The 144,179-nt window shown below is 44.0% G+C and overlaps 5 protein-coding genes across 7 annotated transcripts in view; 3 read left to right on the forward strand and 2 right to left on the reverse strand.

Annotated features, from left to right (window-relative positions):
* Positions 1 to 230: 230 nt before the first annotated feature.
* fbxo31 (F-box protein 31) lies at positions 231 to 26,110 on the reverse strand. Of its 3 annotated transcripts, none has more exons than XM_088938519.1 (11): positions 22,058 to 26,110; positions 16,077 to 17,215; positions 13,105 to 13,176; positions 12,587 to 12,673; positions 8,674 to 8,750; positions 7,893 to 8,060; positions 7,098 to 7,172; positions 5,399 to 5,508; positions 4,306 to 4,459; positions 2,714 to 3,087; positions 231 to 2,103 (listed from the first exon to the last, which is right to left on the reverse strand). In XM_088938519.1, the coding sequence occupies exons 2-11, from the start codon at positions 16,525 to 16,527 to the stop codon at positions 1,881 to 1,883; spliced, it is 1,791 nt and encodes a 596-aa protein (XP_088794645.1). In that variant the 5' UTR covers positions 16,528 to 17,215; positions 22,058 to 26,110; the 3' UTR covers positions 231 to 1,880. The 3 variants fall into 3 exon arrangements, with proteins under 3 accessions (XP_088794645.1, XP_088794644.1, XP_088794646.1); XM_088938518.1 differs by lacking the exon at positions 22,058 to 26,110 and adding an exon at positions 18,428 to 18,471; XM_088938520.1 differs by lacking the exons at positions 12,587 to 12,673; positions 22,058 to 26,110 and adding an exon at positions 18,428 to 18,471.
* LOC148817088 (microtubule-associated protein 1 light chain 3 beta) lies at positions 21,215 to 33,986 on the forward strand. The gene is made up of 4 exons (XM_088938521.1): positions 21,215 to 21,435; positions 28,820 to 28,875; positions 30,799 to 30,905; positions 32,442 to 33,986. Exons 1-4 carry the CDS (start codon positions 21,396 to 21,398, stop codon positions 32,614 to 32,616), a joined length of 378 nt encoding a protein of 125 aa, XP_088794647.1. The 5' UTR covers positions 21,215 to 21,395; the 3' UTR covers positions 32,617 to 33,986.
* A 533-nt stretch (positions 33,987 to 34,519) lies between these two features.
* zcchc14 (zinc finger, CCHC domain containing 14) lies at positions 34,520 to 88,293 on the reverse strand. Its single transcript, XM_088938522.1, has 13 exons — positions 86,806 to 88,293; positions 78,651 to 78,762; positions 59,268 to 59,341; positions 56,867 to 56,938; positions 54,533 to 54,618; positions 53,919 to 54,013; positions 53,031 to 53,076; positions 51,795 to 52,092; positions 48,630 to 48,718; positions 45,717 to 45,841; positions 43,470 to 43,613; positions 41,536 to 42,873; positions 34,520 to 40,727 (listed from the first exon to the last, which is right to left on the reverse strand). Exons 1-13 carry the CDS (start codon positions 87,406 to 87,408, stop codon positions 40,672 to 40,674), a joined length of 3,138 nt encoding a protein of 1,045 aa, XP_088794648.1. The 5' UTR covers positions 87,409 to 88,293; the 3' UTR covers positions 34,520 to 40,671.
* A 7,090-nt stretch (positions 88,294 to 95,383) lies between these two features.
* Positions 95,384 to 136,849, forward strand: LOC148817090 (junctophilin-3). Its single transcript, XM_088939154.1, has 3 exons — positions 95,384 to 96,379; positions 113,876 to 114,656; positions 136,675 to 136,849. The coding sequence occupies exons 1-3, from the start codon at positions 95,998 to 96,000 to the stop codon at positions 136,847 to 136,849; spliced, it is 1,338 nt and encodes a 445-aa protein (XP_088795280.1). The 5' UTR covers positions 95,384 to 95,997.
* A 3,933-nt stretch (positions 136,850 to 140,782) lies between these two features.
* LOC148817091 (junctophilin-3-like) overlaps positions 140,783 to 144,179 on the forward strand; it is a 13,372-nt gene continuing 9,975 nt past the window's right edge. Inside the window, exons 1-3 of the mRNA XM_088939155.1 lie at positions 140,783 to 140,824; positions 142,596 to 142,701; positions 142,752 to 143,692. Coding sequence (XP_088795281.1) covers positions 140,783 to 140,824; positions 142,596 to 142,701; positions 142,752 to 143,692 — 1,089 coding nt within the window. The remainder of the gene's footprint in view (positions 140,825 to 142,595; positions 142,702 to 142,751; positions 143,693 to 144,179) is intronic.

Genomic DNA, 144,179 nt, shown 5'->3' on the forward strand with positions numbered 1-144,179 from the left:
GAGGATCTCATGGGAGTTTGACTAGCTCTTCAGACAATGGTTATATAGGGATCTGGCTACCTCAGGTGCAGCCAATTCACTGATTTGCTCATGAGAATGCAAGGAATGCATTTCTCTGATTGTCGCAACGCCACTCTCTGGTGGATATGAGTAAAAGCCATGACTTTCCATGGGATTTATTGTTAACCTGGTGCCTCCCAAACTGTCCAGGACAGTGATCTTCAGCTATAGAATATAAAACACCTTTATTACTTTGATAACTCTGGCACGGAAAGACAATTCATCTTATAAGAAGACAATAAAGCTTTTAATCCATTATTTATTGAGAACCAATAAAGCAAACTCAATGCTCCCTGATGTCCTAGTGAAAACCTGCTGTGATACTTGAAAAATACAAACTGAGGAAAGAAAAAACAGAACCCAAAAGTTAAATTTCACAACAAATTAAGAAGAACAGAAAAAGAAAAAACACTGAGATTTGCAATTAATTACAGGAAAGCATTTTAAGTGGAACAATCAGCTTATTCAAGCAACAAACGTTCAGTGAGAGGTTTCGCGGAAGGTAAATTTGTCCTGATTACAGTACATAAAAACACAAGAAACATATACTCTAAAAAGAAACCCGCCTATTACAATTAATAAATTCATATATTAAATAAGGATCCTTTAATATATATTACAATTTTGTTTTTTTATACATTATATCTTCAATTCTTTTCGAAACGTCAGAAAATAAATCAACAGTACGGGCTTGTGTTAAATAGAAAATCATATGCCAATCTTGCTTAGAACTAATAAAACCAAATTGCACCCTGCAGAAAAAAAAAACTGCATTTAAAAAATAACAGAACAACCTTCTGATTTTAGAAATAAACACAAGTATTCTAATTAAATAAGAAAAATAAAGAAAGTGGCTTTTGACATAATGACAAGTGATTTAGTGTGATTTGATGGTGGTATATTTATTGAATGCTGTATTTCCTACAGTTATGGTAAACAGGCAGAGACAGCTTCTCACCATTTAGTGTTATTTTAGCTGTTGCAGAACAGCCTCAGTTTACAATACTGAAATACCCTGTGATGCACAACAATGAGAAGCCTGCAAAATGTTTTTACTGAGGTTTTTGACAGCCAACAGCTGTATTTTTGCTATTGTTTTGGTTGAAGCCACAGAATCTATTTCAAACACTTACCAAACGGATAAAATAAATAATATCCTTCAGCCAAAAGCAATCAAAAAGAATGAACCTGTACAATTCACAAAACAAACAATAAGCAACTTTTTAGGGCTTGACTAATTTGATATGTTTTTTACTGATCATTCTGTAATACTGTTTTTTGTAAATTAAGAAAGAAGCCGACTGCAAGCTTTTATCTTGGCCAAAAGGTTCTCAAATGATAAATTCATTCACTGCTCAGAGGAATATAGTAATACATTCCTGGAATACCAGATGTGTGAAAATCAGTCTAGCCCTCACACACAAACTCTTTTCTTATTGGAAAATAACCTACAAACCTCTAAGATTGCTAAGTGAGATCAAGCTTATTATAATTTAAAGAATGAAAGGAAAGGGCTACGCCTCTTTTAGCTTGGGCTTAATACTATATTACCCTTTCCTTCCACTCTAAATAAGCTTTGAATAATTAACATCATTTGCAAATCAGAAGCTCAAAAAACCTGCGGTGCTTTAAGCCATAGCAGGTAGGATATCAATTTAAATTGAGTTTTTCCTTCATCAATAAAACATTTTAAAAAGCCGTATTTGCATTTGTGTCGAAGTGCATGCTTTCCCGGGAGAGGTTCAGATGACTCGTCTTAACTCTCATCCTAATCGTCAGCTCTTTCCCCGGGCCGTTGCCCCTGTGCGGAGAGCAGGCTGTCAGGACGTCCAGGACTGCATGTTCTTCAGCATCTCCTCGAAGGCCTTGAGGGAGGGCGCCTGGGCGTAGGGCAGCCTGTCTGTGATGCGGCTGTAGAGGCTGAAGGACTTCAGCTCCAGCCAGATGAACCCAAATCGGTCGTCGTCAAACAGCACGAACATCCCAGGCGTGCGCTCGGGGCTGGTGAAGCCGTGGCCAGCGATCAAGCCCGTCCCGTAGAAACTGCAACACAGCCCGGAGATCGGCACTGTCAGTCACTCGGAACTCTGCGCAGGGGGCAGCATGCTGAGCAAGGCTCACTGCAGCTCATGTGATCGATGCAAGCATGATACACCTGGTAAACTTTCAACGTTTCCCCTACAGGCAGGAGTTTCCACTACAATATCCCTCAGGTAAAAAGATGTCAAGGGGATGTATGTTTATTTGCAATAGCCATGCTTTTAGATCTCCTCCATCTGAAATCTCCAATTCGAGTTTACGTCTACATTGCACTACAGCAACAGACTCAAAGAGTGTACATGTGTCTGCAGGAATGTGCACTGTCAGCCTATCTGCCTCTTTTTCGTACTGCCAGTGCTTGGCATGCACAGAAGAACTAAGGTGTCAGAAGGAGGACACGGTCTGGACAACCTCAGGAATAAACCTCGGGACAACAATCAGTTTCGCAGATATACAGCTCTATTCACCTTTTCCTAAAGACTGGGAACATTCTTCAATCAATTAAGAAAATCCTGGTTAATTCAGAAAATTCTGGCCAATCAGGGCTAAACAACCGTTCAGTTGAAATGTCCTCTAAATGAGCTAAATGAGGCCGGGGGCAGGCGCTGCTCACCACATTCGGCAGGTGCGGGGGTACACTTCGGTGCGGGCCATGACCCCCAGAGGCAACACGAAGGGCTGGGGTTCGGAGCCCTGGCCCGACGGGACCTGCGCCGCGGCCTCGGCCTCGGCCTCGGCAGGTCGCGGCTCGTCCCCGGTGTCGCCTCCTCCTGCCCCTCCCTCGGCCCCCTGCTCCCGCCGGCCCCTCCCCGCCTGGGGGCCCCGCTCCTCGGCCTGGGCGCGCTCCCGCTGCACCTGCTCGTGCTCGCCCATCACCAGCCGGGACAACTCCTCGACGCTGCGCTGCTTCTCCAGGTCGGGCAGCTGGATGGGGCGCGACAGGTCGATGTCGAGGGTCAGCTGGCCGGCGGGCACGTTGGGGTCTCCCTAGGGAGGGACACTCAGGAATTACTCATGTTTTCGAGCTACACAGACTATTTTACATCTATTCTGGTGTGCAAAAGCAGACCCAGCCAGAGGTAACAGTACTGTATCACCTGCAAGTACACATCTAACACTACACTCATTCAAGGCCCCTAATGGACAATTCCGGATCACCTAGATGGCATCTTGTACCTCCAGCAACCTTATTGACTGTATCTCTTGCAGTAAATGCCCCAGCCATCTACATTGGAGAAACAGGAAGGAGACTTGGAGACCGCTTCAGAGAACACGTCAGGGCTGTGAAGATTAAAGATCTCTCCAAGCCCATTGTTTCTCATTTCACCTCTGACGGCCACGACCACTCTAATCTCTCCGTCTGTGTTCTCAAAGATGGTTTTCCGAACTCATACATCAAAATTATACACAAAATTGTCCTGCAGCTAGGATCACACATTCCCCCTTCTCTTAATGACAGACTACTTTTCTGCTAAATTCTCTCTATTCATTGTAGGTTTCATTTCACACCTCTCTTCACCTATCCGGACTTCACACCTCCTGATTGGCCTCTCTTTCTGTCCCCTGCTCCCGCCCCTCGCTCCTCCTCTCTCCCAGCTCTTGTTCTCCTGCTACATTACCTTTGCTTACTGCCCTGTCTTTCTCACACCTGAAGAAGGCTCCACGGCCGAAACTTTGTGTTTTCTTTCTTTTTTTTTCAGCATGGAATAAACCGATTACTTGTTCCTTTGCAGCCTACGCATGCTGACGCAGCGGCCCACCTGTTCATATTAGCAGTGCAAGTTCACTCGTCCAACAAAAACAGGTACTGTATATGTATCACTCTTTTAGCAAATATTCGTAAGTAAACTGCTGGTTTAACGAGGAATTTGTGTATATTAACAGGTGTATATATGTTATATACGATATAAAAACAAAACAAAACACAGTTTGTTGTGCTAGTGCTCTGCTCTCCTCAGAACTGATGTGTTGATCAGACCGGGGGCTTGAAAAGACCTGTGAATCCCATAGGGCGACACCCCACAACACCCCTCAAAAACCCTACTGCTCTCCTGCCTGTGCAGCTTACGTTCCACCAAGACTGCCCCCTCTTTTCCACAAGGGGGCGCTGAGCGGCACGTCTCCGTGTCAGGATTACCCCCAGTTCTCTCCCCGTGCCAGGAAGCGTAGAGCCGAAAAGGCCCTGGGACGGCGGCTGCTACTCACGGTGAGCTTGGTGCCTTTGGCGCGGTTGCTGTGGAAGCTCAGCATGACGATCTCCAGCCCGTGGCTGCCGTACGTGCCCTTGAACAGGCCCGGTCTCAGCAGGTCGCTGGGCTGAGGTGGGGGGAGGTAGATGCGCCTGTACGTCAGGCAGTTACTGAAAGGCAAGGATAGTCAGATAGTCATGTCTCGTCATTTGCCAAACCGCTTTGTGTCGTATGGTGGCGCGGGAACCCGGAGCCTCTCCGGCAAGCAACGAGCGCAAGGCAGGGTACGCCCTGGACGGGACGCCAGTCCATCGCAGGGCCAGTGCAAGCCATCATACATGGGGACACTTTGGAGACCACGGTCGAGAAAGGCTGAGGGGGAAATTTGTCCCGGACACCTATGATAACTCCCTACTCTTACAGAGAAATGCCTGGGGATCTTTAATGAAAATTAAAGAGTTAGGACCTCGGTTTAACATCTCATCCGAAAGATGGCGCCCACTACAGTATAGTGTCCCTGCCACTATACCAGGGTATTAGGACCCACATAGACCGCAGGGTGGGCGCGCCCCACTGGTCCCACTAACACCTCTTCCAGCAGCAAGCACAGCTTCCCAGGAGGTCTCCCATCCAGGTACTGGCCAGGCTCAACCCTGCTTAGCTTCAGTGGGTAGCCAGTGGAGAGGTGCAGGGTGATATGGCTGATGGCACGACAGATTGTATTCCAGCAAATTATAATAGTCATTTATTTTCTCTGACCAAGAGCGTTTGGACTCCTGATGAATCAAAACTTTCTTTGCTTGTATCTATAATGGGTAACCACTGCTAGATTACTGGGGTTACCCTGGTGTCCTGATCAAATCCTGGACCTTTCCCAATCATGGCCTCCTAATAATCCCCATCTATGAACTGGCTTCATCACTCTGTTATCCTCCCCACTGAGAGCTGGTGTGTGGTGAGCGTACTGGCGCAGTCTGGCTGCAGATGCACCATCCAGGTGGGGCTACACATTAGTGGTGGAGGGGATCCCCATTACCTGTAAAACGCTTTGAGTAGGGTGTCCAGAAAACTGTCCTCTACCCATGCAGCCCCTGCCTCTCCAGACTTACTCGTACTGGCTGGTGTAGATGAATTTCATGAGAATAAGCTCCTGCATGTGTTCGTGGAAGATGTCCTCCAGGGTGCGACCCCACTCCTCCTCCAGCCACGTGCGGAACTCCTGCAGACAAACACGAGACCCAGCTGTCACCTCGCACAGACAGCGGCTGTTTTCAGCTGGGTCTTTTTACGATGGTGCCAGATCTGTGCATTCTACTCCTCTGAACTGAAATAATATCCCGGATCTTTGCTGATCTCTATTGCTCTTCTTTCATAAAGTGCTTTGATCTACTGTATAGAGGGAGGTGTGAACAGCGAGGATGGATCACTTTGCTTTGACCACAAAGACTACTCGGAAAAGTAAAAAGAACCACATCTGGGCTGTTGGGTCTCCCTCAGGTTAGAAGGTGCAAAGTGTGACACGTGAAGAAGGAATTAACCTCTACTTGTTATTTTCATGAACATGTGAAACAGAACTCAAGGAAAAGGAAAGGATTACAAAACAGTTCATGAGAGTATGCAGACACTGAAAGTAAAAAACAAAGCTGATGTTACTCATGCCTTCAGCTGTCTGAAAGACTAAAGTATCCAGGGGGAACAGAAAGCCTGACATCCCAAAAGTATTTTAGAACTGGATGTTGGCTCAAAATTCTTCATATCACTTAACTCCTGCCATGCTGTTTATGTCATTCTTTACAAACTGCATAATCCCCAAACACGTTTTAAAATGCATGCTGTATTGACCAAATGATGAAAGTGTATGCTACACAATTAAATAACTTACTAAAACAATGAATCAATTTACTACAGAATAAAAAAAAATCTAAGCAAAGAGAAGAAGTTACTAAACAATGAAAGAATTTCTTAATAAAGAGAATGAAAGAATTCCTTGTTTGATGCACTCTTTGATGTCTTTGTTTTTTTCCTTTAATGCTTCAAAGCTTCATCGGTCCACAACAATACTTTTTCTAAATTTTATCTTCATTTTTCAAATGCAATCAAATAAACAAAATAAATTAGTTTTAAATATCACATTACAGAAGATTTATTTTGCTAGTTTTCTCAAGAATTACTCCCATATGTCAAATGTACTGGATTAAGCCTTAAGCAGTATGTTAGCCTAGTTCTGGAGATCTGATTTTAATGCCAAATGGGATCCCATGCCAAGACTCTAATACAATACATTTGAGAATGCTCTATTGGGTAGATGTAAAATTTGTCCCGCAAAGATACAGGGTTTTCCCCATTGACAAACTAGCTTCCATTAATACCAAGAAATTGATTTTTAAAATCTCTATTGAATATGGATAATATAAGGCAACACAGCTTTTGGATTTTAAAGGAACCTTTCTGACAGAGTTAAATGAAAGAGTGCATTTGAAGTCTTCCAGAAAATTTTGATGATCAGAGACTTAAAATGTGGTGATGAGTAAGAGTGTGATGCACAGGAACAAACCCTGTGAAGTCAAAAACGTTCCTTAAGGAGAAGTAGCAAAATTATCGAAACAAGGTAGCATACATAGAGGGTCACATAGGGTTGTAAATTAGCTAGATTGTTACTTCAATGTAATGTGAACAGCACAATGCCCTTCTTTTTAAAATAAAAGGGAGAGTATTTTTTAAATGCTCTTTTAAACACAAAAAGATGCAGATGTATTTATCACATCGCTGATGTAATATGGAGAAACTCTTTAATATCCACTGCCTCACCTCTTGCCTTCCTCCAGACATCCGATGGTGGTCGGTCTGGTTGCATTTGGTGGAAAACTCGTCTTTCTTTACCGTCTGAAAAGAAAAAAAAACACCAGTGTTACCAGTTTCTAGAGAAAGTGAAAGTAGTGTTAGTGGGACAAGTAGGGGGCGCAGTCAGTCATCCTGCAGTCTGTGTGCCCCAGTATGGTGATGGGGACGCCATTCAAAAAAAGCTCTGTCCTTCGGGTGAGACGTAAAACAGAGATCTTGTTTTCCGTGGTTATTAAAAAATCCCAGGGTGTTTCTCTAAAAGTGTAGGGGTGTTACCCTGGTGTCTGGTCAAATTTCCCCCTGGCCTTTACCAATCATGGCCTCCTAGTAATCCCGATCTATGAACTGGCTTCATCACTCTGTTCTCTTCCCGACTGATAGCTGATGTGTGGGGAGCATACTGGCGCCCTATGGCTGCCGTCGCATCATCCAGGTGGGGGCTACACATTTTGGTGGTGGAGGGGAGTTCCTATTACCTGTAAAGCCCCTTGAGTGGAGTTTCCAGAAAAGCGCGTTATAAGTGTGAGGAATATTATTATTACTTCTTTCGATACCTTGTGTTGGACTTCATAAAGGGGGTGTGGCTTGTCTTTGGGGGCGTGGCAGCAACAGGTCAACAAGTTCAGATGGGCTCGGGCATCCTCAGTACACAAAGTACTGGCAGTCATATTTCAGTGAGCTGAAGCCGACCTTTAGTTTCTCAGAGCAGCCATATCGTGGTGTCGCCTGCCCTGGTGCGGAAGGCTGCCGACCGACACTGACCTGGATGTCTCCCTTGTGAGGCCCCTTGTGGCCGTACATGCACTCCACTGTGGCCTTGTTGTTCTCCCACATGTGAATACGGAAGAGGGGCCGGCGGCGCATGGGGTCATCCACGCGGGGGTCATGGGGGGGCAGGTACATCCAGCCGATGATGAACAGCCCGTCCACCTGGACCGCAGAGACAGATGGGAACACGATAACAGACATACCAGCGTGGAAAACACACCCATCAAGGCCTATATAACGTGATATTGCCGTTGGGTTTAAACCATTTATTTTTAAACACGGGCTCTGTGGCCCCTGGTATAGAGGTCTCACGTGACAGGAAACCGTAGAGATCAAAGTTTGAGGTAACAAACACAATCCCATCAAGAGATTGCAGCCCAGCTTCAAATTTTACCTAGTGCTGCGAGTTGGAAGAATAAGACAGCAAAAGAGACTTGTAAAATAAGGTAATGTCAGAGCAAACAAATTAAATGATAAAACTTTCAGTGGCTCGCCATTGTGTCTGAATCGCACACTGCAAAGGTGCAAATCCTATTCAGACAGGAATTCTAGTTTCAAAGTCCACTGAGTAAGGGCAGTATATCTCCAAAAGAAAACCTTAATGTACAGTATGTGATTTAGAAACTGGGGGCAACCTGACTGACCGTTTCTCATATAATGGAAACCAATCCACATACTGTAAACTCTGAGCTTTTGTTGGAGAAGCCAGTGGAGTCAAAGCTAATGGAGATGAATCACAGACTTCCATAATCACCAACACAACTCGTACACCTACCACGACATTGAGCAGTCCGCCGTAGGGCCCGATGTCTGGCTGCCACAGGCCCAGGATGTGTCGGTACGGGTGCAGCACTGCACAAGGGCAAGTAAAAGACAGAAACCATTGAACAAATCAGCTGAACACAGCAGAATGCAATTCAAGGCTTTTGTGGTTTCTGAATTAACTTTGAATGAACGTTTCTACTAATAATTCGAGAGTTTGCAGATGGTGCCACAGGAGAATGGATTTTTGAGGAATTTTTAAACCAAACAAGATCACCCATGTTGCCCATTATTTCTGTAACACAGAGGAATACTGATTATTTGGAAGAATTTAAAAAGACTTTTAATTAGCATCACAACCAGGCAGTGAGATGCAGGCCTGACACTGCAGGTACAGCATGTCCTTTGCAGCTTATTAAGGCACTTACACCAGCAAAATGCAGCTTTGCACCATTTGGTTTAAAACACACTAGCCAGTATATTACAGCCAGGCAAGAGATGACAAAACACAAACAGCCACAAGGAAGCAACCGGCTGCACATTCAAATGGGGTCACAGGTGGCAACTGACCTGGCCCTGGTGAAATCTGGAGAAGCCTGGACTATAGGGCTCATCTTGAACCCTAAAACAGTGCCTGCACTGACTGAGCCACCTGGTACCAGCTAGATGCTTTTTAATTAACATAAAGTTGCTTCCCTGTATGTGAGAAGGGATCCTTTTCCTGCTGATCCTGCACTGTAGATCCGTGGGTCAAAAGATGAGGCACTTATTTGGGTATAGGAAAACGGATTTTAACCAGAGTAATGTATTCCTTGTTTATATCTAGACTGTGGACACCCTGGAAACAAGTCCCTTTTCCCCAAAACAACATACAGCTCTTCAGATTTCAATATTAAATGTTCCCACACACAAGCTTAAAAGAACTTCTGTCCTTCTACTCTTCTATCCCTCTTAACGAGCTCGCGGACAAAAGCATTTCATCGCCGACGACACCGCTGTATGCTGTACTGTTCGTGCATTGATCGAAACCTTGATTGATTTATTGACTGATTGAAAAGAAGGAGTCTGCATTTTGAAACAGTGGTTGTACAGCACTGCAACAAAACAAGAAGTAAACTGCCCCACAAATAAAGCTGTTGCTCCATGAATTTATTGGTACATTTCTGGTAGACTTTAAGGTCTTGATTTTAATACATTGAGAAATTAATGGCTGAACCCAGCCACAGGGGTAACACGTGACGGCCAGTGGGATTTTCTTTGGCCCCCCTAGACTGACATAGGCCAACTCACATGCATGAGATATTTTTAATTTATCTTAAAAATGGTATTTAATAGACATTTTTTCCAATCTGCTTTCTGTACCTACTTCCAAAGCGACTATTTTTGTGGATGTTTCTGAGCTGCACAGATCGAGACACTGGTCCCACAATGTGCTCTTTGTTGCCACGAGGACCGGTTTAATGAAGGCATGCTGTCAGAGCGGGCAAGTGTTTTCGAGGTGCACAGCATGGTGTGCTAATGAAATCATCAATAAAACTGTGAGACTTGGGCCACTACAGAGTTTTTAAAAAACAATGAATGAGCAAAAATGGTCTCAGCAAACATTCTGGATTCCAAGATGCTGGTCCAGGAACACTCTGTTAAGAAAAGCAGAATACAAAATACTAAACAATCAGTTTACAGTTACCCCAAAGCAGAAAGAAAACAGTAGATTATCTGAGCATTAAATCTTTTTTAAATTCAGATTTTGGTTTAAAAAGGCAGCACCACAGAACATTTTTATTTTAAAATGAAATGCTTGATTTTTACATTATCTTTTATTTTTTTATAATTGCATTTAAGCCCTCAAAATATAAAAAATAACATAATATATAATGAACTTTATTAGTTTACATTTATATAAAAATAAAACAGTTATGATCCACTTGCCTGACTGATATGTTATTGAATTCAATAACATTTATACATTTATATAAAAATAAAACAGTTATGATCAACTTGCCTGACTGATATGTTATTGAATTCAATAACATATCAGTCAGGCAAGTGGAAAAAACAGATGGAAAAAACAAGCAGTTTTCCTGAAAGCTTTATAAACTGGTTGAAAAAAATCATGTAAAAATAAAGACTTAATGTCCAATGACATAAGACTATGTAGAAAAATATAAAGTTCTTCTATTGGCAACTGTAAATCTGGAAAATTGTAAGTACTGACAAATCTTGACTTCACAATAAGGTTTATTTCGATTGCTTTCATTGTGGAAGTGCATTTTTAAATTTATTTAAGAATTGTATAAATATCCAAGTTTCACATATACTAAAACTGCATCATGTTTCAACTGCACAGTGCAGAGTACCTGCATTTTGAAATTAATTTTCAAAGGGAAATTCCACTTTCATGATTTATTATCTTAGAATTTAATTTAAAAAAAACTGGCAGTGTGGCCTAAACGAGAACCAGGAGCCTCATTAAACACCACAGAAGAATGTGTGGAATTCCACAGGAGAAAATGTTCAGGATTGGGCCACACAGGTGTTTCGTTAAGCAGGAGACTTATTTCAGAGCATCCCAGTGCAAGACCTTCAGTCTGATTCAAGATTCAAAGAAAGAAGACTCTAAGAGGGAGAAGTCTAACCCCCTACATTTTTATTTATATGTTCAACTGACACGAGAGACTCTGAGATAAGAGTGCTTATTTAGAGCTCCTGTGTTAATTAACAAAAACAGCAGGCAAAAGTGCAGCACTTAAGAGTTCTTCTCAAAGGCTGTGGTAGAAGCTGCCTGACAGGATCTGGGAGCCTCAGGAAACTGAGCTCTCTTGAAGGACAGATCTGTATTAATAGAGTATCAGGGGCTGCAGAACTGACTGTTTATCCCTTACACGAGGTGTGCTGCTTCTTCCCCCTTGGTGGGGAAGCTAACTCAAGGCACTGGCACAGGATAGAGAACTTCTCGGTTTCAGAATGAGAGTAGCAACAGAGGGCTGCTCCATATCTAGACTTCTGGCTCTGGAACAGTATTAGTAAGAATTATTGCACTCAAGGGCAGAACGGATGCTCACCTGCTGCATGTTCTCTAGGCCATTAGCACATGTCTAATTAGGCTTCATAAATGCCACAAAAGAAACTGAGAGGGAGGCTTCCCTGAGACATGAGTATCTCAGATTCCTCAGGAGGTTTAAAACCTTGCTCAGCTCAAGTGGAACGATAAGCTCCCCATTTTCAATTTCATCCGAACATGTGAAACTAGCACTGTGAAAACTCTGCCTCCAGCCCCCTTCCAGACACGGTTACAATTTTTTTTATCATTTCATTTAACGGGTTTTTTTCCCCCCAAGAAATCATTGCAGATGATTAAGTGACCAAAGTCAGGCAGCTGTGGGAAAAGGACAGAGTTTAAGCAAACAAAAATAAATATATTGTCAGCAACTCCTTACTAGTCCACAGTAGATTTGTCCAGAGTCTCATGCACAACACAAACAGCTGAGACTTTTCCAAAGTATGGGAACAGCAACCATCAGAGCCTGTTGGTTTAACAGAGAGTGCACACGCCACATGCAGTCTGCAGAGATAAGAGGTGCTTTTCCACAACTGTTGATGCTGTACAAGTTCCTCTTTATTGTGACCTCTCTAATTATCAAACAGCCAACTCATTTGGAACAAACTGCAAACAGTCCGGTTCAGCACTAAGTTCTGCATATCAATAGGAGACCTAGAGTGTGTTTGAGAAAGGGAAGGCTTTTTTTGGGAGGGGACGGGAGGTTTATAACATGAGGAATCTTCGGGTAAAGCAGGAGCCGATCTGCAGGGCAGTTAGGGTGACATAAGAACTTAAGCTGGGGTTGAGCACAAGTTCCTGTTAGTAGTGCTCCATGCGTTATCCTTCCCCCTCCAGCAGTGATCACACACATGGCGGAGTTACATACAGCGGATGTATATGTCCCGGTAATCCATATGTTCGTAGTCTGGCAGGAGCTTCATAAAGCGCCCAGACTTCACTCGAGGGTTAATACCTGAGCGGAGACAGCAGCACAGTGACACAGGGAAGTATCCCGAGGAGCCTTCAGACAGCATGGTATCACAGAGCGAGGACGGGATGTGTAGGAGGAAAAGTTGTTCTCTTGTCTACCTTAATGCTGGTGACAAGGGGGGAAAAAGAGTAATGGGCTCGGACAAGCCCCAGGTGAAGGGATCACAACAGCATGCCGAACAGTCTGCTCTCCTCCTCTTACTCCGCTCTCCTTAACATTCAGACTGTCTTGCATAGATTCCACATTGGATGCGCTGTTTTTATTGCCAAGGGCTGGGAGTGGGGTGAGTGGAGGGCAGATGTTCATTAATAGCCTGTTCTTTGGTGCACTGACAATACAGGAGCAGTTAACTTTGGAAATTAAACCTTGAGTAGTAAGAGCGAGATGGAGAGGGAGAGTGGCTGACTACTCACGTTTCACATACAGCTCCCTGCTGGACATCCCGACCACCTCAACCTTCCGCAGATCTTCAAGCATCCCAAACTCTGCAGGGGGAGGAGGTGGAGAAGGAAGTTAGACCCTGACACTGTGTCCCCGCAGCCTCTTGGAAAAACCTTCCTCTTGCGGGGTCAGCATCAGACGGCACCCACTGTTTATGTCTGTAAGTGCCAAACGTGACCAAAGGAATAAAAAAAAAGAGGAGAGTACAGAGAGTATTGGAGGTAGGTAAGGCTAACCACCTCTAACAGTTCCTGCACTCCGGGGTGGCAAAGTGAAACATGAAGCAACACAGATCAATAAATCTTCATTATGACATACAGCTGTCCTTTCTGGAAAGCATGTGACATCATTTCCATCGTCTCTATTATTAGCAAGGCAGTTAACCCTGCTGACGTCCTCCTGCAAGATCCCATTAGTCTCAGGAACAAAAAAATTCTTCGCTGAATTGCATTCACAATCTTATCAGCTTAATTGGTACCTTACACGTATCCCCCTCTTGAAAGTGGATTAATAGGAAGATGACAACAGGAAAGAGAACAGAGTATTGCAACAGCAAACAGCAATGAAGGCAAAAATCAAACCACAAAATGGGGCAACACCATAGAAAAAACAGAAGAAGTCACCTTCGGCTGCACTGGTGAGGGGATATACTGTACTTATATCATTATTGGCCTCTTCCAGCTTATAACCTGTGTCATAGCTTGAAGGCATTTTAACACCACCAACCCCAAAATCCAAAGTTATGGAGAACCTAAATGACCAGCCCATTTAAGGCTGCTTTTCCAAACATCTTAAATGACAAGACATTCAGAAGAACAACAGAGCATTGCCAGACATTTCACTTGTAAAGACCAAGTAGAAGCCATAAGATCCCTGACTGTACTCATTACCTGGCAGAAACACTGCACAATTTACATAACCTTTCCGTGTATTGATCTGTGTGTTCTATTGCACGGTGCAATTACATTCTAATAATTCAGTAAAAAGTAAGTGGCAGCTGAATATAATATCTTTCAGAGCCTTTTTCTCAAAATATATGTTCAGTTCACTTCCTACTAAAAATGTTCTTAGTTTTAGTACACAGATACTAATCAAATAAAAGGCTGACAAATTTCCAAAATACCTGTGACCCCCCCCAACACTGTGCACCCAATATGTGGAAGACCCCCGTTCCACACACACTCCTAATCTCTCCTGCCAACCTGTTTTCTCTGAAAATATCCGATCACATTATTGAGCCTCTGGGTGGAATCTGATTCCTGGGAGTCTCTGGACCATCTTGGAAGGTTGGCGGAGATGTCCTCACATCAGGAGCGTGGGCAGCGCAGCCTCACAGAAGAAGGATCCCCAGCCAAACCGTTGTTTTTCCTCTTTCTATTCAGCATGGAATTAACCACTATTTGCTCTTTTTCTGCTCACTCTAGCTGGTGAAGGTCTCCACTCTGAACACTTTAACTAGGACACAGTCTCAGAGCAGTCCCTAGAAGTAGTAGTGCATTTGGTAGACTTTTTTTTTTTTTAAGTGTAGGTAACCTAAAATGACAATAAATAAAGACTCTAAGGTTAATATAAAGCTCTTTACACGGATCCATAAAGTTAAAAATGACCAAAGGATTATAACAGCATATACTCTATGAAGTAGTTCGAGTAGGTTTCTCCCTCAGCATGCGTAGGCTGCAAAGGAACAAGTAGAGGTTTTATTCCATGCTGAAAAGAGAAAAAAGGAAACGTTTAGGCTGTGGAGTCTTCTTCAGGTGACTCTATATTCTATGAACACAAGTCTCAATCACATTTAAGAAAACATATCTTGGTATTAAGAATACAAAATAGAAATGGAAAAACTATTAAAGGAATAAAAAATAAAATAGAATAGTTATGTAAAAACTATAATTATGATGAGCAGTTCCCAAGGCACGTAGTGTATCATCCACTATTGAAATACGGGAGAATACAGGGCTGTGTGAGTTAAGGAGGCGATTAACACGGGCAGGACTTGGGGAGCCGGAGGACGGCAGAGGAAAGTGGTAGTTTGAAAACGGGGTTCCAAGGGGGCACCAGCGAGAAAGCACAACAGCAGGTAGACAAACTCGAAGGAATAAATAACAAAGCCACTTAAACCAGCGAAGCTCCAACACAGAACCAGTACTGTGCAGCTGGCACTCTGCTGGAGCCAGAGACACTGGTTAGCAGTCAAAGTTAACTTCCTTCTACCAGGAAGGCTGAAGTACTGTATATATACCTATCTAAGGGACAGTACTACCAGCGACCGGAAGGTGCAGTCCATAATAGTAAATTAAAGCGATTTTGTTAGATAAGACGCTGAAAAGATCGATGGAAGATGATCGAAGATCGGTGACTCAAGCAGTCCTGCACCAAAGCTATTCCCCAGCCGTAACTGTGAGGATAACGTAAGTCCAATTACTGATCAACGTAAGACACTACAGACCGAAACGTTGCTATAGCTGATATTAATTATATCGCGGCTGGGCGAATAAGAAATTCAGATGGTAGATGGACGAATAGTGTAGGGTACTGTATAAAAGACTTATCCAGGTTGCACAGCAGTCTGTAAACGGCCTTACAGACGGGTTATATCCTGAACCGATGAGTTCTGTCCCGACTTCTGCCATTTCATGCCACTCAAAGTTTGTGAAGCAGCAGTCGGGGGCTGGTCCTGTTAGTTGCACAACAAAGTAGGTTGCGTGTCGGGAGTGTTTAAACAGCTGCATTCGACACACTGTATCAACTCAAGTCCTTTACTCTTCTCCCAGGCAAATCTGTCTCTTTCCGAAACCGAAATTATGGGCTCTAGTCCTTTAATGGTAAAATGACATTTCGGTCCCCTTTACTAAAGCACAAATAACTTAATATCGCTGTACCCCCCTTTTTAAATGACTAATATTTGCCCCCCTTACCCCGTTTTTTATAGATTATTGATATTTACCCTCGGTGCATCGTCTCCTCCAGATTGTTTCGGTATTAAGGATGTGCCGGAATTTCTTGCACACCAGTGCCAGGTTAGGCAGTGTTGTCCCAGGCAGGGAGGCGAAGATTTCTACCAGGAGCTCCGGAGGCAGGTCTAGTAAAGAGTTCGGGCTGCCTGGTCCCTTGCAGGCCGGGGGCTGGGAGCCCAGCCGGGTGGGTCCTGCACCAGCTCTGACAGGAGCAGCTGCAGCACCAGGATCGCTGGTCACCCCGGGCCCCTGAGCAGCTCCGTCGCCCGGGCAGCGCGGACCAGCCTCCGCCTGCATTTTCCCCACTATCCGCTCCTCTTCCTCCTCGTCCATCTCCAGCTCGGGGTCGGTGTCGGTGTCCTGATCCGCCGGGTCCTCTCGCTGTCGCCTCCTGCACCTCCGCGACTGTCCGACTCCGCAAAGCCTGGCGCACACCGCCATCCGTACTCACCGAGAACACAACATTACATCACCGCCACAGCGCAGGAGCCGGCTGTGTGCGTGCTGGGCCGGGCGGCAGCCCCGCTCACGTCACGTCGTGCAAGGTGGCCAGAGCGATTGCAGGCTCTGACAGCGGGCGTCTCTGCGCCGGGAAAACATTAGAAAGAAGTGATAAATCTTCTCCCCTGGCCACCCGAAGGCTGTGAGCTCGAATTTCGACATTAAAATTCCAAAGTAATTGTATTCCTTTTTTATTTAATTCATTATCGTTAAAACAGCCAAGCAAAGTGAAAGTGAGAAAGAAAACGGACGTGTTCCGCAGCTGTAGTAACTGGACTTCAGAAGAGTGTATAGCACAAGCACACTCTCAGAAGCACGCTGAATGCCCGTGGGCCCTGACAAAGGCATCATGCATCATGGAGCCGATACAAGTGTGGCGCCTGGGGCTATCAGGATATCAAGTGAATGGACGGTCACTGGGTCTCTGTCCCGGTCTTCGGTTAGCCAGGCTGCTCCTGGAGGCTTGTCCACAGCTGCCCGTCACGGTGCGGAGGCCAGAGACAGTGTGGCAGCAGCAGGTCGGGCTGCTCCTGGGGGCTCCCTGCGGGTGTCAGAGCAGCCACCTCCCCTGGCCAGCAACCCCTTCCTGGGAGCAGGAGGTCATCCAGCACGGGCGTCCAAGCTCCACCTGTGAGGCATAGGTACTATACTGAGAACCTCCGTACAGGCTCTGCCCTCTGAAACTGGAAACGGACAAACGCACCCTGCACTGGAACATTTCTGACCACCTCTGCTTCCCGGAATGACATATTATAGATGTGTAACTGGTAATCACACCTGTGCCATGAAAGTTGCTACGGACTGCTGGCTGGGTTCAGTAACTGCATACCCTGCTTGCGTCTGGTCTGTAGTTCTTGCAGTATAACTGCCCCAGGCATGCTCTATTTATATTCGTTTCAAGGTCTGAGGTACCCCAGTCCCATTTGCGATACCTGCAGGAATGAAGACATTTGGGCACTTTGCTAACTACTTGGAGCAATTAGATGTGAAGGGCCATTCTCTGATTTCACTATCCCCCTCAGTGGACATGCCAAGACTGGCCAATACTGATTAAAGTAAAACGACACCTTACATTTTCCTCCATGCACCGCTGAGTGTACTTCAGACACAGTGCAGAACAAGAGATGATTCTTAAAGGCATTAAGTCTGATCTTTCTGTCTGAGAACCCTTTGTATTCTTAACAGCTCAAAAAACCTTTAGGTTTTTTAAATTCAACCCTGAAAAGATTCGGAATTCCCAACCCATGACAGATTTTCTACGATGCCGCCCTCTTGAGGACAGTCTGCACAATGACCGCTCTTGTTTGGTTTGTATTGACGGGCGCTGAACATGCGTGCGTTTGAGGGGCAAAGGTGTCACTGCAGATAACTGCAATTTAACCCTGGAGCTATTGGAATGTGTGGTGGTTCTCTCACACACACAGGTTAAGCAACAATTACCTAGGCTGCCAAACGCTACTGTGCCACGGCGGACCCACACTAAAAACAATCAGTGCCTACCTCTGTTGTGAGGTTTTGGCCTTCTAGACCAGACGCAAGCGTAAGGGCTTGGAATTGAATTTGGCGATCATCTCGTCACTGTCTAGAGAGTCGGCAAATTCCCGTTCAAATGACAGCTAGTTTGCAAAGGTCTCTCATATGAGGACTTTGTCTTTAGCTGAAGAAAAGCTGCAAGAGCTGATTTTCACTTGTTGCTTGTAACAGTTCTAAGTATTTCGTATTACTGCTTTTAGATTGTTCAATAGTTTTACGAGTTAATCTGACGTCAATATTTTATTGCAAAACACAACATTCAAAATCCGTCCGAAATAGTGTATTTAAAACACCATGCAGGGTTTACCTTGAGCTCCGTGAAGTTGTCCCCCCCTACAGACAGCACAAACGATCATTCATTAATGCTGCGTTTGTGCCGGTTTCGTTTCACTATAAGTAGAGTTTGTGCTGCTTTCGTTTTCGAGATATAGCGCCCTGTTGTTTCGGGTAATCACGTGACTATCTACAAGGAAGTTTACAGGTACCAACAAACTCGGTACTTGAACTCCTGATTGTGATGAAAACAATGGGGGCAATTTGTTTTCCGAGTCTGTCTGGTCGGGTGGGGGTGGATGTTTCAATATAGCGCCTTCTTTTCCAGGCTGTGACGTCACTCTGTGACGTACAAAACAGCAAAGTTACGACCACCAGATCTTTCAGTTGTGATCTTTTGATAGTTGACCCCAGACTTTGCAGCCTTTATACGAATAAACACTTACATTTAGGAAGGAGTTACTATGTTAGTTCATTGGGTTAGGTGCTTTCTTTTAATTTTTAACCATGTTCTCGAAAATGTATTGCTTGTGTGCTCCTTTCATTGGTGAAGAGACGACACTAGTTTCCAAATTACCGCTGGTACAATACGAGAGCCCATATTCACACTTTATAATAATAATAATAATAATAATAATAATAATAATTGCTTACACTTATCTAGCGCTTTTCTGGACACTCCGCTCAAAGCGCTTTACAGGTAATGGGGACTCCCCTCCACCACCACCAATGTGCAGCATCCACCTGGATGATTTTAGGTATTAATTTCAAGATCGATATAATTTAACAATAAAAAACAAAATTGAAAGCACGAGCATAATAATATTATGATCATAGACTTGACATTTCTATTCATTTTTGAAGTACAAAGCAGAAGGTGTTTCCCCTACCTTAAATATACGATTAAAAATTGTTCAAATACCATGTATTCATTACAGAAAGCAGCGGAGACAATTATATTGCCAATAAAAAATGTATTTATTTCGAAGAGTATGGGACATTGTGAATCAATAAAGGCGTAAAAAATAAGCCGATGTAGTTATTTTGCAAATAAGAAAAGCATTTTAAAAATAGATTCTCATTGACAGTAAACAAGCCGATCCATCTGGCGCTGCTGGCTTGAACAGCTGTCAGAGCCGTGATTGGCTAAACCCCCGAACAGCTCGGGCCGCGATTGGGTGAAGAGTGAGAATCGACACTCTGATTGGGTAGAGCGCCACAGCGGAAGTTCTTGGTCCAAATACTGTAGCCCCGGTGAACCGTGTGTGCTGTATGAGCACGCTGGATATACAGTAACACATCCTTTGGTTTCCAATTACTGATCAATCTAAGAGAAGTCGCAATGAGGTCAAAACAGAGTAGCAGACAAAGAATGTCATGGCATCCACAGCGCGTTCACGACTCCGATAGCATGTCACGATAGGAGTGCGCGCATCACGATCACATCGCGATACCCATTGCGACTGGCGCCTCACTGTCATGGCACCACTGTCGCAACATGAAGTTCATATATCGCGATATGACATACCCCGACAAAACGCCCCCGCCCCCATGTCGCGATATGGAGCCCGCATATCGCGATATGGGGTACCCCCAAACAAACGCACGCCCCCATGTCGCGACATGAAGCCCGCATATCGCGATAAGACATGCCCTGCCAAAACGCCAACCCCCCATGTCGCGACATGGAACCCACATATCGCGATATGACACACCCCGACAAAATGCCCCGCTCCTATGTCGCGACATGGAGTCCATATGTTGCGATAGGGCATACTCTGACAGGATATGCTGACCTCATGTCGTGACAATCAATCCATATATCCCGACACGTCCTATCTGGGTATATCATGTCCTGGTATGAGACCTTTGTTGCGACAGCGGTGCCAGGGTGGCATTGAAGCAAGGCGCCAGTCGTGATATACGCTGCCGCGATATACATGCGATATACATGGGGTCCCCATTATGACATGCTGCGGAGGTCTTGTCGCGATGGTATCCCAGAGTTACGCGTTTGGCAACAGCGTGTCACGGTAGGGAAAGAAAAGGAAAACGTGCCTTAGAAAATAAAAATCATAGATCTTACAATCACGGTGATTTTACATACATTACAACCACAGGTTTATGTCATAGATGGTTAACTTATTGACATGCGTCATGTCTTAGTATTATTCACATCTAAGGAGGCTTCTATGTTTATGGATATTGATTGTCTTTAAAATGTTAAGGGTACGAGCTAAACTGTAACAGAGCGCTTGAACTCGGCAGACGGGGTCACTGGAGGTCAGTCACCGTGGATGGTCACGTGAAGTTATGTTACGTTGGTCAAGTTATGTTAAATTAAGCACTTCAGAAATTATTCTGATGCAGAATTCTCTTAATTGAACTAATTATTTGCTTTATTGATAAACAGTTTGTGAGAGTTCATAGTCTGCAAAATAAATTGTAGGGTAATATCTACAACGTATATCTTGGGATATTCGTGACATGTTAATAGGTACAGTATTTGGTGGTTCTTGCCTTCTTGAAAACGAGTCAAGTTTCTAAAATGTCTTTAATCTGTTCAACTTTATTTTGTTTTCAGCAATAAGTGTGCCAATATCTTCAGTCTGTAAAAGCAACTATAAGGAGACCGATTCCATGAAGGCACAAATTCAGATCATCACAGTGTAAGATATGCTCATGCTTTTCTGCATTACGATGGGTTTTACCTGCGGCCTGTTCTCCATGAATAACACAAGTACGCTCTTTGCTGGACTTCGACCTAGAATAGCTCTATCTCCCACAGCGCAACCCCGGCCCCTCCTTCAAGCCTGACGTCATGGGCCAGCTGACGGGTTTGTTTTGCAAGTTAAGGTGGAAATCTGCAGAAACGACGCACGAAAGGGGAAAGAGAGAGGCTCTGTCGATTTATTGTTAAGCTTCGCGTAGACCACGCTGTTTTGCGTCGGGTGTTTTTGGTCTTGAAGACGAGACGATTGATATAACCTCGACGGATAACTATGCCTTCAGAAAAGACCTTCAAACAAAGGCGGACATTTGGTAGGCACAGTTATTTTTCTACATTTTCATCAAGGGCTGGCAGTTAGCAGTAAGGTAAATATTGCTGTCTTAGTGTAAAAGCTTTCGTTATATACGACAGTGAAGCTAGCATGTCTTGTTTTCTGACCTTATTAGTGTATTGTGACAGTATTGTAGCTACGTGAACGTTTAGGTGACAAAACACTGTAAGAATTTTAAAGCATTTTAGAGTTGATAAGCGTTCTAGTACAGAAAAAAATGAACATTTCTATACCCTCAGGGTGGTGGCTGTCAAATTGTTTTTAAGTGTCTCGTCATAAGGGTAACGCTTACATAACCAGCGCCCTGGAAACTAGCTGTAGCCTGGTGCGCAAGTTAGGCTACATGTTGTATGTTGAGGTTAAAAGTACAGTTTTTAAAGTGTTTTTTTTACGTTACCATGGGTTACTTAAAAAACACCCCCAGTCCAAACGTTTTTTAAATGCAGTAGATTCGCTGCAGGATTGGGGGATGGGGAGGGAGTTTGATCAACACTGGGCCTCAGAGTCGAGTCTAAAATCTCTTTCCCAGTTCCGATTTCCGATTTAATGCTCAACTAATATTGGGGAAAAAAGACTAACATCTAAAAGCATCCGCCGCTTACCGATTCCCATGTGGAGTGATGGGCGAACAGCATTTATTTTAAAATTTTCGCCTGGTATTTGCTTGTCATCTCGGTCAGCTTTTATTTGTGCCCAGTATTGCAACAACGTTGTGTAACGTTCCTGGAAAATACCGTTTTTTTTATTGTTACTTTTTTTGTTACATTACCGTGGCTACAACAAGTGTACGAAAAGTTAATTTTACACGCCTTCAGTTGTTTTGTTTGGTGTTGTCGTTTAATAAATACCTGACCCGTAGCTCTATACCGGCCTGTTCTGATCCAGATGTTGAGTTTGTTTTTTCCTACATTGGAAGCATTTTGGACTTTGTAACGTTGTTTGTGCGGGGGCTAGGGGAAATATAAACTGCGTAATATTTTTCAGACAAGGGAGGTAGGGATAAGAGCAGATGGGCAGTTTGTTTGTTTTTTTACTCCGTCGCACACCGCTACAAGTAATGGGGCAAAGGATAAAACAGTTTGGTAAAACTGTTTGTTTTAGCAAATTGAAAAGACAAGTAGCACGATCGTTTTCCGGACCACCGCTAGCTAGCTAATAGTTCTGCGCTCTTTTATTTCGAGAAACTCCATGCGCTCACAATAAACAAATGAAGCAAAAAGAAAGTGAAAGGAAGAAAAAAACTCAGCAGGTGGACTTGTGACTATGAGCAAGACTGAATTACACGTTGAAAAAAGTTGTTGGTTTCTTCAAAACGGACAGGAAGCAGCAGATACTGGTTACCAGCAGTTGTAAGCACTCGAAAACGATGCCCGATAGACATGATTTCATTTCACACGGCAGTGAGCTTGGCATCTTTTAACACCTGGGGCCCTTCCACCGAGATATCAAAGCCGAGAGACGAGCAGGCGAAATGCTTAATGGTTGGGGCTCTTATTACTATTATTGACTGGCTGATTAATCATTTCGCGCGGAGAGAGATTAAAAATGTTCAGATGCTGTGACGAGGTCATCTAGGAGCAGGCGGCTGCTCTGTTCCAGCAGTGGGCTGGTCATCTGCGGTGTGGATGTGTGTGTGGAGTGCCTGCATGCCAGAACCCCACTTTGGGCTGTCCTGTGACACGCTGAGTCACTTCCTTTCGGGGCCCATGGCCACTCCCACAGGGATTACACTGCATATTTTCCCCCAGGAACAAGTAATAGGTTTATTCCATGCTGAAAAGAGAAGAAAGAAAACACAATGTTTCGGCCGTGGAGCCTTCTTCAGGTGACACTGCGTCTCATTGCTCCTGGCTGGGCAATAGTAGGGGCCTTTGTGCTACCCTGCTGTGAGAAGCAGCGTTAATTCCATTGTGTGTGACGTATTGCTGTAGCTTAGCCAGAGGTACCAAATGGGAAAGGGAGTCTTGTGTCCTCACCCGTATTTGCATGTCACACTGATATTGTCACCTGAATAGCTCCTGTTGTGTTGGGGCAGCCCATCAGACAACAGATGAAGCTGTATCTGGTGTCACAGCTACTGCTCCTGTACGTTAGGCCCACGGCCAATTCCCTAAACCCCGGTCAGTATGGTGCATTAATTTGGACCTGTTCGGAGATATGAAACTCTTTGCTTACCCTCCCCCCCTTAGCTGGTGTGTTGTACACTGTAATGAGCGACAAAGGCCTGAGACAACATTGCTAATGGAGACTTTGGCTGTTCCGTCCTGACAATTTTAATTGGACCCAGGAAAATTAGTGTCAAACTGCCTGTTGATCACACATTACAGACCCATTGCTTAATGGTGCATTTCCTTCGGGCACATCTCTTGCAATCAAACCACCATCAAGTACTGGGTTTGAAGCCTGCAGTTTGAGGTTGGTCCAAAGTTTTGATTTAGTCTGGGACTATTTATGCAATAAGTATTTACATGTGCAATTGGAGCTCTAGAAGCCTGTAATGTCTTAGCCATCTAAAACCTACTTTAGCTTGGCAATACATGTGTGTAGTGTTTTTCGATCTTTTTTTTCCCATTGCATTAGCAGCTGTAGTCCTGCCTTTGGAAAGGAAGCTTCAGCTAGTGAGCTGGTGGCTCTGTGGTGGAACGTGCGATCAAAGCCAGCCAGGCTCTGTGAGACACTAGGCCTGCACTGAGCTCAGTCCCCCTCCTCCCACTCCTCACATTTTCCTCAGTGTGTTCCGAGCTGACGGGAGGGGCTCCACAGCCACTCTCTGAAGGAGTCCTCATTGGCAGCCTGGCAGTCAATCTGCAGTTTCATTAGATCTCTAGCCTGGGTCTGAAGTGATCTGGGAAGGCTGCCTTGAAAACTGAAACCTGCGTACAGATGGCAAAGCTGATGCAGCACTGTGCACTCGCCCATAGCCTAAGAAAGGTTGTGGGTCTTGTGTACAATCGTTTGTTTAAGCCGTTTGCATTCTGCGTTTTGCTTAGATCATGTTTACTCTATTGAATTCCCGTTATACCAGAGCAGTTTTTTTCCTGGAAGGTTAAGTGTTGGCAACTACTAACATCTCTCAAGATTTTTCTGCAAAGCTATTATAAATGGAGTTTGTCGTGCACTTGAAAACCTACCTGAGTTTCAGTTTAAATGTTTGCATTGTCATACATTTTGGAGACTGTTATTTAAAATTGTATTTTCTGTACAATTATTTTTAGAGCCATATCAGGGGTCTCCTTGGCTTATAGATCACCCTGAATTATCCTTTATCTTAAGATTGGGAGTGTTTGTAAGACTCTTAATTGATTACAGTCAGCCAAGTAGAAATACACATTATGATGGTTGCTTATCAATTCAATTTCAATTCAAGGTGCTTTATTAGCATGACTGATGGGTACAATCAGTGTTGCCAAAGCAAATAAAAATAACAAAATTAACACGAAACAAAACAAAAAACAAAAGTTAAATAAAATCTACAGACATTTACAACATATATAAAAGTTACATATACTGTAGACAGATGGAGCATTATTGGGAGACAGACTCACTGTTCCTCAGGCTGTGACAGGAGATTACATATTGGGCTGCCAGTTCAATTGAGTTCCCTCCTCCCTCTCCCAGTAGGATTGGGACCCGTTGTGATTCTGGCAGGTGTGGGAACTCTGGGATTAGATTTCTGAATTTAGGGAAGAATGTTTCTCTAATCCCAGAGTATCTGTCACAGTGCAGTAGGAAGTGCACCTCTGTCTCGATTTCTCCCCGCTGGCAGTGGGAGCACAGCCTGTCCTCTCTGGGCAGCCAGGTCTGCCTGTGTCACCCAGTTTCTATGGCCAGGCTGTGGTCACTGAGCCTGTACTTTGTCAGGGTCTGTTTCTTTTTGCTGTTTCTTATCTTGGTCAAATGTTCGGCTAGTGTGTATTGTCTGTTTAGGGTTCTGTAAGTTTCCAGTTTATGTTGTGTTTGTGTGTGTGATATTGCTGTTTGATCTGTGCTGTGATGTGCTTGAGTCTGAATTGTGGTGCTCTAGTAGTGCTGTCCTGAGGCTGGCTGGTGGGGCTCTGTTTTCGGCTCAGCTCTTGGCTCAACAGGGCTTTGTGGTTGTAGGAAGTTTGGTCACTGTTTTTTAGGTGTAGCCAATACTTTAATACTCTTTTCTGTATGTTTATCAATAGTGGGTACTGGCCTAATTTGGCCCTGCACCTGTTGTTAGGTGTTCTTCTCTGCACATGGAGGATGTTTCTACAGATCTCCATGTGCAGAGTTTCTGTGGGGTGTTTGTCCCATTGAGTGTAATCCTGGTCTGTGAGGGAACCCCACACTTCACTGCCATATAGGTCAATGGGTTGGATTACACTTTCAAATATTTGGAGCCAGATTCTTGTTGGTGGGTTGATTTTGAAGAGCCTCCTTCTTATTGCGTAGAATGCCCTGAGTGCCTTCTCCCTCAGTGCCTTCACTGCCAGGTCAAAACTCCGAGATGAGCTGATGGTGAGACCGAGATATGTGTAGCAGGATGAGTGCTCCAATGTGTTGTTGTTGAGTGTGAATTTGTACCTGTTTCCCTGAGATCTGGCTTTCTTCTGGAAAACCATAACTCTGGTCTTGTCCAGATTGACTGTGACTATCAACCCAGCTGGATTAGGACTGATCGTGACCTGGGCTGGAGAACAGTGGTCTATGGTCTGGGGAATACCATGGTAGTGAATGGATCTACCAAACCAGTTCTTTAACAGGTTTGATTCTGGGTCCTCTGTGGCGCAACACCCATCCCCCCACTGCCACACGCTCCCTAACCCTTCACAGCTGCGACTGCCCAATACCTCCTCCATCCCCCCACAAACATGGCCGCCTACAGCCACAACCCCCGACGGCTACTCACCCACCCATCCCCCACAGCTGCCACTCTCCAACACCTCCGCCATTAACACCTGCAGCACTGAAAGCAGTATGAGCACCATCCCCCAGGCCAGGCTGACCATCACAGCTGACCAGGTGAAGAAGGAGCTGAAGAGGCTGCACGAGGGTAAGGCCACAGGACCAGATAACATCTGCCCCAGAGTTCTGAGGGCCTGTGCTGATCAGCTGAGCGGAGTGCTCCAGCGACTGTTCAACCTGAGCCTGCGCTTGGAAAGAGTCCCGGTGCTCTGGAAGACATCATGCCTGGTCCCGGTACCAAAGAAAGGGCGCCCCTCTGTCCTCAACGACTACAGACCAGTTGCACTGACTTCTCACATCATGAAGACACTGGAGAGGCTGGTCTTATCCCACCTGAGACCCCTGGTCAGCTCATCACTGGACACCCTACAGTTTGCCTACCAGCCCAGTGTTGGTGTGGAGGATGCGATCATCTACATGCTGCAAAGGGCCTACTCACACCTGGACAGGGCTGGCAACACTGTAAGGATCATGTTTTTCGACTTCTCCAGTGCCTTCAATACCATCCAGCCCTTACTTCTAAGGAGGAAGCTGGAGGAGATGCAAGTCGATGCCTCCACGACCTCGTGGATCACTGACTACCTGACAGGCAGACCACAGTCTGTGAGACTTCAGAACTGTGTGTCTGAACAGGTAGTGAGTAACACAGGGGCACCTCAAGGGACAGTTCTTTCTCCATTCCTCTTCACCCTCTATACTTCGGACTTTAAGTACAACTCAAAGTCATGCCACCTGCAGAAGTTCTCAGATGACTCTGCAATTGTGGGATGTATCAAGGGTGAGCAGGAGGAGGAGTACAGAGGACTGGTCAGCAGCTTTGTGGAGTGGTGTGGGGTGAACCACTTGGAACTGAATGTGACGAAGACAAAGGAACTGGTGGTAGATTTCAGGAGGAAAAAGGTCAAACCTACTCCTGTCTACATCCATGGGAGTGGCGTGGAGATGGTGGACTCGTACAAGTACCTGGGAGTGCACATCGACGATAGACTGGAATGGTCTAAGAACATCGAGGCCATCTATAAGAAGGGACAGAGCCGACTCTACTTCTTGAGGAGGCTCAGGTCCTTCAATGTGTGTAGTAAGATGCTACACATGTTCTATCAGTCGGTGGTAGCGAGTGCCATTTTCTACGCAGTGGTGTGCTGGGGCTCTGGGATTAGAGCAGTAGATTCCAAAAGGCTGAACAAGCTCATCAGGAGAGCAAGCTCTGTCATTGGGTTTGACCTGGACTCCTTGGAGGTAGTGGCTGAGAGGAGAATGAGGTCCAAACTAGAGGCCATCATGGACAACTTCTCCCATCCCCTCTTTGACAGGCTGGCAGGAATGAAGAGCACGTTCAGCAATAGACTGATTCATCCACGGTGCGACAGGGAGCGCTACAGGAGGTCATTCTTGCCGTCTGCCATAAGACTGTACAACGCATCCACCTTGCGTCTTGGCAGAGGCAACATCGACAGTGACCTGTTTCTGGACTAAACGCATCTACACATCTACTGCTATATCTGTTCTCTTTCTTTTTCTTTTTCTTTTTCCCGTTTACAACCACTTTTTGTGCAATATATGCCAGGGACCTGTGCAATACATTTATATTTATATCTATAGTTACATCTATATTTATATTCATATGTGTGATATGAGTGTGATACGATTTTCTGTGTACTGTTCTGTTCTAGTTTGTTCTTGTGCGTCCGGACTGTGAGTAACTCTTGTATTGTATTGTATGTATTGTACTATTATTATATAATTCGTTACACTGTGGCTGTGTTGTGTGTGTTAAGCTGCTGTTGCACTGCAATTTCCCTCACGGGATCAATAAAGTATCTATCTATCTATCTGTGACTTGTCTTTTAATGGACTGAATAGAGATGATAGCTGGTGCTTTCCAGAACAAAGAGCTTGTACTTTGTACTTTTGTCCTCCCAGCAAAAGTCTATTTTCATTAACAGTGGCAAGTAGAGGTTTTAATTGGAAACACCATAATGAGCAATGAATATAACAATTGCAATAATATTCACAGGCCAGGTTAAGTTCAGCATTGGAATTAAATCTTGGGGCACCCTGTACTGCATGTGTAGCTGCTAAAGAGGAGGACAGAAAGAAATTGACCTTAAGACAACTGCTTGGTAACTTGGGTAGCTTAGGTCTTTGGCGCTGCAGTGTTGAAGATAAAGAAAAATGGAAATATTCATTGGGAATTGCAGTTAGAGGTCAGAATGCCACAGGGTGATTTCAGTGGTTTGGGATGTGTTCATTGTGGCTTTCAGTTCCTTCTCCGTTGTTCCCAGAGTCGTTGTTGCAGCAGAATAAAAATTACTCTGATGATCTCATTTCCATGAGAATGCTGAGGTTGGTGTATGAAGGAAGTCCTGTGTGAATTCACCCCTCAACATGTCCTTTGGTTTTTATTGCCTGATTCTATTTCATGTTCACAGAACAACGTGTGGAAGATGTCAGGCTGATCCGAGAGCAGCACCCAACCAAAATCCCTGTAAGTAACAAGATTGACCCCTTGTTTCTGGGGTTGATACACAAGAAAGGATTACATTCAGCCCATTGAGCCCATTTACTCTGTAGCCATCTGACTCAAAGATATCAACCACCTATTTCTGGAAAGAAAGCAGTATATTGGCTTCAACAGCATGAGCCATGTTGAGAATGCCTTAGAGTGGTTACCATACAGATAATTGTCTAATAATTCTCTCCATAACCTTACATGTAATAGAAATAACATGTCCTGGTCTATAATTACTTAGTTCAGTTCTGTCACCCTTTTTGTGCCAGTGTGCTACATTAGCAATTTTCCAGTCAATGGGCATTACCCCTTGTCTGCAGTGAAAATGTGAAGACTTATTAGCAGTCTATAAATAACAGCCCTCATTTCCTCAAGTGCATTTAGCAGAATACCATCAGGCCCTAGAGATGTATTTGTCTTACAAGTTTGTATATAGCCCTCATACCTTTTTGGTCACATTCTTTAATGTAGAACTTTCTTTGCTCTGCATGTTGGTTTCTTCCCAAGTAAACAAGTGTTTGTGGCATAAAGATTATCTCTAAAAATATGCAAGACTTGCAGTGTAAAAAGAAGCATTTTAAAATGCCATATAACAGTGTGTATTAATTGCATAGCCTTAAGGTGATGTACTGTATTGCTTTTAACATGGCAAGTCAGGCACCATTATTAGAAAAGCTGTTAACCTTACCAATTTCATGTAAATGGTCCATTCAGGTTTAGCAGTGTATGATCATGTGACAGGCTCTGTGAGGAGTAAATGGTAGACTCAGATTTGTGTTGGGCTGGATTAGCATTGTCACAGAAATGCCTTTTATGTGTGTCTAGCAGAGGAAGAGGAATTGAATCTTCTTTTAGTGAGAGCCACTGGATCAATCATTATTAACCCTACACAAACGACACGCTTTTAAAATGAAATTTAAAATTCTTGTTAGACAAACGAGGCCTGAAATTACACCCTGTGGATCAAAAAGGAAATGGTTTTAAGGACCTAATGCAGTTTTTTCCCAAGGGGATTAAAAAAAAAATCTGCAAGATGCCCACAATGGCACTGTACTATTAATGTGGCTGTGGTATAAGACTGTACCCTTAGATCCCTAGAGTATCATGTTTCACCAGCCTCCCATCTGTGCACTGGGACTGGAGAGAGCTGTGGCAGCACAGTACTGCAGGATCCTCATTGTCAGCCTACAACAACTCTTGTATTATTCCCAACTATGTTTAAGATGTATATGGACAGAGCTGGAGTTTTGAATAATTTGATACATTTCGTAGAAAAGACATGAAATTGAAGCTTATGTTTGTGGGTGGAAGAGCTCATCTGTGTAATTGGGTGCTAATCTATGGAGAACCTTAGAAGTTAGAATTAATATTAAAAAATCTAAACTCCTAGTCATAACCAGTAACAAGCTAGTCATGTAATGTGATTAAGATTTAGTTAAAATTCAGGCCACTGAGTTGTTACACACCCAAAACTTAAGAATACATTGAATCACTAGTGAGCAAAGCATTACTGTAGTCTAGCAAGACTTAAATTTAGATCAGTGGATTTTACTTCTGATTCTGCAAGTCCCAGTGTTTTATTGATTTTGTTCCCAATGGGGTCTTCCACAAAGACTAGTGGTCCTAGCCACAAGAACATTTCTTGATTTAACGTTAACACTATTTTAACATTTAATCTTAAGTTTTCTGCAGGTTTGTTAAAGAGAAATCTATGAAATAACTCTGTGGTATACAGACAGAAAAAAGAGCAAACAACTCTTAACAGTTGACCAGTCCAGACACCCTGCATGGGACACGGCTACCAGTCAACCTTCTAGGGCTCACAGCTGCTGAAATGTCTTCTGTCCTGACGGCACAATCCTGAAACAGGGCTTTCAGAGAGTTTCTGCTTTGTTTCAGGTGATCATTGAGAGATACAAGGGAGAGAAACAGCTTCCTATCCTGGACAAAACCAAATTCCTGGTCCCTGATCATGTCAACATGAGCGAACTGATCAAGATCATCAGGTATGGTACTATCTGCTGCAAATGTGTGATGGAAGTCTTGAAGAAACAATCTGGGAATTGTATGTAGCTCAGGCAACTGGTGCTACAGGGTTTCAGGTGCTGCCTTGTGTTTGATAAATGTCTGATTTGTAGCCATTGGCATCCGACTACACTGCAGGTGGCAACAAGCTACAATGCTTTTTCAAGCTCTGCCACTACATGGACAGCTGCTCCCAAAGATGACCAGGCAACCCGGCCCATTGTGTCCTGTTTAGAAATCTGTGCTGCAGTCTCACCAGAGTGAAAAGTACCCTTTCTGGAGCAATGAAATCACTAAGGGGGCTGTCACTGAAGTGGCCTTCCAAATATTCATGTTTTTACAATGTGATCTCATACATTTCATGCTTCCAGAAAGTTTTTCTAGTGCAAGAGTGGGCTTACGTGTGGTTGGTGACTAGTCAAGTATCAGTTTACTTGTATGTGAAAAAATGTGGGACCCTTTTCACATACAAGTGAGATTCTGCAGCTGAGTGTACTTTATTAATCGAAGACTTTGAATTTAGTCTCTGATAGCCGTGACAAATGAGGTTCTGCTTTTGTTCTGGAGCTGACGTGTGCTAACTGTGATGCAGCATACCTAAACTAGACGTTGCTGTGATACAGAAGGTTCATGCGACTTTTATAATTTGCTAATAAGTTTAACTGTGACCCCCTCTTCTGCATAGAACATCACAGAAGGAGAATGGTGTATTTGTGAAAACTAATATTTGGCTTAAAAAATTAAATTTATTTATTTTTTAACATTTGAGATTTTTATTATTCTCCTGTCCAAAACCCTGCTGAGCATGGTGCTTATTATGGGCACAATTATTAATCATTTACTCTCTGGCATCTGGGATACACTGAGATATTGCCTAATCTGGGTGTGGTGGATATGACATATTTAACCATTCAATCAAAGGATTTACTTTTAACGCTAGATATGAATTGTATTTGTCATCCTTTGTGACAGTGGTATACATAGTCACTCAGAGCCCTTGTGTGAATTTGTCATCCACTGTGTCAGACTGCATTAGGAGAAGCATTGATGGCACTGTTGGGCTGTGGCTCTTATACTGTTGGTTACTTAATCTCAAGGTAAATTGATATAGCTTTGTGGATGGGGGTACAATGTCCCTTTACCTGAATGAATCCCCACATTTGACAAGCTAATGGATATTGCTTTTCTTTAAGAGATACTATAGTTTGCTTTCTTGATAAGATTTCTGGGGAAATGCGATTCTAACAGAAATCCACCATTTCATCTCCACCTCTCTCCCTCTTACAATATCGATTGAAATCAATTCTTCAATCCTCAGGAACGAGGGGCCCTTAAGCAAACCGTGCTTATTTTGTGAACCATATGATAAAAAAAATAAATTCATGGTGTTCCGTAAAATGCATCTCGGGTCTTGCCAGGAGCAGGGTTGGAGACCCCTAGTTTAGAGAGAATGGGTTTTTGCGTCCCTGGTGTGGAGTCAAAAGCCTTATGCTGTCCATCTTCTCTGTGGCCACCAGGAGGCGCCTGCAGCTGAACTCCAACCAGGCCTTCTTCCTGCTGGTGAACGGCCACAGCATGGTGAGCGTCTCCACGCCCATCTCCGAGGTGTACGAGCGCGAGAAAGATGACGATGGCTTCCTCTACATGGTCTACGCCTCTCAGGAGACCTTTGGAGGACAGGCCGGCCTGTAACCATCGCGCGCCGCTCCGAGCCACGGCCCGAAGACTCCCACCCCTCCAGAAACAAATGTCAACGAGCATCTTGTCAGGAAAAGAAGGTCTTTGTGACGCACCCTCCCGATTTGGCCACTTGTTACAGGCCAAAGACTGGCGGGGTACTTTTTTTCTTTTTGTCTGCCAGAAAGATGCATCAGATAAAACCGGGTGTCTTGGAACAGATAACCCAAGTAGATCCAACTAGTCAGCACCCTTGCAGAGTAGCATAATGCTGCCAACTGTCTGTACAGACAACTCCTCTCACTCTCCCGCTCCCCCGGCCCCCCTGGTTGCCCCTTCGCCTCGACATTTACCAGGCCCTTCAGAGGCATGCTCTGTCTGCTTGCTAGGGATCATGGGGTTTTTTTGCTTAACGTAAGAGATCATTCTGTATTAAAAAAAAAAGATGTTAATTGCCTTGCTGTAAAGTAGATCTCTTGAGAGCAAAATGTAAATTATACACTGTTGGGTACATCACTCAATTTGGTACTTGGGGTTTATTTCCTGTGAACACCAAACGTCCATTATATTGTAGGTTTAGAGGAATCACTGTGTAACCTAAAGGCTTATATTTAGGCGAATGGAGGCAAGTTGACTCTGGGAACTGCCAATAGTGTGGTTCAAGACCGTTATTTTATTGGCATTGGTGCAAACTGAAGAAACTTTTTTTTTTCCAATGCTGCGTGTTAGGTACTTCAGGATTCACGCCATTTGGTTTTAATTCTGCAGGATTCATGCAGAGAAAGGCATCTGTGTAGTTAACCGTTAGCTTTGAAAATGTTAAGATGTATTACACCTTAGTTCTAGTGTATCTTTTCAGATTTATATTTATCTCACATTAGCCTTTTAGCTGTCTGTCTTGGAAAGTAAAATCATTTTAACTCTCTTTGCAGGGAAGTCTGAGCAACTGTCATTTTATAAAACTTATAAAATTCTCTTCCCACCTCCAAGATCTATTTAAATGTTTAGAACCAGCTGCTTCACCTACAATACTTGTTTCATGGTTATGCTTAATTTCCTGTCTAAGTTCAAATTTTAAAACCATATTTATGTTATCAAGACATTTTAGGTCTGGTGTTTCAAAATATTAATCTTTTATTCGTATGTGCATGTTTTTTTTTCTTAGTTTTCATTCATTGTGTACATTCGTTTGACGTTTTGACTTGTGTATTTTGTACATTACAAAAATCCGATTGTGCTTTGAGGTTGGCTCTGGGCTAGATGCTTCCCGAAACTGACGAGCGTTCTTGTAAACGTAAATAAACACTGTGTAACCTGAATAACTGTCTGTAAGGATAGCGTTCACTGTATAAATAATCACCTCCCCAAATAAATTACTGTTCTGAGTTGTTGTTCAGGTGTCTCTTTTGTTAGCTCTCTCTTGCAGCACCTATTCTCACGAGGACTTTTTGTTCATCTTAAGTGAACCAGAACATGGGGGTGACAAGAGTGGAGTGGTCAGGAGTTGTCACTGAAAAGCTGTCTTAAGTATGTCTTTGGACTGTGACAGGAAACACACATGATCACAGAGACAAAATACTAACAGCACAATGATGCCCACCCAGGACTGAACACGGAGCTCCGGCACTGCGAGGCAGCAATGCCAACCACTGGGCCAGAACTGAAAGCAAAATGGCAGCGATGGACCGGGCCTGGACAGCCTCTCCAGCCCAGTTGTACGATTTAAACCTTTAAAAACAAAGAATCTGAACCATGCCGTTTGTAACAACTCTAACAAGATACTTTCCCCAATTTGTTCTTAATTATAAAAAAAACTAATTAAATCTGTCGCTAAACAATTAACATAAAAAAATACTTCCAGACAGAAATGGTTTTAAAAACTTTTTACAAAATGTTTTTTGTACAACATATAAAGTCATTTCTTAAAATGTACATTTTTTTTATTAAACAGGGAGTAATAAAATACAAAAGGTGACATTGTAAAACAAAAGATTTACACTTCAAGTTCAATCGGATGCATATTAAATACTTTTAAAAATGCAAAAGGTTTTCAGAGTTTAAGGCCACATGCACACTGAGCAAGAATACTCAAAAATTGGCACTTATAAAGAAACCGCATGGATCAAGTTTCCCTTCGTTACCAAGTAAACATGTTTATATAATAAAAAAGGTATGTTCTATTTTGAAAATGTTAAGCAAAAAATAAAAAAGTTCTTAAAACTGCTGTACCAGTAACCTAAACAAAGACCGATTCCTCAACCCAGTACTGATCCCCCCTCTGTCAGCCCCTAGCTTCCACCTAGGAAAGACCAGGGCTTGTTCTCTCCTGCAGCAAGCCGTATGGCCTAAGAAAACAAAACTGAAAATAAATGATTGTAAATACATGTTTAAAGTCTAAACATACAGTCCCCAAGCATATACTGCCCTAAAACATCCTTTTGTTAGGACAAAAGAAGGAGCAAAATGTCTCTGAGCCCAATCAAATGCATGCTTTTTTTTTAAAGCGCTTTCCCGTTCACAGCTATGAGTATATACACAAAACGAGACATGGTTGCCCACTTCACCAAAGCTGGGGTATGTGACACCACCAGCAGGTGTACAGAGGACCCTCATGATCAGCCTGGCAGCAAACGTAGGATTTCTTCAATATGCAAGGAACCACTGTCCCAACACCAAAGCCAGCAGGACAAAAAGAAAACCAGCCTTTTCCTGCAATGGTCCATGTATGGTGATTCCAGAAGATCAAGGAGCACATCTGTCCTGGGATAGAACAGACTCAACTTCAATTGTCACACTCGTTCTAAACAGGCTGGTTACTACTTGGCATCCAAGTCCAAGAGACTTCAGAGGCACTGAAGACTGTAATCTCATCGAACAAGACCAACACCAATATTTCAGTCAAAATGTCATGTTAAATGTAAAGTTATGACAAAGTTGAAATACTATAAAGAAAATCTTAAAGATATTTAAACAATTTGTCCAGGATCTTCACTTCCCCATTTCTGTTTTTTATTCAGAAAACAGGGTGCTTTCCACATTCCCCGTGTTAAGCTCCCACAGCATGTTATCCTGGAGAAGAAATGCAACAGGAATTCAGCAGCTGGTGGAAGAGCTGGGGCAGTGGTGTGACTGGATGAGTGAAGCAAGGAGATGCCACCCAGTGACACTCCACTCTTTCGGCTGTGTCCTGCTCATCTTCGCAGCCCGAGTCTAGACTGTTATATCAGCAAAACAGCTTCGGCACGGGCCTACCAAGATGCGCTGTTATTTAAACTGATCTTTTTGGTGTAAACATATCCCAGCTATAGGTTTATCACAGCTTAGTGTACTCAACATTTTTATGTTAAAGCTGTCCATACTCTGGACCACATTTGATTTATTTACTGGAGCCATGGAATTGCTTCTCAGGGCTTCTGGGAAAGGCAGCATACAGTATTTGTTCTTTAAAAGTCCTACCTCTGAAATTTAATTACAAAACAGAATAATACTGAGCCATTAAAGCATCCCAATAACTGATTAACATTTGGTAAGGCATTGTTAGGTCTTAAATTTCAACAACAATTTGCTCAAATGCCCCTCAAGAAAAAACTGCAGAGTGAGAGATCAGCTCTAAAAGAGACTGAAGGACAAGCTGCGTGAGTTGCATGAGAACACAAAACACTGCACAAAGCCAAGTCCTCCAGACAGCTGCTTTCTGAAATGGTGGACCTATGCATCCCTTGGAACAAATTCTGTAACATGGACGATGTAATTTGAGTTTTTCTCAAGGTCTAAAACTCTGAGAATATAACCCACCATGGTGTTATTGAGCCAGAGAAAGGCAAAGTATTAATTTGAAAAGACTGTACTTCCTCAGCATGTGACAGTCATTGTCTCAACCACAGTCGTTGCCATCAAGGAAATTCTCCAATCCACTGACAGCCAGCGATTACTGCCTGTATGAGTCACGTTTCAGGCTCGACAAGTTGCCAACACAAGGTAGGAGATTTGTGAGTAGACACTGGGAAGTCAGTTCAGTGCAGAGACTATAGAACTTGCAAGGAAGAGCACTACAACAGTACAGCTGATAGCACACGGGGAGGCCTGGTGCGTTTCTACAGCTGCACAGGTGAGCTTCAGGTCAGGGATCTCGGCTCTACATCACCAGTGCTGCACTGTACCAACAAAATCTTTCCCTCACTTTTTAAAACAAAAGTACTTACTGCAAAAGGCATTCACTTGCACTAAACACTCCCCAGGAAAACACACCACAATGAGTTCCAGATCTCACAGGAGAAGATGTTTTATTATTTTTCATCCCTGCGGAGAATCCCAGGATGTGGCTTTGCAGACTCGCCGAGAGTGAGGTGAGAAAATCCGGGAAATTTGGGCAGAGCTGCCCAAATTCCAGACCACTGTTCATCTGTGTTCTTATAAGACAACAGCAAGATTGCTGTTCAGACACAGACAGTGCGCCTTGTGAAATATTTCACATTAAAGTTTGATCAACCGGGCTGTTACATACAAATCTGTTAGGATTATATAAGACTTGTCACAGCCTCTCAAATATGATATTTATTTATTTGATATGTCAAATAAAGATAACTGTGAACAGATTAACCTTCTCCACCATGCCTCATACACTAAAGGGAAAAAAAACAAACCACAAGACAGTAATTTCTAGCTCTAAGTATACATTTGTTGTACTACAATGTTTAACCTCAGTGTATGGTGACATGGTTTCCACAAGTAAAATTAATTGAAAACCACGCCTGCCTATTAAAAAGAAATCCTGATAAAAACACAGCCTGCTGAATTTTAGTCCACATTGTGGGCTAAGATGGGACTATGGTGCAGTGGAAAGGAGCTGCTCTGAATCTTTTGCAAAGTTGTAACAGATACTCATCTTGATCAGTATGATGAAGAATCTCACTGGATGCATCTGAATAATGTTGTTTGAAGCAGGATGGTGCAAAACCTTTTCTGCTCATAAAACTTGTTTAAAGTCGTCTGAGATCAGTAAAGGCACTGCTCTTAGTGCACGTTGTACCGTTTTGCACGGACAGAGAGGTGTGACAGTGATTGCTCAGCAACAGGAGCTGGAGGCGCTCTCGAGAGGAAGGCCTGTGAGCTGTCAGACGGACGGTCCCTTTCACAAACACAAGAAAAAGCCAGGTATCTGACATGAGCTGTGATGTCCAGGCATGTGGAGCACATTCTCCAGCTGTTCCTGTCCTTCAGAAAGCTTGGATTGGGAGGCCACCGAGCTGAGAGCCTGACCGCCCTCGTTAGAGGATGCATAACACCCTGTCCAGCGGCAGGGCTGTTCTTTCTGCACAGGGCATGCTAAGACTCGGCTCACCTCCAGCTACACCACTCTGGAAGCTAGGAAGCGCTTAGACTGGTTTCTTTGAAAAACAACCTTTCCCCACATCAGCAGGAGGGCCATTTTCTGAGATTGTTTTATAAAAAAAAACATCCTTAAAAAAAACTAAACCAATGTATCCATAAAACACCAGAATTCCAGTCCTGACGTAGGTCTCCCTTCTGGCAGTATTTTTCTACTTGCGTATGGAAACTGGAGAAGCACTCCAACACTAAAGGAAACAGCTGGCGCATTCTCTGTCTCTATACACCAGGCCCCACCCACCTGAGCCATTCATGATCAAGATTCCCAGTCCATTTCCAGAATTGCTACTGCAAAGTGACCTGTTTCCCCAAGGTCCTCGAGGCTGCCACCTAGTGGCAATGTCTTTACTAACAAGAGCCTTAAGGGACTACATATAGCACTTTCATTTACTTTTACAGACAAGGCCTTTAGTCAGAACATTCATAAGAACTATCATGCCAGAATCACAGCTGTAATCCTGGATCTAGAAGAGAATGTGGCAAAAATATTTTTAAGCCCAAATGTTATTTTAAGTATACAAACCTAAGGTCGTAAAGTGGCGTTCTTTATATCTGTCAAAGTGTTTTCACAGATCCAGTACGCCTTACCGATTTAACCTCTAACCTGCTGTTTGACTATGTGGTGTTTGCAAACAGCACTTCTGCTGCAAGAGTTCAGTGGCGGGGCAAACAGCAGTACTAGCACAAACAGAAACGTCACACAGACACACTAAAAACGTGTTCCACAAGAAATAATACACATTACAAAACCCACAGCTTTATATTTTAAAAAGTCTAAAATTTTCAGTCTTACATAAAGGAAATTTATCACCTTAGGTACTGAAAAAAAAATCCAGAGAACTCCAGAGAGTTTTGGAATAGGTCCCAGTCTATAATTCTTTCAGCATGATTAAAATCTTTTAAAACCGGCAATCCAGAGGAGGAGCAGGGAGTAGAAACCCTTTTTTCTGCCTGCCTCGTTTCCTCTGACATACCACACCAAAGCACTGAGCCACGAAACTTGTTCCCCACAGGAACACTTGAACCCGAGTTCGGGGCTGTGACTGGCTGGGGCCAGGCTCACCGATTCTCTGCTGAGGTTTGCATTTGATCATTACAGTTTGGCCCAACTTGAGACCAATGAGCAGTAAACATTCCCCTGAGAGAGCGAGATGACTGTGTCCAGGTCTGTTTGGAGTTTATTATTGCCAACAAACTGCTATTACAACATCCCAGCTGTACGTTTCTTTAAAATTAACAAGATTAATTAAATTAATTAATTAATTAAAACTGACTTGTAAAAAAATTAGATGGAGCTGTTACTATTTCTATGCGTTCTTCTTCATACAGGACATGCTTTTATTACTACTGGTGGTCAGCTGTGGGACTGGCATTTCTGGAGTGAATTTAAGAAGGAAACCTTTCATTGACCTGGGTAGCATGTTCGTTATGTGTGACATGAGTTTGTGGGCTCTGATTGCAGGGATGACCCAGCCTCTTCTAGGCCAAATCAGGTTTTTCTGGCTCAGGTGTGCCAGTGGAAATGGGCTGCTATTGGCACTATTTCCACCTGGAATCCCTTAACCTTACTGTGGTCCTGTCAGACCTGCTGGTTATGTTTTGTTTAGCATCCTGACACAACAGACAACCAGAACAGTTGCAAAAATACAGGTGACCTTTTCCATTTTTCAATCAGCCTTTCGTGCTGTAAAACAGAACCTACTGCGAACTGTTTAAAACACTATGTTCAGCACTACTGTACACAAGCATTTCAACCTTCGGCAACTGTAGAGTAGATCCTGCAAAACATTCACGAGAGGAGCAGGCTGGTGTCCTTGGCAGCAGGAGAGAAGGAGAACCTGAAAAAACAGTCCTCAGCAGTCGTCACCTCATCCAGTTATTTTGGTGGTCTTGGATACAGATGTTTGACAACCAGCCAGGTGTTGTGTCTGTGGGATGATACGTTTTACAAGAGATTGACGGTTGTACCCATTTGCAGTTTCCCTTTTTGAAAAGGTTTGCAGTACTTATGGAACAACATCTATTTCAGACAGTTTCTTCTGCCTTTTTTGTTCTATACACCAATATATAAATGTACTCTTAAAAAGACAGTCAGCTATCCAGCTGTTTGTCATGGGGCTGTACACGCAGATTACTTGTGCTTAAATATCCAAGCAGAAAGATTCATTCAGCGTAACTGATCTTTATCACACAACCTGAGTGGATGGAGGCTGATGGCTTGCCGGCAGGCATTGGTCCAAGAAATGCCACTTTCCCATGAAGTGCTCTCTTGTACATGCACTCACGTGTGCGTGTGTGAGGCCGAGCCCTGCAGCGAACACCCGCTGCCCCTCCCCTGAGAGTCGAAGAGGTAAAGAAACACAGACAGACAGACCGTGAAGAAGGAGGCTTGCCAGCCGCCATACCTGACCTGGCTGGCCGGCCTCTTGTTCTTCGCTCGCTCTCACCCCCCGGCGCGGACGCTCCCTGGTTCCGGCAGGACAATCCGCGCCGTTGTTGGCGAGAGTCCTTTCCTTTCGTCCCGCAGGCGGAGTCTGCGATCAGTGCAAAGCCAAAGCTACCATTCCCAAAATGAGTAAGAAAGCCATTTGAAGAGCACCTCTGGGTTGTGGAATAAGACACTTCAGCAGTGCGAGAGGCTGCAGCTCGGTGGCACCTCCTGTTCGGACGAGTCCACGCCGCCTAGTCCGCAGAATCATGGCTTTCGGAAGGAGGGGCGTACTTCAGCCGAAAGGTACCTGCGACAGTGGTAGAAACAGCAGATTTTAGAGGAAACAAAAGAACACCAGCAGAACCGTCACTAAAACAACTACGTTTGCAGGCAGTTTATTGGCCCTACTGCCATTTGTTAGTTCCGGTCTGGCTCTGGAATAAACAGCACACAATCTGTCCTTTAGAGGTCTGTCTGGAGTTTTACTGGCTTTTAAGATATTTGTTTACCGATCAGGACCTAGATATGAAACTAGAGTTGTGGGAGAGGGTGCCAAAACCATACAGGCGCTTCTTTGTAACTGTGGGGAAACAACCTTCTTCTCACAACAAGCAACCAGCTCGGGGGGACTGATGAAATCTCTGCATTACAAAGCTGCTCTTCATCACCTTACAATGTTAAACCTTATGTGTTAAATAGTACGAGTAGCCACCAGTACCAACCACCAACTTGGTATTTTTCTACCAGAACTGGTAAAAAGCCTGACATCTTGGAATCTGGCCAGTACGACCCTTCGCGATCCAAAGTGTCTCGTGGTGTTCATTCCAGCTGAGCTCTGTGTCACTCTGTTCGAGATTTAATTAAGCAAGCTACTCTCTGCGCTTGCTTTTGGCTCCTAAAGTGTTGCAGATTTCCTGCTATTTATTTTTGTGTTTGAAGTTTAACTGGCAGTCTCCCAACATCCAAAATTCAAAACCGTCGAAAAGGGAAAAATTCTGATCCTATCTGGTTCTGTAAGGGTCCAGTCAAGCAGATGGATGCTCAGCTGGAATGAAAACCAGGAGAGGCAGGAGGAAAGGCAGAGCAGGGCTGTGGACACTGTGGTTGTGCGGTACCTTGCTGATTTGAATCCATGGGAGGCTGCTTGCAGTCCTGTGCCCGGTGCCCACTGACACCGCAGTTGTAACAAGAGATGTTCCCTGCCTTCTTGTGTCCTGAGCTGCTTCCCATCATACCCTGGGCCTGGTACACCCCAGCCGACCCACTCATGAAGTTCTGCATGGGGGGCATGACGTAGCCGGCCTGGCTGCTCATACTCAGCATGGACTCCGGGGCCAGGCTGTTGTTGTACATGGGCGGGGGCACCATGGGGTAGGAGAAACCAGTGCTGGTGCTGTACTGCTGCGGGCTGATGTAGCCATTATTGCATAGTGGGCTGAAGTGCAGAAACGGCAGCGAGAACACGGAGGGTCCGGAGAAGGGGTGCTGGAAGTAGCCGGCGTAGTTGGTAGGGAGGGCGCTGTAGGCCCCACAGTTGCCACTGCAACCACAGGAGCTGCACACACAGCCTGACTGCGCAGGAGGCTGCTGCTGCGAGGTCTGGATCCCTGAGCCGCTGGCTGCGCTGTAGCTGCTGTTCTCTGCCAACGGGCACAGCGTGGGGCTGGAGCTGGGCACTGGGCTGCCGTGCGCGGAGATGCTGGTGGTCTGGAGGCTGGAAGGGGTGGCGCTGCTGTTGGAGCAGTAGGTTCCGGGGACGGCAGCCATGGGCACGCCGCTCACCCCCGAGAAGTTTGCTTTGGCACTGGCAGAGTAAGGAGCCGCGCGGGGGCAGACCACAGCCGGCGGGACGCTCTTGATGGGCAAGCCGCCCGCGTCGGCAGGGAGAGAGGGAGAGACCTGGAGCTTGAGGGGCGGCTGGGAAACGTGGTGAACGGTGTTGGACGTGGCAGTGGGCGCCGTGCTGGTCTCGATGATCAGCCCAGGAGGGGGCCGCATCGCCCCCTCCTGCCCAGGTTTGCTTCGGATGCCAAAGCTGGAGTGCGTGCCCGGAGAGGAGCTGGTGTCCAGGAGCACGGAGGGGACGCTGGGCGGCAGGGGGGACATCTCCAGGCTAAGGCTGAGGAAGCGCTTCTCCGTTTTCACGTTGCTGCCCAGCCCCAGCGTCTTCACTCTCTCCTCCAGGCACAGGGGAGACAGGACGGGCGGGGGCATCCGGGCACCACTCCTGTCCGGCTTGCGGATGCTGCTCAGCATCCGGCTGGGCGCCACGCTGGAGGAGATGACGGGCAGGACGGGCACAGGCAGGGGCAGGTGGTAGGCGGAGCTACTGTTGCCATCGTTCTGCACTGGCAGGACCTGAGCTGTGGGCCGGGCAGCGCCAGCTGCCACAAAGTGATTCATTAAGACAGCGGGCTTCTCCTTCTCGGGACACTCCAAAAGGGGCTCTGTGCCTGGAAAGATGAGGGAAACAGGAGCATGAGTGTCTGGAAGAAGCCATGAATCAACTTAATTCAATTATGTACAGCTACCTCATTTTCAGTAAAGTGATCTCATAGCTTTGCATTATTGACAATTTGCAAGTTACGGAGACTTGAATGACTGACAGCTAGGTGGCTTATATCCCCTGAAAGCTGCCATCTTCATCATGGTAAAATCTTGTTTCAATTACAGTTGAACTAACGAGAGGATTTCTTTTTCCTGATCCTCCTCAGCTCACAGATGAAAAGGCAGTCCCTCACCATAATAAAAGGAAAACTCCACAGGTGGATCAGTTTAGCTCCAAAGTTTAACCTGGCTGGGACTTGCTGTGGACGTCAACAGTATCATCTGCTAACTGTGAAGATGGCCTTACTCCACATGGCCCTTTACACCACAGACACCAGAGACCATGCTGGTCATAGAGACTACATGCTTTCATCCAACAGGTTCAAACAACATTTCAGATGCCATTTTTGCAATGCTCTTGCATCTTGAAAACTGAAAACTTATTCTATTGGAGCTCAAAAGACAAAGGAGCTCCTGGTGACAGCTGCAGCAGGGATCTTACGTCTGTGGCTGTCCTCCACGCTGTCGAAGGCCTCGTCTCGGGAGAGAGCCACTCTGGGGCTGGATGGAGAGCTGGAGTATCCTGAGGATGAGCTGCTGTCCCTGGGGAAGGGCTGAGGGCAGGGCTCCACCTCCATGCGCAGTTCTGTTCACAGGAAGGACAGACAACAACGTCTCTAACCAGTGAGAATGTCAACCCCTACACCAGGCCCTCCTTGGTTACCAGTCATACGTCTTGGTAAACTAAGCCTACAGCATCTACTGGTCCAATTTACACATTTATCAGCCTTGGTATAGGCTGTGGGCTATTCGAAATGAAAGCTCATACGACAAAACTTTCAAAGTAAACAGTGGATGCAGATGGACAGAAATGTCTCCCCATCCCATCATTCAGCTGACACATTTGTTAGGGCTCAGAGCTGTTAGGTGCTGAATGAACAGAAGAAAGGTGCATTTGTATAGACGATAAATACACAATTTCTCAGGAAACCTGAGTAAACCGCTATCTACTGTATGTTGGAACACAAATGACGTCTTCTGTATAAACAGTGACAAGGAACAGACCTAAAGTAGATGCTTTCAAGGAAAGAAAGTGTTCCTGAATGTCCTGGAGACATACTGGGTTCCTGCTCGAGACTCAATGGCAGAGGCTCAAAGCCTTTAACTGTACTTTATTTCAACCAAACACACTAACATCATACCTGTTTTCACTGCTGACTCATGCAGCACTTCTGACCTGAATAATACGAGTTCTCATGAATGTTCACCCCTGCCTGAGCCAAAAGTCAGACCTTCTCTTCATCCATGTTCAACAGCAGTGTGTAAACGACTCCCTAAGGGAAAGACTACAGCTATGTGAATTTATACACATTCTGTGGTTCTGTGCACTGAATGACAAAAAGATCTCTGCAGCCTTCACTGCACATGCGCACATTGTATTTTCAGAGTTCTGACTGGGGAGCTGTGTCAGTGTACGCTGGCTGCAAAGGAAGAAGCGAAAGTTCATTCCGCACTGAACAGCAGAAAGAAGGAAAAATCGCGAAGTTGTGTCTGTTGAGCTGGCGTGACATATTCGGGCACCTAAAGTGGCTCTATAAGCAAAACATGCCTTTTCCTATCAATTTATTAACAATGATGCTTTACTTAACTTTTGATTCCTGGTTGCTCTGCTGAAACAAATATTTTAAATGTCTGTCTATAACTGGAATCTGTCTTCCTAATTAAATCCCAGATTGCCCTCTATTTACAGGGCTGTTTGTCTCTTATCGTTTTCGTATAAGGTTTTGTAGGAAGCTGTTACAATCAATGACAGCGTTTATCTATAACTTTACAAAGCTTCTCAGCCTCGTTTCAAGGCAAGAAATTGTCAGGGCAGTGAGTGATTTACAGACGAATGCCAACTTAGTGCTACTAGAATTACAGGACTTAGCACAACTTTGCTAATCAAGTGTACTAGTTTGTTGGGATCATTGAAAAGGGTTGTATGTCACAGATTCTGCTCTCTGCGTTTAAATTATATTACATGGAAGAAAACAGTATTCAAAAACCGACAAGCTCTTTACCAAACCATACATTTATATTAGGTGTCCCACAGGGATCAGAACCAGGTCCAGTCCTGTTTTAGTATTTATGTTTACACTGAGTCAGATTTTTCTTAATATCAATTTTCAGTGTTATACCGACAATATTCTCCCGGTAGGTTTAAGAACTGGATACACCAAAATTTCTTACTGTTGAACCTATTACATAAGAGTAGTTACAATTCAGAGCTGGCCATTTGGCCCATCCAGTCAGCTTGACTAATTGATCCAAGAGACTCATCCAGACATTTATTGAAAGAAGCCAGGGAATCGGCTTCAATAACATGGTTGGGTAGCCTGTTCCATACTTCCTCAACCCACTGAGGCACTGCTGAGATACGACTAAGGCAGCGCTGACTATTCAGATCACATTGATGAAACTGAGCAATTTAAAAAAAACCTTGATATTATCTGAACCATACATTTTGTGTGCTTGTAACACTCTTAGCGGGTTGCGCTTAGCCTAACCCAGTCAGGCCCAGGGCACAAGGCAGGAATTTCATTCAGGACATTCACAGACACAAGCATGCATTTAAAAAGCATATGGGGGGGGCAACTTAAAGATACCACTGAAGCTGGACAGCATGCCCTTGGACTGTGGGCCCAAACCTGATACTGTTCAATGTGAAAAACCTGACTCTCACACCTGGGCAAGACCTGATGGTTACCTGTGCTGCTGCTGGTATGAATTGGGGGCACCGGCCCAATGTGGCTGGTGGGCGTGACTCTGGCCACCCCGCTGGTGGGCACAGGAAACTGGGATGCCACATACTTCTTTTCAAACTTCTCTCGACTGGTGAGGAGGAAAAACAGCCATTAGCTCCTCCTGCTGTAGATCACTGTAGACGCTGCAGTCATACTGTAGACCAGCAATTTTCTTAAGTGCGATTACTAACACTTTTCAAACTCACAAATCAGAAATCAATGACAGGAACATCTGAGATGTGGAAGGCAGGCATAACAAGCACATTTATTTACGGAAAGCAAAATAAGGAAAAGACAAAAACTTTAAATTACATATGTTTCTAATTCCTGCAAGATTTTTTAAAATTTACATATAATGAATCCTTTTCCTCTAGAGAAAGAAAAGAAGCACGGTTTTGTCTTCGGAAGCCTGGCAGAGATTACTGGGAAAATAATCAAAAAGGGGATTTTTTCCAGTAATTTCTCCATTACTTGCATTATCTGAACACACCAAAGCAGTTTTCTCTTTTCACTAATATGATCAACAGGGGGCGCTCTGCGGCCTGCTAACCAGTGTAACACCATCCAGACCTTTACAGCCTTTTCTTTGTCACAAGCACACTGAAAACCATTATCAGAAAGTCGCACACACACAACCAAGTCCCACAGCAGAAAATCCCTACATGGACAGCCAGTTCAGGTTTTATCAAATTACCCGTCAATATTGAAGAATTCAGAAATTAATAACTATATGAAATAATCAGCCTGATCTGAGGCTGGTCAGGATCTGACAGTGTTTCTCCAACTGTGTGTTGCGTGTGAGGTTGCCATCTCACTTCTGAGAATTCTTAATGTTCAGAGAACAGTTAATGTTTAATCATATTGGAGATACTTCTCTCATTTAGCTGCACAGGCAGGTTATCTCTCTGGAGTCTAGTTATCCACATTATTCATACACATATACTAATGATTGGTGTAATAATCTGGAATCATTAACAAGAGAGAAGGCTCTTTATCAGTGCTGTTAAAAGACTTGTTTTACTAAATTTTTTCTGCATTAGCCTGAATTTGCTTGCTTATGAAATGTTACTTATGAAAATATCAGGTATCTGTGTTCCTCCTATAGCGCAGTGCACGAGGGTTCTGTACATCAAAGTTCACCGCGGATCAACAACAAGAGCTGAATTGCAAAAATATTCCATCCATCCATGACTGTAAAGCAGCTTTCCTGTTGAGGAAAGCCAGAGTCTCTTCCTGAGAAATAGAGCACAGGACTGCTCTCCCCTGGATGGGACACCACAGGGAAACAAAAACATTTAAAATACAGAACAAGCAGGGGCTACAGCAAACTGATCTCCACATGTGGCAAAATGTGGATCAAGGTGTAATAAAGAAATCAACAATTTGATACCTCAATTAATACGTGAAGCTAAATTACATGCCAGCAGATATTAATATAATGGGCCTGCTAATCAAGGCTGTATCACAGCCTCACAATCCTAAGCCACCTCACAATTAGAAATATTCATTTTATTATTCCAAGACACTGTATAATGCACTAGGCAATTAGGAAAATCAGTTACTATGTGTGGCAAGGTACTTTTCCTGAGGCTCAGATTCATTTTCCGGTGGACTTGGTGTCTTCTGGTTTTTGGGTCCAACCTGAGGAGTTCCTTAAGCAATTAACCTGCTTATTTTCTTAGAAACATACAGGAATTTTCAGAAGAGTGGATCATAGGGCTAGCCAGATCTCATTAGTCATGTGGTGGTCATCGCGAATGACACACGTTTCCAATTTCTTGTCGACAGCAAGACGACTTTCAGAAATGTGCCTTGGCAGACAATCTGTGTGCACATTCGAGCTGTGAGTCGGTGGGGGAAGGCATGTCTTTTGATGAAAGGAAGGAGGGAGAAAGCAGTGCGGCAGGATAAAACTGTGAATTCCCCCTCAGAGGAAGGCTCTGAGTCACGAGTCACAGGAAGGCCATTAAAACGTTCACCAAGTGCCAGCAACTACCGGCTACATCTCGGGGGGGACTGCAGCTGGGGAACTGGTTTCAGTCTCTGTCTTGAGTTGTGGAAAAAACAACTGGGACATGATGACTTTTTAATGCCTTTCAGCTGAGCTTCAAAAGCTGAGCCTCAGGAAAGAAAACACTGTTGGTCTGACCAGCGGCTGCCCTATATACAATGACAGTCTCCAACCAGAAACCGTTTGTCCCACCATCAGGGACTGGTGCTGCAGACTGCAGATGAAAGTAAAGGTGGGAATCATCATGCGGAAAAGACATTTTGTGCGGGGCACATCCCATATCAAACGTTTTCTGACCAGTCCAAAATGTGGAAGTGGGAACATTTGGGGATCCTGTTATACCACTTGCAGTGACACTTTACTTATCACCCCTGGGACTGACAGGACAAATCAGCTACCGAGAAAAATGCTTTTAAAGCTTTATACTGTTACTTCATAAACACCAGGGAAACATTAACTGCACCCGGAAGATAAGAAGTCGTTAACAGGACCTTTATTTTAAGATGTTTGCAGTTCAAGCCTCCTGGCGTGACCAGCGAAGCTTTAGAAAGGCTCTGCAGAGCACAGGGCTCAGACACGGGCCGCCTGACTCACTCCCACACGCAAAATCAAATGGCGCAGTTAGGAAGAATGAAACAAGCCAGTTTCATGAGGAATGATCTCAGATTACAGGATCCAAGGCAGAACAGTGCTGGAGCTGGTAATCGCTTAGCGCAGGGCTCGGATTGCACACTGTGGGAAGAAAGGTCTGTTGTGCAGGACGGTGGAGCTCTGCCATGTGATTAAGCCGCTTAACCTCTTACCTCCCGCGGCACTATGACACCTCTTGACCACGCTGCTGCCCGCACTCTGTTGGCATACTCACTTTTGAAGCTCCAGCTGGGTCTTGAGTTTCTTCTTGGCTCCCTGAGTGAGGTCGTACTTGTTGAGGTCCTCCTCTGTGAGCGCCAAGAACTGTGGCACAGAACAAGCAGAGGAGAAGAGGAAGGTCAGAGCAGATCCTGATTTGTTTCAAATATAAGCTGTGTCCACATTCTACATGCAGTGTAACCTACTTTAGAACTGAAAGCACAAGTGACCTTCACTTATAAATTGAGCAGAACTGGGCCAGAAATACACCTGAGCTACCTGAGTCTGACAATCATAGCACCTGGGTGATGATCAAGTTCAAATCGATTAGAGATTAGAAAGAGCTCGGGTCAAAGGACAGAATTTCAGATTTCTCTATTTTATTCCCTTGGGTATCACAGGTTAACAATGAAACAAGGTGGCCTGTGCTCATTAAAATTGTTGCAGGATCAGTTGCACTGAAGTATTCTTCAGAACCGCAGTTTGTAAAGAATCCCACAGTTCTGCAGAGTCCATTCCCACATTTGAGAAATCTTTCAAATTGATTAATATCCAAAAAACAACATCCTGTGGAAAAAACTGCGGCTCTGTGTTGAAAGCTTTCATGCCATAGTGCTAACGTTGCCATAAAAAAGCAGGAGGAAATTTGTGCACTGAGGAGTGAGGAGGGAGGGCTTGAATATTTGCTAGATCAGATTTCTAACATCTAAAATCTGAATGGTTATATCAGCGAGCTGGTGTGGAGAAAGACATTTTAATAACATGAATGCTAATATTTCTGAGGTAGAAATGCCACAAAGAGAACCACAGGGGTAACTGGACCTAAGGAGCATATACTTTCTGATGGACAGGCAGGAAAAGCTACAGTACCACTATCTACAATGAACTTTATATAGAAGCAGCTTGGAAAAGGATTTCACCATTGTAATTACTATGACAAGTTACATTTAGCCAAACATTAAATGGTTTGATAATACTTTTGTGCAGTTATTGTTTTTTTTGTATTATTTTTGCTGCCAAAATCATTCTACAAGTATTTAAGAGCAGGTTTTAAATTTCAGAATTAAATCAAGACAGATGAGCTCTTTTTCCAAAAGCCCAAAAATGATATAAAACAAAAGTAACATATGAAAGCTATAATAATAACAACAACAACAACAATAACAACAAATAAGTATTGCCAAACCTTTCCCAAACATGTAAAGAGAGCGAGCGTGTAGCAGAGTTTTCAGCCATAGGTCCACTCAATTATGAAATTATCTATTTACTGTAATTCCTGTTTTTTGCTCTTTTGCAGTTTCTAATTTTGCACTTTTGCTCTGTTTAATAAACATGATGTTCTTTGCTGACAGAGGTCCCGTTACAGCACTGATACCAGAGCTACATTTGGAGTGAGTACCTTGACCTTTACTGCCCGGAAGACTCTGAAGCCCAGTGTTATCATCTTTGAATAAATGTCTCCTTTTGAAACTGCAAACTAGTGCACAGACTGTGTACATAATCAGTACATGGCCCCATATACTGTGCACACTTGCTTTGACTTGCCCATTAAAGAAAGATGTTGAGTTGGAGGTAACTAAACTTATTATTTTTATTTAGTTCATTAGAAGTTTGTTAAATACATCTTTAATATATTTATTATTATATATGCATTTGTAATCACAGGCAACACCCTGCATTTGCACAGTGTAATGAATTACGTCCAGTAATTTGGCAAAATGTTAAGCTTCTACAGATCTAACCCCATATACAGCAGTTTGGCTAAGTCTCTACTGCATTTCAAGCTGGAGGGCCTTTTTTCTTACAAGCATAAAAAAATGAAAAATGACCCCACTGCCAAGCTTGGGGGGATGTGCATAACAAAGACCCTTGAAGGATCTGAGGAGGCCAGACCACTATTACAGGTGCAGTAACTCCCTGGTCGCTGGAGGCTCTGGAGCCTGGGCCCGGCAGGATGACCTCAAACAGCACACAGCGTTCTCACACAGCCAACAGCATCGTTACCGGTGTCAGAATCATTAAACCTTAAAGATAAGACTCAGTAGTGAGCCCCTGTACTTGATTTCCGTCATCGTTCAACCTACAACACATCTCTGAAACCCCAGCTCATGAGCTCATTTTCCCTAAAAGCTTCTAAAATGAAACATATACCTGGGTCGTGGCCCAGCAGTCCTGCTCAGTGCCTCCAGATGGGTTCAGGGATTCCCTCGTACCAGGGACAGGTCAAGCTTCAGGCTTTTACAATGGGCAGTGGTCTGGGACAGACTCTTTACACACCTGTGACTCCTGGCACACTAGAACAGTACCCAGGTGAGAAGAGGCTCTGCAGGGCGACCTGACAGCAATGCAGAAGTGCCCGAACAGGGACTGCACACGGGGCTTTTGGATCTTTCTTTCAGATTCCCGCTGGAGGTTTATAGAGGTCAGTTCAGTTCTTTTCTTCAGCAGGACTGAGCCACGGGGGCCACATTCTGAACACACAGCCAGGATGCAAAGGGAAGATTCACTTAAAAAATCTACCCCACCACACATCACACCATGAAATCCCTTACATCCTCTACTACAGTATCAGCAATAGTGGTCCAAAAATCAAGAAGCCTTGCAATTTCCATGTCTTCTTCATAATGATGCTTCATGTTGAGTGTATCGGCTGGTATTAAGATGAGTTCAGTGATGCTAAGAGAGCCTATTTCAGAGACACGAGATGAAGAAGAAGGCAGGTAGAGTACTGAATTACTAATTTCCCAAGAGCCTCTCACAAATTCCACTTTCCTCTCTCGTTTACCCTCTAAACAGCTACTCTTTATGAATGGGTTCTCTTGTAAAAGCACCATCAGATTTATGGGAACATAAGCATAATGTGTGTCTCAGGTCAGGATGGCCCGTTAGGACAACTTTACAATGGACTTGTACAGCAGGGGATGAGCAATGAGGTGACTGCAAGCAGAACGTACTGGTCAGTGTGAGACTTTCCACTTTAACAGCGCTGCCTGTGAGCTCTGAATCACGGATACTATTTTAACACGAGACGCACACTGCACTCTCCCCAGAGTGCTGGCCTCGCGCCCAGGGCATAATGGGATTCATACTTTTCCAGTGACAGCCTCTGACACCACATCCCTTTTAGCTCAGTGACTCATCCCCGCAGGCAGTGTGAAGCCCTAAAAGGTGGCTGGCGTACCTTCTCCATGGTGAGCTGTTTGAAGACGGGGTAGTACTTGTGAAGGCGCAACTTGCGTAGCCAGTCCAGGATGCCACTCTGTTCCGGGCTGGGCTGGGGCTGCAGGCTGGGCAGAGGTGAGTTAGAGGCAGGTGCCAGGGCAGGAGAGGGTGGCGGGTTCTCTGCCAGCATGCCGGCGGACGACAGGACAGCGCCACCAGGCGGGGAAGGGAAAGGTGTGACGTAGGAGGGGGGGGAGGGCTGGTTCGTGCAGCTGCTGCTGAAGACAGGTTGGACACTGGCCACACCGCAGATCGGCCTGCAGGGAGAAACCTCAGGGTGGTCAGACACGTGAAGAGACGGACAGCAGCACAGACCGAGAACCACCAGACCTGCGGGGCACAGACTGGCACTTCGTCACATGGCAGGGGCTGATGGGATGCAGAAAGGCTGTAATTTCAATTGGAAAGCACATTTATAGGCCGTATTTCCTTGCAACACTTGGAGTCCCTAATTAAAACAAGATGGATTTCAGAATGGAGCAGATCTGCTGAAATCCTGGGCTGCTGCCATTGTACTTGTTATTCCTGATCCTGCCAGGCTTTAATCTAGAGAAACTCTGGAAGGATGTGTGGGAATTTAGTTTTCTGTACAATCGCTCTGTATCTAAACATCAACATTTGCAGGACATGAAACTGGCTTTATGTCTAATCCTTAGGAAACCCCAAAGCACACATTTCGTATGCTTTAGAATTTCTGAGGCAGACAGAGGATTTCTGAAGCCCAGATGAGTGTGTCTCATGGTACCACAGCTGCATTTGGACCATGATGTCCAATAGTCTGTGCCATTACGACCTCCTCTTGCTCTGCCCTCCTGACCAGCGCAAATGCTGTACATCAGATGAAAGCGGAGGTTGCCAGTGATGTTTGTGTTGCCTTCCTTCTTGGAGTAATCCTCCAAGCTATCCTTTGCTTTTTTGTTTTGTGTAAAATTTGCTTCACTTTTTGTTTTAATACCAGATGTGGGTCATGAACTGTTGTATCTCAGCTGGCATTCATAAAATAAATAGAAGTTCAGAGACCATACATTAACTTTTGTTTGTCTAATTTTGTGTTGTCCAGCCTGTTCTGAAGTGGGCTTGCAGAGATCTAGAGATGGGTCCTTGATGTTAGTCGGGCCATTGCCCAACCAGGCAGTTCTTGACAGTAGGGCATGGAGAACCCAGTGTACTTCACAGAGATCACAGAGAGTCTTACCTTACGGCAGTGCTGGAGGCTTTGTGTTGGGAAACATAGCCAAAATCTGAAACAAGAAACACACACAGATCACTTCTTCACAAACTTCGCACAACAACACCTTTGAGGCCCTATAGATTCTAATACAAACAGAGGAGGAAAAAATCAAACGTGCTCAGTGTTTGGTTAATTTTCTTTCCGCTGTTACACACACAGATTAAGTACTGCCTTGCAGGTTTCGTGGTTCCCTTGAACTCTTCGGTTAGACGTGGAAAACAACAGTCACCTGATCAGGTCGCTAGTTCAGGTCAGAGAACACAGATGAAGCATGACCGCGATGTCTCTTGACGTCACCGCGGCCTCACCGGGGCCAGTTCCACACCTCCAGGCTGTAACATCACCTGCTGGGCTTCCGACCCCGCTGTATCCAGCCGAAGTGTAAAAAGAACCACAGCACCTGGGCCGTGGATCTCGCTAACTATCGCTGACCTGCAGTACATTTCCCACACTTCCCTGGCTGAGCCACAACGCTGGCAGCTGCCAAGAGGACGCCCACACGGGCAGGACACCTGTTTCTTCCAGTCACTCCTCAGGGCCAACCAGCGCGGTGGATGGCTGAGCAAAGGTCCACATGCCCCCATACATGAGTGGGGTCCCAGCTCGGGCAGCTTCTGCACGACCGCCGGGTCACCCTGTGTGACAGGACTCACTCACACTTCAGTAAAAAGTCCAGGGGCAAAGTGGGAGTGCCCTCCCACCACCAATCCCCCCATGTTCGTGAAGGTGGAAGCCCCAGGCCCACCCAACAACTGTGCGTGGTTCTGAATTGAACTGCGACGCCAGGGGCTTTCCCTTTAAGAAAGCGGCAGCTCTAGAGAACCTCAATCAAGAGGGCAAAATCAGGCTTACTTGTGCTCTGAGGGCACTGAGCGACTGAGGCGGCGCTGAAGAAGTGCTTGACTTGGTCGTTTTTCAACACGTGGGAGGGCAGAGACACCAGGCATCTGGGGAGAGGAAGAGAGAATGTCAGCTGTGTCGCTCCAGAAGCTGGAGGGCGTGTCACTCCAGTGCAGGAACGTGCCCAGGATCCCTGCCTGTCTGGGACACTTTCCTGCAGTTCCATCTTCCGTGACCAGACGGCTGTCCCATGAGAAAATACAACACTAAACAAATTAAACACATGTTCCACAATTCAAATGACATGGACGCGTGATACTCTAGTTGTAATAAGCAGGTGACATCATCCACACTTTTGTTATCTCATTTTTCACAGCACCGCTCAGATTAAAGCGTTCCAAACTGCTTGCCTAAATTGTTTACATTGCTGCTCGTTCCATATCAGATCTAGACTAGATGCAAGTTCATATCGGTCAGTGTTTCCAATTAAAAACTACAATAAAGTCATTGTAAGTGCAACTAATCTTCCTCTACATGCTCTTCTCTGTGCATGTCAGAACAGGTCTGGGCGCTGACTCAGAGGAACGTGACCCAGTGGGCAATGCGGGAGCTTCATTCGGTCTTACCTGGGATCTGGGTCAGGGGCAGAGTCCAGGCCGGGCAGCTGTGGAATAAGTTTCTCGAAATCTTCATCTGGAAACAGCTGAGGGAGCTGCAAAACCCAACACAGAGCAGGAGGCGGTTTTACACACTGCTGAGCCAGTGAATACATGAGCAACAGAAGAGAGGTAAAATCTTAATACTGAACACAGCCACCAGCCACAGGACAGGGTAGTGAACTGAAATGAAGAGCACATACACCAGCAGCTGTATCACCCTGCAACTCACAACTGGCCACCTACTGAAGCTCAGCAGGCGAGAGCCTGGTCAGTACCTGTGAAAGCTAAGGCTGCTGCTGGAAGTGGTGCTAGTGGACCAGTAGGGGGCGCTCACCCTGCGGTCTGTGTGGGTCCTAATGCCCCAGCATAGTGATGGGGATCCTGGTACTAAAAATATTGATATTTACTAACGTGCTCCTTAAAGCACAACGTTTTTTCTTCTTCATGAACCTGGCTGGTCTGTGCAAGCTCTGCTTTCCCTGCCTCCTTTATCAGCTAGAAAAAGCTTGGTAAAACTATGCACTTGTATTGTAACAAGCAACTGTCTAAAGAACAATATTAATAACAGAGTAAAACACAGTGTATATATTTAAGCATTAAACATCAGCTCACGACATTTCACTCTGTAAAGGTCTGCACTTATTTTAACCGAGAACGCACAGAGGAGACCCAGCTACACCACAGTGGAGAGGATTGCATGAGGAACAGATGCAGTCCCTGAGAATCCTGAGAGGTACTGACAAAATCAGCTCGGGGGATTCCTGCACAATCTACCATACAAGGACCTGGGATAAACTTTGCTTGAGTCTGGAATACGTCAAAGCAGACTGCGGGATCCTTTTAGAAATGACCCGATGGGATTCTTGGATAATTACTCCTCTAACAACACAGTGGGCTAGTTAGGCCGGGGCACAGTTTGCATACTTTGCATTATTATAGTATTGGTACTTGCTAGGAAAAACAAGAATGTCACAAAGTGGACATTTCTGTGGAGCACATCTGAAATATACTGAGCTCTCTGTGATTATTTAACAGGCATACACACACCACCGTTGGTCTTTGGTCTTTCAGTTATCCAGCGAAGGGCTTGTGGCCGCAGGTTCTAGCCTGGTCAGCAGAGTGAGTGTCCCGTGTTGTTCCCCCCTGAACGCTGCCCTGAGAGTCTGGGGAAGCCCCAGCAAACAACCTCATGGACTTTGTATGCTGCCTTTGTATGCTTTGGCCATCTGGACTAGTTGCACTTTACAACACCGGCACAGCCATCTCCAAGACTTCGCTGGATTGTTAAATTTTAAATGTAATTCTTTTGATGAGAGTTGCAGGCTCATAATTAGCCTCTGGTACAAAGCATGCTGGAAATTCTCAGCACACACAGACCGTTTCTGAGCCCAGATCCACAGGATTCTCCCAACCACTGACACAATCTGAATTCAGCTCAGGCTCTGAGGTGTCAAAAAACATTAGGTGAGATCATTAACAAAACTCCAGAGCAAAAAATAATGAATGCAGTGGAAAAAGATGCCTCTGTCTCTGTTAGAGTCTCTTATTACTATTATTTTTTATTTGACCTCCTTAGAAATTATTATGGCTCATTAAGGCTAGGGAGTAGGCGGCCAAACCAAAGATTAGAGAAGCCATGATTGTAAAACGAACTGGCAGACTCCAAGGAAAATCCACATGCTGCAAAAACTTGTCAAAAAAGCACCCACAGATGATCATATTTACCACCAAATTCTCTCAGCAGTGCAGTTTGTAGCAGCTTCCATTCATAAGGCAGCACACTGACCTTTACTGATAGCAAGTTCATTTCCAATTGTCTTTTTGTCTGTCTCTCATTATTAAGGTTGGAATTAGTAGGTCTTTGAGTCAACAATTCCTGGTTTTCTAATGTTCAACAATGCATGAAAGACATTTCCATTTCTGTAGCATCTTCTGGGAAATGCCTGCAGTAGGTGTCTACTGAAAATTTGTTCATGCAATAGACAGGATGCCAGTTTGTGTCCAAAAAAACTGTATGATGTAATGGAGTATTGGACCAATTTATTTCCCATAGATCCTTAGTGTTGCTCCTACTGTGAACAAGAATGAGAAACCAGGAGGGAAACCTGGAGAACATGTCAGCACAGGTCAAAGGTCAAAGGTACTGATGAAGAAGACTCCCAAGAATGAGCTCCTCACATCCTTAATCTACCAAACAAACATGCAAGAACTGACGTCCTCTTTTCTGTAACCCTTCTTCCTAATTTTCACAACAAAAGTCTGTGGGCTACTAACACTACAACAAATAAACTTCCAATTTACCTTTGAGAGAAATTCAGTCAGGTCTGGAGCAGCTTTCAAGACCGTTGATACAGTGGAATCTGACCACAGAACCTAAGAAAATAAATAAATAAAAGGAATATCAAACAATCAAAAGCTTTACTTCTCAGCTGTCCAACATCTACTAAATCACAAACACCTTTCATTCATATAACAAATTAGTTGCTTTTCCATATACTAAATTTTGCATATGACAGCTTTAATGGGGTTTTAGAAGTCTTTATCCTTGGTGTTTGATAAAAAAATTGGATCATGTCCTCTGGATTGAGGGAGTCAACTACCCAACTGTGTTGTAGAAGCTCTTTGAAGAAATGGGTGGATAAAGATCCTCAAATCAATTAGCCACTTAAAAACCAAGAGGTTGTAATTGTTCTTACATAGATGTTGAGATGTTGTGTGTGAAGGCAGTGGAAAAGTACTAGAGAAGCAATTAAAAGGAGCAAAAGGCCAGCCACTTGGGTGACTAAAATTTGATTGGGGAGGAGAGCTCATGATGTTGACTGCACCTCTCTTCCAGCGGTTGCTGTGAAGCAGTTGTTTGAAAAATGCTTATGGGTACAGAAAACTCAAGACTCTTTCTGTTGGTTTCACAGACCCTAATTACCACCGATCTTGGAATAAAAGATCTTAATTTAGATAAACAAGTCTTTAACTATGTAAATCATGCTACTCGTTTAAGTGTAATTGCTTCACCTTTAAGAAGTCACCCTAAAATACCAATCATTTTAAAATCAAGTAGAGTTAAAACTGATTTTAATACGTTTTCTCTTGTTTTTAAGCGCATCTGATCATTAGCAGATGGTCATGTGGCTGACACCATGCTGTTGTCTACTGTAAAGCTAGAACCAGTGGGAAAACATGATGGGTTCTGGCCCTTTGACAAAAACCATGACTGGTCAAACTTCCAACCGCTCAGTGCTGAAATGCTGCAGGACTCGCCATCTAAGGTTTTAGGTTTCATGCATGAAAAACCAGCAGCTCGACAATGACAGCAACACTAACATCCAGCCACCTCTCCTCTTACAAAGCACAACGCCACGCAGTCAGCTCTGCACAGACACACCACTGGGTCCGCTTCAGCGCAAACACAATCATGAACCACTTCTCAAATGAGAAACAGGCTTTCTGATTAACATCTACTTCTTTTTCATTCATTCCAGCCATCCCAGAATTTCACATGGAAAGAAAAACATATCTGATGTGAACAGCATCAGCAGTATTATAAGGTAAACTTTAAAAAGCGTGTAATTTCTCATGTATTCTTAATTTTTCTAAGAAAGTAAAATAAAAATATAATTCAATAGCTTTCATTCTACAGTTATGATATATCTATGTATGGTTTAAAGACCAGACCAAGGGTGTGAGAACCACACCAAAGAGGTGCAGGCAGGGTCAAGAAAAAAATGAATTTGAGGTAGCAGGGCAAAGGAAACACATTGCAGAAATGCAGTAACACCAGAAAAAAAGGAAAAAAGGCACATTTACCAGGGGCAAAGAGCATTCACATGGCACACCTAGTCCCTCGGACACAGCGGTGGCAGGATTAACTAATAAGAATGATGTCAAAACAAATATCTTTTGCATTGACAAAGAAGACACGCAACTCCTTCTAAAAGCCGTGAATACCCCTAAGGAAGACTCATGGTTCGCTTTTATGATGATGGTGTAATAATGTGCTGATCACTGCTATATTTCAAAACCCTTAAGGTTACTATTATGGTAACACTGTCACTAGTCCCACAGACCTCTCCAGGTATAGTAACTCTTGCCGAACATTCAGGAGAGTATGTGGAATGTTATTTCCAAACAGTTTACGTTGCCCATAATCCAGACAACCGTCATTCCATTCCTCCTTTCTCTAGATTACCTTGTATCGCCAAAACTGTTCTTTCATCACCAATTCTTCATATGTGAGGTCCGGTCATGCAATACGACCAATTCTATTTAAAAGTTAAATGTCTCTCTGACCTCATACATCTACAGAACAGGAAGTAATAAACTCTTCTCAAAACCTCCAGCAGGCATTAAAGACTAGAACTTGTCTTTGGAGTCTGGATTTGGAGACAGACTTTTGGAGACAGAGTTTTGCATTTCTTCATGTACAGTGAACACTGCAAGCTCGGTCAGTACTGCTATGTGCTCTCTCTAGGATGAAATGCTGCACTATCAATTTATTCAAACTAAAATTGAAATTGTCATCTGGAATTCACTGCTGGGAAACACTTCCTTTCAACTGCATGCACGGACACAGAGACACGGGCAGCCACAGACTGGAATGATATGAAAGTCCCACTCTTTCAGAGTGTGAAAACACCAGGCGGGTTGCCTGCAGGCTGTGACAACAAGAGCCCTCTGCCATCAGCCTGTGTGCCACACTGCTTACCTCAAACAGGTACTCTGCCAGCTTCTCACTCTTCCTGTGTGCCTGGGTCTTCAGCTCTATCCTCTCAATGTTCACTGTGAAAACAACAAAATACATAAAAATCACAGGAAGAAATAAAATACTTATTTTGTGCATGATGTACAAAGCTTCTATTAAACTGGTATGTGCTCAAGAGAGAATTATAAGATTATAAGATTTTATGATGTACTACGAGCTACATCAACTGCAGTAGCTAAGAACTGAAGGTCAAATGACCTAAAGGAAGATCTAAAGCTCAGGGAGCCAAGGACTGAAACCATGGACATCATAGCACCAGGTGCCTTACAGGGGTAAGCAGGAAAATAAATTTACAGTGGGCTACTTTAGAGGACAGATGAACAAGTGTCTTAACATTCAGGATCCTGGAAAGTGCATAGAAATAGCTTGGTCAAAAGACACCCGAGATGGCAGCAAGATAAAACACTGGAGCAGCTTCTGAAAGGAACAGCTCTGGCAAATATCTGAAATGTTAAGGAGTGAAGCTAACTCCCTCAGTGTGACGGAGCACCTGATGGGCACTACAGCTCCCTGAAGAATGCACTGTTCTAAAGCATGCACGCATACCAAACAGACTAATAACATCCAGTCCCTTTTTAATGAGTGGGGCTCTGTGGGCAGTTGTCTATTACAAAGTTTAAACTGCCACGACACACCATCCTTAGACACGCATACCCCTATCTGTGCAAACAGCTCCTGTATATTCACACCATTACCTCAACAGAAAGCTGTCTTGCACGCATGTGTGAATAAACACGGAAATGCAATCCGTCAGCTCTCCCTTGGAGAGTGGCGAAACACAGGACTCTTTCTGTGGGTCCTACAGAGGCTCCACAGCCCACAGAGACAGCTAGCGATACAGCAGCACTAAAAGGGCAGACTTCACCCAGGGGCATCAGAGGCTTTGATATTTGTCAGTAACAGTAGCCCAAGAAGGCCTAATGGAAAATAGCCTCTACCCAGGACAAAGCCAAGCACCAGGCTGGGCCACTACAGGTCTGGGTTTCAGTTACATTACAGCAACAGAAGGGTACATTCACTCTTCTGCGTTATTTCCTTTCCCTAACAATAAAACAGTTATGGGACACAACAATGCAGTATCAGGGTGGAACCATCCTGGCCAGCTGTAGCAAAACATTACTTTCCTTCAGGTTCGGAAATACATTTCTCTACGCAGTCATCCCTCAATTTCTGAAAACTGAAAACAGTTTGCAAGTTGAAAATTCAGAAATCGAAAACATAATTCTCAAAGGATCACACGCTACATTTTCCAACTCATATACAACCCTCCCAACCTGAGAGCACCCCCCAAAATGATCCTGTCATTAGAACAGCATACCAGCTATCAAACATGGTTTTACCCTCAAACATATTAACTCATTAACATATTAACAAACCTAAACAACAAATACCATGAACTAAACAAGCAGAAAAATCATATTAAACAATCATATCTTCAAAAACTAGTCGGCAATCCCCTGCTCACTTTGTTCACAATTGTACAAAAGAAAGAATAGTTATCTCACCTTTCAAGCTTCAATTTAATCAATAAAATGCGGAAATAAAAAATAAATCTCTATGCGGTAATGCGGTACTGTAATGCGGTTTCACAGCACCGACACGAGATTCTACAATTATTTCTATCTTCTCCTTTTGCAAAAAGATTGTAGGGACAGCATCCAAATTCATAGCAACACAAATGTCTTTTGATCACTGACTCTCATCCAATTTAACTTATAACTTAATTACTTCCATTTTCTGGACCGTGGTTTTTGTTTTTTGTGCTTTCTTTGCATTCTCTGCGCCACCCTGGGAATCTTCCACACATTTGGGTCCTATGATGCATATTGATTGCAGAGATAATGCATGATAAACTGAACAAAAGAATGTGTGCACACCACAACACAACAAGCAGAACATAAACAAGTCTAAACAGTGTGATAAAGTTTTACAAATCCGGGCATGTCTTCCTACAACAGGGGCTCATCGTGTGCTTCTCAGCTTACAGCAAGTTTGCTGCCTGAAGAGGTTTCATTTGTTACAATGAATGTTTGTAGGATGAAAAACAGGTATATATTTACTGGATGACTGCACATGATGCTTATCAAGGCCTTCTCCAAAACAAAATTACTGTAATTATGGATTCCTTTGTAAGACAGCACTGCAGAACAAGACAGAAGCATCCTTTGAAACTACAGCAGGTTATTGTGGGTGAAGAAGTGGAGTTTAACCAGCTCCATGCTTTTCACAGTGGAAGCAGAAATTAATCACAAACATCCCGTGGATCTATCTGACCTGTTCCCCTAACAGCAAACTCTGCACAACTACTTCCAAGATTGAGCTGTTTGTTCCAGTAATTCTGTTCCTGCTGATGGATCTGCAAAAGCAATGAAATGGTCACACATCTACAGTTGCCGTCGAGCTCAGGAGGATCCAAGGCTCACAACAGTCTGATCTCATTCCCCCGTGTTTGATGATACAGCAGATCAAGGTGACATTCGACATAACTAACCACTAAAAAATAGCTTAGGCCATGCAACTCTTCAGATTGGGTTGTACTATCTTACAGAAGAAAAGCCTCCCAATTCTACCACGGATTTCAGTGACTTGCTCACATCTATTCCTGAAAGAGCTGGATGACAATCGAAGATCAATAAGCTACCACTATAGCAATCAATGAGTCAAACAGACAGAATGACCTCTTCTCATTTCTGGACTCTGGCTACAAGAAACAAGTACTTCTACAGCAACTGTCTGACGAAGTTAGCCGTGGCATGGCACAGACTTCTGAATTACTGTAAATTACCAAAGAGACAGCTCAGGTACTTTCACATTATGCCTCAAAACACAATTTTTCTTTTTTTTTCTCCTTTAATTTGGAATCACCAGTGATCTGTATCTTTTGATACACAACTCCATTAACCTGGAACGGTCTGTTACCAAGCAACTCCGCTTACTTCCTCCACACTCATACCTTCACAGGACTGATGACTAGATGATGTTAAGCCAAGTTCTCAAACTGCGAGCTGTACGATGCCCTCAGTGAAGCTGAAGTAGCTCTCAACAGGAGCACGGCAATCACATGAGCATGGGTCCTCAAGATTAAGTCTCTGTCTCTGGCTGGGCAGTATTCTTCTTCTAAATATCCAGATCATATGAGGCCTTATCTTTAAAATTCACATGGAACAAAAAGAGGCGTTTTTAAAGGTCTCTTTAAACCTTGAACTTGAAAACTGATCTTGCCTGGCCTGGGGTAAAGGGGTTGTATACACAGAAAAATGTGTCATTCTAGAAATTTTACTGTATATTAAGCAGCGGCATCAACGTAACACATTAGCAGTGCTCTGGCTCTAACTGGGCCCAAATCAGTTAACCGGTGGGAATTCACTCTCAGGGAACAAATGCCCTTGTGAAGTTTAAATGGTTTCCCTGGGTGAGGCGGCTTGTGCTGACACATACTGTCAGTGTCTGTCAGAGCAGCATAACGAAAAAAAGGCACAATGAAGCTCCAGCCATGTGGCAGACAGCCTGTCCTCACAGCTGCACTGCATGAGTCTGTACAGCCCTGACAGGCCTCCAGGGATTCCTCCGATCAAGGGCTTTTGATGCATGCCTTCCTGATCCCAGTGCCTCACTCAATGATCACTCCACTACGGTACTATTATGCTTCTAAATTTAGATGCTGAGACTTCAAGCCACTTCTAGTTGCTTGGCAGGTCTGTGCAAAGCCTGTGCAGAGCCGAGTAAGAGAGCTGCTGTAGTAAGTCAGCTAGGCTTGCACACGCGGTCTGTCAGCAAGCCCCTCTGCTCTGACACTCCCAACAGGCTCAGGACTGGGGCAGAGGGGAACACAGGACTGACAGAAGGAAAAGTTCGCAGGACAGGGAACACGGCACTCACAGAAGTAACTGTGCAGTTTTTCCCCCACAGACACAGCAACCTGACCAAAGTCACACATCAAGGGTTTATAAAGAAAGTCAGCTGAAAGAAAAACAGCCTGATCCTTGATTTACTGTGGTAGCGTGGAAAAACAGAATGAAGACAAATGTTTATGCCTGTTTAGATCAAAGTCCAAATTTAAAAAAGTTATATTAAGGACAAAGACACCAATCAGATTTATTCATTATTAAGAAAAAGGATACTCTAGAAATAGCCTATAGTTCTGGAAAACACCAATCTGCTATTTAAGTATTACAGGTCATCAGCTCTAAAATCACTGTAGCATCTCTACCTTACAGTGTGTGCAGTTCTGACTCCCAGCAGTGTCTATAGACAGGTGGAGGAGAATGCTCATTTGGTGCTGATTGTTTGTGTACAGATGGACTGGTGATGAGTAAGTCACTCATGCATCTGTCCTGAAAGCGAAACAAAGCGATCTAGGCTACTGATGGCAGCTCAGCCCTCCGATTAACCCGATTCATTCATCTGTGTGAACTGTGCGCCCCAGTACAGGCCTGCAAGTAGAAGCCCAAACAGCTGTTTCAACACTTCGAGTGCCGAATTAGCCCAAACAGCCCTTAACCCCTCACAGACAGACGCACCTGCTCACAGCAGACAGACTGATGTGAATGAGTGGATAATGGCTCTAACAACAGAACCTCTATCTAAACACACAGTTCTCAAACACAGACTCCCTGATGGAAGCTGTTACCTCCACGTTTATCGCGAGAACATCATGAAAGAAGAGGCCCACCTACTCGAGCAACGAGCCCACCTAGTTACTTAATAGCCGTGTGATCTGAGGGTCTCATTACTGGGGAACTGCAACAGTATTTTTACATTTCAGTGTTATGATGAAACTACAGTAATGTGTACAACCTCCAATTAACGCCACAAAAGAGACGAAGTTTCAATGTAGCGTCATATTGCCATCACTGTCCGCAATTCCGAATGAGACAACAAATCGTCTGGCGATGTGAAAGCAGCCCTATTACATTCTGAACTTTCTTTAGGCCAAGTGAATGTTGCTACTATAGTATGAAACTATAAAACAACACATTCAACATGACATGTTTTTTAGATACTTTTAAGTATCGCAAAATACAACCTGCCAACCATCTAAAATACAGAAATAATAATAAACGTTGTTAGGAGAGCGTGTTTCTGAATTGCTTATAGGGACTAGTGAGCAGGAAGGGCCACTTTCACGTCACAAGTTGTGTAACTCATGGCAAGACCAGCAGTTTCTTGTTTGCCTGTGACAACATCATGACTGAAACAGTTCTTCCGTGAAGTTCACGGCTTTACACTTAATTAGAAATTTGTAAAAGCTCGCATTTTAACAGCCGGTCTGAAAAACTGTGACTGAAGTTCCCCTTTTTGATTCTGGAAAGATGCCAGGGTATCAGCTTCAACAACATGGCTGGGCAGTGTGTTCCAGATCCCAACAGGTATTTGGGTAAAGAACTGCCTCCTTTTTCTCAGTTTTAAATGCACTTCCCCACAGATACCACTTGGGTCCTCTGGTTCACCGTTTGTCCTGAAGAGCCTTAGGACAGGTTTCACAGGCTCTGACTTCTTCTAGTCCTGGGCTGCATAACTGCACTAACATTGGGTACGCTACTGCTTAAAGCATATATTTTGTATGTAGCGATATTTGATTTAAAGATTCTGTGTGTGGGGATGGATTAAACTTTTTTAATGGATTAAACTGTTTTGCTGACACGGGTTTCCAAATTCTTAATGTGTATTAAATATTCCAAAAGATGGTATGATACAACATGACTAACACCGCTTAAAACACATGGGTAATCTGGCAAAATGTTACTTCAGAAGCCAGCAGAAAAACTTACGACCAGTATGGCAGCATACTTCAAAAGCTCCCCCACGTTCTCTGCGGTACATTCAAGTTAAAGTTTAGCACCAGAGAAGCAGGGTAATATCTAGACTGAAGACAAGGAAACTCAGGCAGCAGCTTCTTGCCTCAGAGACAGTAGCTACAGAAAGTGCAGGCACTTGGAGTGTCAGGCCTTGAACATTTATCTTTCCAATCCCTCCATACACTGTCAGCTTTCATCATCTTTTGTTACTATGCTACCGGTCTTCGATTGCCATGCCAACAAAGGTCAGGGGGTCAGGGGCGTACTACCACATGGAACGCAGCGTTCATGCTTTTTATGCTTTTAATCCTGTGAATGTGTTTTTGGGCCACAAAATACGTTTCTAATCCGCAAACCTTGCATGAACTGTGGAAAAGATGCTTGCTGTCAGTGGACTGAATGCTGAAGGAAACATTCATGTTGTACACAAAATGAAAAGATCGGTCTGACAAGTATATGGAATCTATAACCTATTATTACATGAGGGGAGTTGTTTAACTGCACCTCAGACAACAGCCCAGAAAGGTTCCTGTTCTATTAAAAAAAGGAAAGAATGACCATGTGCGCTTTTGACCAAATTTTAGCAGAAGAGAGAGCATGATTTTATTAGCCAGGTGGAGCTACACACTGGTGGTGGTGGAGGGGAGTCCCCATTACCTGTAAAGCACTTTGAGTGGAGTGTCCAGAAAAGCGCTATATAAGTGTAAGCAATTATTATTATAATTATTATAATTTATTTTTTATGTTGTGGATTTAAAAATCTACAAGTGAAAAGACTGAGGTTTCCATCATGTGATGAAGGCATTAAAGATGAAAGCTAGCACTGCAGCAAACGTGGCAGTAAGTCTTCCTGTGAACAGACCACAAGCCCAGAACAGTGTGCAGCAGAAGGACAGAGGAGTCTCACGTTAAAAAGCTCCTCCTTTGACTCATGGAAAACTGTGATAACTTTCAATCAATAGGAAAAAAAAAGAAATGAATTAAAGTGAGGAAGCAGAAGGAAAGGCAAGCATTGCTGCTTCTTTCAAGTGCCTCCAAAACAGGCATTGCAGCAAATCACTTGCACGTGTTGGCTGACTTCGTCAGTGCATTACAGGCATGGACTCAATTACCAGCTAGGGAAGAACCAGCCCCTCTGCTCACCAATGCGCCCCACACACTGGACTCATTTACAGCATTCCCCCACACGTCCCCCAGCCCCGACACAGGAGCTGCAGAGCACTTATCCATCCTAGTACAGCCTTCGCTCTTAAAACAAAGTGCACCTGCATTTTTTTTTTTGGCAACAGGTGCTACCCCAACCCTGTCCACGAGAACCTTAAAAAGTCCCTTTTCTTCTGTGCCAGTCCTGTGCATGTTAATTTAACACACCTCTTCCTGAGGTTATTTTATACCAAACCCTTTTAAACCATCAGCAAGAAAACCGTTAGTCGTTCAGGACACACATGTTCAAGACGACTCAGTAATGAAGCCACACCTGAAAGCTCTTCTCTCACACCTTAAAGAAAGCCTTAACCTCAGGGTTTTGGGGGTGTGGAACAAACTACCCAGCCATGTTCATCTGACACAGCAGCTGGAAAGAAGACTCTGCCATCTGTCTCTCAGAGGGAATGTTGAGACACACTCGGCTTTTTTTTTCCAAGTCAGCGTTCCTGATCTGGAGGCACCTACCGGGGAATAAAAACGAATCCAAATATCTCCAGGGCACATCTCTCTTGCCAGGTAACCAGTGTTTGTACCCAATTACTAATGTAGAGCATCTGCATTAGGCCACGGGCGAATCAAAGTAACACCTCTTGCTCTACACAGACTGAGCTCCTAGCCTCACCTTGGTGAAGAAGAGCGGTCTTCCTGCTCCACCGCCTGGGCTGTGCGTTTCTCAGGACTGGCCTCTCTCTACAGTGCATGCTATTGGTCAAGCCAGAGAGAAATCAAAACATTTTCTCCTCTGTTTCCTTTAGGCAACTGTGGATCCGGATCTTTGTTTAAACATTTAGACAGCCCTGCGTGTGCTCTGTGTTCAATTTAAACAAGATTAGTTGTTATACAACACAAAAAAAACTGTTCTCAGAAATCCAAAACAACTACAACCGTGCCTTGCCCTGTGACTCATGGGTTACCATGTATTACCAAAACAAGTTGTGCTATTGTTGCTACTATTCATAAATAAAAATGTTTCAGTTTAATGGAATAAAAGCAAACAAACACAAGGGACCAGAAAAAAAAGGAATGAGCGCAGCCGAGGAGAGCCCCAAGATCCGCTGGAGAAAAGGTACCAGAAGAGCAACGTGCACAGCATGGTAACAACAGAATAACAGTGAAAGACAGACACACTGGGGATCATTAGGAACACAGGACAGAGGACAGAGCAGACAGTGTGGATGTATTTTTAGAGATATGTACTTCAAACAGAAGATTTATCAAGCACTCCATTTGGGGGAGGGGGTGAATAGCGACAGTCTTTTACCATTTAAAGCTCTTTTATTTCAAGCCAGCGACGAACACCAGCACCCCCAGCAAGCCCCCATACTGGATGAGGGACCCCTGTGCCCTGGATTTTAACACTTACTGGGATTTGAGCAGGGAAAACCATAACCATCAGCGTGCTGCTTAAAAAACTGTAGCAAAATGTAGTTATGTTTGTTAAAACCCGGCAACTCGACCATTGTTTTGTTGTGGAAGGCAATTAACACGTATGATATTTTTATGAATAATAATTAGGGAACATAACTCATTCAACACCCTTTTGGAGGCTTTATACTAATCCTATATACTAAGTTTGAGTCACCTCCTGCCACTGACACAGTTAGTTGCCAGAATATATGTATGAACCACACTGCTTTGTCTTTGTAATGACATGTAAAACCGAGCTCCTCTGAACTCAAGTTAACAGCAGCAATCCATGCCACAGCTCCGTCCACTGTGTGACTCTGCGTCTCTGAGAGTCGCTGTGGGTAAATAACATGATATCATTACTGTCTGGGGTCAGATCCTGCAGCTCCAGAGGGAGGCAAGACTGTGTGGGGCTTTCCCAGCTCCAGGAAAAAAAAAAGTTTTGAGCATCTGCTAAACATCAGCTGCAACAGCTCAACTGAGCCAAAAAGAAAAACAAAAACATTTTACTTCTGAGATGGTGGGCACTGCCATTTCCTGTCCAGCCAGACAGGCTTTGTAAATTCACTCAGCAAAAGGCTATTTTAAGGACATTAAAAAAAAAAACTTGGCATAAATCTTGAGGGCCTCCGACTGTCGAGCAGTCTGCAAAGCGGTCTATTGTGAGGGACAGTAAACTTCCATGTTCACAATTCTTGTCCTTCTGAACAGGTCTAAAATCAGACAATTAAAGATGAACCATAACCCTTCATCCCAGAGAAACCTGGCTTTCAGTTACCCGTCAGGAAGAACAGACCTTTCTGCAGTTCAGATACACTGCTTGCAGAAAAGAAAGGCTGGCTGGTTTTGGAAGCTGTTGTACTTAGCTCTGCATCCAAAATGACTCATGAATGAGACTGCTGTGGCCAATATCATCAGCAGAACCCCATTCAAGTTAATCAAAGTCGGTCAACTAAATCAGGAACACTGTGCACGATAGCTTGGAAGTCACTTGGTGCTGTAGGAAATAAGACTTCTGGAACAGTTTTCCTAGTGCTTCTCACATGTTCCATTTTCTTACTGAAATGATGGCAGGAAAATCAAAAGAACAGCGAATTGAAATATTTAAATAAATGGTAAGCTTTGTCTTTTTAAAGAAAAATACTGTTCAAAATCAGTGGCAAATGGATTGCCCTTGTCGACAAGTGAACAGCACAACAAAAAGAATATTTACAACACTTTTTTCCCAACCTGTGTTCAACCTCACAGGGATCTAGTGTGAGTGGAGAGAGGCACCTCAGCTCCTCTGACCCCCTGACCCCTCTGCTCCTGACCGGCCTCAGCCCCTCGACCCCCTGGCCTCTTTGCTCCTGACTGGCCTCGGCCCCTCAATCCCTCCGCTCCTGACCGGCCTCAGCCCCTCTGACCCCCTGACCCCTCCGCTCCTGACTGGCCTCGGCCCCTCAATCCCTCCGCTCCTGACCGGCCTCAGCCCCCCTGACCCCCTGACCCCTCCGCTCCTGACCGGCCTCGGCCCCCCTGACCCCCTGACCCCTCCGCTCCTGACCGGCCTCGGCCCCCCTGACCTCTCTGCTCCTGACCGACCTCGGCCCCCCTGACCCCCTGACTCCTCCGCTCCTGACCGGCCTCGGCCCCCCTGACCCCTCCGCTCCGGACCGGCCTCGGCCCCCCTGACCCCCTGACCCCTCCGCTCCTGACCGGCCTCTGCCCCTCTGACCCCCTGACCCCTCTGCTCCTTACCAGCCTCTGACCCCCTGACCCCTCCGCTCCTGACCGGCCTCAGCCTTGGCTTCACATCCTTGTGTTGCTATTATCAAACACAGAGCAGGAGACATCAGCCACTACCATGCCAACACAAGCAGACAAAATCCCCCATAACTCCGTTTGTCCTGGAATCTGAGCCAGAAATTTACTAGACAACATAGCTTCATTATATACACAGCATGTTACATTTACCTCCCAAATTTCTTTATGTCTGGATATCACCATATCAGGTAACAGAATACTGGACCTGTGCTCCAAAAACCTTGCTATTTCAAGGGTAATTGTTCACCAATTTATTCTCCTGATGCCTTTATCCAGGGTAAATTAATTGCTATTCTTGCTGACAAACATGAGAAGAGAGACTGAAATGAGCAACAGACTTTGTTTTTTTCACCTCTGCAATCTTCACGCAGTCATTGGCATTTGTAAGAATTAAATTTGCCAAAATCAGATAGGTAAGTTTCAGAATTAACCCTGAATTAAAGCGCCCAGCTTTGGTAAATCTTGACTTAACAAAGGAAGGTATGATGTTTTTTTCAGAGTATAACAGAGCAAGAAACACCAGTCTGCAGTCACGGGTCTTGTTCCAGTAGATTTTCTAACACTACTTAAATTCCATGTTTCTTATTTCTTAGGCAGCATACAGTCTTTCAATCACACATCAAAGAGTGTGAATGGCTCTTTGGCAAGTTAGCTGTGGAATCCACAGTCTTGAGTCATCTTTGACACTGAGAGAAACACTTCATACTCCCTGGATAACTAATCCTGGATAGCGGACGTTACCAAGAGCATACAGCGATTACATATCTACAACGGTCTTATGAATACTTAACAGGTTCTGCTGATTCTTTGCAAATGCCAGAGAGGTGATTTTTATCTTTTAATAAACCCTTGGCCTGATTTAAAACGGACATTTCTGAAAAGCGAAAATGTTTCATCAGCTACTTTGGGGTTTTATGGTGGCGTGGGCATAGCTTGTACAAAACGGTCACTTGACACTACACAATCACAAACTTGCCGCAACACTATTTTTCAAGCAAAAAAAACGTCACCCCGACAAAAATTTAACAGCGAGCCCCCAAACCGAAAAAAATAAGAGCACAAATTCTAACACAATCTCAAAACCCATTCCACTAGGCAGACAAACTGAAAGAAATGGCTGAGTACCACTTTTTCGTGACCCTCAATGACAATCAAAGACATCAGAAAAAGAACACGTTTCATTTTTTTAAAAATCTCAGAATTTCTCAGAATGGACGCTTTTCCATTCCCTCTTCCCCACGGTCAGGCCCTGGGCTCGGCTTCCAGAGTGCCTGACTAAGCCTTGTGTCCTCATGCCACAATGGAAGCAGGCACGAATGCAGACGAGGTGTGACATCACACGAGGTCTTCACAATCATAACACAGCGCCCACCAGATCCTGAACGACAGCCTCAGGAGGCAACTACACACAATTCTAATTAAATACCAGCCCAGTGTGTTCCGGATGGGAAACGGGTGCGCTTTCGGACAGCAAGCAAGTCCAAAAGCATCCGAATAACCATCCAGCAATATTTTGCCGATTTCCACAAGCGATGGCATAAGTGATTCCGTGCTTGAGATTAAATCGGACAACTCTTTTGCAATCTTCACAGGTCCTCTAGCATTCAGGACTGATTGCAACACACAAAATCACACTGGATTCTTCGTATAGCAAACACTTTCATCAAATAAGATGATTAACTTTGCAAACTCTTATTTCCATAATCGAGTTCCATAATTTACTTAATAATAGTATAACACACTTAAATGTCTTCCAGTTTCTGAATATGTGGTGGTTACTTTGTAACTAACGCATTTCAACAGTAATTTAAAAAATTGTAAAAGGGTCCAGTCAAAGAAATTGTTAATAGAATTAAAGACTTCATTAAGTAAAGAGGCAGGCTAGGACAGAAACCAGCATCTGCGCAGGACCCTGGGATTCCTGCTGTACACTTCCCACTCCTCCAAGTGGCACCTTGACCTACAGATCACTGCTCTGCTAGAGAGGTAGGGCAGCTCTCTATATTCACATTGATCCCCGACATCAGCAAGTGAGCATGACAAACTACACAAGCCGGCCGAGACGGGAGGAGAAGGTGTGTCTCCCAGACGGTCCAGCTGGAGAGAGGCTGGCCACATTGCTGCTGAGGGCTCACAGCTGTGCCCAGGAGAAGGAGAGGCAGTTCTGAAGCAAGAAAGGAGCAACTAGAACCATGTCCGTCTATCTGCTTTATGGTGATGAAGAATTAACTAATGACTGCTATTGTTTTTATTGTTTTATGTTACTGAGCAAAACATCAGGCATATCAAGCGCCTCCCACCAAATAAGTTCTTTTGATAATAAGGATTCATTAAAGCCAATGCTGTGCAGCTGTATTGTTCCTCGAGACCATTTCTGTAGTAGAGCCACTGAAGGTCAATCACAAACCTCAGGTTTACTCCGACACGCCGTCAAACCACTCTTTAAAATGGGCCAGAGTGCCGGTCTCCTATTTTGCACCGATTTATATATTTTTTATATTTGTGTTGAGGAGAGCAGAAACAGTCCTGCAGCCCCCACGCATTCCATCAGGGCCTGTGTGATTTTTATTGAATGCAAATTGGAGTTCACATCCAGATTCGCGGTGAACAACAAGCAGTTGTATGTAGCTCATTGTACTGCCTGCCAGAGTTCACGAGATAAGAGTCAGCAGGAATCGGGCAGCAAAGCCGAAAGAAGGGTCTCTCACTGGTCTCTTGTGTCAGATGAGGCCGTGGTTCGAAATCATGCTTTCAGCTAAGCTGGGCTGCCCTGTTATTCTTAGACTGGGACATGCTGATGCAATGTATCCAGTCCAGGTTATGAGGTAATGCTGTGAAATCCCACAGCTTCGGTTACAGGGTCAACAGGGAAAGAGGGAACACAAGATACAGACAAAGACAGCACATGGAAAGACTTGTACTTGGTTTATTCTTAACTCCACATGCAAATTCACAGCTGAAAAAAACCTTCGGACTTTGTAGGATGACATCATAGGTCTAGCAGGGACAGCCAGGCCAGAGGAGCTGGAATAGGGCATGACACACCTGTTTAGTGTGCACAGCTCTTCCTGTACCCACACAGCCAGCCAATCCCTGCACAAACAGCGCTCACCCTCCTGCGGAACCAGGGGATTCCTTTCGTTCTTGAAACACGGGGCACAGCATTTAAAAAGCCACCTTTTTCCATTGTCAACTGGATTAACGCTGACCCATTAACCCCTCCTCAATTCGACGGCTTTCAAGTGTGAGCAAAAAGCAAAGTAACACCCAGGAACAGCACAGAGTGTTAAGCAAAAAGAACCTGCAGAGTTAAACAGGCATAAAAAACAACAGAATCTAAACACAGGCAGCCTCCAATTAACAGAGAAAACACCTGAGCGTCTTTAAACCCTCCTGCCTCGACTGTGCGACAACTGAAATCCCCGTGAGCAGCTCTGCCTCTGCTCTTACACGTCAGAATTCTGTTACATCAGGAGGTGCAGCAGACTCTCAGGCAACAACAAGAAAACACGGCGTCAAATACTTCACTTCAACGTTACTTCTCCAAAAGAGACTTTTTCAAAACCACAAATCAAACTCGAGAGTTTGAAAACAGGGGAAAGAGTTCTATTGTGTCTGACTTTTCCTGTCACCGGATGTAACGTGGTGATTTTGTGCCAGTGTGGGAGGAAAAGGAAGTAATTAAACCAGGGCTGGTCAACCCTGGTCCCGAGGAGACTCAATCTGGCAGACTCTATGAGTTACTGTACACTCAAGAATACCTTCCATTTTGACCAGGCAGGTGAGCTGTAAAATGGAGTTTTGACAACTTTTTAAAATTGAAAACAATTGACTTGACATTGAATCAGTTAACCGAGAGAACTGAGCAAACCTCAGGTTTTCCCAGTCTTTACAAATTGATGTTCGGCGGATGACTCATCAGATTCTGTACTGTCGCTCCCCAAGACCCCTTCACCCTTCACAGCAGAAACTGACCCCATCTCCAGCAGCCCTCTCTTATGGCCCACCTGAGATGAAATCCTACATTTGGCCAGTCTTTGTCGGTTTATTAGTTTTTATCATCCCGTCATGGTATGACTGATCAGTCTGTTGCATGCCACCACCACCTTTTGTTTAAGACCATACTTCTCACTGTGGGTCATGAATGCACTGCACTTGGTCATCCTTTGTGTTAACTGGATCTGGCCACTATGTTGATTTTCAGGTTTCAAGCTTTTTTTAAAACTATGTGGTCTCTTTAATATCTTTACCAAACCAGCAGACTTAGTCTCTAGGTATCCATGTAGCACTGAGGCCAAATGCTCACTAATTAACTTCCACCACTTGGTTTCTCTTCTTAGATACAGGTAATCCACAGTCCTATTCATTCAAACTAGCAGCTGAGTATAAAACAGAGCAGACACAACATACGTGTATCTGGTACCTTGACCTTGTGTGTCAGTGGTCAAACTGAAGGCTGGAAATCAATCCACAGGCTAACAGTAAACTGTTTCTACAGATGTTTAACTTACAACATTAGGGCTTTTTATCACTGCAGTTTCCAGTAGCATTCAAGGCAATGCTTGTTAACACAGGTTCAAAATCATTTCAGTTGGCTTAAGAGTTATGTCCTTCAATTCATTCATTAGAACTGCACAGATGGCAGTAGGCCCAGGTGATGTTTGTTTAAACTACTCCCAGTCTCTGTTGCTCGAGATACATTTATACATACGGCAGAGAACGAGGGCGGTCGCCTCTGAGATGAGATGCGTCTTCCAAGGTAAACTCCTGTAGGATCGCTAAACTTTGCACTTCTTCTCTCACTGGTGACAGTACTGCAGGAGGACTGCTGGGCTGGACAGGAACGAGAAAGTCAGCTGTAACTGTACTTCTAAAGCTGAAACGCAGTTGTGAGGAGCAGCTGGCACAGTCTGTAGCACAGGACTGCGTCGTGAGTCTTTGTGCTCTGGCCAAAGGCACAGTTCAGTTGCTGGCTTAAGCAAAATGACTCCCACTGTCCCAGAGCACATTCCTCCTACACATCCCATGGCTTTAGTAGTAGAGCCAATATAAGAACTGTTAAAAATGAGGTTGCAGGACCCATTCTCAAAAAGTGCCTCCTGTTTCGGTCCTAAATGCATCTACCTTTAATTTCCATTTGGATGCTTGCCTCCTTGTTTCATTGTGGATCTTGAAATAGGATTAATAGCATTATAGCATTAATTTGAGACCACAAATCTTGCTGGTCTCCCCTTGGAAAAATTCTTTCCGGGGCAGCAATGTCCTTTATGGAACATGATGGCAAAAAGTTTGACAAAATATTGTTGAAACTTTTTTTTTATTTTATTGCTCAAATTCTTCACTCTTTACCGTTGATCTAAACTGTTCTTCTATTCAAAGTTTAAACCATTCACGTTTAAACATGCTGTGAGCTCTAGGGTGTCTTATCAGGGGCAGAACACCAACCGCAGAGGTGATGCAACTCTCAGGAACATGACAGCCATCTCACAGGCACTCAGCAGTTCCCTGACTCTCTCCTGCGTGGCATGGGAAATGTTCAAGGCCGCAAAAACCCCAGCAGAGCACAGCCAATACTCCGCTGCTGCACAGGGAATCCCAAAGTCAGGCGATGTCATACCCTGAACATGAATGGACAACTTCTGAATGACAGGGTTCAGCACGTGTCCCTGCTGGATGAGGACTTCACAACTTGTCAATGAAAGAAGTAAACCTGACTCAAGCCTGCCAAGAGAGCTGTGTCTCTTCTCAAAGTGTGTCCTGCTCTCGCTTGGCTTGCGCTAACCTTGAAAGATGCACTGCACTCAAAGACTCGTGCGGACACACACTCGCGCTGTCTTAGTGGAGCTTCTCCTCGGGACACTCATTCACCAGCCGCCGGCAGGGCTGAGGAAACAGAAGCTTGTCCTTCTCAAGGGTGCACAGAGCCCGATAATTTATTCCATTTCTCACTCTTCTGTTTCCTGTTTGCTTTATACTGCGCAGGACACACACGGCACACGCTTCTGAACACAGCATCTTCAGTGTCGAGACGACAGGCTTTGACTTCATACATAAACAGGTCTTTAAAGTCCCATTACAGCAGTTCGGGGAAGTTCTGTCCTGACCACTCCTTAGCTGTGTGGCTTAGCTGTCCATGACACTGAAGACTGGCCTAAATGCCCAGCTGACATGATTCAGCTCTTGAGCCTGCTGTTACTGTGCCCCAGACATTCCTGCTTTCCATTCCAGCTGAGCTCTTAATCACTTAATGGAATGAAGCATTTACTTAATTAGACCTTATTAAGTGTTTTCACCTCTTAAACTGGTAGGAGATTTAATGTCAACTGTAAAATGGGAAATCTGAAACATTTTAGGAAAAGTAAGAAAAACATACTTCAGTACTTATTATCTCAGCTAAGCTACAAACAGCTGGGCTGGACCAGAACACTCTCTTCTCATTCTGCGCAAAAGCAGCCATCTTGAAAAAACTGAACAGCTCCCGGGCCTTCTTGAGAACACTGCTTTTGTCAACCACTTGTAAGCACTTCATAATCCATGTCACTGCCTCCCACAGTGTGGTAATCTGGCCTGCCAAACATGAACCCGGTGTGTAATTACACACAGCCAGGCATGTGTCTACAGAAATGTCCCAATTTGACAGAAACCCTTAAGTCATCTATAGACGTTTTCATAAGGGGTCCAATGTCCACGGTACAGAAACACAGGTAGAATTGGCTACGTTCTCTATTCCTCTACCCCATTTGGAAACAATAAGCAACAGCTTGCACCCCAAATAAATGGAGCCTGCCCCTCCGTTCCCTGCTCGGGGGGACCCCCAGGTCACAGCGCCACGCTGTGGTGGACTCCCCCATCTGCCCTCAGTGAGCAGCAGGATCAGAGCAGAGCCACACGCCTCCCTTCCTCACGGCACACAAGGCAGACAAGTCTGGACCAGCGCAAATACCTGAACCAGGGCAGCACTCCCCAGCCTCTCCAGCAGCTCCTTCTAGCTCATGGACTGAGCACTAAGCAGAAACAGATGTCCCGAAGTGTGGGATCAAATTATGAGAGCCGCAGAATACAGCCCCATCTGATCAAAGACCTTGTGTCAACACACAGAATACAACACTGCTTAGCAAGACAGCACAAAAAATCCTTAAAAAAAACAACAAAAAGAGCAAAGAGGTTTAGGGATTCCCCAACCTTAATGGATGCTTACATCAGGCCAATGTCTACCAAGGTAGATGGGGCTCCAACTGGCCACGAAGGAGGCCCCTGTGACTCCCCCAAAGTCTGTAAACTAACAGCGATGTCAACAACAGGAACAACGCTTCTCCAGTGAGTGCCTGCTGTGGGATTCGGGCGTGCATCGTTCCTGCCCTGCCTGTGTAAGATGTACATGGCTGACCCAGTGCACTTGAAAAGGCTGAGAACAGGTGAAGGAAGACTACAGCACACTGGACTCGGATGGTCATGAAGGCCTGTGTGCCTGTGTCTCTTTTGCCGAGAACCTTTCTCCTGACCTGGGCTTCTTTCCTTCTCCTAGTTTTAACTCAAGCACACTCAACAGTTTGGACACTACTATGTTATCATCCTTGGGGTAACACTTCTTCAACAACTGCAAGGCGGGTTCAGACGTTCTCATACAGAAGAAAGCACGAGTGCTCACCACTACTGTCACAGAGGTAGGCAGCAGGGACAGAAAACCTCGACTATGACATATAAGCCCCCGTTCTTTCATCACCAAACATGACAATTTTCTCACCAAAGAGAAAATCCCCCAATAACCCATCCAGCTTTCTAAAGACAGTATTCACAGTTCCACACCTATAGAAAGTCAGGCTGTGGGCAGTGGAAAGAACACTGACCTAAAGTCTTTTTAAAAAACGCAAAGCACCGTCTCCCTTGTGCCTCATATTTTGCTTCTTGGTGATGAAGGTACAGTATACAGCCCAACCCTCAGTACTGCAAGCTTCCTTAGTTCCTCTCAGCCTCAGTTCCTCTGTAAAAACCAAGGCTTTGTTCTCAATTTACACCTGTCCCTCCTGCTCAACCCCAAACAGTGACGCATCAGCCTCGGGAATAATAGCCCCCCATCCAGGCAGTTCCCAGAAGAATGAGGCCAGGTCTCCGCCCCCTCCTCCTGCATTGCTGTCTGCATTAAATGAGCAAACTTCACGGCTCTATCGCCTGTCTATCTCCCCAGCAGCAGCTATCTCCATTCTCTCATTAAACGTCAGCGGAGTGGAACCAGCAGCAATAGTAAATCAGCTTTTTAATTCCCTGTTTAACGTCATGATACCACTTACTGAAACAACAACAGGGTTACAGAACCCCTGCGGGTGTTGAAGAATTTCATTAATGCACACCAGAAAGGGCGCATTTCTATTCTGAGCAGAAAGCGATAAAGTCCGTTTCCATTAGGCTGGGACAGTGATGCTTGGCGTCTCTGGCTTTTTTTGAAGGCAGGATAAATTGCTTCGTGCTGCAGTTACTGAACACGCCATGATAAAAACATGGGAATGGGTTACGGTTATATCCTGTACTTCACAGACATGTTTATTCACACAGCCAGGAACATCAGTTTACACCAAAATGTTACTAATTAATTAGCCAACAAGACACCATGGCAAGCAATCTATTTCTACAAGTACAACAAAACACTTTACACAAACATAACTGCAACAACTTTCTGAGCAGAGCAAATAATCAAGGGGATGAAATAACAGACCTCCAGTTCAACAAATATCTTCAATAATCTAAAGATCTTTCCCGGACACCAACTTCAAACAATCAATTAAGCAGCAATTTGTAGAAATTACAAATCTGCAGGGATCTGAAGCAAAGAAGAAGAAAAGATGGGGCAGGTGAGAAAGTGTCTAAATGAAAGGAGATCTGCGTGGTGTGGTGTGGTGAGGGGGGGTACAAAAACACTAAATCTGGAAATGGATGGAGAGGTTCTAAAAAGAAGTCAGGCTATCATCGAGAGCAGGTGGAAGGTACGATTCAAGTGAAGGAAAACCTTGGCTTCTGGATCCATTTCACCGATTCGAACATCATGGAGGGCAGGAGAATGGGACAATTGACGTACCTAGCCCTCTCCGAGAAAGGCTAAGAGGTCCAGGCTCACCTTTCCCGTGTCTCCCCGTCGGCGCCTTGGGTGGCATCTCCTCGTAGGAATGTGCCGGCGTCTGCAGCACCTCGTCCCGGCCGCTCCCCGCGCTCTCATCCTTGTGCGAGACCTGCAACACAGGCAAGGCATCGGGTAGAGCCGGCAGAGCCACAGGGACAAGCGCGTTCCCCCCCGCTGGCTCACTGACACGACGATCTTATTCAGAGCTTTTCGAAACCAAGCTGGGGACTTTCTGGGGGGCAGCTATTCTACGCTCGACTTTTTCAGAACTCAATGATCAAATTCGTCCGATATCCTGGATCCACCTTTCCTAAACCCTATTTGTTCAAATCCTCAAATATTGCTCCAGAAATGGCTAAATAGATTGTCTTGTTACAATCTGTCTTTTCTGTAAGTGCTTTCCAGTACAAGACAGCAGGTGCTGTAAGGGTTTGTGTTACACTTGATACAGTACTTTTCCTTTAATGGGATATATTTTCATATTGTCAGCTCTTAGCAGTCACATAAAAGCATCATGCTAACCCAGAAATGAGCTCTTTGAAATGGAGGATCGACCTGGATTCTTCATAATGGGATATGAATGTCTTTTAGTAGCCAGCAAAAGAGCTAACACCCAGCTTCACAGGAAGATCTGTACTTGGAACCTGAAATCAAGTCAGGTTTTGTGTTTGCCATAACCACATAATCAGTAGACAATAATATGGTTACAATCTTATACTACAGATAATAAGTTAACCTTTATCACCATTAAAATGCCACTGGGGTCATTACAAGATCATAAAAATCATAAACAACAAAGCACTTGTGGTCTGCATCGCAGTGTTTTCTTTTTAGTTTCTGGGTGTGTCATTAATTGGAGATAAAGCCAGGTACAATCTCTTACAAGGAGTACAACCTCAGGTGTACAAGCTCCTATTATTAAATTCTTTAATTAATTATTAACACAAAAAACATCTGAACTATTGTGCTGACTGTTAGATCAAATTAATTAATAGTTAACTTCTGAGCAATGTATAGTAAGCTTCCCAGTGAGCAGCTCATTGACACTGTTAATTACCACCTATATTAAAAATGCTGCAGTTCGGTCTGGGAACATGATGGTTTTTTTTCCTCTGCTTGATTTGCTTACTGAATTCTGTCAAGTATTTGTGTTGCTTCCTTTTGGAATAAAGATATAAAGCTAAGTAGGTACGAAATAAAGGAAAGACAGGAATGACCTTTGAAAATGAGCCTGAATGCCAGACTACATCTGGAGCACGCCACACACCTCTGGTCTAGACATTAACAAATGCATCATCACGTCCTAGTGAAAGTCCAGCAAAGTCCAGGGCTTAAGATAGGAGTTACAAGTACAGACTGAAAGAACTTGATCTTTTTCAGTCTACATAAAATTAGGCAAATTGGAGATCTGATCAAAGTTTTCAGTGATTTAACAGGAAATAGTACCTGACCTGAATTTATTTCCTTTAAGTGCAGTTGGAAGAATATGGATATGGGAAGTCCTGGATTCAGATCCCTAAGCTTCCCCAAAAGGCTTGAACTTCACTCCTACAAGAGGTCTACCGATATTGGATAAATGCCCAAAACATAAGGATACACAACAGAAGTCACTTAAACATCTTCCTGTGAGGGCCAAAAGATGGCAGAACTTGCCATGTTTAGTACTAAAACACTATTGTGAAGGCTGCCAGGCAGGTAATTAAGAGCAGAAACTTGTATTCCCAGTCATGTAGAATAAGTGACAGTAGGGGACCAGCTCTGTATGACAACACAAGAGAAGTTTTATTTCTCTGAGCCTGTGCAAGCCTGATGTGTCTCTCTTGCCAAATCCTTCACAGATTATTGCAAGGAAAATTCTTCTGGACACATACAAAGATACCTTTAATCTCTGATTCACTGCAAGAAGAACTCTTTTGGCTTTGTAGATCTCATAAACCACAGATGAATCCTTATTGCTCAATGGGTTGCTATTTAAAGAAAGTATCTGCAATGACTTCATGTTTCTGCTATAAATAAAACAAGGGAACTCTTGGCACACATTTGCCTCTTTGGCCTTATAGTAGGGTAGTGTCATGCTTTATTAAGTGGTAAAAACAGATACCAATGACTCACTGGTACTCCAGCTTAATCTTAGTGTTGGCTTCATTCTTTTCCTTCTTTTGTTGCTATTTAAACAGAAGCTTTTAAAACATACTCAGATTGATTAGCTACTAACTACCATATGAGCTAGATGGACCAAATAGCCTCTACTTGTTTGTAAATGTTCTTACGTTCTTCAAGTGAAACCAAATATGGTTATGCAGTACTGCCATTTTCACAATTTGGAATTATTACTTATTTTTCTATGCAACCCTCCTAATATTTAAACATATAACAGATGTTCAACTATTGCCATCAATTCAAGTCGATTTTTCACACTCCAAATCCCACAGTGCCACGGAAAAGAGGAGATACCCAGGTGACACACCTCAAAGCCCTCGATGCTGACTTTCTGTGCACCACCAGACGATGAATCTCACTCATAACATTGCTAGTGATATAATACAAACCTTCAAGCCTCTCCTGAACAGTCGAGAGTGCCAAGTGCCAACTACAACTTAACACAAAGCCACTGAAGCCAGTCTCCCACTGCTGAGTGGAACTTTTCACAATTCATTTTATTCCATTAGCGACTCCTGCCTTGTAAAATAACCCTGCGATACAATACGAACACTTAAAAAGCACGTCTCACTCCCAGCAGATAGGAAACAGAAGCAGTCGAGCAACACCAGCTTCTGAATGATTATTTGGTCAAACTTGCAGAGCAGCTGCTGAAGCCCCTCTGACTGTTCGCAGTCTGCAGTTTTAGGCGACGCACAGGAAGCCCAGGAACACACCAGGATCCATTTTAACAAACGTGTACTGAGGCACAAGAGGCGAGGGAGGAAAATTAAAGTGTAACTTGAGAGAAACGGGTTGATGATTCAGTATAAAAACGCTGTAATGGAGCATTTAAAGCAATTAAGTAAAGCCCCAGCTGAGGATATTCACAAGAGAAAATGAATGACTTTCTCCAGTTATTTGCTGATCTGGACTCAACTGGGGCCAAAAGTAACAAAACAGAAAAGAAACCAGTTTCCTATAAACGCTGGCTACGGCCTTTTCTGTACACAAGCTGGTATTTGTACAACAGATCTTCATTTCCCTCATAGCTAAAAACTTCCTAAACTCACTGGGGGCCTCACAGACGTTTGCTTTCAAAGTGCTGCAAGAGCACCAGACTGTGAGAAAGTATCTAAAAGAGAGGGGAAATAATTACATAACAATGCCTGGCTCAATCAACAAAAGCCACCCTTTCAAATCAGCATCAAGGAAAAGTATTACAACTGGCTGCCTGGTGGAAACATCCAGTACACAAATTTCACTTTGAAACTGCAGGTTTGCCAGGCCTGCCCAGGTGCTTCACATGAGACAAAGCTGTGCTGTATCGTCACAGACTCGCAAACCATTTTGTGTGACATGCTGCTGTAGCCAGGCACGAGGCTCATGTGTGGCATCTGGGCCCAGCTTTCGTTTTTTCCCCATCAGCTTAGCTGAAGCTGATCTTGACACAGTAACTGAACTGATCATTTACTTACAAATTTCTCTTTTTCCCCCATATCTCTGAAATAGCTGAAGCTAGCCATGGACGTCTAGTTTTTCCACTCAGTTCAAATGATTAATTAGGTTGATGAAAAGAGTACACTAACTTGGTTGCAATGAAAACCACAAAACACAGGGGTCCCCCCAGAGCCAAGAATAGAAAATTCTACCATTAATGCCAGGGCAGAATTTCCATTTTGATTCCATTCATTGACATACAGAGACACTGCAAATTAGAGCAGCCTCAAAGTGCCTGACTGCAGGTCATGAATAAGAATTCCACATGTACAGCATTTTCCTCCCCAAACCTGGGTTAACTCCCCTACTCCTACAAACTGTGCCATGGGATCTGTTTAATGAGTCAGGACCTCAGTTTAATGTCTCATTATCTGAAGGACAACACAAACTACAGCACAGTGTCACCATACGAGGACACTGGTTTGGAAATACAGGTCTAGAGGGAAGCATGTCCCCTACCTATCCACCAACACCACTAACAGCAGCCACCTGGGTTTCCCTGGAAGTCATCCATCCCAGTACTGACAAACGCAACACAGGACAGAATTGCTTCCCAAGACTTCTTCCATTTGGAAGGCATGAGCTATGAATTTAATACGCTGCCTGTAAACCTCTATCGCGTGCTCTTTGCAGGTTTGAGCCTCTATCATTAGTCACCTGTGACCCAGGTTCCCACAATACTGGTGTACACAACTGGAAGCCATCTGGACTCAGTGCACAGGAGATAGGTGGGCATTACCAGGTACTCAACACCAGGGCCTGTGACTCCCCAGGCACCTATGAGCTAGCAGTGAGCCCCGCTTCTATGATGCAAAATTACTCTACTATGGGGTTTACGGTGTGAGGAATAAGAGACGACTCAGGCTTCGGAAGACAGAGTGCGTACAATCTTCCCCTTTCCTTTTGCAGTGAGCTGAAGAGGTTAACAAGCAGCAAGTACCAACCGAGGGAGGAGGAGGGGGGCGCAAATCAAAAATCCTCACTGCAGTCCTGGTCTGTTTAAAAAAGCGGCAAGTGATTATTGATAAAGAGAACATCACCATACACGTGCCAGGGTCTCGGCTGCAAAGGCAGATAGACAGCTCGTTTTCCAGCATGAATACGTTCGGCACACATCCAGGGCTAGACAGGCATTCCTTTGAGCGCGGCGGGCTCCTTGCTCACCCGATTTGATCCCAGCTGAACACTTGCAGGACGCCAAAGGGGATCATCGAGTCTTACAGCATCATCCCCAACCACTGACCAGAGCAGCGGCGGGCTGGGCTCTCCCACAATGCCTTGCAGACTTCAGGCACGTCAGGGCACCAGGGCATCAGTGACCCTGCACGTACTCATCACAGCCAGTGCATCCCACTGTGGCCAGAGGCTCTTTCCTCCGCTTACTGCATTAATAAACTGAACCAAGAAATACATCTACTGCCCAAGCCTTATGTGGTGTCCTACAATGATTCCACTTGCAGAACTGCATTTTTATTGTCGATCCGTTGTGTTCTACGAGACCTGACTAACAAAAACGCTCCACTCCAGCCAACTTTGGGCAAAGCTCACCTACAATATAAAGGCTACAATTTATGCTAACAATCATGCCTATTGGATAGTGGTCTCAATTATTATAAAATCAACATCTAAGTTGTGTAAGGAAACATAACGAATAGTCACATGTCTAAACATCCAAAAACAGTCTCTAACCCTGTTCTACAAGCCCCATAACAGACTGCCTGGTCTTACTACCAACAGTCAACACTATACTCAAGTGTTACTGGTATTCCATTATATTGGGAAAGAGGAAAATGCTGTTTGTAGAGTTTTGATTGAGGATTGTGCCCTGAAGATGAAAAGAGAGTCACAACATTTATTTCTCTAAAACATGCAAAAAAGGAATCCTTGTGGTTTTGGGACCAGAACCCTACTGGTTTTGTGAGACACTGTGGTTTTCAGAGCCCCGATCTGAAGAAAGACAGGAAGAAAGTGGAAGAAATACAGCTGCGCTCCTTGGCAGGTCTGAGGATATTTCAGAGAGGCTGTCATGTGTGCGGAGAGCAGGGGGAGAGAAACTTGTTTAGACTAAACGAATAGCAACCCCACAGCTGCTTTCCATTGATAACGTGTTTCATTTGGTTAGAAAAGGAAAAAACAAACCATAAAAATGATGGAAGTAAGCTTTGTGTTGTTGTCAAAATCTGCAGACTGAAAAGAGATTTCCTTCACTACAAACAAGAAAGCAGTGGAGGACTATCGGGGAATTTGTCTCTCATCAATTCGACTAATGTCTTGTTCTGTTTTCTAGCCATTACATCCAGCTCCAACCGATACTCTTGGGAAAATCTGTACAGTTGTCTGGGATTAGAGATTAACACTGCTTGAGACACAGGATCTCCAGTCCTAGTCCTCCAGGATCACAATCCAGGTGTTTCACGTTTGTTTAGATCATCAACACCTTAGGACCAGAGAAGTCAATTCAAATGGTGTGGTGAGGGGCTACTGGACCCTTTTAACCATTGTTCCCAGTTCATAAGCTGTTCAAACCATGTGTTGCCCATCGCCTGGACTGGAACATCTGGATACAGCTACATGTTCAGCAGTTCGAGTCCCTGTGGTTTTCACCGGGTAGCGGCCTGACATGAGCCCTCTATACAAGTGTGGTTACCTCATGACTGCAGGGTATCTGGGACTTCATACTCCGTCACTAACCTTTCCAGATCTGCAGTGCCTCTTTCCACCTCTATCACCACACACTTCACTCGGCAATAAACAGCCTCTTCAGGTCGAAACGAAAGGAGGCCGACATCCAACTATTACAGCTGCCTTGCCAAGACACACTGGGCTGAGTGACATCAGGGCGCATCCCACTGGCATTCAATTGTATTTAATACAATAAAACAACACATTTTTGCATGTGTTTGCTTTAAGCCACCAACCGAAAAACACAGAGGACAGCAGTGTAGCCAGGGAAAAACCAAAGTGAACCGCATCCTGCAATCTTTAGGGTGTCCAGGTGAAAAACCAACAGGCAAGGCATCAAGGGTTGAAATACAAGGTCTTATCTGCAAGACAACACCAGGGACGGATATTTCAAGCCTGTTTCCTGGAGTAAATCTGATTCCATAACCTTGCACGCTGAGATTCTATCAGATGTTTTTATTCTGATCCTTCTTATGAACTATTAACTTGCCTTTCTGCTTTCTCATGCATTACACACCTGCCACTCGTGAAATGCAACACAGATCAAACAGCTTTTCAATGGGACTTTTTCTCCCTTTACCACACATGAAAAAAGGCTGGACCTTCGTGCGTGTGCTTGCTCTCGTTTTACACATTTTCTTCCTGCCCCTAGGAAAACAAGAAGAATCCCAGCACATCGCAGCGTGCACGGCGGTGGCCGGCTTGAGCTCAAAGTCATGTCAGACACGAAGCACGCATCGCCGCTCAAGAAAACACAGGGGGCAAGCCACACTAAAAGTGCATTACATCTCATCCAAAGGATGGCCCCTTTTTACAGTACAGTGTCCCCATCACTATACTGGGGCATTAGAACCCACAAAGACCGCAGGGTGAGCGCCCCCTACTGGCCCCACTAACACCTCTTCCAGCAGCAACCTTAGCTTTCCCAGGAGGTCTCCAGTCCAGGTACTGGCCAGGCTCTCACCTGCTGAGCTTCAGGGGGTTCTCAGTTGTAAGGTGCAGGGTGGTGATATAGCTGCTGGCTTCTCAGTATAAGACCAACCAAGGGTCATGTCAAAACCTGAGTTTAGTTCGTTAAGAACTGATCTCAATTTAGTGGCACAACTCTACTGCCAAATCTACTGAATTCCCTGCAGGGTTTCTGGAAGGACATGGCCCTGTGGATTATCATCAGCAGAGATCTTGTGCCCTGTTCCAAGGTCAATCCTTACAGGTCACCCTAAACCACCTGCTTCTGAGAAAACTACAAAGTTAGAGGTAACTTTGGGAATACCTGTCAAGAACCAGTATTACTTAATTGACCAATTTACTTGTATACCTGATCACAGTTAAAGTGTTCCAAGCCTTTAACAACATGATGGCTCCCCAGTTACCAATAAAATACCTAGTGATAGGAGTGCTCCACAAACAGGCCTCTGTTACAGAGGATCTCCATGGAGCAGCATCATGAAGTCGAGCGCACTGTTAGAATCCTGTAGAAGTTTTAATTGCAAGACCAAGAAATGTACTAACACTATGGTTACTACTCAGTCTACCAAGTCATTTAATAACTAGCATAAATGTATTAAATTGCTATTGGTTAGCAATCCAGTTTTGCTGTATAGCTGGAAAAGTCGTCTCTAACATGCAGTATTCTGGAAAAGAAAAAAGAAAGATCTTAATTGAATTATATTACTGGGTAAATTAAGGCTGCCATTGTGTAAGGGCTGAACTGTAAAGGCAGGGAGCAGGAATGGGGGGTCCTGTCCAGAGAGGACATGTGCTCTGCCCCACAAGCCAGGCTGTGCAGACGTCGGCGAGGCAGTGAAATCCCCAAAGGAGGGCAGCTCACCTTGTGGCAGCAGTGACAGCCCGAGAGCCGCGAGCTGAACGTGGTGGTGGTGGTGAAGGTGGTCACGGTGTTGGCCGCGGTCAGACTGACGGTGCCGCTGCAGGTCGTGTTCACGATGTTCTGGATCTGAGTCAGCTCCTGCCTCAGGACCTGCTTCTGGTGGAAGCTGAAGGCGGGGTGGTTGGAGGCCATGGTGAACAGGAGCAGAAACTGGTCTCCGGTCTGGCCGTCGTTGAGCTGCAGCCCGTAGTTGTTGATGATAGAGTCGATGTAGGTGAGGGTCCTGAAGAGAGCTCCGGCAGCCTCCCGGTTGTCCGAGTTGAGCAGCGCCAGGGAGATGAGCAGTTTGCTCCGCACCACCTCGTCGGTGATGTTGGTCAGATTGGCGAGATCCCCTGCATTGTTGGCCTTTATCTCCGCATCCCGGAGCGAGTGGTAGTCCTTCCTGGCCAGATCCTCCAAACACGACCCCAGAAACCTCAGCTCTATGGGCACACAGAGGTCGAGGAGCCCGCACAGGAATTCAACCCTCTGAGCGGAGTTCAACTCCGAAAACCAGCGGTACACGCTCTCCCTTTGGAGCAAACTCCGCTTTTCGACCATTTTCCTGCCGAGTGCGAGCGCCTTTGATAAGGATAATCACCGGTGTGTGAGATACAAAATATCAGCTGCCGTCTCCCATCAAATAGCCCGCTTAGAAGAGGCGAGTTAGTTTCCTGCATAAAGTAATCCGGGCTCGGCTATGGAAAGGCTCTGCTGCTCCTGGTGTGTGTTCAAAGTGAGTCTGATCCAAAACGCTTAAGTTTCCCTTTTTGTGGACGTTTTTCGCCCCACAGTCAATTCGCCAGAATCCCCGCGGGTATGCCCATGTACGATCCTGCATGGTCCTGACAGCAGTCCTAGCCAAGGTGTCGTCTTCTGGTCTCCCCGACTCCCCTGCGTGGCATTTTCGCTGCGCACAAACACACTCCACAGACAAAAGCGTGCACAGTGTTTATTTATATTCCTGCTGGCAATGGCGCTGTGCCTTTAAACATCTCCTCCACTATTCCCACTTCGCTCCCAAGTTCAAAATCCTCGGGAGACCGCCGTCTACGACTCGCTTACAAAAACGCGAACTCGCGCGATCCGAAACCGAGCGAATTTTGCACAAACTATCATTGTAAACGCTCAGTGTGCGGTGTCGAAATCCAGCTTTTTTTTACCTCGGGATTTCCAGTATGGCTCACATTAAAGAACAATTAGGGAGCGTCGTTCAAGACACGGTGTATGAAACTCCAGCAACTCTGCTTCACAGTTTGAATTAAAAAAAACAAACTCTGCAATTCCCCTATTCGCATTGACACCAAAGACTGTATTTTGTCAGTGAGTAAGACTGAATTTCTTGCATAAAGAGCATAAATAAAAGACTGTTTTCTCCCTTTCTACGCGTATTCTAGTTTTGAGATATAGTAATACATCACACCAGTACAGCTACTATCCCAAAACGCGTGCGTTAGGCCCACCCACTACCTCCATTTGGCGCTTGTGATTGGCTGTGCCCCGTGCTCGTCATGGCAGACGGCTCCCCGATTGGCCAGCCCGGAGCTATCACAGTCGCGCATCTGCAATCTCACATGAGCCCGAGATGTTTTTCGATTTTGTGAGACAGATTATTTAACCAACACCAACTCCGCTGCTGGCTCCATTGCGATCCCTGCAACAGCTCCTTTCCGACCTGGAGCTCCAGGCCACGTTATCCACGCCGCTTTATTTTATTTACTTTATTATTTTTACTGTTTTGCATTTTTAAAAATGTCGAGATGCAAAACAAAAAAAAAAACAATCGACACCCTCCCCCTTCAGGTCCAAAAGCGTATTCAGGGTAGTTTTTTTTTTTGGCAACGGGGAGTTCTGGAACTGCCATTACATGACGTCACCCTCTTTGGTCCGGTCCAAAAAAAAAGCGTCTCTCTCTTCCTTTCGCTGTTTTCCTGATTTGTAAACAGCAACCCCGGTGCTATCTTATCGACAGCAGTTTAATACCCCTCCCTAACCCTGCATTGTTTTATCGTCGGATGTTATAAAATCTCGCCATGCACGGTCTTTCTAGAAAAAAAAGCGCTGTGTACAGAAAATATGTAGGGGTCTGCAGTATATCAACAATAATAACGACGACAGGAAGAGAAAAGTAGGTCTGAAAACTCTTGATTTTCTATTTACTGCCTTGTCCACCTTTTTGTCGTCAAGACCCTCCTTTCCAGATTTTTCTTCTGCTGTTGAAGATGATCTGGGTGATCCGTAGTGTAGCTCAAGAACAATTGATTTGTCGCCACCTAGCGGAAGCGCAGCGCACGTTGTTTCGTGCGTTTTAAAGATGAGCTATCTGCTTTCTGAAACCCGTCCTCGGTTTCTGTAAACATGTTCCAGATGTTTACAGAAACCGAATTTGTATCGATTTGAGATTCAGTCATTGATTTTAATCGCAGGGTAATTGTCTAATAAATTGTCAAAAACGTTAATCATATTTTAATTGATAAAACGAGCCCGGAGATGATGAAATACATGATTGTGTTTCCGTTTCATAACAAAAAAACATTTTAATAAGGTTATAATTTTTGTTTTAGTGTTTTAAGTTATTCGTCAGAACGCCTGAGTCAGGTTTATCGTTCGGGACGTAAATTTTATCGTCTCTCGCAGTTCCCCCACACTTGAGCGTTTATTGACGCCTCACCGTGAAATAGCACCCCGGGACAATCTCCCCCTTTGTGTGCAGTGATATTTGTGATATTTTTAAAAAGTTCCACTTTTTCATTTCACGAATAACATTCCGCGGATGGGTTTTCACTGTTTCTAAAATACAGGCAAATACAGATTCCCACCAGAATCGGACAGAATGCTCAACATACTGTATGTTTATAATGTCTGAAACGATAAAAGAGAACCAATTCTGTTGTAATTCCGTCCTTAAAATGGAGGATGTTGTACGCCTATTTGCAAGATTAAATGGTGTAGCAGTTGCTGAGGACAGGCGTGAACTTTATTGGCAAGCAAAGGTAATAATTCCTCATGTGTGAAACCTTAAATATTCTTGTTTTTTTTAAAATCCTCTTACACTTAAATTGCATTATATCTAATAGCTGCCTTCTATTAAGCGTTTGGTCGTAATATTAATTACCCGTGCCCATCCAGTTTGCTCAGACGTCCCATCTGGTACTTATTTTCAGTGTACTGTATAGGGAGTTTGTGTTGAGGAATTAATGGGACCTGCTTGACAACAGAAATTGTATACGTGTCGCAATGGCATGTTTCAAGGCCTTTTTATTAAATTAGAAAAAAAATTTGATCAAAATTACGACATCGCTCTTGAGGTAAATGTTTTCCTGTTTGTTTTGACCGAGGACAAAAGGTTTATCCAAGAGTTTAATTCCTTCAAAGACAGAGTTATTTGTTTGTTTGTTTTAAATTGACCAGATGGGCTACAGTACAGTGATGCGTCTGTCTGTCTGTCTAGGGCTACGGAACAACAGCATCTAGTTAGTTTAACCGCTTCATTCCGGGAGCGTTAGAAAACCAGCCCGCACCAGCAAATAAACAGCAAAATAAAGAGTCGGAATCAAAATCACTGCCGGAAAGATAACCGGAGCACGTTTCACTATCTGGAATTCCGATTTTCCTCTGGGGGGGGGCACCGTGTCACTCCTCTGATATCCGAGTATGAGATTACACTCCTGCGTCGCCCTGGCGCGGTGTCAGGCCGCTACCGGAGAGCTCCCACGCGTGCTGCTTCCCTGCCGCGCAGCTGCACTCCCCCACGAGGTGGTGCCAGAATTCCAAGAGCGCCTCGGGGTGCCCTCTCCTGCTTCTCGCTCAGTCTGTGCAGTCAGGCTGGGCGAGGCGAGGGCAGGGCCATGAAGGGCGGTAAGTGCTGAGCGGAGGGGGCAGTGAGATTTTTTACTCCGCAGCGATGTATTGGTGCCGCAACACTATATATCCTCTCTTTAAAAAAAATAAATGGATTAAAAACAAAGGGAAGGATCCAGTCTCATTACAAAAGGAGCAGCTCTGCCTTCCAAGGGGGCTGTGTAACTGTATAACAGCATGCACGTCGATCAACTCTGAACCGGTCTGCTGTCTTGACTTCGTCAATACTTCTGTATTGTGCTTGCAAATTAGCAATAACTGCCCCTGGAGTATGGACCTCCCTGTGCTACAATGCTTTTATTGTTCGGTTTTTTTTTTCAGTACACTCCATCTACACTGTATGTGCAGTTGTCTGTATATTCATGCTGACATATTTTACGATTTATTTGCATGTTATCTGTTGTGTTTATCCACTTATTGTGTTAGTTGTATCCAACTGTTATTTGCCCCCACTAACTCAATAAGGGCATGTGCTAAGCAAATAAACAGCATTACTACCATTTCTACTACCATCGATAATAATAGTTATTGCTATTACTGGGCAGCGCAGTGGTGAGTGTCTCTGCCGCCCGTTGCTGGGGCACTGGGTTCAATCGTGGACCTGCAGTGCTATCTGTGTGGAGTCTGCGTGCTCCCTCCTTGTTTGCATGAGTTACCTCCGGGGGCTCCGGTTTCCTCCATAGTCCAAAACATGCTGGAAGGTTAATTCTCTTTGGGGGAAATTGACTCTAGGTGTGGGTCTTTGTTTGTGTCTGGGAGTGCTCTGCGGCGGTCTGGCGTCCCATCCAGGGTGTGCCCACTCTTGTGCCTGTTGCCTTCAAGGGTAAGCTCCAGTTCCCCCACAGCCCTGGACTGGAAGGAGTGGGTGGATTATTATTGCGATGGTTATGTCTGAGACTAAAGTGATTCGGTTTCTTAAACGTTTTACATTCCTTACATTCTTGTAGGCCAGGAATGAACCCTGTTGCACTTCTTTGAAGTGATTCCAGAGCAGCAGATAGTACATAGTGTTCTCTACATGAGGATAGGAAATTCTGTGCTGTTCACCATCTATCCTGAAACCTTTTCTGTGGCTTCCTCACATTGCCTGAGTATGTTGGTGCTGCGAATGCTTGTTGAAGTCGCTGTTAATCATAACACTGCAGATCCAGAATTTAGAGCAAGTCTTTGCTGCATCATGTGAGGGGTGATGTCCAGGGTCTTGCGCGTTGCAGAAGCTCAGCTTGTTTTCAGACACAGGCTCTCTAGCTCTCCCAATTACAACACACCGACTTGCTTAAATAACACGCCCAATAGTTTAAAATCCTGGCTTGCCATTTAATGGGATAATGCTGGGATACTGTACGAATGTGGCAGTGTAGCACCTCTGTTATGATCCAGGGAGATCCCTAGGTAAGGGAAGACACTGAGTCTGCATTAATACAGTCGATATTGTGAATGTTTCCTTGAATACTCTTGACTCAGATTGTTCAGTGAGACCTGTCCCTTGAAGCAAATAACACCACAGTCACTGTTTTGCTGATACAGTACATTAGGGCTCTGGAACCTGGGATTGACCTTCAGAGGGCATGGAGCAGTCTCTTCATGACTCTTCTCATCCATGGGGAATCCATGGACAAAAACTCCTGCAATTTGCCTTCTGTACATACCCAGCTCTAAAAGTGTTTGTTCTACATCCTGCCAGTTTCACAGTACACAGGACCACACAGGATGATTCATGAACAGATGTCTTTGATCTGTAGCTGTAGATGTTGTGATTAATGAGATCATGAATAAGTAATGCTTTCCTCAATTAGGGTAATTTTATTCCTAACATTAATCCCCTCCACCCCTCCCCATCACACGCACACTTTTTTTCTATTAATAAAGGTTATATTTTATGGGTTTTTTTTGGAGCGGTCATAGAATTAACCCAAAAAAATCATCCTCTCTTGGCTGAAATCATCTTCTCAGAATAATTGGAAAGTTAGCCTCCACTGAGTAAAAAGAGGGGAGTTGTTAGGTGTAGCGATGTAGGCAGACTCAGCACAGGGTGACACTGGCCCAAATCCGCACTCATTGTACTGTACAGGTTGGCAGCTGATGCTCTCTCTGCATTGCTTTGCACAAAAGACCAGTTTAGCGAGCAGACCAGTGGCTAGAAAGTCAGAGGATGCCAGTGGGTTGAGATTGCTGTCACTGGGGATGTAACCCGGACGTCTCTCCATTCCCTTCAGAAAGTTTCACCACCAACCTCGCGAAAGGTGCGTGAGAACAGCAGTCTGCCACAATTTGCGGAGTTGACAGTACTTGTCTTCCAGCCGTCCAGTCTAGTTGTGACTGCCAGCCGAACACTTGAGGTCCGTTTTAGCGCCGTTCTCTGAGTGGTCAAATTCGGATCTCGCTGCTCGCCTGCCTACCTTTGACTTTACCACAGCTTTGTATTAATCCGGGCCTTTACAGCCAATCCTGTCAAACTGGGTCGTGCTTTTAACCCCCACTGTGGCTGTGGGCAACCCCAGATTATTTTATTGTAGTGTATTATAGTATCGCTTGTGTATTGTAGTGTCTTATAGTGTACCATAGGAAGTGACTCAGCCCATCTAACCTGAGATGTCATCAGTGAGGGACGTGGTTCCAGTGATTCCCCTGCACCTTCCTGGGCACCTGCAGGTTATGATGTCATGTCACGATGTTCCCCCCGTACATGACATGACCTCGATGTACAGTACATGTACATCCTGCTCATCGCTGCTCAGCTTGTAGCTTTTCAAAGGACAAATGTGGGCACATGGGTTGATACTGAAGGCCGACATAAAGATACATTTTTGAGAAAATGTATATTTTTTAATCCCATGTTTGTTTTTTGGGATTGTGGACCTTTTCTCTAAACTATTCCGAGTCATTTAAGGTCTACACATCTTATTGCATTTGTCTTAGTATTGGATTTTACAGTGCGTATTCTTTTATCTTTGATTGTAAAATGACAAAAGAGAGACTTGTGTTTAATGGGGGTCGATGACCCATGAACAGCACAATACAGAGGGCTCTAATCACAGCTCTGTCATTTCTTCCTCGTCAGCCATGGGGAAGTGAGGAGCCATTGCTGCTGTTCCGAGTGCAGTGAAGGCTTCCGACCACAGGAGGTTCCTACAACACTGCGACTTCACTGCTGCTCTCTCTCTCGTCTCCTCCACGCACAGCACGCAGAGTCTGCTGGTCTGATCATCTGAAGGAAGCAGGGAGCAAGCACTTTATCTGCAATTTAGCGTCCCCTGACCCCCAATACTGACCTTCGCCCCCCAGTCCCCCTCTCCTGCAGTCCCCACGCAGTGGTTTCCAGTGTCATCCTCTCTCTCTCAGAGAGCGCTCTGGTCCAGCAGGCCCTGTGGTCTATTTTTACCCTGCTCAGCCTTATCTGATTTGCAGTAATTGACTGGATAAACACACACAGCCCCCTAATGAGATTCAGCAGAGGTGTTCCTGGCTCAGCTGACATGGAGAGGAGGCAGCACGGCCACCTTCCTCGGCACACACCTTAGAGTCCCCCAGATTAATGACACCGTCGGCACCCCCGTTCTGTCACACCAGGCACCTGACGCTTGCTGATTCAGGAGCTCCTAAGCTGAACAGCAACACCACAAACAGCACACATCACACATATTAATAGAGGATTTGAGGATTCGGTTCAGGGCCATAAAACGTAAAAGCAAGGGAGACTTTGTTAACAACTGAACATTTTTCGAATTAATTGGCAGGTACGCATGGGGGTATCAAGCAAGATCAATACAGAGATTTTGCTGAAGTTTATATTTTCATCTAGAACACAAATGAAACCAATGTATCACCACGTTTGTTAAAAAATAGTGAAGATGAATAAAACATACCTGGAACGGCTGGAACACAATTTGTGTCATATTTGTACTTTTATACATTATGCACGTGTGTACTGTATGTGAAGAAGTATTTATCGATTCAAATACAGCCGGCCACAGTTTCAGTAAATTCCATTTTACAAAGTACATAAGAAACGTAACAGGAACACAGCTACAGTTCATCACAGTAGTACCTTTGATGTAATTGAATTATTACTCTTCCTTTTTAAACATTCTAAATTTCAGCATATTTTTCTTCAGCAGAATACAAATACAGCGTAGGTTCATGCTCACACACACTCAATATGTGTATGTATAAAAGCAACAATAGGTCTATAAGCCTCACATCCCACGTACAATCTGCTGCTTATTTCAGTGTTTCAGGTGTGTTTGTTTTGCGTATTAGCTAATAACGCTGCATATCTGAAGAGTTAGGAGGGGAAGGAACCATGTAGTCCCCAAGGAACTGAGGCAGAGCGATTGGAGGTCTGGAAAGCTCATCATTATGCTGTTCCTGTCTCTTTAAATCCAGGCAGGCGGGGGTGAGTGCTGTGGAACAGTCCTCATTTAATAAGCAGGTTTTATAAACACCAGAAAGAAGAGACCCCAGATAGGGAAGAAAGCAGGAGGAAGAGAGACAGACAAGAGCCTAAATTGTTCTGCTGTCAGGACCTCTGGAGCTGTGACAGCTTTGGCAGTAGGCTTGGGCATTAGATAACAAGGAAAAGGGAGAGAGAGAGAGAAGAAAATCAGATCAGTTGTTTGGTGTTGAGGTGTGTGTATGCGTGAGCGTGTGTGTGTGTGCGCGAGCGCGCGTGTGTGTGGAGAGAGAGAGAGACACTGCATTGCTGTCTCCAGCGTAGGCATTAGAGCCCTACTGGAGTCTCCCTCTCTCTCCGTTTCTTTCTCTCTCTCTCTCTCTCAATTGCTTTTTCACAGCTGAAGCCTTAGCCACAGTGCGCTAGGGCGTTCCGATGGACACTGCAGCAGATACCTGGACCACCAGATGGATTTTTTTAATGGATTCTGATCCTCCGATCGGCTTGTTGCTGCCTGGGATTCGAGCAATCTAGGTGGAGCCTGCTGCCTCTCCTGGCTTGGGAGAGAGAGAGGAAAGGGGGGTTGGAGGGGGAAAGAGTTCTGATTGTCGATGAACTGTAAGGCGCATGGCTTGTGGTGTGTTGCTCAGTCCTAGCCACTCTCGGAAGAGACCCAGAAAGGAATAATATCAGAAATGGTCTGAGGCTCTTGTTTTTGCGGAGGGATCCTTCTGCTTCGGCCATCTGTTTTGGCTTGAACATTGTTTTCAGTTTTACTTTTTTTTCTACCTTGGGGAGGGGGGGGGGTGTTGTTGTTTTTTTTTTTCCTTTTGAGTTCTTTTCTTTTCCGTTTCCTTTTTTTTTTGAGGGGGGGATTTGCAAGACCTATTTCATGCATGTCCAGTGGGGGCAGGTTCAACTTTGATGATGGGGGGTCATACTGCGGAGGGTGGGAGGATGGCAAAGCGCACGGCCACGGGATCTGCACGGGCCCCAAGGGACAGGGGGAGTACTCGGGGTCGTGGAGCCACGGGTTCGAGGTGGTGGGTGTCTACACCTGGCCCAGTGGCAACACTTACCAAGGGACTTGGGCACAGGGCAAAAGGCATGGTATCGGGGTGGAGAGCAAAGGCAAATGGGTATATAAAGGCGAATGGACTCATGGATTTAAGGGACGTTACGGGATCCGGGAGAGCACGGGCAGCAACGCCAAGTATGAGGGCACCTGGAGCAACGGCCTGCAGGATGGCTATGGCACGGAGACCTACTCTGACGGAGGTAAGCCAAGCTGCATGACTTCCTGTGTGTGCCGGGCCAGACTCGTGTCAGGCAGGCAGGGGCTGTTGTCTGAATGCTGACTAGGTGGCCAGGGGCTTCTTCTAAAGAGCCTGCTAAGTTCATTGATGAATTACTTTTTTCGGAGCGCTGAGAGGCGAGCTCCTGTTTGCATGGGGAAGTTTTGGGTTTGTCCTTTGCCCCAGCCTGTGCCTCGCCCCCCTGTCTTGCCCTCCTGTATCCCCTCTATCCACAAGCACAGCGAGCCCCTTCTCTCTCTCCTGCTGCAGCCTGGGAGGCCTGAAATAAGGCCATCTGGGCTGCAACTACAATTCCAGGTCACCTGCAGTGCCTTATGCAAACCGGGTAAATAACGGTTGGATTGAAAAAGAAAGAATCCCAATCACAGCAGCCTTCCTGTAAGGAATAGTAATTGGAATGAGATAGGGCAGATCCAGACTTGAAAATCATGCCAAAATGATCCCTTTTCACTCTTCTGAGCCCTGTTGGCTTCTGACCAGACCTTAAATGACACCCGTGTAAGATGGGGAGTGGAGTGGGACAAAGGAAAGCAAGAATTCACTTCGTGCCTGAGGGGCGATGTCCCCGATTTCCTCAATTAAGGCCGCGATCACTCCGCGAGCATGGGGACCCCTGAGACAACAACCTATCGAGTCAGGTTCCGCAACAGCAATGTGTAGGCCAGGCTGACGAGCGGATAAAAGAGAGGTGGCAGCTCCGCAAAGACTGCCGGTGTGGTGGAAGTGGGGGAAAAAAGACAAATTCTAGCAGCTTGTGTTCGGGGAACCTTGAAGATGGGTTTCAGACCTTCCTGCCTTTGGCCTGAACACACGTGCTTGCCGAAATGATACTGCGATGGGTTTTCAGTGTCAGGGAGGCAGGAAAGGTGGGGAGGTCTGAGTTTGGGTTTTTTTTGGATGAGCCCTGTTTTGTGCTAAAACTGGGGTCTGTTGGAGTAGTAGGAGGGGGGCAACAAACCGTTGCTCAGGCCAAGGGCTAAGTGCCCTCCCTGCTGGATGATGCCTCAGATGCCCCAGTCAGAAAGTGCTAGCAGCTTCCACATCTCAGCAGTTGTCCATCCAGCGTGTGCTGGATTATTAGAATGGAAAAATGCTGCAAACGGCAGATGTCTTACTGGTCATATTTGCAGACTTAAGATGCATTCCCAAGCAGGTGCGTATGATCGGGGAGTCTCACTTCAGCAAGCAGGCGGATATATAGGCCAGTAGCGTTTTTAATTCAACTCCCAGCCTTTGCTGGAAGCTGATCGGCAGTATTACTGTCATGGGAGGAGCAAGAGAGATAACAGCAGCAGAGAGGTAGTTTTCACATAAAAAGGAGCTACCATTCGTTTTCTGGTGTGTTGTACTGTGTTTTTGTACAGTAGTTCTAATATGCAAGTTATAATCTGTTGTGATTGATATAATTTGTGTGGTTATCAGCCACACATGTATACAGTTTATATTTGTGTGCACATGCTTAAAATTATGTGAGACTGTGTGAAATAAGATATTTTATGAATGGAGCATTTAGTATATAGATTACTATATTTATTACAGTAATAATACAAAGCAGTGGACAACCTATGTGATTTTGAAGCCAGTTAGTATATCAACTGTGTATTATAGATTACATTCTCTGGAGACATGATCACTTGGAATTCTTAACGTTTATTGTTGCTTCAAAGTTTCTATAGTTTACTGTTTAAGCAAAAAGCAAAAAGAATATTTCAGTAATTTGGTTAAGTCAGTAAAATTGCTTGATTATTGCCAGATTTAAATTAGATGGATTGCCTCTTGCACTGCAGCACAGCAGTAGCAACTTTGTACAGTAAGTTACCTTGGAAACAGATGCAGATACATCTATTGGGTCAGCAGGTCAATCAGACTCAGTGCTCCGTGCTGTGATTGGCTCCCTGATTTGTCTAGTTTCAGTGTTGACTTAGTTTGGCGCAGATCTGTAGCGCTTCATCAGGAGAACTCAAGAGATGAAGCATCACTGCGCTGTCACCACAAGGCCAAACACTTTCTTTTCACTTCAAAGACGGAGATATGGAATAGCTGGCCTCCACAGATGAAATAAGACACAACATCAGTGCAAAGCACAGGCATTTTCATTTGCAAAATCAAAGATCCTTTAACGAAGGACAGTATATAAAGTCAGGCGAATGTTTGAAAATAAAGTACCATATACTTTATTTTCAAATATCTAATATATTTGTAGTTGTATATAATGTGTACAAATGTATATCATATATATTGTATACTGTATAGTCTACAAAGAGAGACACTGACTACCGCTCTACAAGAATAACCTCATCCCTAACAAAGACTGAACAACACCCTTTTTTTTCAACTTTCACATAATTAAACATGGAAATGAGGAATTAAAACCTTTCAGATATGTACATGAAAAAAATGTACCTGCAATTCAGAGCTCTGTTGTTAAGCACTGTGCAAAGCAGAGAGACTGAACACATTCTATGCATTTATATATCCAACCCTTTGCTGGATTTTTAAATTGCTTCTCCACATTGTCTAGAAGGTGTACATGCTGTGTCAAACATAAGCACCTCACTCTTTTTCACAAGTAGCCTCTTCCAGCTCACCAATTCTCATTTAGAATTTATAGTTATATGTTTTTACATCCTGCACCAAAACCCCACACTTGTCTACATTAAACTTCACCTGCCTGGTATTTGCCTAGTCTTGAATTTTATTGAATCGTTTTTGAATTGCATTTTACTGCTTCTATAGAGTTTTCCTAATTAAATATCGTCTGCAAATTTGACAAGATTAATAACGCGCCAGAGTAGATAATTGATCAAAATTAGCACGTGCAGTGGTCTTATTACAGATCCCTGTGGTACTCCATTAATTACATTACCCCCGTCTGCATACAGTATTCAGCCCTTATCTGTAACCACTGCAGGTGTAGTATAGTGCCTTGTGGGAAGGCTATCTGCTAGGGACTTGCATGGGTGAGCATAATCATATGCCCCTTTGTTTAAAAGGACACCAGTTACAAACCTTTTAAAGCAAATTTACACCCCAACATTTGGCCTAATAAATCACAGTCACAAATTTACTCTCTTCAAAACCAGTAATACCAAAGTACAGTGATATTCACAGTCTCATGTCATTTCTGGATGATATTTCATTATCTGGAAGTGGGGATTACATAGAATTACAGATAGATTGTCAAACAATTGAATCAAACAAAAGGTTTTCAAATTCCAAAGGAAGAGGGAAAACACCCACTGGCTCTGCAAATGTTTTCCTTGCAAAGCATTCTAAAGTGAATACAAAGGAGGTAGCAACAATTACCAGAAAACACAGTGTGCACTGCCTCAACAGTTAAAGCCCAGCTGTAGGACCTGTGGTGACGCAGCAGTATCTGACTCAACACTCCTAGCTGCTGTTATGGCATGGAGAGTGTGTGTGTGCTTTTCACTACCACACAGGTAATGTGAACCTTGCTAATTCATAGCACCATGGGGCGATGAAACATCCATAGCATGTCAACAGAGAGCAGGAAGAGAAGGAATTGGAGGGCGATGAGCCTGAAGTGGACTATCTGTCCAGTTAGGGGGTGCTGTAGCACTCTGACAGAAATATCTGCTTTATGGGAAAATACGGAGCTAGGTTTCAAATTACTTTTGCAGCTCATTTAACATGCATTAAGGTTATTTTCTATGATATTCAATGATTTTATAAAATGAAGTATAAAGGCTTTCACTCCACCTCCCCAGTAAATCACAGAGGCGGTACAAAGTCTCCAGTACAATAGGAACCTTGTTACCTTAAGGGCAGGTTCAGTACCTCTGCTTGTGAGTCAGCTGTGCACAAAGCAACCTTATCCCTGAAGCTAACAGTTTTATTCTGCCCTGCGGAGGGTGGAATACAGAATTCAGTTTTCAATGCAAAAGCACTGAAAAGCACTGACAAGCATTACAAAGTTTGTTGGCAAGCAGCTTTTTCCTTTAAGAGCATTCTGCAAGACACAGAAATATGAAGACATAAAGTATAGTGCAAAGTAAAATGCACTCTCGCTATTTGCCTTTGTATATTTCTCCTTCCTGTGGTACAGCATGGTTACTGTGCAGCTCTTTGAGTAAAGGAGAGTATTCCTGAATCTGCTTGCACTGGTTTTCCTTTCTTTGTGCTCTGGTCCTGGTGTCTGTGTGAATGGAGAGTAGAGCTTTGAGCTTATAGTAGTTGGTCTGGTTATGAGCATTACCATCTAACCCACTGGTGACCCAGGGCTCTGTGCCATTTTGAAATGCCTTTATTTACAGAAGACCTTCAAGAGATCTGAGCAGGGAGACACAATCATCCTCTCAGAGATCAATTCTGAAGCACGTGCCATTTCTATGAGCTTTTAGAATCGTATACTTTTATATTCAGAAACAGCATGAACAGACTGGTTGTCACCATACATTTGGTGCTAGAAAAAAACATTCTGAATCAGCTGTCAAACATTCCTTAGCCTAATAAAAGACATGTCCTTCCAGTGTTACATGACAAACATACTGCCTGTTTTATTAGAATAAAAGGATTATGTTTAAATCAATTATACAGGCCAATACATCAACTTTCATTCTGGTGGATCTCAAGGGGCTCAACCATCTACCATGAAAAGTGTGCAACATTGTGACCAGTTATTACCAGAATTACCTTAAATTCATTTCCAACATATCAAGAGAGCAGCGAGGAAACAATTACACAAACAAGACTTCCCTGACCATACACATTTCCTTTTCAATTGTGACTCTGGTATACTTTTATAATTGTGTATTGTTGCTGATCCAGTTTACTTGAAGAGATCAAATGGCATCATTTACAGTAATTTAACAGATATTATATGTATATATTTTAATAAGTCTTTCTTACTGTCAGTGCAGTTTCACAGGTATCCAACCTGTCCATCATAGAAGCTAGTCTGACATACAGCGAGGAGTGCAATCGGATGATTCAGATGGGTAGAAACATCAGAGAGAGCTTGGATGTGGAATGATGTTGCTTCAGTCAATATACGAACATTTTTCCAGGAGTCTGGTTTGTCACTGTGGGCAAACAGTCTGACCACTTCATTTACAATGGTGAAGACAGTGTGCCAACAGGGAAAATAAGAGCCTGAGCCCTGTAAATATCAGATAATAGTGATTACTTTTCCCTGTTGTTATGATGGCTTTTAGCTGGCCTCAGAATACATAATAATCAGGTACTGGTTGCCTGCATTGAGCATCCTTAATGCATTGTGACGTTTGAGAAAAGCTTCATTCATGGTCAAAAGTAAATTAAACATACTGAACAAGAGGCTAAGAGAATGTTTTGGGAAATCTCATTTACTCTGACTGGTTATACAGTATACTGTATAACAGACAAGAAGTGTCTAGGTTAGTGCTTTTATCCTTTCACGATGCAGTACATCAGAGCAATGATGCTTTACCATTCACTGGACATCCTGTGCTCTGCAGAGTCTAGTTTTTGTCCTGGAGAGCTCAAGTTTCTATAATTGTATACTGTAAGTGCATTTTATTAGGAACTAAAAGCTTTCTTCTGGACCTGTTGTGATCTGTCTAACGTTTGTGGTGGTTTTGATGTAACCTACATTTTTGACATGCTCCCAACATCAGAATTAACAAGAAACTGCAAAGCCATCTGGATTAATGAAGAAAGTCAAATCATTGAGAGCTGGAACTGGAATCAAAACCAGAACATCCTGTAGCTCTTCAGGACCAGGTTCAGCCTCCTTGCTCTGAGTTACTTTCCTCTTATGCTGTTGAGCGATTTTTCTCCATGAACAAAAAGAAAGAAAAGAAATCTACTCTGTGGTGCAAGTGCTGAGTTGGTGAAAAAAGGTATTAATAATTCATGGAGGAAACCGTCCAAAGGCACTTTTCTGGACACAGCAGAGATGCACAGGAGTCCCAGAGAGCCATGAGTATAAAGTGAACCCACTGAAGCTTTGCTCTAAACTGACCACAGAAGAAAAGGCTGAGTATATGGAGAAGCTAGAGGTATTGAATTAAGCAGACAGAACACATACAGTATGTGCTTGTGCTCTTGTGGAGCACTTAAGAACACAAGAACACAACAAGGGCTGCAGACAGGATTAGGTCATCTAGCCCATCCTGCTCATTTAGAAATATAATAGGTAACTGAATATGAAATTGGATCTAATTTCAATTGCTTCTGAGAGAAAAAACACTGAGAGTTTAGGACTCTGCCAGGCTGGGAAGCCTATTCCAGATTTCTTTGAGAAAGAAAGAAAGCAGTTCCTATTCTCCATCCTAAATGAATTCCCATTTATTTTCCAATTGAGACTCCTTGTCTAGCTGAGAGTGTCATAGTCTTCCTGGTCCTAAACATTCTATGAATAACATCCCTAGTTTTCTAAAGGACAATAAAAAACACTTTTATCAGTGATTTATTATTTTCAAGCCATTCTAGTCCTTGTAATATCTAAGTGTTGGTTATGCTAAAATTATTCAATGTTGACGGTGCTCATTCTATAACAAGGGAACTCCTACTGGAAATATGCATTTAGCACATTTGCATCTTTTTATTTTTCATCTTCCCATGTTACCTTACATACGATTTACATGAACTTTTCTTTTACTGTTACAGCGTGAAAAGTTTTATTTTCTGTCCCTCACATGGAGACCTGTCTTTCAGTTGCTCCTGTAGCTCAATGTACTGTACTCTTTGTCAGGCGTTGCTGCGAAGTGGCTGGTTTGGACCCTATGGGAGGTGGTAGAAGGGTCCTTTCCCAGAAGGGTTCCGTTAAGTACAAAAGTCCAAAAAACGATAAGCGAAGCCGTAGTCGAGGGGTAGAGCGAGAGTTTCAAGAGCCAAAAAGCCGATCAGAAGAAGAGTGTCTTTCCAAAAAGGCACGACGCAGGTTGAGCTCAGGAGAGGTATCCTCAACAGTAAGTGGAGACCGAGTGGAGTGAGGGGGTATAAATAGGGAAGATCGCGTGGAATGATAATTGATTAATTAGTGCGTGACGAATACGGTGAGAGGTGCTTGTGGGTATGAGGTGATGTCTAAGTGCTCGTGTGCGGTTCGTGACACTGTTCTTCTGTTGTTAAGTCTTGGGTCTTTTTAAACAACCTATTGAGTGCTCTCTTAACTTTCAATCATGTCTTCATTTCAGCATTATTTAGGCCATATATTGCAGATCTGAATGTATGTGTATTACAGACAAGTTTCGTTAGAGCCTTAATCATTACAGTATGTGTTTCACCCTTTTTACAGTATAGTGACTCTTTATCCATCTGTACCCAGTTTACTGCTTGTAAGTACTGACTCATCCCTTAATAGTCTGCTTTCATAATACAGTGAACAATAATTTCAGACATTCGGATTCTTTTCAATAACTCCATAATAATGTCCAGATTGTCTTCATCACCTGGTCTGAGATTTTTCCAAAGTAGCGTCCCTTCAGTGTGGTATTGTAAAATGAAATGGTTTGAAAGGTTTCTAAATTTCTTTAAATATTCCATAGTTTGGATATAGTTTTTGAATGCTTCAGATGATGTGTGAATTAGACAAAACTGCAATTTTCATACTGTATACGTTGTGAACTTAAGGACCGAACTTCAGCACCATGGACAGCTCTGCATGTGCTTTTGCGGTCTGTAGCAGGAAGAAAAATGCAATACTCTCCCTAACTGAGCTACACACATTGTGTTTTTTTTCTGAGGTTTAGAGCAACGCACTGAGTTTTTCTGGAGGGAATGCAGGTAACAGAAATGAATGAGCCTATATTGCTGTGCAGTTCACCGTACAGCGCTTGGCAGTTCTTCCTTCCAGCTTACTATTAAGATCCTTTTTTCTAAATGCAAACAACTTTTCTGCACATTAGACTTGCTTGAGGGCAAAGACACTGAAAGAAGCTCTATTCCTAGAAGCAAAGGCCTCAAGGTTCACTGTGGCAATTCCTTTTCATGGTCCATTTTCTGCAATGCTCAGAGCTGTCGTTCTGTAGCACATAATGTAATAACAGCAGGACTCAACTGGGCGGCAAGGGCTCACAAATAAGTCATTTAACCACAATAGTATGCTAAAAAAAGACTGTTCAGTGTTTTTAAGAGTAACCCATTTGTTTATTAGATTTTAAATAACCTCAGAAAGATTTTGTTTTTAGAACTACAGTAGCGTTTCTATGGGTTTTGTTGAGGAACGTGATCTCAAGTGAAGAACATGTTCTTCCACACAGTACCGAGCCGAGTGCCAGTTTCATGACAGGCTGTGGCAAAGTGCTGATCAAGAGAGAAGTGCGGCTGCAGCCTGGCTGCGTGGTCTGTGGGATAACTGCCCGAGGAAGTGACTCATGAAAGGGATAAAGGTGTTTTGTGGGCTCCTCGGTGTCGTCATCCAGGCTCTAGCGTAGTCCAGCAAGAGGTGAGGATGTCGCTACTCCATGTGAGGCGGCGCAGTGTCACGAGCTCTGTACGTAGGCAGGGGATCAGTACATGTACACAAGGAGACTAAAGGTGCAAAACAGTGAATGGTTCTCTTTGTGCCGACACAGGAAAATTAAGCTTAGCTCTACCCAGGTTCTAACTAGACTTCTTCAAATTTCTTAGCTACAGCATAAACTGGGCATCAGTATCAAAACAATAGTCCCAGATTCTTTAGTATTTTATTAATCCTTTGTTTTCTGTTCCACTTATTCACTCCTCTTCACTATTGCTCTCCTACAGTGCCCGGAGGCAGGCAGCAGATGTAGAAAACCCCTTCTGTACCCTTTGTTTCCTGTTTATTTGTCATCACTTGATCAATCACTGTTCCTTGACTGGTCAGGTGACCGTCAGCAATAGGTCATCCCCCAAAGGCTTCTGGGGAATCTATTAGGAGCAAGACCCTCCATCTTGCCCTGCTATTGCTCTGTCACAACATAATGTAGAAAAGTGTAGAATTCAAGTTAAGGTAAGCTAAAAATTACTGGACGTTAAAACTATAATATGTAAAAGTATGACCTCATTTAGAATACAGTGTACAGTTCAAGTCACCATGATGTAGAAGAACATTGCTGCTATGGAATCATTTGGAAGGATAATGAGGTTAATTTCTGATTTTAAAGGAGTGTCAGACAGGCTGAACCAACCAGACCTCTTTAATCTTGGACAGAGAGAGGAGCCCGTGAGGAGATTTGATAAAAATGTGAAAGATATTGATAAAGTCGACCTCGAGTACTACTCCAGGACCACTCATGGACCTAAGAGCTGAGGACACGAGTGTAAATTAAAAAGGAGAGCATTTGAAAAAACTAAGATGGGGGAAATGGTTTCCTGTGTTTTGTAATATTTCTCGTGTAAAGAAGGTGATGGTAGAGCATCGGGCATGTTTATACTATATTTCTCTCTCATGCAGCTGTAAGTTATTGATTACTTGGGGTAATTGTTTATTTAATGAATGAGAAAACTGTAAATCTAGGACAAGAGATATATTCCTGCTGTATAGACAGACATTCTGCATTACAGTATACTTTTAGTCTATGTCATCATTTTCAATAGATTATACTGTAAATGTGCATATTTGTATTGGCATGAGCTAGATACTCAGAAGGTGCCTGAATATATAAAATATTCTCAATGCTCAGGTCATTTGGGTCAATAAACATTTAGCAGCTAAACAAGCAGGAGCTGCAGCTACTAAGTTAAGGTCTTACAAGCTATTATAATAAGTCGAGACCTTGTGGGATAAGTGGGTGTCAGGATTTTCTGTAATTCTTTTTAGACCTTAGTCTTTGCCTCCTATTGACAATTAATTCTGCAGATAGACTTATTTCCTGTGATTCGAATTCCGTTGTACAAAAAATAAAATCACAAATAAAAAAATTGCACAGTAAGGCTACCAATGCAGGCTGACGTGCAAGAGGAATCAGCTGTCAAGCTCCATGAACAGCCAGGTGTATATTCAAGGTCTTGCAGAGTTTAGTTAGATAGAGTCTGAGCATGTGCTGCAGTAGGACTGGACTGAGCTGCTGTGTGTGAGTGACGTGCACGTACTGTACATGTTTTCAAATTAAATAGCATGTTTGAAGACAACTGAACTGATTATCAAGGTGTGGACTTGCCTGGAGCTGCAGTATCATGCTGGCTGTTCTGTCAAGGCTGCTGTCTGACTTCAGAAACACCCTTGATAATGTCCACCTCTCTGATGAGACTTCTCAGCTAGAGGCACATCTGTCACATAAAGATCTGGAGAAAAAGGACATTTTTCATGGAGGAAGAAGCTGAACTCCTAAAAATAAGTGCAACCTACAGGTTTTAAAATTTTCCATAAGGTGAAAAATGACTGTCACCTTACTTAGATTGTGGTAACAACACACTGGGATGTACTGTATAACACTATTTTCACAAGCCTGCTTTCTCTTGGGCATATAGAAGTCTTCAGTGCACTGAATGGCAAAAATACAAAGAGTCCTAACCCCAGTCTAGCTCTTGCAACCTCCTTTCAAAAGACTAAAAATGAAAACACTGATAGGCAGACGCCCAGCACGGTCATGTTGGAATCAAGGGAAATCTGCCAGAATTTTGCCAGGAAACTCTAAAGATGTCTTTCTGCACTTCCTGGATCTAGAATATCAAGCATCACCATCTCTCACTTTTTTTGTGACGATTTCTCACTCTAAGACTACAGAAATATATAGCCAGTGTAAAACACAATCAAATATAATAATTCAAAACTTCACACAGTATCTGCCAGTTTGATATTAATACCCGCAACATTATTAAGGAAATGGAGATCTGAAAAAATGCTCTTTTTATACTGATGCAATATCGTCAAGCAATACATTTGTGTAATGTAATTTCTGCTTCCTCTCTGAAGACCCCTGGCGCAAATGGCATGTTTCAATTAGTTTACCCTCACATCTGTTGAGCTTATTAACTTGTGCAGAGGAAACTGCAAAGGCTGATAAATAAATTACCTGCTCAAGTGCATTATAGAATCTGTTTTCCCTGTCTGGTGAAAGATTGTGACTGCAGGCTAAATTGCTAAGGAAAAGAATTCATTGTTCATTGAAAGCTGAAAAACGGGTGGAGCTGGAGTAGAACCCTCTACATTGCTAATAATATTCCTACTGATTGAATATTCTTATTTCAGCCTGTATTATATCACTCTACTGCTCTTGAGCTGCATGAATAATAACCTTATTTTGTCTTTTTTAAAAAGGCTGTCAAAAGGGATGGATTACAGTGCCTAGCCATGCTGCAACTATTGATTATTGGGATCTTTTAGAGCTCCGGCTAGATGGCAGCCTCAGATCAATATGATCCCCAGCTATCAAATGAGCAGGCTTGTCTAAGTAGAATCCATTTATTTGCAACATTCCTTCAGTTCCTCAGACGAGAAGGAAAACAGCAGTCCTCTTCTGCAGCAGGGATTGGCAATTCATGTACCCCCCCCCCCCCGACTAACTCACTTTGGAAATAAAGCATCAGCTCAATGACTAATCACTAAACTACATACAGAGGTAAATGTAAACTTTAATGAGTTAAATCACTCCAGTTTTGAAATTTGTACAATAACTGCATAGAAGCTGCATAGGAATGGCATGATGCTTAAAAGTTTCTGTAGGAGCAGATGCAGCGAAAGGAATCCCTGAATTCCACTGCATTTTCCCCAAGCAAACAGACATACTTTACAACATGTTCTTTCATCTTCCGCTGCTGGTGTCTCTATGCTGCCCATTCATAACTCCGTGCTGTGGAAGAACTGGGACTCTTTACTGCCAATACTAATAGATCCCAGAGCACGAGAGTAAAAGCATGTCTACGCGCCTCCACAAGGCCACTCAGCCGAGTTAAACCATAATGACATGATGGGATTACAGTATAATTCGGCCCCTGGCATCGCAGATACACTTTCAATATGGAAGTCAATTACTCACAGCCCACGTGAGGCCAACATCATCTATCCACAGAGGGGCTGTCAGGCCCGGTTGGGCTCCTACGTCAGAACGCTAGATTTCACAGGAAAGAGCTTCGCAGCGTGTTTGCAGCAACATGCCCCGATTCCAAACCTGTGAGCGCACAAGTGAGCTGGAGGGACAGCAGCCAGGTGCCCCAGACTTCTCAGGCTCTATCACCAGCAGAAGCACCGTTATTCTCTCAGTGCAGGTCTGCTCTGCGCTGCTGTTGTTTCTCCCATAACGCCAGTGCGTTCTTCACCTTGACTTGCATTCCACTCCATCTGCCATGAGAATGAGAGTACCCCATAATCAATGTAATGATGAGGCACAAGAGAGGGCGAAACAGAAACTCCGGAGTTTTTTTTGGGAGGACAAGAGAGACTGCTGCAGTGGCCTGAGCTGTGGTTAAATGGGATTTTACACTGACAAGTGCAGAGACAAAAAGTCAAAATATGTAGAATTGAAATATACCAGAAAAAGCGCTGTGTACAGCCGTATGGAGACAACTCTAAAAAACTGCCCTTTTACAATATGCATATCTTCTTCAATTGTGTTTAAGAATTTATTTAGCTGATGGATGCAAAGTATAGCTAAGATGTCATTAAGATATATTAGGAATAATATGACAGCTCATCAAGATCTGGTTATGCAGTGCTTAGATAATGTGTGCTTCTGCTTAATAAGAATAGTTTTTACAACTGCTTACATCTTCTCTACATCGCCTACAGAAACCTTTAAGCATCATCTTGCAAAAACTGAAGTGGATCAATGTGATGTTCAACAGTAGTCTTGTAGTCTTACATCCTCCCTTTTCTATACACTGTTTTTCAATGTGTAATCACAGGATCAGAGGGACCAATTATCTCTCCAACAGTAGTAAGGTAGCAGAAGGTACAATAAACTTCACTTGTATCTAAGAGGAAAGACTACTTGTGTAACTTTCATTACGTTTCCCATATTGTGTGTGGATTGTATATGCTCAATTAGACAGCTTTTTGTGTACATTTTGGCTTGATTAGAAGAAAAACCTGGCACAAAGTCACATGACACTGTTCAGGCGTGGCTGTTGCTGTTTGAGTAGCAGTTAATTCCCACATCTCTTACATGTTGTTTTAATAGGTCAGTTAACTTCCTGAACAATTGTAGTTTCTCAATGGAAAAATCACAATATCTCTGTGCGTCAGTCATTTTGATCTACTTCCCTGTCGCTAGTTTAGAAATATGCTGCGTGCATAAGAATATGAGTCAATACTAAATCTTAATTTAGTAAAGGCTCACTAGGAGCGGGTAGTTGCTTAATAACTAATAACAACTAATAAACTTGAAACATTCTGTTAAAGTTGTTTAGAACAATTGCACAGCTAACATGCCAATGAATTGAGTTTTATTATGTATATAGGCCCTTCTTCTTCATTTGCCTAGTATTGCTCATTTGGCTGCTTACGGTAAAAAGAAAAATCCAAGAACCCCATCATGCATGGCCCAATTGAGTGGGTCTTAGTAAGATGACTAGAGAGTTTGTTCAAGAACTCCACAAGTCCTGTTTCCACACTGAATCACATTTCCACATCTGTGCCAGAGTCCTTTAAATCAGAAAACATGGAACTGTAAGTACTGAGCCCTGGTCATGTTGCCTGGAGGCTGCTGTGATCACAGTTGCCCCAGCAGAAGTCCACAGCTGGCAAAGGGCCATCAGGCAAGGGTGGAAATTAGCTAGCTAGACTTCATCCTGCTCAACACTCACTCACAGGACTTTCTGGGGACCTGTGATGCTAGCATAAGCTATGCTACTCCTCCAGCCTCTGCTGTAGAGCTTGCAATGAGTCAAAAGATGAAGAGGTGGGCAAGGCAGAAGTCCATCATACAGCAAACACACTTCTGACCCGACTAGAGACAGGCTCCTCCAACCTCTCCTACTGATGTTGTTGACGCAATGCCCACAGCTCATCTGTAGATGTAGTTGAATCTCTTACACTGTCCATCCACATAGCAAATGTGCACAGACCTTGATCCTCCCCCCAAGATTTCAATAATAGCATTCACATAAAAACATGGAATTGTCAAGCCTTTCCATGTTGCTTTGATAGTTGCATGACCATCTACATCAGGCCCTGCAACATGTCAGACCTGTAAATACTGGATATGTTTGTGTCCATTTTATGCCTGGAGTTTTACTATTGTATTAACAAAGTGCCAAGGCAACTTGTTTTCATAAGGTGAGACTGTATAAAAAGACTTTATATCAAGACAAGGGTCTGACAAGCATAAGAAGTTACAAATAAGAGGCAAATAGGCCTGTCTTGCTCATTTGGTTGAGCACAGCTTACCGATCCCAGGATTTCATCCAGACATTTCTCAAGGGATGCCATTGAATCTGCTTCTAGCGTGAAGTGCCTTCTGTTTCCAGGCCTAAATTCATTCCATCTCAGGGTTCATTTGCGTCCACTGGTCTTTGGTCACTACGAGTCCTGAAGTAGTCCTATCCATTCGATAGGCGAAGCTAGAGATCAGTTAACCAGAAAGAGCCGAGACAAACTGAGAAGAAAATCCAAGAGACGAGATCAAAAGGGAAAAGTTAAGTCCAAAAACTGAGGAATTCAACAAGAAAATAACATGCACTAGAAAACACTAAAGGAGACTTTTCAATAGTGAACAAGGTTTGGTGTGTGAGGGAGCTTTAAATAGTGGAGGGAGAGGGATGTGGTTGGATAATTGGTTCAAAAGTGAGAATCTGTGGAATCTGGTGCCTGTGAGAATGTGATGGGTTAAGTTAGGAATGAGAGCTTGAAACAGTGGGTTTGGGAATGTAATTGGACGAGTGCGGGATGTGACAATTTGGCTTTTTGAGACCCGTTGACACTTTAAATACTTGTTCTCTCCTCTATTCAAGATTGAAGATTTCCATTTACCATGCTATGTAACCCATTCCTTTACAGCCTGGGAATTTACCTTGTTGCCTCCTTTAAATTGATCCCACAGTAGCTACATTGTTTTATGCAACATAACATGTTTACATTCCTGTTAACAAATTATCATTGAAAACCCAGACATGTGTTTCAATTCATTGCCACTTACTTGAGCATACCAAGAAATAATTTTCCCTTCACATATATAATTGTGACATTAACATCTTGATCTACAGGTCTTCATCAGTGAACTTCTCTCTAGACTTTCCCTTAGATGTAGCCAAACTTTACACCAATCAAATATGAGGAGCTGTCTACCTGTATCTGTTTTCTGTGTGTTCAATTAGTATGGTTGTGTCTCAACGATTCACCTTTTTCTTCCAGACCTATCCCACAGACATCTTAATTGACCATAATTTAGTTAATTAAATGACTGAGGGTCTTTTAAAAAGAGAACATGACAAGGAATCTACAGGTGAAGTTGCCTGACTGAGACCCACAGCTGCTAAGCTTCCTAAAGCACTCTGCTGGTTGTTGAGAACTAGTTTACAGCTCCCTGTGTGCAGCTGAGCACTGAAGAGGGAGACTTCACAGTTGAAGCTGAGGTACTCTTTAGAGTTCATAGTATTTGGAATGCAAAGCATTACCTTGCTCCCTGTTTCTCTGCTTTGAGTTTAAATATTACAAGCAACGATGTTGTAAACATGGAATTTGAACTAGATATTTAATTGAAAAGCTCTCTAGGGGACCGTTAATTTGGAATTTTAGAATTAGCCAAATGGGATTGTGGAGTTGGATTATAAACTCTCTATTTCAATGGAAGAGCTTGTTGGCTTTTTAGAGCACACCGCTACTGTATAGTTTCAATATGACCTGTATATAAAATCAAATCTTCCTGGCTGAAAAATCTGAAAGGCAAAAGATTTACTTATTGATGACTTTGCTCCTCCCCTCCTGCACTTATTTCAAAACAGTGAATGGGAAAACAACACAAAGCATCACATATTAACATTTGCATGGGGCTAGAAATGGCTTCCATGGAGGAGAAGAGGATTGGTAGGGAATTTTATATGACGGACAACATGTATAACAGAGATGAGTGGTTCTGTATTGGTACTGTACATACAGAATATAAAAGTGACCATGATTTTTGCTTTTCACAATATTGAAACAATTGTTGAAACGCTAAATACTGAATGAATGAGATTACGTTTCTACATTTTTGGTGTGTTTTACTCCTCTTGCACCTGACTTTACATTTGTAAGCAGCTGTCATTAACACATCTGTACTATCTTAGTTATGCCTAATGGGGGTGAAGGGAGTTATTTCTGCTACATAACTTCATCTGGAGATTTTCCCCATTGTGTAGCACCTGTCTGTTAAAATGTAATAATTATGTCTCTTCAAAGCTTTAGCATAATCTTTTACAATCGGGGGCAATTACTTTGTTCATACCAGCACTATTTCTGTGCATCAATAATTGAAAGCTTATGAAGAGCAAATAAGAATGGATGAAAGGTTACAAACAAGAGGAGGCCATTCAGTCTGTCTTGCTCATTTGATTCCTAGTTCATTCCTCCTAAAGCAGTGGAAGAGTGCAAGGCATTAGGTATGCCCCCAGACATGCTGTACTGCCTGAAGCTACTTGAGGAGACTGTATATATTGCGCCTGGCAGTGGCTTTGAGCAAAAGGAAGGGACCTACCATTTCAGAATGACGACATTGCCACCAACTGAAAAGCTTAAATAGCTACTAGAGAAAGTCTGAGATTTCCATATAAACTTTTGGATAGTTTTGGAAGGATTCGAGGGAGTGGTTTCCAAGCAGGCAGGAATAACATTGCTGATTTGCTTATTAAGCTGCAGTAAGCACCTATGGGACACCCACCCAACAGGAGCTGCCTCTTTGAGTAGGAGAATGTTTGGGGGAAATGACATGTTCTAAGCTGGGAGTGTGGCTGAGGGACAGCGATCGAATCTAGGCTGTGGGCAGTGCATGTGTCACACTGACCAGGCTGTCCGAATTCCATTGGCACCTTCATCCTTACATTTGCTGTGTACAAAGTGTCCACTCAACAGAACATCAGCTTGATGCACAATCTGCCCATCAATGTTGACCAAAAGGAAAAGAAGGACCTTAACCGTCCTAGATGATCCTCTGGTCTTTGTTCTGTGGGTGAGCATAAAGGGGACCAATGTGCTGAATTTGTCAGTCCCTTTCATGACTTTGGGGGTGCACCAGAATGGAAGGAGGTGGCAAGTACCTTCAGCTTTTCTCCTCCTGCGACTGGGTCGTGATTCTGGTATTCACATATTCCCGATGTGCTCGGTCCAGAAAACAGGAGACGCTTTCATACATGAATATTGCGAGGGTCTTGCAAGCTACGTTAGTAGGGCCCATTCAGGAACGCATTGTAAGAGTATCAATCCTCTTGGCACAAGGTTACTCAAGCTTGAATAGGCAATCCCTGTCCACCAGGGACTGAAGATCTCTTCCAAATTATACAAGCACATCAGTGACATGGTTCAGGCAATTGGCACAAGCTGAGAGGAGTGTTAGAAAAGGCAGAAGTTGCGTCCGGGCTTGTGCTCTACCTCTGGGCTGTGTGTTCGCCTGTTGACCCATCTTCCTCTCGTCCCCAGGAACCTACCAGGGCCAGTGGGTGGGCGGCATGCGCCACGGCTACGGCGTGCGGCAGAGCGTCCCCTACGGGATGGCGGCGGTCATCCGCTCGCCGCTGCGCACCTCCATAAACTCCTTGCGCAGCGAGCACAGCAACGGCACGGCGCTGCACCCCGACGGCGCCGGGGCCTCGGCGGCCGGCAGCCCGGCTGTGTCCCGGGGCGGCTTCGTCCTCAGCGTGCACAGCGACGCCGAGCTGCTCAAGGGCAAGAAGAAGGGCCTGTTCCGCCGCTCGCTGCTCAGCGGCCTGAAGCTGCGCAAGTCGGAGTCCAAGAGCTCCCTGGCCAGCCAGCGCAGCAAGCAGAGCTCCTTCCGCAGCGAGGCGGGCATGAGCACGGTCAGCTCCGCCGCCAGCGACATCAACTCCACCATCAGCCTGGGCGAGGGCGAGGCCGACCTGTCGGTGATCGAGGACGACGTGGACGCCACCACCACCGAGACCTACGTGGGCGAGTGGAAGAACGACAAGCGGGCCGGCTTCGGGGTGAGCCGGCGCTCCGACGGGCTGCACTACGAGGGCGAGTGGGTCGGGAACAAGCGACACGGCTACGGCTGCACCACCTTCCCGGACGGCACCAAGGAGGAAGGGAAGTACAAGCAGAACGTCCTGGTCAGCGGCAAGCGCAAGAACCTCATCCCCCTGCGGGCCAGCAAGATCCGGGAGAAGGTGGACCGGGCCGTGGAGGCGGCCGAGAGAGCCTGCGACATCGCCAAGCAGAAGGCCGAGATCGCTCTGTCCAGGTAAGGCGGCCCAGGGCGGCCAGTCATGGGCGTGTCGAGACCCGTGTGAGCTGAGCCTGAGCTCACCAGCGTTGTGAAGGAAGGGAGGGCAACTTCCAACTCTGCTTTAGACAGTAGCTTCAAGCTTTTGCCAACGCCTTTAGATAATCTTGGTTTTGCTGGATCATTCCTGGCAAAACCTTCGGCCCTGTTTCACTTCCAGTCAGCTGTCAATCAGCAGGGCATGTGGCTAATCAGCAGAGTGGGATGTAATAGAAACAGTGTTAATGGTTTCTCCAAAAAGATGAAATCTCATGTGAAAGAATTGAAAAATCTGTATTTTGATGGTGATACAGCTTCCTTGTTTCGAACATTACATCTTATGAAAAACCCTTTTTGCACAGCAGAACCTAAATGCCAAGTATAGGAAACTCATTGCCTGAAAAGAAACTCCGACTTGTGTAGGGTATCACAAACTTCCTGAGAAAGGACTTTTTTAAGAAACAGAACTCGTCTCTGGCATGTCCAGACTTCACGGTCATAATGGTGACATGCGTTGTGACCAAGTCGGACTGAGTGTCACCATGGTTATAGGCTGTTTACCCTGGTATGCAAATATCTGTGTGATGACATCCTAAACTGGGCTCTGTGGGCTCATTCAGATCTGGGTGATGGTGTCACATAAATGCAGAAGCTCTTGGCCCAATTTATTGTGACAGTGGGAAATTATAGAGAAACGTTTGGCTGTTATTGTTGGTAGGTATTCTTCCTTACTTATTCCTGTTAATGGAGAACTGAGTAACCCACAGCACTGTCTCTGTTGTTCGCACATACACAGCAACCCATCAGGACCAAGTCAAATATTACCCTACAGGTGCTGCCTCAGTGACTTTACTGTTCAGTTGTGTAAGCAATCTCCACCACCTCAGAAATTTAACAGCTGGTACAATGAAGTCAGATATTTCCGTCTGAGCTCACAAACAACGTTTCAAAATGCTACACTGCACCAGAGAGAGAAAGTGAAGTGAGGAGTTTAGAGACAAAAGATTCTAAGAGAGGGGACAAAGAGCTCATATTCAGCCAAAAAATAGGGCACAATTAATGGCTTTTCGGTGAGACATTTACTCCTTCAGCAGAAATACCAAGTGTTTGTGTTTATCATAGGTTGCATACTACAGCATACAGTATGTTATGCTTACATGATGTGAAATGTATACATATCATGAAGTAGGGATTTCCTGTTCCTAAGAAGAATGGTCAGCAGATGTAGTTGTGGGTCCCACTGTAATGTGTGCAGCTGTGTCTTTCATTTTTATAGACTGCCTCTAATTTAGATTTGCACAGCTTTACCATGACCAGAATTACAGGGGATTGATGTGAATGAACATGTTCAATAAAAAATGGATTTGTTCATTAATAACCACATTTCCAAACTGGAATCAGACATCTTCCACACTAAAATCATATTTTAAAAAACTGCTTTTTGGTATGTTTCCATGTCCATAGTGTTCATGACAAAATTCAATCAGGACAGTTAGAGCAAATGACTGGTCATCTGTAGTTTTACGCATTGCATGTACTGTATACGACCATGATATCAATTGATATTATTTAATTTTACACAAGATTAATGAGCCCCGGATATCAAGACCAACCTGGGACAAATGAATATCAAAACTGTAAAATCCTGACTGATCTCCTCACAGTATGAGGCTGTAGCACAGCATGATGTGTGTGACATTCCAAGGCTTGTCACAGATGAGCCCTTGGGGAGATCTGTCTAGCTCCGCTACTTTCAACTCGCACATGTCCTCAGACATGACCTCAGCAAATCCACACTTCTCCAGCTCGCTTTTTAAAACTCTGAATTTGAAATTCTTTGTAAGATGACTTTAAACCAAATGAAAGAGTCCAGTGAAAGGCCTGCACAGCGACATGTTAAACAGGCTCGAAGAGTCTGAGGAGATTACCACATCCGACTGTAATTAAGATCTGGCCATCGCTGTGCTCTGACACGCGCTTTAAAATGATGTTCAAGTGATTGATGCATGGGGCTCCTTGTCTTGCCAGTTTGCTGCAGAAAGCTGAGAGATTGCCACCTGCAAATACAGAACTGGTCTGGACGAATTAAGATGAGGGATGAGATCGCAGAGGAGCTCTCTCTGCCTTGTGGTTGCAGTTTCTGGCTGACATTTTCAAGAGAGGATAATCAATAAGTGCATTTTTCCGAGCAGAGAAAAAAATCTCAAAAGGGCTCAGTTACACTTTGAAGCAGACTAAAATCACACTTTGGGCTACAGTTGTCCCTCTAAGTCAGGGAGCCCTTCTTAATACAGTTCTGGCATTAAGGTTTGATGGGACAAAGGGTTGATGGGTTAAAAATGGAGCCAGGTTCACAGTGAAGATGAGCAAACAAGGCTGGGAGTTTTAGAAACCTTTGAGGAAATCCATTGCAAGGAAACAGGGCCACATTCTGCCACACAAAAGTGCTGAGCTGTTATAAAACCCAGCTTGCAAATTTGTTTTGGGGACCCGTTTCTTTAAGTGAATCGAATCTTTTAAAAAAACGTATCCATGTTCTGTTCTGGGTGTCCACTGAAATGGGAAGCAGATTGTTACTACCTTGTTCATTTTTTTTTTTTGTGCGAATGGTAATAACAAAATGCATGGCTCCTTGTGGATGCTAATTAGGTCTGAGAATATGAACAGCTGACAAAAGCCAGCAGTCTCTATAGCTCGCCAGCCACAGTGCTCCGAGGCAGACAGAGGGAGATTAATAACAGAGTCGAGGTAAAAATTGGCAGCTGCTAGATAGGATCCCACATCAGGCTTATTATTAAAGCAGTGCACACGATTCCACACACAATATTGCACCAAGAAGGAGAGTGATCAGCTTTCTTAGAAAGCCAATTGAGACATACTTAGCCATAGTTTCCTCGTTTTATTTCATTTGGGGTGTGAGAGGAGTGACAGGACACTACAGTGGGGAAAGCGTTTTATTTTTTTACATTTGTTTTATTAAATCCCCAAGAGTAAGGACATTAGGAGTAGGAAGGTTGTGCTGTGGAACCAGCAGAGGTTAACGCCGGGTTGAAAATTCAAAAGAAAGACGAAAAAAGCAGAACAAACATTATTTCAGCTTTGGAGCCCCTACAGGAGTGTGATAGAGAGGGAGGCTCCACAGCCAAAACAACTTTTTGTCTATTTTTTTTTTACCTCCTTGCATGAAAAAATATAATTGTCTCCAAACATGTGTAAGTACAAATCCGATTAACACTTTCTTATGATTTTGCAGGCTTTATCTCGTTTCTGTGTGTGGCTCCCTCTGTCATGTGTATTGTGCAGGCTTTGCTTGTAAGGATGAAGGAGACTGGAAACAGCAGCTTTGTACAGGGTCAATAGCTATAGCTAATGTTAAGTTTCCTGCTGTTTCCTGCTCTGCATTACTCCCTTTTCCTGTGCCTTGTTTTGGAAAGAGACAGATGGGACACAGGAAAAAAAAAAGGGAATTAACATTTCTCCTAACAAAGCAAAATGACAGCAAAGTCAGTTTGATCCTTAGAGGCTGAATGAGCTAATGAAGCTGTTGCTCATTCCTGCTCGTCTATGAATCTGAGACATTTGGCAGAGAATTCTCTCTGACAACCTGCCTGGGCAGTTTGTTCCCAGCCCCCAGGACTCTCCGTGTAAAGACATGCCTGAAATTCACCTGTCCTCTGTTTCTCATTGTGTCCTCAGGGCCTCATTTCATTATCACTGAGCTTGAAGTAGTCCCCTGACATGTCGTTTAACACCATTGGAGGTTGGATTGACAAAGCCTGAATGGCATCCTTTCACAATCCACTCGTCTTCCATTTCATATTCCTGTTGTGATTAATGTTGGCTACTAATGTTAACAAGAAAAAAAGACTCTTCGGGTGGTGAACATTGGGGAAAACCAGGAGCAGGGAAGCTTATGTGTTGTTGCAGTCTTCTTCTGTGCAGATTCCTCACAGGTTACTCGCAGCTACAGGTTACACACAGGTTAAACGCAATTACTTGTGTAACTGCGTGAACAGTTTCTACAGAAATCATAACTGAGATCTGCTGTTTCTCCATATTTTCTTGGGGTGCTGTTGGCATGGGGTGAGCATGTGCATGTTCTTCCCGTGTTTGCCTGGGTTTGCCTGAGTCATGCTGGCAGGCTAACTGGCTGCAGTAACAGCTGGCCCTTTTGTGTGTGTGTGTGTGTGTGTGTGTGAGTGGTTCTCTCTGTGTGTGCCCTGTGATGGACTGGTGTTCTATTCAGGGTGTAGCCTTTTCAGTAATATGGTAATGGTGTACGCGATACAATCTTCATTTAACAGCTGCTCTGCAGAATTAAGAATCGCATACCATGCCGATATGAGAGGGAAACCTAATATATTTAAGGCAGTCTATTTAACCACCCACCTCAGTTATTCTCTTTCCTTTACATTCTTCCTCCTGTTACTGGAAGTGAAAATGAAAGTCTGACCTTTTGTCATGTCAGACTCCTCTGGGTTCGAGGTCAAATCTGTGCAGGCAGCCAGGCTGTGGCAGCATTGTTTTCCTATTACTGCACATCACATATCCACACAAACCAGCACGCACACACCTGCTGTGAATCAATGAGAGTAATGCGACGGTCACAGATTTCATTTTCAGACGTGGATGGGAAAATTTGAGAAACTGGTTTTTATATCGTTTGAGTTGGTGAAGAACTCCTTTTCATAATTTGTACTGGATGTGTCATGATTTGTGACTGGTTGGTAAGAGCCTGGGAGGAGAGCCCAAGTGGTTTAACACTGAATTCCCATTCAGTGAATCAGAGAGAGAGCTGGAGAGCAGCAGGAAAGTTAGCTGAATAAGCAAAAGCCAAAAGGCAATTATTAATAAGGAAATTAATGGTGTTCTTGTATCTGATTGCTGGGTTTTAACAAGAGGAAGAACATGATAGATGAAAAACATAAAACAGAACTGAAGGCTTTCTGCTTTCTTTTTGTACTTAATGAGGAAAGGATTTACAGGTAGAACATCTACAAAATAAAATAATGTATTACTTTCATCTTTCATTTTCTAATTATATTTTGTTTTTTATATAATTATTTTTTTAATAAGTATTTACATTATGCCAGCACAGATAGGAGGTTGCATGTGGAAGTACACTCAGCAAAAACACACAACCACCAACCAACAAGCCACACAAACATTTACAGAACATAATCAGGTCTCAATGGGGCTACAACCCCAATCCAGGCGTGCCAGTATTTGATAAACCTCTGTGCCTGTAACCTAAGAGAAAAGGTGATCTTTTCCATTATAAGAATCTCCTTCATAACACTGATCTTTTGTTCCATTGCATTGGGTTTTTTACTAAACCATTTCCTTGTGACTGGTTTCATTTTGGCAGCTAAAACAAATCCTAGTATATCTGCCCTTTGCTTCCATGTAATTAAAAGTATACATAACAGAGAATTCAAATGGTATGTCTGAGTTTACCATGCTATAGAACTGAAGGGTTTAAGCTACATAAAATGCTTCAGTTTCAGTTTCTTGCACGTAAAACACATGATGAAGACTGAGCACCTCAACACCTGAGTAATAGGCATTACTGCAGCAAAAGGAAAAAGTTCTGAAAGCGTGTGCCATTGCGTTTATGTTGAAGAAACCTATCTGCCTAAAACACAGCTGACAACACAAACTTTAATTTTAGAAACAACAGTTAGGAATATTGTTACATTATTTTCTCAATTAAAAACAGTTGGAAATGTTGGAAGCCTACTTCTGAAATGATGTTCTGGACTTCACTTCTTCTGTCATATTGAATTGTTTGATGTATAGTACCTGGAAAACAGATAATTGACACATATTCTTCCTAGAAAGAGGTAGTTAAGATACTGTGGAGAAATAATTCATTTGAGGTACAGAGTACCATTACTTTTGTCAGTAACTGTGAAAGTGGGTTCAATATAAGGTTGAATGTCACTTTGAGTGTGTTTTTCATTCTGATTGCAATTACTCATCCATATATTATTCATCAACAGCAATGTGGCATAAATCCGAATGAAGTTGGGAGTTGTTACAGGAGAAAGTAAAGGCAGACTGACTGCAGGCCTCACCATTTGTAGAGATGTAAAATGCACTGGGTCCGTGTGATACTGTACATTGGAGAGGCGAGTAAGGAGCTCTTATTAAAGTACCAGTGTGGCTTCTAGGAAAAAGCTCTATTAAATGCACATGGTTAGGATTTTTCAAGATGCTTGGCACCGATGAAATTCACTGTTTAGATACTATAGCTGCCATTCTTTCTTTTGGGACCATCTCCGTCATTTTTATCCATCTCTGTAATCCTGCTATAGTTTCAATCATGTCTCTGAATGACTTGTGCCAGCCCTTGTCTTCTACTCTGCACTTTAGACACATGCTTTGAGTACTTTCTCAGACGTGGTATAGCACGGTGCTTCACTGGGCTGGATTGCACATGCTAATTCTCAACGTCAAAGCCACAAACAGCTATAAAACCACACACTCTACTACATAAGAGCAATTTGCAATATGCATCGATTGTGCAATACAATAAAAGAAATCAAAGAAGAACACAGAAGCCAAGCATATAAATAATTATTTGCATAGGGACAGCATCTCAAGGATTTCAAGAATGCTAATGTGCTGCACAGTATAACAAGGGCAAGCTCTTTTGGTGGTGCTGATTCATAAGTAGGTCCTACCGTTGCGGTATTTCGGGCTGCACACAGCATTATCCTATTGCTTTAATTGCCTCTCCTGGAAGTGGAGGAGGCATATGACACTGCAGGGTTTGAAACGGCTAAGCTCATTACAAACCAGAGCAAGTGCTGTAGGTCATCTTTAACCAGAACGCGAGCGGGAGGTAAATGTGTCAAAGCCATCATCTTCTCCACTGTGAAGGTGGCAGTGGTGCTGAGGGCTTCCTCCTAGCTACTGCACCCTATCCACTGTGCCTAACCCACATCTCTGTCCTCTCAAGCCTGTAAGGCATAACGTGCCATAAACATGCATCCTTAGACGTGGCTGACCTGCTTGTGGACTCTGACCTGTAGTCAGGAAAGCACTCCTGCCAAGAACACTCAACAACATTTGCCTCTCTCATAAGGTTCGGTCATTCCCGGTATCATAAATTTCCACTCTGCCTTTTCCCATTGAGAATTTCTCTTTCCAGTAACATCAGTTAAAGGAAACTAAATCTGGATGTCCTGATGTCCTTTTCTTCCTTGCAAAAAATGGCCATGACTCCCTTAGGGGAATCAGCACTTTGCCTTCATTGTGAGGTAACATGATTATTGTGCATCTTGGTTTTTTTTTTTTGCATTATAGTTACTTCCTGCCTTGTTCTCAGGTTAAAAAGGAGACAATATGTCTCTGTTAGCTTCCTAGTAATGTGGCAGGTTAAAGGATTAGGTTAAATTGATTTCGTAATAATAGAAGAAGCGTTGTTGGGGCAGTAAGCGTTATTACATCACAACTCTAAGGTCCTGGGTGTGATTCCAGACTGTGCCTTCTTGCGTGTTCTCTCCTTGTTTGTGTGAATTTTCTCCAGATACACCAGTTGCCTCCCATCTTCCCAGACTCTGAGGTTAATTGATGTCACAAAAGTAGATCTCTGTGTGCCCAGTGATAGACTGGCACCCTTTCCAGGGTGTAGTCCTATGCTTCTGGGGATGGGCTCCAGGCTTCCATCAGGGTTACCAGAAATAAGTGATAATAGATGGATAAAATAATCATGAAAAGCTCTCAGCTTACATGCTACTAATATGAAAGACGTTCCTGGGCTGTCATTGTCCATGTTTCTAAAATGTTATCCCACTGCTGTTGATATAGAAATGGTGGCTCTGCAGTTCCAGAATCCTGGAACAGACAGGCACAGTGACGAGGAAAGATACAAGTGCACTCTGCAGCTCAGTGGTCACGTTAGACCTTCAGTGATACCTCTCTTGTTTAAAACATACTGTAGCAAGCTCACTGGCATAGATCTGCAGAGTCACTGTTGTGTGACGAGCTGAGGATATTGTGGCCGATCGAAGTCACCCAACCCTGCCAGCCAATGACAGAACCCAGGCTCAAACCAGCAAGGCCTCAGCCCCTGTGTCCTAGGCCAGGACCTGTGCCCTTGTTTTAACCTTGGCTTTCTTCATTCATTGCCCCCATAACGATAACTGACTAACTACTAGAACCAGAGTATTTGTTTATATTATCTACTTACGATTTTGCTCAAATGGATTATACCTGGGGAGGCACTATGACCCAGTGGTTAGCATTGCTGCCTTGCAGCACTGGGGCCCTGGGTTCAATTCCAGACCTGGGGTGCTGTCTGTGTGGAGTTTGTATGTTCTCCCCGTGTTCATGTAGATTTCCTCCAGGTGTTCTGGTTCTGGTTCCCTCCTAAACTCCAAAATCATGTTGGTAGGTTAATCAGCTTCTGGGAAAATGGGCCCTGTTGTGAGTATGAGTGTCTACGTCTGCCCTGCGATGGACAGGGGTCTTGTCCAGGGTGTATCCCATCTTGCTTCTGTTGCTTGCCGGCTCCTGTCTTTATCCTGTATTGGATAAAGAGATTAGAAAATGGATGGATGGATTATACCTGTGTTGTGTGGCCTGGATCCCCATCATGCAAACACCTCCCTTCACTTTTCCTTCCCTCCAGTCCTGTCCTGACTTGTCCCAGCTCCATGGGGCTCCACACAGCCTTCATTAACCATGCAGCATGTTCAACCAAACAGTGGCCACCTATGGTGTAATCTTCCCATATGACAGTCTTACTCACATTGTCTTCATTTCTTGCTGATTTCTTTTATCTTTAGCAAAACAAATGTATTAAATAGGTCTCCGTGTGAGCCCATTTCATTCACATTGTCTAATGCTTTTTTTTAAAGTTCAGCCTGGATGGAGTCGTCCAGATGCAGGACCTGTTCCCAGCTTGTGGATTGAGATTTGACTGCAAAATGTAAAGACGTCAAAACAAATGTATTTTATGTGAAATTTTGAAAGGTGTATTTAACTTAAATTTGAATCCATTCATTCAAAAAAGTAAAAGAGAAGAAGACTCTCAGTGTAATTTGCTCTGGTATTTGTTCACCTGCCTCCTGTTTTTTTCCTTGTGTGCTCGAAGGGTTAAAGTGGAAAGGTTATGGCATATTATTGAACCACGGGGAGGTTGTTGTTTTCCGATACAATTTTCTACTCTACCGTTAATTAGAGTGCACAGTTTGATGTGAGCTGTCCGAGGTTTTTTCTCTTTTAATTAAAGGTGACATTTAGAGAAGGGGGAAGGAGGAGGATGTGATGATAGAGGTTATCTGGCTATCCCATCGAGCGTCTAATTAATTACGTCTGTGATGCTCACAGAGTCGTCTTCCTTGCTTTCAACAGGGGCTTTTCTTTGCTTGGCTAAAGCCGTGACTACGACAAAGACTAGTCCAGTCCTCCCACCTGGATGGAAAGGGTTTCGTCCAGAGCAGCCTCGCCACTGGAGGGGCTCACTGCTCTAGAGTCTAGGCGTCCCGGGTTCAAGCCCGAGTCGTGACCTTAGCCGGATGTGGCTTGGCTCAGAGCCACTGGGGGGTCAAGCTGGGATTCGGCAGCTAAGGCTCTCTCGGCTTCTGGAAAAAGAGTGACTTCTCGGCCTCCCGCCGTGAGGGATGCACCCCTCTTCAGATCGGGGACCTCCTATATGTCACTAACCACTAACTGTGATGTGTCAGAACTCAACTTGTTCGGTCTGTGTTCATTTCCATGTTCTCCCCAATATCAGATTAAGTAAATATATACTGTAATACAATGATAGGCAATCTTCCGTTCATAACCAATGAGAAAATAAAGAAATGCAGTAACGCAGTTGATCAGAAGGATTCAGGATTAAGAGCTCTGCAATCTGCTCTAACGATACTGTGCTGCTTCCTCTTGTTGTTTCCAGTTTTACTCGTGGGCTGCGATATTTCCTATCAGAGATTTTCAGTGTAATGTTACAGCAAGATTTTACTGTGGGTGGGTTGCACTTGTCTTTTGCCTTAGATTCCAGATCCAGCTCTGAATTAGTTTTAACGGATGGTGGCTTAACTGGTGACACTGAATGTTATTCGCAGCAAAGCTGAAGATTTAAAAGATTAAGGTGATTCAAAGTGTAGGAGCTGTAAGGTTCCTGGACCGAATACATTTCTTGTTAAACCAGTTGGGAGAATCGAGACTTGGACCTTCTCTAGGAGCACAGCTTGAAATCTCTTATCTGTGACATTTGTGCACAAAGTAAAACATGTCCTGCTATTTTACTGCACTGTCACAGGATTAAACTCATCCACTGGAACCCCACTCCCATTACAAAGTAAATTTGATTTCCCACATCTCACTTCTATTGTTTTTGGCTTCATATAGAACTCTGGGGTGTACTTCTGAATGTCTTAAGACTACTCAAATGTCTTGTGAGCTACAAGTCAAGCAGTGATGCAATTGAGAGACTTTTTTTTATACTTCTTCAAATGATGCTGAAGACCAATCTCAATAGATATCTGTAAATGTCCTGCAATTTGTAAATGTCAGATGGCATAATGCTGATTTTTTTATGTTCTGCATCTACTACAGTGTGCCAACTACAGAACAGGAAAACATTATAATAATTCATTAATAATTGCTTTCACTTACAGTATATAGCGCTTTTCTGGACACTCCACTCAAAGCTATTTATAGGTAATGGGGACTCCTCTCCACTACCACCAGTGTGTCTCCCACCTGGATGATGTGACGGCAGCCATAGTGCGCCAGTACTCTCCCCACACACCAGCTATCAGTGGGGAGGAGAGCACAGTGATGAAGCCAGTTCATAGATGGGGATTATTAGGAGGCCATGATTGCTAAAGTCCAGGGGGAAATCTGTACAGGACATTGGAGTTAAACCTTTACCGTTTTCCAGAAACACCCTGGGATTTTTAATGACCACAGAGAGTCAGGACCTCGGTTTTACGTCTCATAGGAAGGACGGCACCTTTTTTTACTGTATAGTGTCCCCGTCACTATACTGGAGCATTAGGACCTACATAGACCACAGGGCCCCCTGCAGGCCCCTCTTCCAACAGTAACCTTAGTTTTTCCCAGGAGGTCTCCCATCCAGGTACTGACCAGGCTACTGAGCTTCAGTGGGTTGCCAGTTGTGAGTTGATATGGCTGCTGGCACAGGAGCAAAGCAATACAGACTATTGCGGTTCTTACCTTGGGGTGGAACTGTGGAATTGAAAGTAGGGTATTGGCTTCAACAACATGTCTGGGCAGCTTGTTTTAGCAATCACATAGCTGAAATGGTGTTGATCTTTGGCATCTGACCATGAGTACAAGGATCTTGGAAAATCCCCCCTAGGTGGAATCAGCCAAGGAGCTGCTGCCAGGGCAATAACTGGGATGTAAGGGATGAATTCCCAGGAAACGGGGAAGGAGGATGTTACAATTCAGCTATAGGGCTCAGTGCTGCTGACATGGCATGTGAGTGCCAAAGTCTTCTTTCTCTAAAATGAGTTTTGTTGCAAATGAGTAAGATGGAGTGGATGGTATCCTCAATTCTAACTGTACTAATGTTCTTTTGACTATATTATGAGTTTGAGAAAACGTTTCCTTTTCTATAGCTAACATGCCTGAATAAAATGCACACCTAGAACGCGTGGGATTGAAAAGGAATGTAAAACCAACTGTGATGATTGATGACAGCCCCGAGCTGTCTGGTTACTTGGACAAGCCTTCTGTTTTGGAAAAACCTGGTTGGCTTTGGATTGGATAGAAGCAATTTCATCTTCTTTCCTCAATTCTATCTCACCAGAAGGAACTCGATCCATGAATCATTTTGGAAACACCTTTCAAAATAATATAAATTACAAATGCCGTGTTATTCATGTTAAACATCTGTTAACCAATGTTGCACTGTTCTGTGAATAAAATTCCACATCAGTATAGTAGCGTTGTTTCAATGTAACAAACGAAAAATTAAATAAGTCTAGAGAAAGCCATAGTATTTCAAAATGTTTACACAACACTTATTTACACCACTGTTCACTCCACTAGCTGAAGGACAACTTGCCCGATAGTGTAGTCTGTCCTCTCTCCACACCAGATACCTCTACCTCACCACCAAAGACTGGGCTGTAATTGACAACATCCACATCAGCAGTTCTCAGGAATCCAGGCAAAAGACAGAATTATGCAAGGACCATTATCCCAGTCACTTAATAAGACGTTTACAGCGCATTTTAAAACATAAGAATGGTTACAAAGGAGTGGAGCCCATCTATCCCATTAGGCAGGTAAAAGCAAATCAATCCAAGGATCTCACCCAGCTGTTTCTTGAAAGAAGGCAGGGTCTTGGCTTCAACAACATGTCTGGGCAGCTTGTTTCAGCTCCCACAAGCTTCTCATTTTTGCCATCATTTTTTTGTGAATAAGCCAAATAAAAACACCCAAGTCACACACAAAATTGCCCTTCCCCACACACGTTTTAACAGGGCTTCCTTTAATGCTGGGGCTTACGCTGCTGCGCTGGGCCCCTCCTGCTACGCATGGGATCACAGGTGAGATCAGGTGGTCTTCAACAGCTGTGGCTGAAGACAGAGACCTTGGTACTGGTGCCGTAGAGCGAGACTCTTTCCGTCCGCTCAGGTGTTGAACACTGCTGCAGTTCCTAGAATCAGACAGAAGGGAAACGGCCCTATTAGTGTAAGACTCACAGAGGAGGAAGATGCAGATTAAAGGCAAACAGAGAGTATCTGCAGTGGAGGACACAGGGGGAGGAATGAGCCTGCTTTATCAATTACTACTCCATACGATGAGCAGGGGCCTCGTGACACAGAGCAGGCGCTCCTGGAATCAGACAATTAGCACTGCCCCCTCCCCCAGAGAGCAAAGCCAGAGGGGGGGGGGGGGGGGCCAGGCTGATGTCATGGAATAATTAGTGATCACATTTTGCTCGTCAATTAAATTTTGTTCTTCAAAATCCAGCCCGTGTTATAAATAGAGATAAAAAATCACTATAGCTCAGCACTGGCGATTGCAGGGTCACAGTGGCAATTGATTCTCTTCCCAGGCAGGGACAGGGTACAAGCAGTGGTACAGTACGTAATGAATCTCAGCAGCTTTTTAATCAGACTGCACACCGCTCTGACTAGGTCAGTGAGAAAAGAGACAGGCTGATGCGGAAGTGTGGCTGAGCTTTGCTCTTTAACCGCACACCATGACAGTTAAAAAAACACGTTGGTTTTTTTGTCGAAAATTAAAACAAAGCAATGGTATGCAACTGGGATTCCAATAGAAGCTCTGTTTCCTAGCAGCCTAATTTCTGGGAGTTTTCCCAGGATTTTTTTCACTGGTCAGTGTTGCACAGCTAAGGACGAACACACTCCGCCCTGACAATCTCAAGACTGCTCTACCCTAAGACCTCTCTCCCTGGCCGACTCCAAACCGCTCTACTCTGGACAGCCTCAGATCTCTCTCCCTGATCAACTCACTATTTTTATTTAAAAAAGAAGATGGTACTGTGCACGTGTGCTCATTATATTTTAATTAGCAACCAGTAAAGACGTTTGTGTATGTTTAGCTTCACAGAAATGTGTTCAGGTTAAATAGCATTGAAGAAAGCCTGTCACATTTGCTCATCTCTTTGTGCAATCCTTCAAGTCTTCCTTTCATTTATCAGCAAACCAGCAAGAGCCCCTGAGAAAATTTGTGCTCTGCACAGTTCCCTGCTCACTGGCCTTCATCACAGCAACCCGAGTCTGTCTGCTGTTTGAGGCAGTGATGGCCAAGCCCTCCTCTCTTCCCAGTCTGTGATGGAAGGGACACAGAGAGAAAAGCAGACCACACTCAATGCCCCAGGTCTGTAGAGCTCGCTCCCATCTCTAATTGCCTCTTCAAAAAGATTGTGACATTAATATGAATGGTGTTTTAAACACAGATAATGTGAGGTTATTCAAGTGAGGAGATCAAAGGAACTGCCTGAGGCCAGGAACACTTCCCAGAGAGGACAATCTCCTGTGTGGCTGTAGCCAAGGGTTTCTGGGAGGATACTAGCGTACTAGCCTGATATGTGGGGTGGTTCATTGTGTCCTTGATCCTGGGAACAAGGATTATAAATAAATCAGAGAACAATGTTACAATCCTAAAAATATACTGTATACATTTGTAGGATACCCCCTATTTTAATTTTATAGATTTTTCTCCAATGCCATTAACAGAGCGTGCTTTGAGTTGTTTTATCATCATTGGGAACAATGTGTACCTACATGCAGTGGACCACTGACGTTCTTACAAGACTGGGATATTGTGTGCTTATAACAGCGTTACAGAAAGTCCTGGCAACAATCTGGATGCCTGTAGTGGGGCTGTTAATAGGTAGGCCGGCAGGTAAGAAGCCAAGAATAATTAGATGTTTCTTCTCTCAGAGCCACACAGAAATGACACAATAATCTTTGATATTCATCTTGAAAATGAATTTCATATTCTTGAATACCTTTCTAATGAGCACAACAACACGATCATATGAAGAAAAGCACAACCCCTGAGTTGAGAGATTCATCTTCAGTGCTCTCCTGAGTATGTACTGATCTGAACTTGTTTTGTGACTAAATGTGGAAACATGAAGAAGAAACTAACCCTGATTTCACACTCACAAAAAATAGAGAGCCAACTGTGCGATGAGCCAGGTTTAAAACTGCTCTTAGGCTTTTTTAATACTTGTAGTGTCATGTTTTATGCATTTGCCCCACAGTCTAATTTGACAAGTCTTCATTTGCACTGTGATGACTACCTCACTGCCGATGCAGTTTCTGACCTAAATTAACTTGCTTGTTCTCCATCAATATCCAATCTTGCTGCGCCTGTACCTTCATTAAGGGAAGGCGCTGAACAAATGCCTTCACTCCACTATAAATTCTAACCTTTGCCACATCCTGATCTTTTTCTCCCAAAGGCCCACTGTAGAAAATAGAACCCAATTCACTTGGACAAAATACGTGGAATTAATCTGCCTCAATTCCAGGTTTCAGCAGCCCTATCACAGCAGCTTGTGCTTCTGAAATTGATCTGGCAAATTGGTCTCCACAACTTGTGTCATCTGGACTACCGGGACAAGAGAAGGGCACCCTGGAACTTTCTGTCATTCAAAAATATAAGGAAATGACCACATCCTGATTTTCCAGGAGGAACACTTTTCAAATGAGAAACTCATGCAAAACTTAAAAAGTAACAAACCTTCCAGGATGCAGTAGACTTGGGCTTGCCAGGATGGAGTGGTCCGAAGTCAGTCGGGGTAGCACAGTCTGGAGTCAGACACGGCAGAGCTGTCCTGAGCTGTCCAGGCTAGAAGGGTTTGGAGTCTTGTGGTGTCCAGACTAGAGCTGTTTGCAATAGGCCAAGGAGAGTGGTCTAGCTCCAATGCTGTGCAAAGCTGAGCAGTGAAAGAAATCCTGGTTAAAACCCCAAGTTAATAATCACATGAAATTTACCCATTTCATATTCGGTAGCTCTATCCCAGTATAATCTGATACAACACTTTTCCTCACCAAGGTAGAATTCCAGAGAGATGGACACCTCATTTCCCCCATCCTCAATGATCTTTTCAGCCTGTTGCAGTTAGAATTGGGGCCGTGTTCCACAGCAGCTGTTAGATCACCAAGCACATTTGCAAGATGTGTGCATTCACTCGAATGCTGAGAATGTTGGGTACTTTCAGTTATGAGCCTCCCCTCTTTCCCTTTCTTTCTTGGCTTTTCTGCAGATACTAATTTAAACAAATAATTTCAGTGTGAGATGCCTTCCTGTCAGATCTGTGGAAGAAACGTTATCTGCACTCGGCTTTGATCTCTCTTTTCCTTTCACTGAATACCTAGAGCACTGACAAGGTCTCCCACTGTGCTGTGGTAAAAGAGTCATTCTGACATGCCCAAATGGCTTTTAACCTGTGTTTCAGCATCTTAGTTTCACGGTAAAGGTTGCATTTGGAAGCAGTATGGCCACAGTAATAGCCTTAGTATGCTACTTTGTGTTTTACAGTATTTGTTCAAATTTGTTTCAGTGAAACAGTGCCATATTTTAGGAACCTTACTGAAGGAGATACAGTACACTATTGAAAACAACACATTATAGTTTATGCCCTGTGAGGTTTTTTTTTCTTTACATCACAAACTGTCCTTTGAATTGTCTGGCATACATTGTACTGCTATAACAACAAGTCTCTTGTTATCGGTGCGCACATGTGGCTCTAAATTATCTGTTAATAACCCTTTCATTCAGATGTATAGAAATAATAGCATGTCTCTGATGCTTTAAAACCCTGCAACATTGTAGTACTACTGCTTCTTCTACTATTGCTAATTCCACTACTGCTATTCTACTGATAAATCCCAGACCCAGACTGAGCAGACTGATGAGCAGTAATTAACTGGGTATGAAAGACACCTAGAGGAAGGGGCCCAGTGTATCTGGGTGAGGGTTATTGCTGTTTGCTTATTAAATTATTAAACTAGAGGCCAAGGGGAGAACAATTACCAAGGCAATGCAGAAATGAATGGGAGCTGATTTTCTTGTGGTTGCCAGGACAACAGGAGGGAGGAGGGGCTGCTCCAGCATCCTCCCACTGGAGACTGTACAGGAAGCCAAGCTTGTGAGCTCCATGGGCTGCCCAGCCTACAGGCTTCAAGCCAGGCACGTTTGGCTCTCTGGCCTCCACAGCATAACCTCTTCAAGGCTTGTCGGGTTTTGTTATAAAAAGGCACGTTTCATCTGTGATTTTTAAAGCCTTATTCTGGCTCTTTAAATGCCAGCTGCAGATATCTTCTCCTTTATTTATTAAGCAAAACTATGACCGGTCTAGTTTAGGATATTAGGAATAAGCAACCCAGAATGTTTACGATGGGTCTTCACAAATCATCAAAGCAGCGCTCCAATATCCTGAGGTCCCAGAATTTGTGACCATTCTTGTCTTTGAAGGATGAAAGTCTGAAGTCTGCGCTTCATGTTAAACAGCGGTTTTCTGCTGTTGATGCTGTAATTGCATGACAGATTGAAGTCCCTGTCGTCGAGGTCAGATAATGGGAATGTGATAGTGCAATGAATGATAATAAGACTGTGATCAAAAATGGGACTGATTGCATAAGAATCCAGACACATGAACTCTATTTAGTGTGAATCCCTTAGGCACCAATGAAAGCCACAGGCCTTTTTGTGTGAGTCTCCATCAGCTTTGCACAATGGCTTGGTGCAATTTTTGCCCATTCATCTTCCAGATTTGCTTAAGCTCTCTCCTGTTGCTTGGGGGTTGCTTTGCGGACAGCACTTTATCTCTCAGGTGTTTCTAGAAGCTCCTAGGTCTCCATGGTTGAATCTTTGCTTGAAATTCACTACCCAGCTGAGAGATTGTGTCTGCTGGGTTTTGTTCCAACTGGGCCCTTAACCACCAGTGCTCATTGGTGCTTACAACCAATCTGTTTGCTGGTGTAGTTTGTTTTGCACCCTGTCCTTGGTTTACAAAATGCTTCAATTAAAGTCACTATTTCAAACATGTTCAGCATGTAAAACTTAATGCAGTCTCTTCTCAACCTAATTAAGAATTTGTTCCTATATTTCTGACTAAATAACTTTTAATAGGTGATCAATTGATGATGAACAGAGGCCCACAGTAAGTCAGTGTTTTTCCTTCTGTTCAAATCCAAATGGTTGTCCATCCGTTTTCTAAGCATTTTATCCAGACGTTGCAGGCACAGGGCAGGATATACCCTGGACTGGATGCCAGTCCATCACAGGACACACACCGACACAAACGCTGACATTGCACACTTCTCTTTTCCCAGAAGCTAATTAATCTACCAGTATGTCTTTGGACAGTGGGTGGAAACCTGGGCACCTGGAGGAAACCCACACAAACAGGGGAATAACAGACCGAAAGCACACAGGGTCAGCCATTGAACCCCGAACCCCAGCACTGCGAGGCAATGCTAACCACTGCACCACCCTGCTGCCCCCAAAGATACACCTGCACGAGGACAGCCCTGAAACCTAGCATGGGGTTCAATCCAATTACAAAAAAAAACTGAAAGCAACTTAAAAAAGGCCTCTAAAATCAGAATTATTCAAAAGAGCTCAAGCATCAGGATTACTGTACTAGATAACTATTGTACTGGAGAAATTTTAATTCAGCCCTTGATTGCAGAACAATAGCCTAAACAAGCAAGCAGATAACTGCCAGCAGTCAGCACAAGTGACTAAGGGCCCAGTTGGACCAAAACCCAGCAGACTAAGGATCCCCCAGGACCACAACTGAGAGCCCCTGAGATAAAAGAAAGCATGTGAAATATCAGGATTTGGACTAGTAAAAATGAGAGCACTTTCCAAAAACATCAGCCATTTGCTTCTACCATCTGCACCTTGCCTGTATGGTGTTTCTGTCTGCTCTGTTTTGGGCCTGGTGTTCTGATGCGTTATTCCCTTGTCATAGCATTTATATTTAATTTTATGATGAAATATAAACTCTATTTAATAAGGGTGCTGGATGAGTAGAGAGAGACACTTTGTCAAAATGCTGATCGAAATGGAAAGATCATCCTCTCTACTGGTATTCTGCTCTTACTTCAAGCACCACGGACATTGCGTAAAGCCTACCAATTTTTTTTCGTGTGTCGGTGAGGTAACAAAAGCGAATGAAACAGGGAGAAAAATCAATATCAATCCATTGAGATGCAATACTGCACCAAGACAGAAACAGCCAGACGGAAGGAGAGAGAGAGAGGTAGTGAAACGTCGCATCTAGATGCAGGAGTTTAAAACCCACAGGGCCTGTGGTGTATCTGTTGCTGCTGAACTGAGACACTGTGTCTAATAAAGCATCTACTCAGGGCAAGACAGGGGAATTATGAACGTGGACTCTAACACACGTACACAGCAGGGTATTTACTGCAGGAACCGGATGCTGCCTGCCTGAACACAGACACTCCTTAGCTGAAGAAGGCCTCATGGGGCCAGGCCAGAGAAGAGTAGGCAGGACAGTGGGGGCTGCTACAGCTCCCAGCCCCCTCCTTCCCATCTGTCAGTGGCTTTCCGCTGTCATTTTTTAAACGGCAACAAGCACACTTCCTGAAACTGTAGCCCTCATGATGCCTTGAGGGGAAAAAAAATTGCAGAGAGCTCCATGCGTTTTGCCCTTATGTGGAGCATATCACATAACTGCAGACTGAGGTCTCTCTTCCAGATTGTGCCAGTTGTATGCAATCAGGAACATGAGTGGATTTTTCCCTTCCCCCTGGGTGTTTCTGGCTCTTTTGCAAATGGGCCTGAGCAGGCTAATAAGGAGGTTTGAGCTTGGCAACGTTTATTAATAATTCAGTTTGAATCTACCTCCCTCTTGTGCTCTGGTGGACTGAAAGTGCTGCAGTTCTAATAGGCTTGCAGTACCGGCCTCTGAAATTTATCAATAGCCATCAAGCTCATTGTGCTATTCTGCCCAGTGAACAGCACGCCAGACAGAAAGAGGAAGGGAAAGGGGAGAAGGAGTCTCAGCCCAAAGCATAGTCCTTCACCCACTGAGTACCTCGAATTTGCAAAGCACCAAGCTGATTGATGACGGTGTGAAATCCTGGGTGGGACTGGCTGCAGTTTGTGAAGGAATCTTTGAATCTGCAGACTGTCCTGTGTTTAGTTCATGTACTGTGGCTTGCTCTCTCCAGCTGTGCAAACACACTTTAAAACTAGCATTGTGACACTTGACTGTCACAGGAGCTGGCCTCCATTTTATTTACTGGAAATTCAGCATGATGAGAACTGACCACATGACTGGGTTCAGACCAACAAATGAATCCCAGGAAGCACCCTTTGTCTGCTTGAATGTGAGGTAGGATTGGATGTGATTCAAAGAAATTAAAGCTAATGGCAAAACGTTCAATGTTATCTTTACTAAAAAGTAGAGCTAATACTTATCAGTGCTAGATAAATGGTTTGAATAATAACAAGTCGTTAAACTCTTATGAGAGTTTACAATGCTGAATTTATCACAGTATTTCCACAAATTCACCATGGTTTCCTATGACTTCACAATGCTGTATTGTGCTGACCAGGAGTAAGAGACTGCATGACCGTGCTTCAGTGTTGACACATCATTTTCTGTCTTCTAGATACTGTGAAGAGGCATTTAACATTTTAGGATTTATACTGTAAATAGTAGTTCAGGTGGGTAGCTGCGTCAGCATGCGTAGGGTGCAAAGGAACAAGTAATAGGTTTATTCCATGCTGAAAAGAGAAGAAAGAAAACAACGTTTTGGCCGTGGAGCCTTCTTCAGGTGTGAGCCTGAAGAAGGCTCCAGAGCCGAAACGTTGTTTTCTTTCTTCTCTTTTCGGCATGGAATAAACCTATTACTTGTTCCTACTGTAAATAGTAGACCTGTAAGACTTGTTTCAGTATTACTGTCTGTACTTTGTACAGTTTGGTGATAGAATTTCAAAAAGATATTGCTGCTGTGAAATTGGTCCACACTCTAGGCCTTAAGGGAATGTCCTACTCTGACAGGGTAAAAGATCTTCTCATTGATGAAGTTGGTTCACTCAGAATCAACAGTGAAACACAAACCAGGGCACAAGAGTGGAAAATACAGAGAAATATTTATTACTGAGAACAGGAAGCCTTAATGCACAAAGGTTTGTAGAAATCTGGAATGAACTAGCCAGTCTGACCCCATGTCTTTTTTCCAAGAACTGGATGGATAAGTTCTTTGAATTGGTCAATTAACAAGCTCGATGGGGCATATGGCTCTTGTGAAAATCATTTTCTCACTCTGTGTTCTACAGCAGTAAAGCACTGAGAAGGCAAAGTAATACCACATTTACAGTGCATAGGAATCACACTAAATCCACAGTGGTGAGCTTTTGATAAGGGAGAGTTCTTTTCTTAGTTAAAATGAATATGATATATTAAGGGATATATAAGTATATTTCAGCACGGTTTCCCATTAAAAAGCACACTCGTCTAAAGACTCTTCTAATTCTGCTGCGTGTTAAGTCAAAGTAGCCACAGAGACCCCTTTCACCCTTATTAGAATTTATGAACATGGCATAGCCAATTTTGACAAGCCCTGCTCCTCTAGCACTGAGAAAGGGTCAGAAATAATTATCACAGTACTGTATGTCTGTGTATTCCACACTGTTGTATCAGGGATAAGTGTGTATCAGCAGTGCGTATTTCACACTGCTATATTAGGAGGGTGTCTGTGTATTCCACACTGCTATATTAGGAAAGAGTGTATCTACACTATACCATACAATATTTGGAGTGTGTGTGTGTATACCATACTACTATATTTGGAGGGTGTATGTTTATTCCACACACAGCTTGTCCTATCAGTGTTATCAGTTGCTATATTTGGAGTGTATTTCTCACTGCAGTATTAGAAGTGTGTGTGTATCCCATACTCCCTTGTTAAGAGTGTGTGTGTATGTATTCCAGTATGTTGGTGTTTGTGTACTGTATATTCTACTCTGCTGTGTTAGGAGTGTGTGTGGATACTCCACTCTGCTGTGTTAGGAGTGTGTGTGTGGATATACTCCACTGTGCTGTGTTTGGAGTGTGTGTGGATACTCCACTGTGCTGTGTTTGGAGTGTGTGTGGATACTCCACTCTGCAGTGTTAGGAGTGTGTGTGTGGATACTCCACTCTGCAGTGTTAGGAGTGTGTGTGTGGATACTCCACTGTGCTGTGTTAGGAGTGTGTGTGGATACTCCACTCTGCAGTGTTAGGAGTGTGTGTGTGGATACTCCACTCTGCTGTGTTAGGAGTGTGTGTGTGGATACTCCACTCTGCTGTGTTAGGAGTGTGTGTGTGGATACTCCACTCTGCTGTGTTAGGAGTGTGTGTGGATACTCCACTCTGCTGTGTTAGGAGTGTGTGTGGATACTCCACTGTGCTGTGTTAGGAGTGTTTGTGTGCATACTCCACTCTGCTGTGTTAGGAGTGTGAGGAGGTGAGCGATGACCCTGCTCCTCTCCCTGTGTCTTGCAGGACAGCTCATGCCCGCGTCAAGGCAGAGGCCGCGGTGAGTGCTGCCCAGAAGGCCCAGGAGGAGGCTCGCCTGGCCAGGATCACTGCCAAAGAGTTTTCCCCATCCTTCCAGCACCGCGGAAACGGTCAGTCCCTCCCAGACCCGCGCCACAGCGCCACCCCAGTGCAAGATTAAGACAAGAAAAATAATCATCTCACGTGCCATTTCCATTTCTTTCCAGAATCAGCTGTGCTCCTCTTCTTAGTCATGGTGCGAAACAATATTTTAGAGAGTACAGCTGTGAGTGATGACGAATGTCTCAGGGGACCATGTGATCCGAGGCACAGAAAAAGCAGAGCAACATAATTTTCCCATTCAGTCAACTGGAAAGGTCAGGAGCTTACAAGAATTGCCCTGGTCAGATATTTGTTTGCCATGTCACACTAATGATCTAAAATATCACAACGCATTTAGGTCTCCCATTATATTGCTTTCTGTTTTCTTTCTGGCGGATGGTGCACCCGGTGAACCATTGCTGATCATAAAAGATAATCCATAAGGTATGCAGACGTAATATGCAACCAGCACTCCTAACAATCACTTCAATCCAGGCCAAATCACTCACAATTGCAAAGAGAGCAGCTGGCGAGAGGTTGGACCGAAGGAGGGGATCCTTCATTGATAGTAGAAGTTATGCCACACAGGATTGGCAAACATGCTACTCCAGAATAGTGCACAGTACGGAACACGACGTTCAGTTTAGATATGTTATAGTAATGCATTATATGTTGGGTTGCCAACTATAAAACAGGGCCCAGGAAAACAAGCAAATATCAGTGATATCACACAATAAAGCTGTACATTTAAGTTGACTAAATGTATTGCCATGTATCAACACTGCTGGTGCACAAGTATTTGGTCTTGACCTGAACATGTTTAAGTGAAATCTCTGCAAATATGTCAGGTGGATATACAGTATAGCATATATTTTCTGAACAGCAGGGCTTGCTGACTGTCAGGTTTCCCCCAAAGTGGTTCTTTTCATACCAACAGATTTAAGTCTTGTGCCGGCTGACGCTTGCTGTAGAAGCTGTCTTGTTCCAGACACTTTGATTTGTGATTACCACTGACAGCCTATCACAATAGCCTAGATTAATAGGTTCCTGAATAGACAACCGAGAAAGTATGTATAACTGGCGGAAAAGACTTTTGTTTTTGGAACAATGAAAAGCCCAAGTTTTTAGTTTACCTTTTACAATGCCACTCCTGTTAGAAACCAGGATGTGTGTTAGGAGTGCAGCTGGAGCCCCCATCATGGTTATGAGCCCGGCCTGCAACATTAGCCAGCTGTGCCCAGGATTCTGCTAGGGTTGCCTTGACACGCCGCTCGGCAGAGACTCCATGTACGTACAGTATTGGCGACCTGTGAGCTGGCAGTGCTGTCAGATCCCCAGTCCGCGCTCACATTCCAGTAAGGCCCTGTGGTGTTGAGCTCACAGTGTCCTGACAGGGGGCTCTGAGGGTGGGTGTGTTACTGGTCGTGATCTCCTCATGCACCACAGGGTGATGGTAATCCGAATGGTAACCGAAGTCCATTAACACCTGGAAAGCCCAAAATGAGAGGGCAGAAAAACAGGACAATAATTGGCTATTAAAAATCATTTAGCTTGTTTGCTGCCATGTATAATCAGTATCAATATGGAATATTTTTCTTTTCCCAAATGAAATATGAATTTCTATATAAGCTCATTTCAGTGTTTTCAACTTACAGCTGCATTACAGAGTGTCCAGAGGCCAGTACTATGGTAACAAAAGGTGTATAACAGTGACACCTTCCTGTGAAAGTGTCTCAGGGGGACTGGAGATGTGAAGAGATAGCTTTTGATCGTGTTGGCTCTTTAAACTGAGTAGTTGGAGGTCTTAGGAGAGCTTAGCATTTTTAGCGACACAAACTGCTTAAATGCTGCCCACCTTCTCCACCAACACATAGGCATTAGTCAGACGCTGTCTTTTAGAATATTATTCACCGTGTTGTGTAGTACGGAACAGTGGCACCAGCACAGTGATGGAGTGGGGGAGTGCTGACCTGGACTGAGAATGTTTTATCTGAGGATCCCACAGGAGGGGAAAACAGGGAATCCGATCGTGAACATTGGTTAGGGGCTCGGAGACGGTGCGGGAAATTTGCATGCTTAAAGGGAGAAAAGGCCATTAGTATCAAGAGAAATGACATTTACTATAATTTACCTTAGTTTTTATTACAGCCCAAATAACTAGTAGTTGTGTTTAATTAATGCCACACACAGGCAAACAAACAGAACTATTTTACAGTCTCATCCCGTTTAATTTGCACAATTTAGTTTGTATCGAAGTTTGTAAATGAAGGGTCTTTCACTTTACATGAGGCTTGGCTGAAACCATGAATCCAGCACCATTTTCTAATTTCCTAAAGTTAAACAGAAAAGTCAACACTCCCTGTAACATTATTTTACCACAGAAATAGGGATTTTGTATTGCCGTATATGTGGATATTTGTGATACTCTTATCCTTCCACGGACTTGTGCTGTTTTGGTGCTCAGTAAGCCTGAATAAAAACATGAATTCAAGTCAGATCTTTGGATTTAACCACAGGTCAAAGACCAGACAAATAGGTAAATAATAAGTCATGGGTAGAAAAAAACTATCTTAGTTTAAGGAGATTTCTGAAAGTTTTGCATGCCACCACATGAAAATGATAAGTGTGCCTTTTACACAGCATTTTCAAAATTGTCATCCGCATCATTCACATTCACAGTAGGCTGTTCTCTGCAGCCTGTCTCTCAAATACCTACAAAGAACGTATGATCAAAAATGCAAATGCATCTTGAGGGATTGGTCTCATGAGGGATAATATTTTCTTTGCCATCCACAAAGCCAAAAATAGCTACCTGCCCGCACGCCAGCCTTTAAAATCATATTTACCTCCCTTCACCCCAGAAATATTTGATTTTGCAGTGTCTGTGAGGAGGCATGCTTGTGGTTTGTTTGTTTTGAGATCAAGAATGAAAGCCAGAACTGGACTTCCTCTCCTCCCGGATCACCCTGTTACACTTTATTAACAAGGTGATGCTTTGTCTGAACAACAAGGGAAGCAGAGCTAAAGGAAAACCACAAACTCCAAAGTTAAAAATCAGGTAGTGCAACACTCAGGGAATGGACTCACAGCCTTGGTATGGACAACAGGAAGGAGACACTCTCAGCATTCTTGTAAGATCCATCCATTTTATTACTGCCACAACATTGTGATTTTCTTTGTGGGTTGATGTTGGTCCCTCAGCCGGTACCTGCTGTCTGGATTGTGAACTAAGGAGCCTGGGACACATGGTTGGAGACTGAGAGAATCTGGGTCCAGGAGAGAACTGGGGGAGTTATTAGTCCTCTGGGTGTAATTACCACTAGGTGGAGCTGTGATGCTGACATCTGGCTTATGTAATAAATAAAGTTGTTGAGTATAAATTCCCCCCTTATCCTTCTGAAACCATACAAGAAAGTCCAAGTGCTTTTGAAAAGTCTCTCTTAAAACCTTTCAATTTTATCTGGTGCTCAGAAAGTGATCAGGTTCTTAAAACATTATCTACTGTATTTCTTACAAACTTTATTTTGAAGTGTTTATTACTTAAATGAAAATGTTTTTGTTACCTTATTTTTTCATAAGCCTTTTGCTTACCACACAGTGGAAACACCGATGTGCATGAAAGCCAAAATAATGTGAAAATCGTAAACTGTCACAATTTGGTGTTCAATCATGTATCTGTCATAAAGCAGTCACTTTTAAAATGGGTAACAGCTAAAGGGTTTTGTTGCACCAAGTGCCCTGTGCATCCTACCTAATTAGCTACAAAGCACAGACTCATGTATGCCAGTGATGTAGCATCACATGATACATTATGAACAGGTGAGCCATTGTAAAGACATTCAGGCCCCACTACTGCAGTTTAAGAGCAGGACTGAAAAGCAATTTGAATGCTGCTTTATCTTACCTTGGTTATCAGTAGCATGAAGAAACACCAAGCAGCCAGGCATTCTGATTTTCTTGTGAAGAGCTGTGATCATGAGCGCTGACCTTTCTGAAGAGGACAAAATACAAGATGGACAAGAATTACCGCTCCCTGGCAGCCCCAATCGTGACAGTACGTTTGAGACTGTGGAGAGAAGAGCTGAGAGTTTTGCCATCTGTTTTGTAATTAAGACAAAGGCAGACAGCTATTCATCTCAAGCTTGTTGGAGCTATTCAAGCTTGTGTCTTGCTTGCACTTGAAGAAAAAAGGCAAGAAAATTGGTGAAAAAAATCCAGTTTCCAATCAGACTTTAGCACTAGATCCTTCCCTAAACTGTACGTGGTAATTAATCAGCCTAATATCATTCAAGGAATGGAACAATATCCGCAACAAAGTCCCCAAGAGCCTAATTAAATTCTTGATTTGGCCTACATGCATGGAAGTTTTTTTTTCCATAACAGGTTTGCCATTGAAAAGAGGTTTCTCTCACTGATTTTTCTGTCACACAGTCGTGCTGCGTGGGAGAAAGACAATCCCAAAGATGGTAACCGCAGGGAATAGACCAAGCAAGGGATCAATTACCTAATCTGTCTAGTGTGCCAAAATCGTCACTTGACCAATGATCCACACTGCTGAAATGCAGATAATTATCTGTCTCAGCATTTAAATGAAATCTGGGGAATGCCAGTTTGCAATAATTAGGGGAGATGACACAGTACTGGGATCAGTACCTGTAGTACCTGTTTGGTACCGACATACTACAGTATATCTGCTCCTGGTTTGAGGAAAGCAAAAATCCAGCCACAGTGGCGTCTCACTTTGTGAGCTGCTGGACGTGTGCTTGCTGAACTTAGATGAGATGCAATACTCCTCTTCTCCTGTGCTCAAATCAGAAACCTCTTCATACAAGCAAAAGAAATTCTGTAGAAATGTGATCCTTGTCTGCTTTAGTTTGCCTTACAAACAGTTTTGTTTCCCTTCCAAAGCTCGTCCTCCTGCACAGAGCAGCCAGATGTGCACAGGAACAACATTCAGAAAATGCAAGGGTTCTTCAGTACATGACGGCACATGAGAATTGCATAATGTGACCTCAGGATTTGCCAGTTGACTATGAGGATAGCAATATAGTTAAAAGAGAGCACTTTGTTATTTTGTAGCATTCTGGTCCTCCAATTACTGGTTTATGAAAAAAGTACAAAAGCTTTGTCATCCCTGCTATAAAACTCAACAGGGAAATTCTTTAATTAGGATAGGATTTGCATTTCATATCATTGCTATAAATAGTCATCATTATCATTTCAGAATTCTTGTTTTCAAAGATAACATACAATATAGAACCTTCACTGTATCTGTTGCAATCCTGAAATACTAATTTTCTACAAGCTCCTTGTTGATCACAAAACTAATGATAAACTGTGGGCTGATGTGCGATATATAAAGTTCATCCAAAAATAATTTTGCTGAGGACATATCAGTGACAAATTCAAGCCAACATTTCTACTGCATTCCATTTTGAAAGCCAACAACACGTTGGAATGTGCACAATTGTATTAGACACCCGAAGAATTTAAAAACAATTTTATATTTGCACAATTAGGACGTGTACAGTTCCTTAAGGTAGGCTTTGTTTCATGGGTCTGGAACAATTACCCATGGAGTGTCTATTTTGTTAGCCTTGTAAATGATCCCTAAATGGATAATTCTATATGACGTGAATTAAAGGTGAAGATTAAATTTAAGGGAAGAAAAAATATGCAAAAAGTGTAGTTCTTCCTGACAATGAACAATTCACCTGAAGTGTGTCCTGATTTTGAGATAAGCACATTGCAGCCGTACAGAGTCACTCCTCTGACTTATTGAACGCTCTCTTACTGCTTTGACCCTCTGAAGTCTCTGTGAGAAGACAAGGAGTAACGATTCTGTTTCTTTCACCCCACCCAAGAGGCAGCGGCACAGTGTGAGAATTTTTTGGGAATCTGCAAGCGAAGGCCAGGACGGGCAGAGCGCAGGTTAGCTGGGACGTGGCCTCAGTCTCATGTTCTCCTCTCCCCCCCTCCAGGAGTGGAGTGCCAAAGGCCAAAGCATCAGAACTCCAGCGAGAACGACATCGAGGTCATCTCCACTGGGACCCCCGACAGCCCCGAGCTGTACATGAAGGGCACCACCCCTCCGGATCTCACGCCCGACCTGAGCCCCGTGCCCAGCCGCCCCTCCACGCCCCCCTGCAGCCCCCCCAAACCCACCCACCGCACCAAGAATGCCCGCTTCCTGCGCCAGTCTGCCGTCGACGACGACCGGGGCACCGGAGAGATCCAGGTGCTGCTGGAAGGGCGGGGCGGGGGCGGGGGCGGGGGCGGAGGGGAGTACCTGCGGCCCAACAGCTGGAATGAGGACAAGCGGCCAGCCGAGGGCAGCGGAGGCAGCCGGGGCGGCAGCCGGGGAAGCAGCCGATCCAACACGCCCTCCACGCAGGAGGACACAAGGGCTCGCGGCAGCAACGGCCACAAGCACGCCTCCTCGAACCACAAGCCCCGGGAGCGGTGGGCAGACTGCCCCACCACGGTCTCGTGGACTACCCACCGCTCGCTCAGCGAGAGCCTGGCCAACTCGCGGCTCCTGGAGCAGGACGAGGAGAAGCTGAGCAACTACGAGATGGAGATGAAGCCCCTCAAACGGATGGATTCCTATATGCAAGAGACGCACCCACAAAAACACTACGGCAGCCGCGGGTCCCCCAGCCCTGCCGAGGACTATCACGTGGACGCCCGTGCGCACGGGCACGGGCTCCAGAGACTGAGGCCTAAGTCCCAGACCAAGGAGAACTTCCGCCTCGCCTGCACCGCCTCGCCTGCCGTCCAGAAACTGGACAGCCTGGGGCTGGGGGAGAAGCTAGACTCCCGGCCCCTGTGGCGAGACTTGACCCTTTCCCCCCCACAGAAATCTCTACCCATTGCACTAGAGCACGACGAGGAGAATTTGACCGAACTCAAATCAAACTCGGTAAGTGAGCGCGTGGGCCGGGGGGCGGACTGTGAGGAGAAAGGGGGTCTTGGTGTTCACAGCACCGCAGGGCTCTGGCTCTGGACGCAACTCAATTCGGTCACCGCTGACGAGCCTACAAGCAAAGGTGAAGGTAGTCTCTTATCTCCTGTATCACTCGTTGTTATCTGCATATCAGGCATTATCGAATTGGAGAGGCTTGGGAGCTTAGTTAATAAAAACTGCATCTTTTGGTGTTTGCAGAAATACAACTCTGCAGAAATACAACAGACCATGAATGCCAAAACTATACTCAATGATAAGAGCCTCCACAATGTGAATCGTCTGCACTGATGAGTACAATTAGCACTCAGTATGTCTTACGGGGGGGTGGCACACAAAAGCCATGTAATTCTCACTTCTCATATTTCCACGTTTTTAGTTTTTGCCAGTTCATCCTTTTCCGCAGCCCAGATCTATAATCGGCTGTTAAGGGACCTCATGATAC

Source organism: Atractosteus spatula, chromosome 21 (genome assembly GCF_055471065.1).
Source record: "Atractosteus spatula isolate fAtrSpa1 chromosome 21, fAtrSpa1.hap1, whole genome shotgun sequence".
Taxonomy (NCBI): Eukaryota; Metazoa; Chordata; class Actinopteri; order Semionotiformes; family Lepisosteidae; genus Atractosteus; species Atractosteus spatula.

Bases quoted from the DNA above. Each gene is read 5' to 3' on its own strand.
- fbxo31 (XM_088938519.1), bottom strand. From the start codon at position 16,527: ATGGCGGTGTGCGCCAGGCTTTGCGGAGTCGGACAGTCGCGGAGGTGC. The intron at 13,177-16,076 runs GTAAATATCAAT...CTCCCCCTGCAG, and splicing joins GAGGAGACGATGCACCGAGG to AGTTTGGGATGCTTGAAGAT. The intron at 7,173-7,892 runs GTCAGTGTCGGT...TTTTCTTTTCAG, and splicing joins CTCACAAGGGAGACATCCAG to ACGGTAAAGAAAGACGAGTT.
- LOC148817088 (XM_088938521.1), top strand. From the start codon at position 21,396: ATGCCTTCAGAAAAGACCTTCAAACAAAGGCGGACATTTG. The intron at 21,436-28,819 runs GTAGGCACAGTT...TCATGTTCACAG, and splicing joins CAAACAAAGGCGGACATTTG to AACAACGTGTGGAAGATGTC. The intron at 30,906-32,441 runs GTATGGTACTAT...TGTGGCCACCAG, and splicing joins GAACTGATCAAGATCATCAG to GAGGCGCCTGCAGCTGAACT.
- zcchc14 (XM_088938522.1), bottom strand. From the start codon at position 87,408: ATGGTCGAAAAGCGGAGTTTGCTCCAAAGGGAGAGCGTGTACCGCTGG. The intron at 59,342-78,650 runs GTGAGCCTGGAC...TTGTTTTCACAG, and splicing joins GACGGGGAGACACGGGAAAG to TGAACATTGAGAGGATAGAG. The intron at 45,842-48,629 runs GTGAGTATGCCA...CCTCCTCACCAG, and splicing joins ACCCAGCTGGAGCTTCAAAA to TCGAGAGAAGTTTGAAAAGA.
- LOC148817090 (XM_088939154.1), top strand. From the start codon at position 95,998: ATGTCCAGTGGGGGCAGGTTCAACTTTGATGATGGGGGGTCATACTGC. The intron at 96,380-113,875 runs GTAAGCCAAGCT...TCTCGTCCCCAG, and splicing joins GGAGACCTACTCTGACGGAG to GAACCTACCAGGGCCAGTGG. The intron at 114,657-136,674 runs GTAAGGCGGCCC...TGTGTCTTGCAG, and splicing joins GCCGAGATCGCTCTGTCCAG to GACAGCTCATGCCCGCGTCA.